General features: G+C 40.2%; 2 long non-coding RNA genes across 4 annotated transcripts; both read right to left on the minus strand.

Moving 5' to 3' along the window:
- Window positions 1-6,312: 6,312 nt before the first annotated feature.
- LOC144381487 (uncharacterized) lies at window positions 6,313-61,578 on the minus strand. The gene is made up of 3 exons (XR_013446738.1): window positions 61,428-61,578; window positions 43,382-43,426; window positions 6,313-6,365 (listed from the first exon to the last, which is right to left on the minus strand). It is a non-coding gene; the product is annotated as an uncharacterized LOC144381487 (long non-coding RNA).
- A 33,384-nt stretch (window positions 61,579-94,962) lies between these two features.
- On the minus strand, window positions 94,963-103,949 carry LOC118518104 (uncharacterized). Of its 3 annotated transcripts, XR_013447045.1 has the most exons (4): window positions 103,605-103,949; window positions 102,764-102,894; window positions 95,846-95,933; window positions 94,963-95,403 (listed from the first exon to the last, which is right to left on the minus strand). It is a non-coding gene; the product is annotated as an uncharacterized LOC118518104 (long non-coding RNA). The 3 variants fall into 3 exon arrangements; XR_013447046.1 differs by lacking the exon at window positions 95,846-95,933; XR_013447047.1 differs by lacking the exons at window positions 94,963-95,403; window positions 95,846-95,933 and adding an exon at window positions 99,157-101,096.
- Window positions 103,950-144,179: the final 40,230 nt, after the last annotated feature.

Raw genomic sequence — 144,179 nt, forward strand, 5'->3', positions numbered from 1 at the left:
GGAATCATCGTCCCAGTTTCAAGGGGAGTAAGGGTGAGCGATCGCAGGAGGCCAAGGACCGGGAAGTTTTATAGTTCCTGGGACACAGCTCTATGGCTGTACTAAATATTTCCTGGACTTTCTTTTTTAATACGAAGCAATAAAACCAGGGGAGAAAATGAACAGGACAGGCTTTTTGCCAGTCTGGGAGTTTGCGGCACTCTGTGTTTGCCACACTCCTCTTTACAAAACTAGGCCCGGTCCCCTGAGGTTAAAGAGTCAAGAGGGCACATGGGGGTGCTACCAAGCAAGCCCCTGGTGCGAGAGCGGGGCGGGCCGGTGGCTTTGTTAAGGGGCCTTCCTCACTGAAGCCGACCTGAGCAAACAGAAGGGTCTGTCTGGAAGCAAACCTGTTTGACCCATATTTGACCCCAATTCACTTGCTACTTGAATTTGTAATAGGCAGATATCTAGCTGTGATTACTGGATTCCACTCAATCTGCCATGAAGCTGTTTTGTAGTAACTACTGCCAAGGGCATCTGAGTCTACAGCCATGCAAATCATGCTGGGATCAAAGTGCTGTGCAGTTGTCGATTTGGTGAGTAAACAAAGGGGCACCAAGAAACACGAAGCACTCCTTTCTACTCCAAAGGTCCACGGAGAATCCAGGAGAGCCTCAAATGCCCTGCACCCGCCACCCCCAGGCTCTCCCAGGTGACCTCAAGACCAGCGGGAATAGTAGCCTCTCTTCCAGGCCGGTTCGTCTCCTTGACTGCATCCATTCCCAGGCAGGTCTGCACACTCAGCAAGAGCCTGGGGTCGTGGAGTCGGACAGCCAGGTCCAGATCCTGGCCCCCTATTTACTTGCTGTATGACTTTGGGCCAGTTCCTTAATTTCTCTCTGCTTCTTCAACTGTAGAATAGGGTTGTGAAAAGTACCTGCCTCCCAGAGTTGTTGTGAAGATCCGATGAATTATTATGTAAAGCATCTAATACCAAACAGTGTCTGGCACATAAATACAATGTACATGTTAGCTACTCAAGGGAAGGAATTTGAAACGGGTCCGAGGGATTGTTGGTAGCCTTCAACTGAATGTTGAGTTTACGAGAATTATTTGATTCTATAGGATGTGCACCTTTGTTTCTCATTGGCTAGGATATTTCACGGCTCTGTAGAGATACAAGTTAATTTGCAGAAAGAGAGAGCTAGGCAAATAATTCTGCCCCAGAAATGTATACTGTGACCCATGGAAGGACAATTGATCATCACCCTGTGGCTATGGGCTTCTATCCATTGGCACACCCCTTTCAGCATTCCTGGTCTGCATTCAATGTGGGCTCTTGAGTTCCCTTTTGAACCAGTTGTAATATCTTACTGCTTTTTTCATTAATCAGTACATCACATAAAATTTGACACGTTTTGATTTTATATTTATTCTTTTATAAAGTTTCTTCTTTAATGCTATCTTCATCTTCCTCACCTCTCCTTTACCTACCCATTCATTCCACAAATATTGTTGCATGACCAGTGTGTACCAGGCTGTGTAGAAGTTGGAATTTGGTATTTCAAAAGCACTAATTGTCTTCTCGTATTTGAGGCATCATTGTTTTCCTAAGGGCTTGGTACTGACCACATTGTTCAGATATAGGCATGCCTCTTGGTGTTCTTCTAACAATCAGAGAAAGCTCTTCTCTTTTTCATTTTCAAAAGGTACAAAGAGTTCAGAAATACACAATGTGTTTCATCGTCATCTCACTTTTCCTACCCTTAGCCTTTTTTTTTTCTTTAAGCAGAGTGCCCATTTTACCAGCCTACCCTGAAGATAACATGTCTACTATGGGCAGGTCTTCTAAAAGTACCAGCTCCTTAGAGAGCATATTGAGAGCATTAAATTGCTTTTAGATAAAAGAGTCATACCAAGGGGTCACTAGTCCATTTGATCTCTTAAAATTTCAAGTATAAAAGTTAAAAGAAAATGCACACTACAGGAAATCCAGTGCCAGCGAACTCTGTTGAAGCTTTGATTCTGTTCTCAACTCAGATTTCACAGTTGAGCTGAAATTAGCCCAAACTTGCCTTTGCCACCCAAGTTCATCAAAATGGGAAAACCAGGGGGGCTGGGGAGAGGGCACGGGCTTGAGGTGAGTCTTTCCACCCCTCACACTCAGCTCTACTCCAAGGCTCTCTTTATGGTTGGCCATCATCTGGAAGAAATCAGCTGGCCTATCAGTCCTCAGACTGGAAGACCGTGGAACGTAGAGGAGACCTGAGGACCCCGGACGCAAACACCGCAGCCTGAGAAAGTTCAGGGGGGACTCTGCTTTCAGATACCACCCGAAAACACATCCTGACCTTCGGGGGACTGCAAACGCTCATCTTGGTGGGGTTAGTTTCAGTCAAAGGCTGGCATGGCACGGCTGCACGAGTGAGGCCCGCCTAAGAAAACAAATACTGGTTACAGGGGGATTTCATGCCGTTAACTGCAGTGGGTGGAGGCTGGAGGGCAGTATTTTTTGAGTTTTATTTGAAAGACTAACTCGGTGTGGTTGTCACGACAGTTGTGTTTGTGGCCAGGCTTGTACTGCTAACAGATGGGCACCTGGCAGCCCTTTCTAATCCAGGCAGACACCACAGGAGGAGTGACCAGGCTCAGTGATCCCAGTGTTAACCTTACACAAACCATCCCCTCCACCCTGTGTAACAGAACATTTTAGGGCTGCTCTGGTCAAGATCCTAGCAGAAATATTCAGCCATTCCTCCCTTTTCATCTCTGTTCGCCCTCTGAGAATTCATTAAAAAAAAATCTTCTGCAGAGAATCACTGCCTTAAAAAAAAAAAGTTAGAAAATAAAAGGGACTATTTTACAAAAAAAAAAAAAAAAAAACCCATCTGCAAATGCCCTCTCCAGCCATCAAGTCACCTGCCGTGTTAGGATCTCCATGAAAGGGAAATAAGGCTAGAGAAGAACTGTGGTAGCAATCTGGCATTTAGGGACATCAGTGTCAGATGAGAACTTAACATCCTAGCATTGGTTTTGGGAGATCAGTTTTAGAGAACTGCTTTGTACTTTAAAAACAAAACAAAAACCTGTGGAGAGCAGCTCAGGATTTCACATCTAGGCACCAAGCTTGCTTTTAAGGAAGCAAAACTTCTTGAACTTTGCTGTATTTTAAAAAACAGAACATTATGACACATGCAGACATACACCCAAACAGACTCAGCCAGCCAGCCGTGGAAATAGAGGAGGGGAACACCCAGGAGCGAAGTTCTGGGAACTTCTGGTACATCCGTATGCAAATCATTTCAGAGAGGCAAAGGCTGAGAGTCCCAGGGCAAGGGATTTCCATTTCTGCGGTGGTCTACCTTCACACCAAGGGACCTGACCACACGCCTCTCTGCTCACATCATTGCATGTCAGGGCAAATCTTCCTTACTGCTCTGTTATCACAAAAGGAAAGTCATCAGGGAACACTGGGTGTACGTTCTCAGTGACTCTCCATGGGCTGATAATAATCGTTCTTTTTTACTTTGCCTTTTTAAAGAGTCTTGTGCAACATGTAGAATGACAATACGAACCATTGGAACAAATAACTTTTCAAATAGTTCCCAAGTACTCCACCTACATTTTCAAAGACCAAAGAGCTGCTCCCAAAGAATTTGGTGAATTTAACTGTTTCTCAAGACGAAACTTGTAAAGGATTTCTCCTTCAGCACAGACAGATGACGTCCTGAGCCAGCTAACCTGCAAATAATGAGATTTCCTGAGAAATCTATCAGTGAGTGTTGTTTTTCACATCAATCACAAAAGAAAAATTATTCTAGCAAAAAGGCCGGGGTGGGGGGGATGGTATCAGAATCAATTACTCTAATGCCACATATGTCTTAAAGTATTTTTAAATATTTGCCAGCAAAAATAAAGACTGAGTTATGGTACGTGAATATTTTACCAAAGTCATCTGTGCATGGTAATTTACCTGCTTCCATATGCTACCTTTCAATGATGCTTCTGATTAATAGAACACAAGACACAGGACAAAGGCCGAGTGGGAGGTGAAGGACCTGCGGTCTCTGACTCGAGGACAGATAGGACAATTGTTGAGGCCTAAATCAATTTTTTTTTAAGTCAGCTTAATGCACAGCATCTCTAGGGAGCCCCAGCTAGGGATCAAGAGGAATGAGGTCAGGTACCTGTGCTCCTGGCTCCCTCCCTGTAAGTGGCACCCGTGGTGGCCCATTCCCAAGACTGAGGCACTCTGGCACTCTTCTCAATATATGCCTCACTACACACAGCCCTTCCCTCCTCCCTTTGTGTCTGCTGTTAATATAGCCCTGCAGTTTCTGGAACCATGTACTTCACAATCCTGCATGCTTTCCCTACACTCTGCCCATGCTTTGTAAATGTCTCTTTATTAAACAGCTTTCAAATTAACTTGACTTGCATGTGCCACCTATCCCCTGCAGGGACCCTGACTTATGCACAATCCTATTTAACACTGATTCTTAACCTGGACCCCATGGACACCCCTAGGGATCCATTGGTAGAAGTCGATTTCAATATAATAGATGACCTTTGTAATCCTCTGTAACTTATGTATTTAAAAACATTGTTCAGGGGTGCCTGGGTGGCTCAGTTGGTTAAGCGACTGCCTTCGGCTCAGGTCATGATCCTGGAGCCCCTGGATCGAGTCCCGCATCGGGCTCCCTGCTCGGCAGGGAGTCTGCTTCTCCCTCTGACCCTCCCCCCTCTCATGTGCTCTCTCTCATTCTCTCTCTCAAATAAATAAATAAATCTTTAAAAAAAATAAAAATAAAAGCATTGTTCAGTAAAAGGGTCCTTAGGCTTCACAGAATTGACAAAGAAGTCTATGGTATTGGGGTACCTGGGTGGCTCAGTCGTTAAGCGTCTGCCTTTGGCTCAGGTCATGATCCCAGGGTCCTGCAATCGAGCCCCGCATCGGGCTTTCTGCTCAGTGGGAAACCTGCTTCTCCCTCTCCTACTCCTCCTGCTTCTATTCCCTCTCTCGCTGTCTCTCTCTGTCAAATAAATAAATAAAATCTTTAAAAAAAAAAGAAGAAGAAGTGTATGGTATTTAAAAAAAAAGGAAAGGGGGGCAACGAAGTGAGGGGACTTTGTTCTCTCAATCGCTCAATACGGGAAGCAGTACGGACTGGAATTCACTGGCACCTGTGGGGAGGGAACAGAAGATTCCTTTGCCCTTCACATGCCTTTCTTCTCAATGTGCCTCTCCGTCACCCCCATTATACCCCAAGACGAGGTTTTCAAGCAGGTTGAAGAGAGGAAGATGTGAGAAGTTAGTTCTACTTCCCTTGAAAGAAGGTCTAGCCATCTCTCTTTACTTAGCTCTGTCTCTGTCTCTCTCCCCTCCCCTCCTCTTCTTCCCCTTCCCCCTTCTCCCTCTTCTCTCTCTCTCCTCTTCTCAAGCATGCAGTGTTTAGTTGAAGAAGAACCAAGTCCCACAAGGAAGCAAGAAGCCTGGCCAGTCTTTATTTCCTTCCTTTAAAATCTTCATTTACTCATCTTTTACTTGACTCAGTTCCTCCAAGGAGCTGGGATACTTCAGGCAGTGTGGCTCTCCTCCTCGGAGAGGCCCAGCCTCTCTTCCTGCTTTTTCAAAGTTCTCTTCCCTAACGTGGCTGAGAAGAATGAGGAAGACAGGCCTGGGAAGCAATACCCTGCTTTCCCCAATCCCTCCCTAGCTAAGAAGGATCTTATCAAGTCTTCTGAGCCATTTTCATTTTCCCATCTGGGCCAAACAGGTCGTGCTCGCTGCTCTCCTCTGGCTTTTCTCTGAGGGAGGTCTCCACCAGCCTTTCCGTGCATTGGCCTGGAAGAAGGGGAGATAAGGCTGGGCTCTGGGGTGGCCATGGACAGATGAGCACTTGTGCACTGTTGTCGTTCATTCAGAGTAACTGCTTAAGATAATCCTCCATGGAATCGTACTGAGCCTGCTAGGATTTTTGGCAGCAGAAGCCATTGTTAACATGAAACATTAAACTCTGTCTTCTTCTGTGTTCAGGGACCTGGTTGGATGGATGTCTGATCAAAGGGAGTGTTCAATGTCTCAGGGCTTTCTTGCCAGATATCACTAAAATATTACACTCATGGTTTTCATCGGTATGAGCCTCTGGTTCAGAATGGTTTCCTTCTATACGGTTAATAAATGATCATTAAATTAATCAAGTAATTAATACCAAGTAAGAAGATGAGCTATAAAATCTATAACAGATAAAGTAAATATAATTGGAAATCAGAGCAAGAGTTTTCACAGACAAGCCGATGTTGATGTGGAAACCACGTAGTATCTCAGGGGTCAGAACAAGATGGTGCAGAGCTGTGAGGAAGATCAGGTAGAGGCTTTTTTCCTAGAAACCAAAGAATAAGAGCAGGTCATATACAAGGTGATGAACTGTCAATTACAAACCAGCATATGACTAAAAACTGAATTTATGGCTACCGTGGGTTTTAAAGAAAAAATATCCAAAAGGTAGAAAAAACTCAGGTGACTTGTATACAAGCCGCAGCTAACTGAAGAAAATAGGGGCGTCTGGGTGGCTCAGTCATTAAGCGTCTGCCTTCGGCTCAGGTCATGATCCCAGGGTCCTGGGATGGAGTCCCATGTCCAGCTCCCTGCTCAGGGGGAGTCTGCTTCTCCCTCTCCCACTCCCCCTGCTTGTATTCCCTCTCTCACTGTGTCTCTCTCTCTGTCAAATAAATAAAATATTAAAAAAAAAAAAAAAAGAAAATAGAAAGACTGAACATTGGACTCCTGGGTGGCTCAGTAGTTGAGCGTCCAACTCTTGATCTCGACTCAGGTCATGATCTCAGGGTCATGAGATCGAGCCCCTGCGTCAGGCTCCAAGCTCAGCATGGAGTCTGCTTGTCCCTCTCCCTCGGGCCCCCACCCCCCCGCCACATGCTCTCTCTCTCTCAAATAAATAAATGAAATCTTAAAAAAAAAGAAAGACTAAACATATACAGGAGAGGATAAGGAAAAATTTGACAGCTGAAGACCAACCAGAAGGAGGAAGAGAAGATATCTAACTGTGTCAAAATATGAAACATTCCAGAGAGCACGGAATGAATCCCACAACCTGGTATTTTCAGGCTCAGTCTGCACGAAGCAAGCAAGCAAATGTATTTTAATTTTTGGACCAAAAATTACTCTTCCTCCTTATCTCTTGCTTACATAGTGCTAAAGTATTTGTTAAAGGTTGAGGATTTTCTATGGACTAACCTACTGCCAATTACAAAAACTTCTGTGAAAAATGCTCCCTTAGTAGTTGGGGAGGAAAACTGTAATTGAACAAATATTTTAATGCAGTTGTTATTAAAAGAAACAGGTTTCTGGGCTGATAAACGAGCACTCCCATTGTTGCGCCTCCGAGAATTATTTTTGAAATAGGAGTTTGTGGTTGGTGAGGAGAGAACCTTATGAGAGGCTCTGTTGTCTCCTCTCTGTGATGGGAAGACAACACAGATCTGCAGAGTTGGCATTTGCTTTGCATTTCCGTCACCCATTCACCCTCTAAATGCCAACTAGGCCACATAAATCTATTTTAGCCTAGGTAACTAACTTAACCTCTCAATATAGCTCAAATCTATAAAAGCAAAACAAAAACAAAAACAAAACAAACTGCCTATTACAAAGTGTGTAATCCTAGATAAATTTTGACTTGCCTGGTTTAGCTTGGTGGACACTTAGGCCTTGGTAATGTTCTCACCTAAACTTGTTTGGGTTAGAAGCTAAAAAAAAAACATCTTCAAGCTTCTTGCCTGAGGTGTTCTTAGGCAATCACTAGATTTAGGGGGGACCCTCAATACTTTAATCCTGAATATGGGTTCCCAAGCCATCATCTGTTCCTTCGAGATACCCACCATTGCAATGCACCTGCTTCCCATATTCCATGGCAATGCCCCTCTCTCCAAAAAGCTGACTGCTGAATTGAAGAAATAAAAAAAAAAAAAAAAAAAAAAAAAGCCAACAAATATAGTAGTAGAGTGATGGCTTTTAACCCCCATCTGCATATTTGAATCTCCTGGGGCACTTTCAAAACCATGTGGCGAGCAAGCCTAGCCTCAGATCTGCACATTCAAAATCTAGAATCGTGAGAGTTCTCCCAGTGCTGCCAACGTGCAGCCACATGGAGGATGGCCGCAGAGGCATATAATCTGTGCAGAAGATGGGTAATTAGGTCAACAAAAACTTTGAGTGCCTACTGGATGCCGCTTAAAATACAGTTGCAAATTTGGGGGAAATGAATGATTAAGAGCCCATTGTAAATTCCATTATTTAATACCTCAAGTATTTTCTTTTGTTAATGTTTACCTGAACAATCATCGAAGTGATCGATGCAATTCAGCCAACTTATGTGGTGGATTTTGGCCCTTCACAATGTGGCATTTATTGAAAATCTAATTCAATAAGAAGCCTTCCACACAGAACCGTGATTTGAGGTCTACAATGACAGCTTCCCACTGAACTGCAGAAATCAGTAAATCCAACATCACTCACTGAAGAGAAACTAAAGGAAATGTTATGCAATTGTACTTACACAGAATTCTTCATAGACCCGGTATGCACTGCAAATGTTTAAAAATCTTTCTCTATTTGTATGTGTATATGACATATTTTCCCCAAGCAAGGATTCATTTTATGCCAATTTTATAAAACCATTTAATATATCATTTCTATCATATTTAATGAAAACAATTACCTCTGCACAGAAGGCATTCAAAAAACAATAAGGTGAAGCATCCTAGTAATAAAAAGCCTGAATAGATATCTAAAATCAATCTGGAATTTAAAAAAGATACTAGCATCCTAGATTTTAAGACTTGTTATACCAGCAGAAAATTTTCAGATCTAACTTAACACAGATGCACGACCACATTGTAAATATCCCAGAGAAAGAACTCCCAGTGAAATTCATGTTCCTGGAAGTAGTCCTGTTTCTCCGGCATATGGAAACCTGTCTAAACACAGAAAGTGACTAAACATACAATCCACAAAGCGATGCTCAGCTCATGGTTTGGGTAAGAAATGTATTTTTTATGCACCTTGGGTTATGTCTCCATGAGGTGGAATTGGGGCCTATTATTTGATTTCTATCGTGTAAAGAGCCAAAGTTACTGAAGATTTGAACCTACAAAAAGCTTTTCATCAGGGCAATGCAAGCCACTTATATATTTGCATATTAGACCTACTTATTCCTAGAAATGTGCTTAGGTTCTTTCAACTTTTATTTCAGCTTTCTACAAGGTTTTCACGTCCCCTCTTTCTATAGACTGCAGACGCCCAACGACTGAGCCACCCAGGCGCCCCAAGAGTATGCAATTTTTAAATGAACCATTATCAGCCTAATTCTCCCCACTAATTTTGGGCAGAGAAATGCTTGTGCTCTCAGGAACATATCTAGAACATAATCCAGACCTGGGAATTATTGGGGTTTTTTCGAAAGATATGAATTTTTATGAGAGTTCTCAGCAAAGAAAAATTAGAAATACAGACTCAGCCAACCCTACCATATTGTGGCTCCTGTAATGTACAAGATCTAACTTAAACCAACAAAGATTTTACTCTGATCATGGAAGCGCCTGCAGAACCTTGATCCACGGGTTCATTAATGCTCCCTGGTGGACATCAGCTTCAATTAGGTATTTAGCTGAAATGGGTTAGGGAGAAATTGTGCAGGTACAGAAGACTTTAGCAAGTCAGAAAAAGCTTTTTAAAAAGAAAACTTACGTCAAAACACCTTTATGTATAATACCCATCACTGGGCTAACCCTTCCCCCCACCACCTTCCCCTCTAAAACCCTCAGTTTGTTTCTCGGGAGTCCATAGTCTCTCATGGTTCATCTCTCCCTCTGATTTCCCCCCCATCATTTTCCCCTTCCTTCTCCTAATGTCCTCCATGCTATTCCTTATGTTCCACAAATAAGAGAAACCATATGATAATTGACTTTCTCTGCTTGACTTATTTCACTTAGCATAATCTCCTCCAGTCCCATCCATGTTGATGTAGAAGTTGGGTATTCATCCTTTTTGATGGCTGCATAATAAATATTCCATTGTATATATGCACTACATCTTCTTTATCCATTCATCTGTTGAAGGGCATCTCGGCTCTTTCCAGAGTTTGGCTATTGCGGACATTGCTGCTACGAACATTGGGGTGCATGTGCCCCTTCTTTTCACTACATCTGTGTCTTTGGAGTAAATACCCAGTAGTGCATACGAAAACAATGAATCGTGGATCACTACAACAAAAACTAGTGATGTATTGTATGGTGACTAACATAACATAATAAAATTAAATTAAAAAAAAAAAACACCTTTATGGAAACTTCTCTTAATCTCAAGCAATGAACAAAATATTTATCTTTTGTGAAAATATGTGAATAACCAACCAACTTGATGGAGAATAGGTGAGTTCCCCATAAAATCTATTCCTTTTGGTACCACTTACAGATCAAAGGTGATCCAAAATGGGCTCTATTTTATATGTATTTTTATGTAAAGTAAGTGTTTAAACTGTAACTCTCAAACCAACAGGCAGTAATCCAATATCTACTGCTCTTGGAAGAACAGAGATATTTTGATGCTTACAGCAGCTTTTACCCATATTTTAAGAGACTACAGTGTGTCCAATAAATGTGCGCTGTATATAATGCTTTCCTTGACACATACTGCATACTATGAGGGTTAACAATGCAGTCTGTCAAGCAATATAAAATAATTTTACATGATTTTATCCAGAGAGAAATACAAATGTATCAAATTGCTTTTTAGAAAAATGAAGGAATAAAATCAAATAAACATGGTGGTATGTTCTCAATATTTCAAACGCCTAAAAAGAACCTTCTTAGAAAACACATCTCAAGCTCACAGGATGAGGATTCAAGAGTTGCTGGACCTCTTAACTCCCTTCAGATAAGTAACTAGTCCATTTGAAAAAGTAAAACTGCCGAAAGAAGGATCCCCTCAGCGTCAAGCTTGCTAAGTGAACTGTTGAAATTTCCCCATCTCAGCAGACTTCTTTCTATAAAGGTCAGTAATCAGACTGCTGGCTGTGAATGCAGACTGAGGAAGTGTCGAGCACTGAGAAACAAGCTAGAATTTGCAGACACATACTCACACCCAGATCACTTTACCAAATATAGCTTACGATCATCTCAGCTCTGCCTCTACTTTTTCTATTCCTTTACTTTTTGTTTGGCTTTTCAAGACAAAAAGCAACTAGCTATGTTCCTGGATTTTCTGGCACTTTTTTTGATGGAATACCTGTAAAGAAATGAATAAGCATTTTATTTTTGTCTGAAAGGTTTTCATTAACACTCCCCTTCCCTCCCCCAATACACGCACATACACACACACACACACACACACACACACACACAGATGTGCTTTTTTTTGCTCCCATGTAAGTTGCTCTAATCAATATGCAGCATTGTTCCATCTCTGTTTTCCTGTTCGGGCTCCATGTTCTTGTGCGCCACCACTCCTGGCCACTTTCCTTTTCTCTTCTATTCTCTCCGACAGCTGGGCAGACATCCAAGATCTTTGCCATTTTAGTGGCTCAAGGAGTCTACCAGATAGTGTTCAGACTAGAGGGATGACCTCACAAGGAATTTATTTTTCCTTTTGGGTCTAAGTTTTGTGAGTTGGACACAGGACTGATGTATTTTCTAATTCAAGCCAATGGAAATGGAGTGACTGAACCAGAGTTGAAGTCTCTGACAGCTTTCTGTAGCTCCAGAGAACCCGTTCGGGGGTGGGGGGGGGAGTTTAAAGTGGAATCAGTCTTCATCTGAAAATGCGACAGGAATTCTACTCGGCATACCTACCCTGAACATGCTAACACAACAAGTAAAACCTTAAACACACCAAAGTCAATAAATTCGAAATTATGGTTTTCACAGCAACCATAACTCATGTGTCAGTAGCATTTTCCATTCCTGCAATAGGCGTTAGGTTTACCAGTCCAATGCAAATGCGCAGTGTAGCCAAGTTAGCTACTGAGTTCCCTGACATTTCTTGACATGGAACCAGTCAGACCCATCATTATACTCCATTTAAACGGCACTTGTCAAGTTACTGGCCAAAAAGACTCCACCATTCGTATTACCTTGACTGAAAAGAAGTACAAACCTACAATGCTAACCTCCCCTGGGTAAACCAGGGACCCAAGGATTCAGAATTCCCCAACTCACATACCCACATGGTTTCCAACCCCCACGTGTGGTTTGAGTTTTCTCAGTAAACATGTGGAAAAGCTGAAGTACCAGTGGCATGTTAGGATATTTGAGGTAGTTAAGATGACTTGTTTATAGATCTTTGAAATTTTATGGACTTTCCAGGTATCATCTCAAGCACTGAATTGAGTTTCACCAGAAACATCAAATATCAGTATTAGGAAAGTTCACAGTTTGTAGCCTGATACTTTAACTGCTTAGTAAATATTATAGTCTTTTTTTATCAGTGGTGAGTTGGTAACTGATAACATTTTCAATGAGCTCTGAAGTTTCTTTGTAAGAGTGCACCATCTCAAGCCTAGATACTGAGTTCTACCTGACTGTAGTAAAGGTAACCCTATCTCCAGTGAATATAGCTTTTGTCTCCGCCCTGCCCCCATGAAGTAGCAACAAAGTTATAAACTAACTTTGGAATTCCTCTCTTCTAAGCCCTGGCTCTATCCCAGGCCCATTCTACAGGTGGGTTGGCTAAGACAGTGAGAGCAATGATCCCATGGGACTAATGCCTGTGCGTAAGCCTGGCAGCCTTGCATCTTTGAACTGAGCAGAAAAGGCACCCCTCCAACAAACCACGTAGAAAAAAAGGTGTCCCCATTGGACATTCCAATTTAAGATACTCCTCCCCGATGACGCTGCCTCTTGCCACAGCGCAAGGCTGTGTAAGTGCAGCCGGTAAACCGTGGGTTGATCCCAGGAGTCAGGCACTCTTGCACCGGACATTGCCTCAACAGCCAAACACAGCGACAGCGCTTAGAGAAAACCTGCTCCGGCCAAGCTGCATAGGTGCTCTAACATAGCTCAAAGTTTGGAATCAATCAATCATGTCCAGGCGCAAACTTGGTCTATAGTTTATGACTCTATCACCTGGAGAACATCTCCTTATCTCTCTACACCTTGATCCCCTCAGTATGTAAAACTGACATAATGATAACACCTCACAACTATAAATTAATAGATGAAAAGTCCTTAGCACACATTGTGTTCAATTCTCTGCAGTCTCCTGGAGCAGTTCTGGTTTAGGGTCAGGGAGCTGAGGTTCTGCCTTTCACTGTAGCCCTAACAAATGTGTGACCTTGAAAATTGTCTCATTATAGGGGCGCCTGAGTGGCTCAGTTGTTAAAGCATTTGCCTTCGGCTCAGGTCATGATCCTGGAGTCCCGGAATCGAGTTCCACATTGGGCTCCCTGCTCAGCACAGAGTCTGCTTCTCACTCTGACCCTCTCATGCTCTCTCTCTCTCATGCTCTCTCTCTCAAATGAATAAATAAAATCTTTTTAAAAAATTGCCTCATTATACTTTAATTCCTTAACCTTTACCTCGTGGGAATATTGAAATAATTATAAGTGAAAAGACTTGCAAAATAATTTTTTATACCACTGTGTTATCTTTGAAAGTAATTACATACATCTAAAGTTTTAAGGTGAGAAAAACCATAAATAGGATTAGAAAATGGGTTTACTCAAAGAGAGCAGGAAATAATCAGGGGAAATGATAATGGTACTCTTTCAAGAAGGAATAGTCTAGCTCATTTAGGCCAGGGTAGCAGTTTCTTAAAACAAAAATAACACTGCTGAGGCAATTGACCGCAATTAGCTGACTGGATTTCATATCTGTTCCACTATGCTGGAGAGAAAGTTCTCACTAAAATAGCTGATAAGTATTACTGCTATCCCAGGTGTGTTTTGTGCTTGACTTTGTAAGAGTTTTCGCAGGATTCTTTCATGGCTGCTATAAAGCCTTCCCAATGAAAACAGCAAGATATCAAAGGATTTCACATACAGAGAAGAATGCTCTAGAAACATGGCCATGATCCTTGGTTGGGATAAACATTTTACAATGGGCGTTTTTATTTGAGAGTAGAAATAGTCGAGGGTCTCCAAAATTTCTGACTCACACTAAAAGAGAATAAAAGAGTCCTAAAATTACCCTTCCTTTCTGTTATGAGTTCATAGAAACTTCAAAAAAGAGAGAGATGCCTTTTGTTCATTACCCCTACCCTGATTCATTTCACAGGCTTGAGACAGTGCTACTTATTTTAGGCCTCTCCAATCAATAACAATTATACAAAACACCTTCTCCCGTTTTCTCCTCCACCCTGAGATAGATTCGAAGACAGATTGAAAATGGGATAAGAGAGGCTGGCCTCAGAGCCAAGTCAGGATCACTGAAGCAACCTGAATGTCTGGTGCAATGTCAGCCCGTTTACAGAGCAATATATACACCTAGTGCATATCTCCGGTGGCCCAGACGAGTGATAAAGTCCCAGTGCCACCTTCTCTGACCTTCCCAGACCGGAGGGGTTCAAGGGTCAAAAATCTGTAGCTGCCTTACTGATAAAGTAGGCCAGGTTATCCATTTAAAATGTCACAGAAAATAAATGGGATTCTTTTCAATATGTCACCATCAGCATTAAGTTTATATCATCAAAATATTTCAGCATTTTACTGACTGGCTTTGGAACGTGTTTTATGTCTGGAAATTAATTTTTTTTTTTTTGCTTTCAACAAACTTTTGAGTATTCGCATTGTCTGGCAGAGCATTAAGTATTATAGAAGGGGCGAATAATAAGGATAATTACTGTTAAATAGTAACACTCTGAGGGCTACAAGTACAAAGGGAAAGAGTTTTTAAAAAAGCAGTTCTGTTCTCAGCTGCTCACAGTATTGTTACAGAACTTAAAATGTGTAAAAACAACATATTATGTTAAGTACTATAATAAAGGTAGAAGCCAAGTTTTGTGTGTGTTCCAAAGTAGAAAGCAATAAACTCCCTAGGGGTTCAGGCAGGACTTTACATTAGAAGTGACACGCGACTATATTCATTTGTAGAGACAGAAAAAGAATTATTGCAATATGATTTATAACAGAAATATATATTTGGTCTTTCAGAGGATTAAAATATATTTCTCACATGTATTTGGTCATCATCCATGGTTCCTCACGAGCAACTCCCCAAAAACTTGGAATTTTCTAAGTATTGATGTCACAAAGGTGTCTTTTGTTATGAGGTGACTTTTGTCCCCCACCTGAGGATGGAGGTGGGTTGCCAGGAGAACCAACCATGTGATTAGAGGGTTGGAACTTTCAGTCCCATCCCCCAACCTCCAGGAAGGGGAGAGGGCCCGGGGGTTGATTAAATCACCAATGGTCAATGATTCAATCCACCAAGACTATGTAATGAAGCCTCCATAAAAACCCAAGAGGTCAGGCTTGGGAGAGCTTCCAGGTTGGTGACCATGTGGATGTTCCGGGAGGGTGGTATGCCTGGAGAGGACACCACACCTTTTCCCTACACCTTGCCCTGTGCAGCTCTTCCATCTGGCTGTTCCTGAGTTATATCTTTTTATAAAAACAGGTGATCTAGTAAGTTAATTGTTTCTCCGAGTTCTGCAAGCTGCTCTAGCAAATTAACCAAACCTAAGGAGGGGGTCATGAGAGCTTCTGATTTATAGCCAATGGGTCACAAGTGCAGGTAACAATCAGGTTTTATGACTGGTGTCTGAAGTCCAAGGAGGGGGATCTTGGGAACCTCCAAAGTAGAGCCAATTGGTCAGAAGCACACATTGTCAACCTAAATCTTTTTTTTAGGTAAACTGAGGCAAAATCAAATTACCAAAAGTGGACTTTATTGAAGAATAGCAGTGAAATTGCAATTTGAGAAATGCATGCTGCCGCATGCTGCAGGCAAATCCTTCTAGGGTTTGGGGTGGGCTGTATTTACAGGCAAGGAAAGTAAAGAGGGGGAAGTCCAGCCCAATTCCAAGCAGTAAGCTCATCAGCTGGAGGAGGGGGAGAAATTCTTGGCAGATGTTCATTGGTCAGGAGATAAGTCTTGGTCTATAATTCAGGCATTTATGGAAAATCAGTCTCTCACTTCTTAAGTTTCTGTTCTTCTGAGGGTACATGCATGACATTCTCCATGTTATGTCCTCTGGTTCCCTTGTAGATTGAAATCTTTTCACAAGGTAATAACCTGGGCTTGCAACTGGCATCTGAAAGAGGCATTGGGCAGTCTTATGGGACCCTGCCCCCAACCTGGGGAATCTGATGCTGTCTCCAGGCAGATAGTGTCAGAATTGAGTTGAATTGTAGGACATCCAGGTGTCAGAGAGAATGGCTTGTTGTGGGGGGAAACCTCCACACATTGGGTGACCAGGGCATCAGAAGTGAAAAGTTCTGTGTGAGCAGCACAGGAGACTCACAGGTTGAGAAATACAGTAGGGAAGAACAGGGTTTCTCCTTACTTAGGACAGAAAAGGCCGAGGTTTTTTTTCTGTACAATTATACACCATTACCAAGTGGGTTTGTTTCTTTTTTCAGGTATGGAAGACTGGTTCAACATTTAAAAATCAATTAACATAATACATCATGTCAGTGGACTAAAGAAGAAAAATCATGTGATTATATAGATAGATGCAGAAAAAGCATTTGATAAAATCCAACAGTGATTCATGGTAAAATTTGTCAGAAAACTAGGAAGAAAGAGTAACTTCCCCAACTTGTTAAAGAACAATTACAAAATACTCAACTGACTTAACATACTTAATTGTGAAAAAATAAATGGATGTTTCACCCTTCAAAGCAGGAACAAGACAAAGATGCCCCCTCTCTCCACTCCTATTCAACATTGTACTGGAAATCCTAGTTAGTGCAATAAGACAAACAAAAGGAAATAAAAGGTATACAGATTGAAAAGGAGGAAATAAATTTTTCTTTGTTCACAGAGGAGATGACTCTGTATGTAGAAAATCCCAAAGATTTGACAAAAATAAATAAATAACTCCTAGATTATAGCAGGGTCATAGGATACAAGGTTAATACACAAAAGCAAATTGTTTTCCACATACCAGTAATAAACAATTGGAATTTGAAATTAAAAACACAGTATAATTTACATTAGCACCAAAAAAACCCTGAAATGCTTAGATATAAATCTAACAAAATACATACAGGATCTATATGCAGAAAACTACAAAAGTCTGATGAAAGAAATTAAAGGAATTCTAAATAAACAGAGAGATATTCCATGTACATGGATAGGGAGCCTCAATGTTGTCGAAGTCTCAGTTCTTCCCATCTCGAGCTATCAATTCAATGCAACCCCCATCAAAATCTCAGCAAGCTATTTTTGCAGAAGTTAACAAACTGACTCTAAATTGTATATGGAAAAACAAAAGACCCAGGATAGCAAACAAAATACTGAAGACAAGCAAACTTGAGGTTTTGCACTACCCAACATCAAGACTTACTATACAGTTATAATAAATAAGGCAGGATGGCATTGGCAACAGAATAGGCATAGATCTGTTTACAAAGGAGGAAAGGCAATTCAATGTCTTTCAGTTAACAGTGCTGGAACAACTGGACATTCATATGTGAAAAAGAACTGATAGAAGATAACGTGGGAGAAAATCTAGATCTTGGGTCTAGCAGTGAGCTTTTAGAGACACCAAAAGCATGAGGCATAATAGGGAAACATACACAAGGTGGACTTTATTAAAATTAAAGACTTCTCTGCAAAAGACACTGCTGAGAGAATAAAAAGAAAAGTCACAGACTAGGGGATGATATTTGAAAACCACGTACCTGTAAAAGACTTGTATCCAAAGTATATGCTTAAGACTTGATTATAAGAGAACAAACAAACCAAAGATTGGGCAGAAGATTTGAACCACACCTCAGCAGAGAATATATACAAAGGTCAAATAAGCATGTGGATAGAGGCTCAACATCATTTGCCAGTAGAGAACTGCAAATTAAAACAATAATGAGATAGCATTACACACCCATTAGAATGGCTGAAAGGCCCCAAATTGACAATATCGGATGCTGACAAAGAAGCAGGCTGACAGGAGCTCCCATTCACTGCTGGATGGAATGTGAAAAGGTGCTACACTTTGGAAGACAACCTGACAGTCTCTTACAAAGCTTACCATAGTCTTAGTATACAATGAAGCAACTACATACCTAGGTATTTACCCAATTGAGTTGAAAAGTTATGCCCACAAGAAAAAGCAATTTTTGAAGAAAAGGTAAAACCCTGCACATGAATATTTCTGATGATTTTATTCATAACTGACAAAAACTGAAAACCATCAAGATGCTCTTCAATAAGTGAGTGGGTAAACAAATTGTAGTAAATCTGTACAGGGGACCATTCTTCACTGATAAAAAGGAAAGACCTATCAAGCCATGAGAAGGCAGGGAGAAACCTTACCTACATACTGAGGACCTTGACAGTTTTGAGAGGTAATGGTCAGGTATATTATAGGATATCCCTCCACTGGAATTTGTTTGATATTTGTCTCATGTTTAGACTAGGGCTCTGTGTTTTTAGGAGGAAGATCACAGGGATGAAGAGCCATTGCCATCATATCACATCAAGAGTACATACTGTCAACATGATTTATGAAAGTAAATGTTGACCTTGATCATCTGGTTGAAGTAGTGTTTGTCAGGTTTCTCCACTGTTATATGTAGTAAATAAAAGTTACTCTTTTATTTCCCTTGTCTGTACTCATTGAAAAGAAGTCAGTATGCGCAGCATACCCTGTGAGGTCAGGAAGTCCTGCTCCCCCTCTTTTAGGGTGGAGTGGATGCATAACTGATTTGGAATTCTTCTGCGAAGGACATTTGTCTCTTCTTCATTTATTAATTTATTCATTAATTTACTTACATCAGTATGGACTAAAGGATATTTATTTTATTCTTTGGGTTATACTCCAATAATTTACTTATCTTGTTGGTTAAATTGGCAGGCTTAGAAGATCGTATACTGTATGATTCCAGTTCTAAAACATTCTGAGAAGAGGCAAGACTGTAGAAAGAGTGAAGAGGTCAGGGACTGCTAGGAGAACGGGGAGGGAGGAATAAGTGAAGCGTGGGGTATTTTTAGGACAGTGAAACTCTTCTGTATGATACCGTCATGGTGGACATATGACATTAGTCATTTGTCAAAACCTCTAGAGCTTTACAACACATAGAGTGAACCTTAATGTATGAAGATCTAAAAGTCATTTAGGAGCTTGGGGGAGTCAAGGAAAGACTGGAGACTGACAGGAGACTCTGACTATATCATAGATGTAGGAAATAATCTCAGGGAAGCAAAAGGGAAATGGTGCTGACCTGAGTGACTCTGGAAACGAATGGAACACGTAGGACTAAGGGCAAAAGGAGCCGCACACATCAGCATAAATACATATATGTCTTTGCTCTGTCAGCTGAGATGGCCTGAAAGAAATGCCACCCTAGTAGCAACAAGCATACCTAGTACCCAAATCTTGGTTTCTACTATCATTTTTTAAAAGAAAATATGGCTCCTTAAAGAAATGGCTGATTTTAGGACTAGGGCACAAAATATACAAAGTGAGCCCAAGACATCTTATTGTGCCAGAAAGTAAGTGCTTAAAAACATAATAAAAATCCCCACAGTGATGGGGGCATGCCAAAGGGGCACAGGAGAGCCAACAGTAAGATTTCCTAATGACCAAACCTGGAACAATTTAACCAACAAAATAAATTAGTATCAGAGCATAAACCCAAAGAATAAAATAAATATCCTTTAGTCCATACTGATATAAGTAAATTAATGAATAAATTAATAAATGAAGAGACAAAGGTCTTTTTGCAGAAGAATTCCAAATCAATTATATATCCACTCCACCCTAAAAGAGGGGGAGCAGGACTTCCTGACCTCACAGGGTATGCTGCGCATACTGACTTCTTTACAATGAGTACAGTACCCACCAGACAAGGGAAATAAAAGAGTAACTTTTATTTACTACATATAACAGTGGAGAAACCTGACAAACACTACTTCAACCAGATGATCAAGGTCAACATTTACTTTCATAAATCATGTTGACAGTATGTACTCTTGATATGATATGATGGCAATGGCTCTTTATCCCTGTGATCTCCGTCCTAAAAACACAGAGCCCTAGTCTAAACATGAGACAAATATCAAACAAATTCCAGTGGAGGGATATCCTATAATACACCTGACCATTACCTCTCAAGACTGTCAAAGTCCTCAAAAACAAAGAAAGTCTGAGGAATGTAACACCTAAGCAGAGCTTAAGGAAACATCATAACTAAATGCTTTGTAGCATTCTGGATGAAATCCTGAAACAGAAAGAGGATATTAGATAAAATCTAAAATCTAAATAAACTATGGACTTCAGTTTATAAGAATATACATCATTATTATATTATTATACAAATATTGCTTCTTTAATCATAATGATTTTACCATACTAATGTAAGATGTCAGTAATAGGATAAACTGCATATGGATGGTGAGTATATGGGAACTCTCTGAAATATTTGTTCATTTTTCTGTAAATCTAAAACTGTTCTAAAAATAAAGCCTAAAATAAAAAGGCAATATTATTAACTACAGTGTCAGAATGTTTTTTATAATTTTATATTCATATAAAAATATTTCTATAGAAAAATATGAAATATTCAGGAATAAATCTGGCAAAAGATGTGCAAGACTTGCTCACTGAAAACTATACATTGATAAGAGAAATTAAAGACCAAAATAAACAGAGAAATACCATTTTCAGGGTTCTGAGGACCCAATTATTAAAACCCAATCTCCCACAAATTGACCCATAGGGTCAACCCATAGGGTCAATTTGTAGAAATTGGCAAGCTGATGCCAAAATTTATTTGAAAGTGCAAATAATCTATAATACTCAAAATGACTTTGAAAAAGAAGAACAAAGTTGGAGCACTCACACTACATGATATGAAGATTTGTTTTATATCTACTTATTATATAGATACTTATTATCAAGGCAACATGGTCTTACCATATGGCTAGGCAGATCAATAAATGACAATGTATACAGAGTCCAGAAGTAAACTCCCATATGTATGATCAATTGATTTTCAGAAAAGGTCTCCAAGCATTTCAATAAGGAAAGGAAAATATTTTCTATAAATTGTGCTAGAAAGTGGACAGCCATGTGTAAAAAAAAAAAAAAAAACTTACCACTTACCTCACAATATATACAAATGAATCCTACACCATGTGTAGGGGCTAAAACAACAAACCTTCTAGAAGAACATATAGGAGAAAAATCATAGTATCCTTGGGTTTAAGATTTCTTAAATAGGACAAAAAAAATCACACACTATAAAATAAAAATCCATAAACTGGACTTCCTCCAAATTGTACACTTTTATTCTTCCAAAGGCATTGTTAAGAATATGAAGAAAGAAACCACAGACTGGGTGAAATGTTTGCCAACATATATCTGACAAAGGACTTGTATAACAATGGATTGTGGATCATGGATCTTGGATCACCACATTACCACATCAAAAACTAATGATGTATTGTATGGTGACTAACATAATTAAATTAAATTTAAAAAAAAAAGAATATTTCTAAAACTCTTATACTTAAGAAGAAAACAAACAGCCCAATAAAAAATGGCAAAAAACATTTGGCCACATCTCAAAAAAGATATATGGATAACAAAAAGGTGTATGAAAAGATGCTCAACATCAGTAGGCCCCAGGGAAATGCTAATGTAAACCAAGAGATGCCATTGCACACCAACTGGAACTGATCAAATTAAAGATTATCCATACCCAGTGTTAGTGGGGATGTAGAGCAACTGGAACTCTCATACACTGCTGGTGAGAAGGTAAAATGGTCCAACCCACTCTGACTTTGAAAGTCAATTTGGTAGTTTCTTAATAAGTGAAACATGCACCTACCATATGACTCAGCAATTCAACTCCTTGGTATTTATCCAAGAGAAATGAAAGCAGATGTCCACATAAAGACTTGTGTGTAGATATTTATAGCAACTCTATTTGCAATAATCAAAAACTGGAACAATCCTCATGTCCTTCAAAAGATATAAAACTGTTTTTCATCTGATAAAATATTGAGGTATGACCATACAATGGAATTCTACCCAGAAATAAAAAGGAATTAACTACTGACATTTGCAACAACATGAATAACTTTTACAATAATTATGCTGAGTCAAAAAAAAAAACAAATAACAACAACAAAAGAGTACACATTGTGGGGCGCCTGAGTGCCTCAGTTGGCTGACTGTTTGAATCTTGATTTCAGCTCAGGTCATGATTTCAGGGTCATGGGATTGAGCCCGGCATCAAGCTCCACACTCAGCAGGGAGTCTGCTTGAGGATTCTCTTTCTGCCTCTCCCTCTTACCTTCCCCCTCTCTAAAATAAATAACTAAATCTTAAAAAAAAAAAGAATACACATTGTATTATTCCATTTATGTAAAATTCTAGAACATACAAAACAGAAGCAGTTCAGCGGTTACTTAGGAATGGGGTGGACAGAGTGGAGTGGGAAGGCGTGAGGAATGGCAAAGAGGCATGGAGAAACTTTTGAGGGTAATGAATATGTTCATTATCTTGATTGTGGTGATGGTTCCATGGGTGTATACAAGGCCAAAAGTTATCCAATTTCACACTTTAATATTTGCATTTTATCATATATCAATTATATCTCAATAAAGCTAGAACTAAGTGACCAATCCATCCAACACCCCCATCTGACTGTAGTTTCATCTGTCTGCTTCAACTTCACTTCAGCAGCCCCTCCAATGGTTATACCCTAGACTTGGCCATTACCTAGAACTCAACCTATTCTGAAATCTCAAACTTAATACCTCGCTTTACTCACACAACCTGTCATTCCAACTCATTCGCTTCCTTATTCTCAAGATTTCTAACCTTCAACCACTTCAAAGCCTATGTCCCATGATCCAGACATTTTGCAATTTTTCTAATTTTTTTTCGTCATGCTTAACAACTCCCTCCACAACCCCATGTGAGGACACAGACACTCTATGAAAACACCCATCCTGGACCCCGTGTATCTGGTGACACTACTCTCTTCTTTGAGGTTTAATTTACTTGTCTTTGAAAATTAGAATCCATAGTCCATTACTTCCATCACTTGTATTACTTCCATATTTCTTGAGTCTTATTTTACTCCAGCATCTCTTACCCCTAGTCCTTCCTTTGAGCTTACTTTGTAAATCCCCAATATCTGATCTGTCAAACTCTTCCATTCCACTCTTCTATCGATAAGGCAAGCTGAATGCTAATGGAGAAAATGTACACAATTGGAAAGATTGTCACATCTGATCCTCCCTTAAACCTACACCCGCTCTTCCCCATTTCAGTTATGCCAACTCCATTTATAATTATGTCAGCCAAAACCCCTCAAGAGTTATCTTTGTATTCTCTCCTTTACTACACTCCACCTGCAGTGCATCAGGAAATTCTGTTGGTTCCACCTCTTAGATTTACGCAGAATCCAACCACTTCTCACTATTTCTAATACCACTATTTTGGTCCCTGCTACTGTCTCCAGTCACCTTCATGACAGCCATAGCCTCCCTTCTGGTATCCCTGCTTCTTCATTTACCCTCTGCCTCTTCACAACACATCAGCCCGAGTAATCTTTTTTAAGATTTTATTTATTTATTTGACAGAGAGAGGCACAGCGAGAGAAGGAACACAAGCAGGGGGAGTGGGAAAGGGAGAAGCAGGTTTCCTGCCGAGCAGGGAGCCCGATGCAGGGCTCGATCCCAGGACCCTGAGATCATGACCCGAGCCGAAGGCAGACGCTTAACGACTGAGCCACTCAGGCGGTAATGGCCAAGCCTAAGAATGTTCATATGTCACTTCCCTGCTCAAAACCTGCAATGCTCCCCATTATACTCGGAGTAAAAACCAAAGCTCCTGCATGATCTGCACTTCCCCATAGCATCTTCTTTGACCTCACCTCCTACTCCTCCCCATCCCCACCTTGCTTAGGAAACATCTGCCATACTATCCTCCTTGTTCCTTGAGTAGTCAACCACAGTCATGCCTTGGGCACTGGAATGTTCTCTCTACTATCTACATGGCTAACCCCTTCCCTCCTCCAACTCTTTGCTCAAATGTTATCATCTCAAATAAGTTCTACCCCTACCTATATTCACAACCTACCTCTCCAGCCCCTCAATCTGTTCTGTGTTTTCCTTTTTTCTATACTACCTTTCGTCTACTATAAACTACAGTTTTCCTGTTTCGTTCCTGCCGTAAGCATCTTGACTACTTTGTTTATCAGTGCATCTGATAAGACTCAAACAAGTCTTCTCACATAGAAAGCATTTGGTTAATATTTGCTGAATGAATAAATGAAATATTAGTGCTCTCTATATACACTAGTACATTAAAAGATGGCCTGTGGAGTCAAATGTTGAGTGCAAGCCCTTCTCTAACAAGATAATTGTCAAAGCATTTAAGATCTTAAAAAAAAAAATCTCTGTGCCTCAGTTTCCCCATCTCTAAAACAGAGATGATTATTATATCTGCCTTAAAGAGTTACTGTAATATCAAAAAAGTGAATATACTTACAATTAAAGTTATAATTAGAATGCAGTAAACACCCAACAAATATTAGGTATTTCCCAATTCCATCCCTCCCAAAGCTATTTAAAGTGCTATGCTTAACCTCAAGCCTACCTCCTCTATATTCTCAATGGATGAACTTGTCCCTGATTAACAGAAACAAATATAGTGTACCAAGCAAGGACTCTTTCTTTCCTCTGTTAAAACGAATTTACACATACGCTGGTCTTTCTTCATTTTCTTTTGTTCTCAGTGGAGAAAGTAACCCTTCTTTCCAAAGCCTGTGACATCCATCACTCATACTCTGCAACCCATCCCTTCCCACTGCCTCAAGGGCAGTGTTCTATCACTCATTCCTTCTCTATCTTCTATCTTTCTATTTCTATTGGCTTTCCTTCTCAACACACACACACACACACACACACACACACACACAGTGTTCTTCCACACTTTCTTCAAAAATAAATAAAAACCAACTTTCTTCAAATTCAAATCCCTTTCTAAATTCCATTCTCTCTTTTCCTTTTTTCATGATAAAGCTTCTTAACTCAGTAGAATATATTGGAGATCTACCCTTTCTCTCTTCCTTTCAACACACTCTTCTTTTCAACTCACTGTATTCTGACATTCCTTTCACACCTCCAATGAAATTGCTCTCCCCAAGTTCACTAATGACCTCCATATTTCCCAACCCAGTGTTCAGTTTCCTCTTCCCTAACTTGATATGTTTGTGTCTGTGACCATCCACCTTCTGCGATGCTAAGCTTTCCCAATTCTCTTCTGAGCTCCATGACTTTTCTATCTAGACTATATCACTGATTTGTCGTCTTTCTTCCTAAATGTCCATTATTCCTCCAAGTCTTTGACTTTGGCTCTTTTCACTTGACACCTGATTTTTTATCTGAATACACTGCACTACTTATCATCCCCTGGACTTCGGTTCTTTACATCTGGAAGAAAATCCCAGACTTCCATTAGCATCAGCCCTTAAATTAACTGAATAGAAAAATCATTAGGTCCCAAACTGGACCCAATATCAAAATGTTTTCCTCTTTCCAACTTCCATATCTCATTGAATGATTCTACCATCCATCCACTTGCCCACAGCAGAAATTTGGCAGGCATCCCAGATTCTTTTTTTCTCATTTAGACTTCACAGTGAGCTACCAAGTCCTACAGATTCTACCTACCTTAATATCGACTCATCTCCATGCCATTCTTTCTATACGCAAAGCCATTACCTTAATCCAGGCCCTCATCACTTCTTGCCTGGATTACCACAACTGCCTCCTAACTAGTCTCCTTGCCTCAAGCCTGGCACGACTCCAATCCCTACTTCACACAGTTACCAACGTGTTCTTTCTGAAATACAAATCCAATCATGTCATTTTCCTGTTGAAATTCCTTCAATTCCTCCATAGCTTCCAGGATAAAGTTGAGACTCTTTAGCTTAACACACAAGATACTTCATGATATGATGTTCGCATACATTCTACCCTCATCTCTCCTCATTAATCCCCACAAATTCCTTGTGCTTGGTACTACACTGCTTAAGATTCAACAAATGTCACATGCTATTTCACTCTCCATGCCTTCACAAATGGGGAAATGGAGCACCCCTCCCCACTCCCACCTAGCTGACTGCTTGTCATCTTTGAGGGATGATCTCAACCCCTCTACCACTATGAAGTCATCCCTGATCCACTAAGGAATTGTTAGCTGTCCCTATATTTCTTTTACATGTCTTTCCTAACCACTAGTATTTACTTATCTCAGCTACATACCATGCATTGTTTATGTACCTTTCAAACATTCACATTTAATTCTTGCAATGGCACTTCAAGATGGTAATGTTATTATCCTCTTTTTACAATGAGTAAATTGAGATCCTGAGAAGTTCTGTAACTCGTCTAAATTCATACAGTTTAAAAGTGGCAAAACCCAGCCTTTCCCTCTCCGAAGCCCATGCCCCAAAAATGATGCTAAAGCTGTTTTATCATTGAATAGGTCATTGGTTGGCTTGGCTATTGATTTCTAGCACAGGATCTGCCATATAGCAGCTTATTAATAAGCAAATTAGTGAATATGTTTGATTTGGGAAATATTGATTTGGGGATACCTACAAGACCTCCAGCTTGGCATGTTGTTTATCAGGCCTTGGAGCTCCAGCAGAAAATCTAAGTGACGGGAGGAGAACCGAGACCCTTTGGCAGTAGCTGAAACTGTGGAAGGGAAGACATCGCCATGGAGCCCAGAGCTGAGGGCGGGGGGGGGGGGGGGCAGCAAGAGCTGGGGGATGAGAGAACGGAGTCAGAGAAGAATGACACCAAGGGAACTCCACCGGGGTGAAAGCTGAAGCAGAGACAGGTATAGGGATGGGATGGGAAGCTCAACAGAGACAACCCTAAAAATGTCTCTATTGTCAAGAGTGTGAAATTATTATAGGAAGGCTGAAAGGAGAACAGGCTCATTTCCACTCTGCCCTTGGCCCTTGACCACCTGGCCCTGGTTACCTCACTGAGACCGAAAGGCCTCAATCTGTATCAGGCTAACCCTTAATCTCCTCCCCAAGAAGGCCTCACCACTCTCCTGTGAGAGTGTGTGCTTGACACCCTCTGTGGTAGACGGAGGACAGAGCTGTGGCCCCAGCTTCTTGTCATAGAGCCCCCTGAGGTGGAGAGATAAGTCATAAAATTGTTTACATATAATTACGGAGAAAACGAAATACAAAATATTTAGGTAATAGACTCAGGATCACATGAAAAGTCAGGATTCCAGTTTCTTGCCCACATTTTTTTAACTTTATTTCTTGAAAGGGAAAGGGTCCATTTGGCTTAACATAATAAAGGTCCTCTTTAATACTTTTGTTTCAGGTAGGGTGACCACAGAGGACTTTTGCCACAATCTGAAAAATATATGGGTTTCTTCAGCCCTCTCAGCAGTCTTCTCTGTGTTGTTCTCGCTCTTTCCGATGTGTGAGTTGTTTATGCCCAAATGTCCTGGCCTCACGTGTGCTCTCTGGCAGGAAGCTGTACTTTTGTGGAAAATTCTCCTCCTTCTTGCACATCCTTTCTTTGACACACCAAATGTTGCTCCCTCTGAAAGTGCTTGGGAGTGGTAATCCTGAGGGTGTGAGTCACCCTCCAGGGAAATATTTTACAAGGTTTGGAAGTCCAACTTGCCCAAGAGGAGAGTGATTTTCTTCTTATATGTTAATGGTTTTCTCACACGCTGTTCTTATTTTAATTAGGTAATGGAAGGCCAATAGCAAAGGAATCTTTCCAGGCTTTAAAAAAATTAAAAAGTGCATGAGTTTTAGAAAACAAGAATAAGAAATTAGAAAGCCTTTTCCAGGACCACGTGGCTCTCTGCCTGTGCTCCATCACTTGTCCTTGAGGGCTATATAAGTCTCTGTGTGGATAGATCCTACCCAGCAACAGACTCAGCCAGTCGCAGGATTACAAGATTTCTTGCTAAATTTAGTGCCAGGTTTCCCTGCACTGCTTCAATTTGTCCTGAATCACCTCCTTCTGTCTTTGCCAGACTGAGCAATGCAGCAGAGCCACGGACACCCAAGGCTTTCAATGAGGCAGGCCTTGCGGAGGATGCAGTCTTGTTCCAAATTTGAATTCATGTGACTTTTGCTTTTTTTTGCAGAGAGAGAGAGAGGTCCAGCATTGTGGCCTATTTTCTTTTTCAGCTCTGGCTACTGCATATTGGTTTGATGTGAGTGTTTTGTTTCTTTTTTCCTTTTCAAATCTAAGACTCATCAAATGTGACAGGCTGCCAGTCCCGGAGAAAAGGATTCTGTATTCACTTGCGGCTGCAGGCTTCTGCAGGAATGCACACATGGACACGCAGCATTTGGAAAGAGCCACCCTAGGGATTAGAGCGACCACGCGCAGCGCCCCCAGCTAGCTGAGGTCACACCAGGAAAGGGACTGCCAGCAAAGACTGATTCAGGATTATTTCTTATTCTTTCAAGGACAAGTATTTTAACTATCTTCTTACTGGTCAATTTTTATCTATTCCTCTTATCTGACCTTACTGCCCTGTTCTTGCAGCCATAGGATCCAAAGGGTTGTTTAGCAAAGCTCCTACCTAGACTGCGATGGTCCATTTGAGCTTCTGAGCAACATCTACCTTGGTCACATTGTTGTCAATTCCCGGCCCACCAACCCCTTCCCACCAGGACCTCATCTGGAAGCCCCCCTCCAGTATTCCAATTGCTGCTTTGTGATAAAAGACAACCACAGGACTTTATTGTTCTATTATGTGACTCAGACCCACACACCTGTTGGTTCCACTGACCTAAGCATCTTGCTAATCAGAATAAGGTCACACATCCAATCCATGTGTTCCCAAATAATGCAATGAGGTCCACAGGCCCAGAAGATCTTTGGTGTAAGATTCTTACTCATTGTAGTATTCCTCTAAATTTCTCAGGAAATACTTGTTGACTTGAACATAACCAGCTTGAGAGCGAGGATGACTCATCATAGACACATCTTCAGTTCTGGAAAAAATAACTCAAACCCCCCTCCCTATTGAAAATGGATCAAGTTACCATTTGGGCATCAGACACCACAGTGGCTCAGATGCTTTTCTCTTCTTTCTATTGTCACTACTAAAGCAACAATTTGGGGCTGATATTCCTAGGACCATGGTAATTGCTACAAAAGGGGTCATAACTATTATTACCAACTCTTTCCTGGATAAAACAACTTCTAAGGGACTCTGTAAGCAGTTAACTCTAATAATATTATACACAAATCTGTTACATTGCCTACTGAAGGGCTTCTGCTTCTATCAGCACGGTCGGTGGCACAAGATTGGGTTATTTTCTTGTAGAAAAGCAAACAGGATTGATGGGCAGGAAGAGAAAAATGGCTTCATGTAATCACACAAGTTCAAAGGAATGGATATCCTCTCTTTTCAATCTGGTCTCCAAACTACCAAACAAGTTCAGGGAAACCGTTCATCATGAACCATAGACAGTAAACATGGATCCAGGCTCCACCATGAAAACTCACCAGGGATTTTTCCATGCCAATTGGTGTGAAAACTTGTCAACAGACTGAAAATGTCTGTGAGACAGAAAACTAACTTTTCTTAGGCAAAAGCAGCAGGGATACTGAAGAACAAGTTTTCAGAAAACAAAAATGGTCAATAGTACTGAATTATAATAAAGTACTTTAAATTTCCTCCTGGAGGTCACCGCTAAACATTGTCCTGTGTGTTCAGTTATCAGGTCATTAGAGCTCACGGTGGGGTGGGAGAGGAGAAGGCGTGTTAATCATAAATTCTCACTTCAGCTGAGAAGTAAACCAAGTATAATTGTGTGCAAAGCCACTTCTGGCCTTTTCTCTTTACCACTTTTCTCTCTATTAGCACTTCTTTCCCTTCTAGGCTCACTCTGCCCCCAAATCAGACAAATCTGACCATGGTTTTTTGCTCCCATTAGGTGGACCATTGTGGTGATATGTGGGGAGAGCTGCTCCAAGAACTCTAGAAGTATTACCATGTGAAAGAAGTTTTGCAACACTGTAAAGTTATAAAACTCTTAAAAATATTCAAAAGCTCTCCAATTCCTAAATTGTCATAGCTCCCTCATAGATACACACAATGATGAGTTCTGGAAACTTTAAAAGTAAATCTGATACCAATATACCCAAGCATTTTTAAATCCAGGAGGATAACATTCATCTAGCGAATATTTTTGGAAAATGTGCTCAGAACTGTGCCAAGATACTGATGATAAAGCCATGAACCAGGGACATGTCCCCGCCCTCAAGTCCTGTAGGAAACTGTAGGAAAGACAGACAGTGAACAAACAGTTCTCAAATGGTGGGATGAACATTGCAAAAGGGGAGGGCATGGTGCCATGCAGGCTTTTAACAAGGGAAATGAACCTGGTGAGTAAAGGCTTCCCTGGGAGAGGAAGACATTTACTTGGAGATGTACAGAGTTAACTGAGGAAGAGTGGAAGGAGGGAATTCTAGGCTGAAGGACGAGCATGTGTGATGACTCTGAGCTAAAAAGAAAAGTCTAGGGGCACCTGGGTGGCTCAGTCATTAAGCGTCTGCCTTCAGCTCAGGTCATGATCCCGGGGTCCTAGGATCGAGTCCCACATCAGGCTCCCTGCTCGGAGGGAAGCCTGCTTCTCCCTCTCCCATTCCCCCCTGCTTGTGTTCCCTCTCTCGCTGTGTCTTTCTCTGTCACATAAATAAATAAAATCTTTAAAAAATAAAAATAAATAAAAATTTTAAAAAAGGAAAAGAAAAGTCTAGGGGTTCCTGGGTGGCTCAGTCGGTGAAGTGTCTGCCTTTGACTCACGTCATGATCCCAAGGTCCTGGGATCAAGCCCTACATCAGGCTCCCTGCTCATCGGAGAGTCTGCTTCTCCCTCTCCCTCTGCCCCTCCCCCCCCTTGTGTGCGCTCTCTCTTTCTCTCTCTCTCTCTCTCTCTCTCTCTGTCTCAAACAAAAAAAAGAAAGAAAAGTCTAGAAGCAGCAGGAAGGCAGCCCATTGGGGAATGAGAAGGATAGTTTGACTGGAGAAGGGTAGAGATGGTCAGAGGTCACGTCTCTGGGGTCCTTGTAAGCCAAGTTTTAGTGTGGACGTCAGGACATCTTTAAGTGTGCTATTGTGACTGATTATGGTAAACAGAGCTGACTCTATATCAAGTGGAATTTTCACATCCAAGAATCAGAATCTGAGAGTTGGAAGATACCTTCAAAGATACTTAATCCATGTGTCCACGAATTAATTGGGGCAGAAATTCCTTCCGTGAACACACCCTATGGTGTTTTAGAACTCATCCCTTGTTTGTATAAATCAAACTGTTCGAAATTTCTTTTCAACCCCAACCTGCTTCCTTGAAACTTCCACCATATTTATGCCCTCTGGAGTTTCACAGAACCAGTCTAATCCTTTCCCATCTGACAGCTTCTCAAATGTTTAAAGACAGCTGTCTTGTCCCCATTATGTCTTCTCATCCCCGGGCTAAAAATGCCTAATTCTTCTAACTGCTCTTCATATTACGTGATTCTAAACCAGCTCACCATGCTACTGATACTTCCCGGGACAGGCCTCAGTCTGTCAAGAGAAAATAAATCTGAATACAGATACTGAGTTATTAATCTATTTTGCTTATATATAGTTTCTTTGCCCTAGAACACTAAATCTGGCATGTCTGGCTCTCAGAAACCACAAATTCTCTTTGTCATTACATAGCGAATCTTCAGGGACATGGTGCGATGCCCTGCCAAATAAACATTTAATTAATATCATTAGTTAACTGAATGGCCTTTCTATATTTATTCCTGAGTAATGACATGGTTTAGCAGAGTTTACAAAATCTGGGAAAGTGTGTGCAATGACACACAAATTTCAGGAAAACTAGTGTGAATACACCTGCTGACCTCTGAGACCAGCAGAATTCAGCTGAGTCTTCCACAATAGGGAAAACCACAACATCGGGAAAAAACCCATCCTTGCAGAAATAATCAGTGTGGTCCATTCACCTCTGTTACAAAATTTTATTCTTATATTAAATCCTGCCAGCCACATATGCCAGGAGCCACCCAAGTGCTGAGATTTTCTGGTCATCTGTGTAACCCTGTGATCACAGTGCTTCATTAAGAGGTGGGAATCAGGGGAAGCTTTTGAGATTGTTTTGTTTTGTCTTGTCATTATATTCCACATTTGACTTTAAAATTTGGCTTAAAAGTGCTGCCAGGCAACATATTTATCATGATAAAAAATAATGTGCTATTAATTTTTCACAGTCTTCAGGAAAAGACATGTAACCTAAGTATAATAACTGTGATACACCGTATTGACGCTCACCCATGACAAGGTGATGCAGGCTGAAAAGTAAGTCCACAAATATTTTCCTATCCCTGTGATAAACAACACTGACAAGAAGCAGAAATAACTAAGTTACTTGGTACAGGAAAATAATAGAGGAACCAAGTAAAATGGGTTATTTACTTAGACTAATAGCTTGCTCGTGAAGATTTGCTTCAAGACTCTCACCTCACTGTAGCATCATTCCTGAGGCTAGTAGATCAACAACTCCCAGTTCCTTACCTTGTGTGACCTCCTGCAAAATTCCCCAGCCAGGCCCAGACCCCCCTCTTCTGAAACACTTTCAGAGCAGCAAGCCAGTGAGTGTTTTGACTCCAAGGCAGACATCAGTTCCCCAACACCTATCCCTCCTTAGCCCTAGATCCTGGCTCTGGGCTTGCTTTGTCTTCGTCAAACCTCTCCATAAATACTATTGTTCCACGGTTCATAAAAATTACCAGATTCTCTGATGAAATAGAAAACATTGTTCTTCTTTAAGCACAATTTCAGCATCTTCCTTTCAGTCACATTCAACATATTATATCAGAATTTTTGGTTGATTTCTAAAAGTAATAAATACATACATGTAACACAAATGCTTTGGGGAACGGGTCAGAGGACCCATAGACAGGAGAAAGAGACTGCACTCTAAAATGTGAGAGGAGGGTCCCTGGGTGGCTCAGTCGATTAAGCATCCACTTTTGGCTCAGGTCATGATCCCGGAGTCAAAAGATCAAGTCCCACATCAGGCTCCCCACTCAGCGGGGAGTCTGCTTCTGTCTCTGACCCTCCCCTCTTGTGCTCTCTCTCACTCTCTCTCAAATAAATAAATAAAATATTTTTAAAAATAAAAATAAAATAAATTAAAAAATAAAATAAAATGTGAGAGGAGAAAAGGGAGCAAAAGAAAAGGTAAACAAGGAAAAAAAGAGAGCTAAGGCAAAGGAGAGAAGGAATCTATAGAGAGGCAGATTTTCCTCCATACCATTCCTCCACCACTTGTCCTGAGTCCCCATTGCTGTTTGACTCTTTATTGAAACTCACTTATCACTTCATAAAAGTTCTAAGAAGAGACCTCAAGAGCTCCTTTAGGATCTTCAGTTTTCCAACAAAATTGCTTCATAGGGAATCCAGGAAGCTCTGAGGAACATACATTCCACAAACTACCTTAGTAATCTCTGACACCTCATAGTGCACATAAATTGAAAATTCATCCTTATGTCAATTAGAGCAAAGGGAAAAGTCACACCATGGTGTGTTTAGAAATAAACTATTTGAAGATAAAGAAGAAAGTTCCCTGGTTTTAATTGGATTAAATACTCTGGTCTCACCTGTTTTCTCTCCCCCTATGAGTTTTCATTAAAGCGATCTTTGTTACTGACTGGAATATTTCACGTGTTCATTGTATCGCAAACTGAGCAACTGCAAAATCCCCTCCATGTGGCCGCCCAGGTTCCCACGGCTGTGCACGTTGCTCAGGAACTGAGGCTGGGGGGGAGGTGGGGGGGGTGGTGGGAGGGGGAGGTGGAGGGAGCGGGGGTAGGCACCGGCCGCCATCTTGAACATCAACAAGCAGAAAAGGGGGGAAATTCACAAAGACTTCTTAAGAAATTGCAATTTGAAGAGAGAGAAAAAGGTTTCCAAGATAATGCAAACCCAAACAAAAAAGTTGATACCTCCTAGAGTAGTGCTACGACTCATATTCATTTCTCAAAAGACAAAGATGGAAGTTCTCAGAGAATGAATAGCAGTGAGCCCTACAAATCTGTTACTGCTGAGTCTATTGCCCAGGATGTTTAAAGTGACAATGAAATACATTTGCAATAGCTAGAAAGTTAGTATTGAAGCTGAGAATTATAGTCTCCAGTGAAATGATTCCTCCTTCTCAGTTAACACCATCAGAACCATTCAGCATGTAGCAGATGTTCATGCCACACTGCCCGGCAAAATCTTCAAAGAGATGTCAAAAGCCACGATTTTCTTTAAGTAAAGTTTGTATTTCCCTCATACTGTGAAAAGGAAATGTAAAATATAAACGTATGTGTTTGTATACACATATACACACGTCCTACACATTTATACATATATGTTTGCATCTGTACAATTATCTCTTCATAAAATTTTGTAAACATTGCAAATGGCACAGAACTGAGTAGACAGTTAACCATACATACTTGAAATGAGTTTTTCTATTATAATATTTTAATTTGCTGTAGTCAATATAATTTTTGTCAAGTTGCATAAAATGTTTCATACCATAGGATTCATTGAGACATACATGTGAGATGAATAACTGCCTCAGAAACATTCCTCCTTATGTGAATCATTTACTTCTCAAAAGAGTTAATGAAAGCAGAAACTAAAGGTTATACAATATGGCTTTTATCAAAATGTCTTCCCTCTAAAATGCTAAGTTATGAAATTTTAACAAAATTATCAGGTTGTTTGTACACACTGAGACTCTATATTATGTCAAATATCTCAAAAACTGACCTCTCATGTGCCAGCAAAACCTAAGTCTGCCATTATTCTTTTACTTTTTCTATGCTTATTACTGTTACTATTTTCAGATTATAATCTGCCACATTTGTTGTGGATCTGCCAAGGGAGTTTTTAAGATCTAAATATATACAAATTGGTTGGGGGAAAAAGAAACTAAATTTAGGAGTAAATTCTGATTTATAGGAATTTTATAGAAAACACTTATGATTTTGATATATTAAAATGTACAATAAACTTTATAATTAAAATCAGAATGACCTGGGAAGCAAGTTGTTCTTACTTAACAAAACACAAAATTGGATTATATCAATTGGCATTTTTAGGTCTCATTATAAAACCAGAGAGTTTGACTCAGTGATTTATAAATTCTCCTCTCTGATGAGACTTTTAAAATTCATTTACTGTTAGGCCTAGGTCAGGAACTGATCTCTTTAAGCTCTGCTAATAAAATAAAAAAATAAAGCAGTTTACCTTGTGGAGAGTTATTAGCATTACATAGTAGAAATGTATGTTTTGTTAATATTTCCCTTACTAAAAACTTAGGAAAACCTGATTATCCATTTTTTGTAGTTATTTCCAGAGAGTTGGAAGTTCCAAGAAGTAGGTGTGTTTTACAAAGACAATTAAAATTTCGTTTGTGTGATATTACCTCCTCCTCTTAAGAAGCTTGCTGACTTGGACATGTGCCCCAGGAAAGAATAGCATTGCTTTGGAAAAGAAAAGCCTCATACTAACTCATTACTTGTACTTTCCCAAGCTTCTAAGATACCTTGGTTGAGCTGTTCTAAGAGATGTTTCATAATGGCATACAGCTCATACTGTAAATTTATCCCAAACCGATTACTCATGGATATGAGGTTGTTTCCCACAATAATAATTATTTTAAATTTTCCTCGCTTTTCACAATATAATGCTCTTAAATAATGATCTTTTCTTCTGGAATTTAATATAACTAATTATAAAAACAAACACACTGCTTACAATAACCTTCAAAAACACCATATTTCTCTACTGTCCCCAGGAGGTTCCAGAATGCAAAGGAATGGTTTATCCACATTGGCTGTTTTAAAATCCTGATATATTTTCCAGATGCCCACTTATTATTCTATGGTTCATAGCAACAAAGTAGGAAAATTAGTGAATGAGTCATTTCTACCAAGACTTTACACAGTGATTTTGGCTAAGTTGCCTAAACATTGCTTTGAATTCTTCTTTATCAAGAGAAGAACAAAAGTTACAGAAAAGGAGTTACATCACAAAAAAAAAAAAAAAAAGTTTGAGTAAGAATCTTCAGGAATTGGTTCTTCCATCAAAAAACTTTCAAGCTGGCAAGAACTATTTGGAACAACTATTGTGGCACTCAGGAGTCTAGACAAACACTTGTAGGCAGGCTGCTTGAGGTAGAAAGAGGTTGACAAATTTCATTGTTTTGTGTGTGTGTGTGTGTGTGTGTGTTTCACTTAGTGACAACATCCCCCATTCCCAAGCCCTGTGGCAACTGTAGGGATGGCACCCATGATCCTCATGTGGTTAGCCCATGTCTGTTTGGGGAATAAGGACTTTGTATTCCAAAAGTAGGGATTATCCATTGTGGCAATTGCTTTTAATAGCTAAAGGGCCAGCACATAGGCTGACCATTATATCAAGCCATGCTGACTGAAGTGGCTTCTCCAACCACATTGGTCAGAGGAAATTTAAAAACATAGATGCATTTTTAAATTTTTCTTTTCTTATTGGACCTAGACACTCAGGGAAATCTCTGTGAGGTCATTGACTAACTGCCGTGATAATAAAACAGACACTCAAGTGACCACATATAAAAAGGAACATAGTTTTTGTACAAACAGATTGGAAAAGTCACTAAAAAAGGGATAGATCCAGCTTTCATCAAATAACAATAGCAACACCTGCAGGGGGATAGAATCTGATTTCTAGAATTACCACATCATAATATTCAGACTTCCACATCTCAACAAGATAATTATAAAGCACACAGAGAAGCAAGAAAGTATGGTCCATTCACAGGAAAAGAAAGAAATTAACAAAACCATCTCAAACATTGGACTTACTAGACAAAGACTTGAAATTCACTGTCTTAAATATGCTCAAAGAGCTAAAAGAAACCATGAAGAAAGAACTAAAGGAAGTCAGGAGAACAGTATATGAATGATTCAGTAAAAGGCAAGAAATTTGTACAATCTGAAGACATACATCAATGAATCAATCAGTAATATCAATACAAAGATAGAAATTATAAAAAAAAAAAAAAACCTAAAAATTCTGGAGCTGAAAATAAAACAGCTGAAATTTTTTTTTTAATTTACTAGAAGTATTCAACAACAGATTCAAACAGGCAGAAGAAAGAATCGGTGAACTTAACGATAGTTTGATTGAGATTACCCAATCTGAGGAGCAGAAAAAGAAAAAAAAAAAAAAAGCTCTAAGCTTCCATGGCATGCTATTAAATATACCAACATATGCATGATGGGGGTCCCAGAAGGAGAAGAGAGACAGAAAGATCAGACAAAATATTTGAAGAAATAGTGGCCAAAAACTTTCCAAATTTATTCCAGGAATGCAAAGGTGGATCATCTCAATAGATAAAGAAAAAATGTTTGACAATATTCAACACCCTCTCATGACAAAAACAATCAGCACACTAGGAATAGAAAAGAATTCCTTAACACGATAAAGGACATTTAGGAGAAAACATCAGTTTACATCATACTGAATGGCAAAAGACCTAAAACTTCTACCCTAAATCAAGAACAAGAAAAGAATGTCTGCATTCACCATTGGTATTCATGATTGTACTGGAAGTCCTGGCCAGAGAAATGAGGCAATAAAAAAATGAAAGACATCTAAACTGGAAAAAATGAAGTAAAACTAACCCTATTCACAGATGACACAATCTTGTATACAGAAAATTCCAGAGTCCACACACAAAAAGGCTACAGAAAATAAGTGAAGTTAGCAAAATTGTAGGATATAAGATAAACACACAAATAAATTTATGTTTCTATACACGAAGAATAAACAATTCAAAAAGGAAATTAACAAGACAATTCCATTAACAGTAACATTCTAAGACTAAATTTAACCAAGCAGATGAAAGACTTGTTTACTGAAAATCAGAACATAGTGCTGACAGAAATTAAAGAAAACTTAAACATATGGAAAGACTTATGTTCATGGACTGGAAGATCCAATATTGTTAATATGGCACTGGTTATTGTTAAAATGGTTATAGTGTCCAAGACAATCTACAGATTCAATGTAATCCCTATCAAAATTCCAATGGCCTTTCTTCATAAATGGAAAACTTAATTCTCAAATTTATATAGAATCACAAAAGGCCCCAAATAGCCAAAACAATTTTGAAAAGGAAAATAAAGTAATAGAACTCGTACTGGGAATTACCAATTTCAAAACTTAGTAAAAAATTTACAGTAACCAGAATAATGTGGTAGTGTTATAAGAACACACATATAGAGAATAAATAGAACTGAGAGTTCAGAAAAAATGCAAATACCCATGGCCAACTGATTTTCAACAATGGTGCCAAGACCATTTAATGGGTAAAGCACCCTTCAACAGATGGTTCTATAACCACATGCAGAGAATGAAGTGAGACGTCTACCATATACAAAAATTAACTCAAAATGGATCAATGACCTAAATATAAAAGCTAAAACTATAAAACTCTTAGAGAAAACATAGGAGAAAAATCTATATTTTCAGATTTGGCAATGGATTCTTAGTATAATTCCAAAGGCATGAACAACAGAAAATAGAGAAACTGGATTTCATCAGATTGAGAATTCTGTGCTACAAATGACATTATTAAGAAAATGAAAAGGAAATCTACAGAAGGGGGAGGAAATATTGAGAAATAATATATCTGATAAAGGGCTAGTACACAGAATACGTAAAGAACACATACATACAAATAACACAATTTAAAAATGGAGCAAAGGAATTGAGTAAACATATCTTCAATGAATACATACAAATAACCAACAATCACATGAAGAGATATTCAGCATCACTGATTGTTAAGGAAACACAAATCAAAACCACAATGAGATACCACTTTACATCCACTAGGTTGGCTTTATTTTCTTTTAAGATTTTATTTCTTTATTTGAGAGAGAAAGAGAGTGTGAGGGAGAGAACACGAGCAAGGGGTAGGGGCAGAGGGAGAGGGAGAAGCAGGCTCCCCGCTGAGCAGGGAGTCTGACACAGGGCTCAATCCCAGGACCCTGGGATCATGACCTGAGTCAAAGGCAGATGGTTAACCGACTGAGCCATCCAGGCGCCCCCCACTAGGTTGGCTTTAATGAAGAAAACAGAAAATCACAAGTTTGGCAAGGATGTGGAGAAATAGGAGCCCTCATACATTTGCAGGTGACAGTGTAATATTGTGCAGTCACTGTGGAAAACTCTAGTGATTATTCAAACATTTAAATATAGAATTAACATATGACCCAGCAATTCCACTCGTATGTATATACCCAAGGGAAATTAAAACATATATCCACACATAAAATTGTACACAAAAATAACAGCATTATTCACAGTAGCCAAAAGTTAGAAATAATCCCAATGTTCATCAATGTTTGAATGGATAAATAAATTGTGGTAAATACATACAATGGAATAATATCCAGCTATGAAAAGGAACAAAGTACTGACACATATTACCCTTAGATGAACCTCAAATACATTATGCTAAGTAAAAGAAGCCAGACACAAAAGGCCACATATTATATGATTCCTATTATATGATTATATTAGGATTCTTGAGAGAAACAGCATCAATAGGAGATATATACAGAAAGTGAGATTTATTACAAAAAATTGGCTCATGAGATTTTGGAGGTTGGCAAGATCTGCAGGTGAATCAGCAAGCTGGACACCCAAGAGAGTAAAGTTTAATTTCAGTCCAAAGTCTGTTAGGCTCCAGACCAAGAAGAGCTAATGTTTCAGTTCCAGTCCAAAAGGAGGAAAATGTCAATGTCCTTGTTTGAAGACCCTCAGACAGGAAGAAGTCCGTTTTTGGTCTCTTCAGGCCTTCACTAATCAGATGAGGCCAACCCACATTAGGAAGAGCAATCTGCTTTATACATTCTACTAATTTAAATGTTAACCTCATCCAAAAGTACTCTCACAGAAACACTCAGAATAATGTTTGAGTAAATATCTGGGTGCCCTGTGGCCCAGTCAAGTTGACATATAAAATTAGCTAGCACTTATGATACATCCAGACTAGGCAAATCCATAAAGACATAAACCAAAGGGTTGGGGGAAGGAAGAATTAAGTTATTACTTAGTGGGTCCAAGGTTTACTAGACAGAGTTGGTGGTTGCACATTGTAAATACACTAAGTGCCACTGAATTGTGCATTAAAATAATAATGAATTGTACACTTTAAAATGATGAATTTTTTTTAAATTTTATTTTATTATGTTATGTTAGTCACCATACATTACATCATTAGTTTTTGATGTAGTGATCCATGATTCATTGTTTGCATATGTATATTGTTTGCATATGATTCATTGTTTGCATATAACACCCATTGCTCCATGATGAATTGAATTTTATCTCAAAAGTAAGAAATAGGGGCACCTGGGTGGCTCAGTCGGTTAAGCATCTGCCTTTGGCTCAGGTCATGATCCCAGGGTCCTGGGATCGAGTGCTGCATTGGCTCCCGGATCAGCGACGAGTCTGCTTCTCCCTCTGCCTGCCGCTCCCCCTGCTTGTGCTCTCTCCCTCTCTCTCTCTCACAAATAAGTAAATAGAAATCTTTAAAAATAAGTAAGAAATAATTTTTAAGTAACAGAATTGTGAATTTGACAGCAAGAACTTAGTGACTATCCTTAGGAGCTTCCATTAAATTAAATATATATATTTAATATATATATGGAGCTTTCATTACATTAAATATATATTAATATGTTAAATATATATATAAATTATATAAATACATATTATATAAATATAAATATATATCTAGCCCTAACAATGATGCTGGAAATCCAACTAAAGGAATTAGAAATATCTAATATAAAAATTTCTCAAAAAAAAATTTCTCTCTCCTGAAGTAACATTGCCCCTCCTTGAAATACTTGGGAGAAAAGCTGTATTTCTATCCTCAAATACATATGCAGAAAGCATAAGTTAGAGAATGCTTTAAAGATCAGAAAACTTAGCAACACATAATTTATTTACTTGAACTACCTCATCAATGAAGGCCAGACGAAAGTAATGCATAATGATTCCTGACCCACATGGAAAAATGATGTAACAATTGTGTGTGTGTGTGTGTGTGTGTGTGTGTGTGTGTGTTTTAAAAATAAAGATTGTATATTCACTGTAATGTCAAAATAAGAATCAGAGAAATAGGTTTGTTAGTCGAGCCTCTTGCCAATGCAAGCTTATTCCCTAGGCTGGGACTGTGAGTGTTTTGTCTAGGGGAGTTTCAAATGACTCAGATGAGAAGGCCCCACGTCATTCTGTGGAAATTGAGGCTACAGCCCAGAAAACTAAGGAAACATGTCCTTACACCTTCAACTTTCATTTTATTTGGCTTGGATTTCTCCCAGCTATGCTATGCTATATAAAAAGGCTCTTAAACACACACACACACACACACACACACACACACACACACACTCCTCATAATCATCACTCTGGAGACTATTTCACCTGCCCCTAAGATAACCAGGATCTATTTATATATAAAATGCTAAAAACTAATAGATTAGAGATTAATAGAATGAGATTAAATAAAATCAGCCTTTATCCCCCTTTGCCTAGGCACAGCACTGTAGCAGAATGGGACTGCTAGTCTTCTAGAATCTTCAGGTGCCATTCATTTGCCAAGGTATCTTCATCAACTCATTTTACAGAGTCCCCGACATGATGGTTTGACTTAAATTTTTTTTTACTGTACAGTAATGTGAAAGCAACATGCATTCAGTAGAAACCATACTTGGAAGGGAAGACCTGCAATCATTTCCTCTACTAAGGCCAAGACCTCAACTGTGTTCAGGTACTCATGGGCCTCGAAACCCAGTAGGAGAGGCACTAAACTGGGTTGTGAGTGCAGGTGATGGCTCTGCGTTCAAAGCTACCAACATTTTCTTGCTCTACTCATTACCTATGCACCAAGTCAGGTTTTTGAATATTAGTTTTAAATAATCTAGTGCCTTTAAACTAATTTCCTTGATTATAACCTCCGCCCTCTAATCCAGCTGTAGCCAACCTGGCTGCCCATTGGAATCGTCTGGAGATTCCTTACACAGGTGGATCTCTGGGACCCACTCTGAACTAGTAAATCAGAACCTCCAGGAACTATACAGTACTACTTGTTCACGGCTGCTTCACACGGAGCAGGCTTAGCTCCTGACTTAGAATGTGCAGCTTCTTGGACTACAGAACAATACTATATAACATCTCAAAGAGTCTGTAGAACACCTTAGAGGGTCCAGCACAATGAGAACAAAACATGAACTTTGGTAGGTAGCAGGGGTAGGAATGTAAATAAATACTTAACTTCTGGGTAATTCGAGTGGTAGAAGTAGAAATAAGGAACTGTAATAAGACAGTACAAAATCAAACTCCTTAGAGGCAGGCTGAAGGTGGGAGGGAGTGGCTCGACTTGGTACAGGTGTATCAGGAAAGGCTTCCAAAGAAGGTGGCAGGGTAGGGCTAGGAGAAGGAAGGCAGCATTTTCTAAACAGGCAGGACTTTTGTTTCTGCACCAGTACAAAGTGTCACCACGAGTATTTTAATGTTAGAGGGGGGCTTTTTGTTTAGGGAGACCATGACTTGTAGTCACTAGATTTTTTTAAGCTAATATGCAAATTATCAAAATTGTAAGTGCAAAAACCCAGTAGTCCATAAGTTTTAAGTTCAACTTATAAATCTTTTTTTAAGTTATTTGTTATTTGTTATATTTTTATGTGTTTTTTTGTTGTTGTTGTTGTTTTAGTAATCTCTACACCCAATGTGGGGCTCAAACTCGAGATCAAGAGACGTCCCTCAACTTAGAAATCTTATAAACTATTTATAACCAGTGCTTTAGAACTAAATCATATTCTTTCATGCATTTCAATATCTCAAGTCGAGAATCAATTGCTTAATCACACACTTCAAATTTTCAATGTAAGATACATGGGTCAAATGCTCTGAATATCAAATTCTCTTAAGTATCGTGTATACTTTGGATACCAGAAACATGTAGATTCTCTCAATGACAACAAATCATCCTCATACTCAAGATAAAAATATGAATTTCTAAAGGTAGATTTACTTTTCAATTCTTAATACATAAAACCTTTCAGGAATTGGAAATCTACTCACCTATCAAGTGAAGAGTTTTGCTCTCCAAGCAAAGATGGGCATCTCCTACAGACGAGATGTAAAAGACAGAACCAGGAGTCACATATGCACCCAAAATGACTTTACCAGGACTGTAGACCTGCACGCTGAACCCTCTTTATAATGAAAACAGGAGATGCTTTCTAGACCCTTACAAACAAATCCTTTGATTTCAGTCTCCAGCTCTATCTTGGTCACAGCCAACTTCCTTTAACTAATCTCTTTTACTGCCTGAAGGAAGTTATATTCTTTTTATATGTTTACTGTCTGGCAAGGCCACACCTTGACTGAGGTTGCAGTACTAAATCATGCTGATGACAAAAATGACAAACATGGCTTCTGTTTCAGAGACTTGGGCCTGAGGACCATGTAGGGGAATCATATGCTAGACTTTAGGACTCTGAACCCTAGCCACCCTGGGGGAAAAGATGCTTAAAGAAGCTAACTTAGAATGACAAGTCATACAGCAGGGTAACCAGTCTCATTCTTCTGTACCTACTAAAGTGGTGAAGTTAATCCACACCCAATAAACCAAATTACATGAAAAGATATGATTGTAATAAAGTATTTTGAACAATACTAGATATGGAACTCATATAAGAGAATATTTAGTCCCAGGGGACGCCTAAAATAAGAAAGTTAGGGGAAAAAAAAAAAACTGTAAGATTAGCTTTCCCACTTACATATGCTATCAAAAGAATACACTCCCTTCCTTGAAATCTGAAATTTAGGTTTTCACATCAATGATGAGATGTTAGCTTTGCCCATGAAAGATCTATTTTTCCAGGAGATCTAAATGAACTCAACATTCACTTCTCATTCACTTGATGCAGCTGTAGGGACTGTAGATAAAGGGAAAAAAGCAATCAAATCTCTCCTTTTTAAAAGGTTCATGGAAAATACCAGTTAGAAATGTCTTCAGATCCTAGATTAGTTATTACAAAAGACTGCACAAAGTTTCAGATTATTATTGTCATGCCACAAGTTAGTGAGTACCAGAGAAATGAGGATGATGATGATGATGATATGTGTATGCTTACAAAATAATTACTCAAGGGCTAAATGATGGAGTAGCTAATATCATTAGGGATCTTCCCACTGAGGGAAACTTCTCCAACCTCATAGATAGGTAGGGTATTAACCAGTCCTAGTAATGGAATTGGATTTTAACAACTATAAACTTACTTTATGCTACATTGAATTACCAACACAAGGCATTGGAGGTTTCTTCTATGGTTATGGGCTTGTTGAGTTTTTTGTTTGTTTGTTTGTTTGTTTGTTTCTTCTTTTTATTCTATTTTATTTCCCCTACGGTCACAAAAGACTCCAGCTGGAGTTCTTCTTTGAGTCAATTGACCTAATATCTTATTAGGGATAGAAACCCAAAGTCATGAGTTTTCATAATAAGGGTCCCTGCTGTAGTATTCAAAGTATCTGGACAGGAATATCTTTAAAGTGGTAATAACAATTACCATAATACTAATAATTTGAAAAATAATTCCACTTGCCAGAGTTAGGGAATTCTTTGTATACTGACCACCACCTCGGGAGGAAAAACTTGGAAACTAGAAAGAAGTATCAAGTGGAAAGAGACAGAAAATAAATAGAACCTCCAATGATCTGAGGAGAGTAATGAGAATGACCTTTTCAATCCACCTGAAAAAGATTTTAATCCACCCTGTTTCCTGCTATCACACACTAGATAAAAGTGGTGCCAACCAGGACCCGGGCTCTCTAACTATTTTCATTGTGCACATTCTTATCCTTTCAAATAGGATAGCCTCCCCCGATTTCCTCACCTCACATAACCTGAAGCCAATGAATTTCTTTTCTTATCTATTGGAAAAGAAACTATTTATTTAAAAAGAAAGAAGAGTTTTGTGACCCAGTGAAATTACTTTTGGGGGCCATTTTACATTTAGCAAAGAGAAAAGTTACATTGACATGTATCTTGCTGCATAAAACTGTGTCATAAAATATACATTCTAACTCTTTCCTTTTTCTGAGGGCTTAATTACAAATGCCCTCAGAATATCAAATTCTCTTGAGTATCGTGTATGCTTATTTCAGTTGATTATTTCAGTTGATTCTATGTTGATCACCACAAAACAGAGATTGGAAAGTCATAATATACTAGGAGCATTTATTGAGGTACTATTAGCTCCATCACATTATATAATAAGTGCAAAGATGCTATTTATAATTTCAGAAAGAGATTGTCTGTACATATAGAGTCCCAGTAATCCAGAGTGTGGCAAGATAGATGGATAAATATTAGCACTAACAGAGGCAGTCTATCTATAGAAGTCCATTTCTATTTCTTGCCAACTTCTCATTTTTATACATATATACGTATAAACACACATTAGTCGGAGAAACACATTTGCCACATACAGAGATAAGAACATTGAGACCAAAACTGCTTAGTAGGGAACATTTCCAGGACGTTAAAGTGAGTTCTGGAGGGTGCTCCACAGGACAAAAATGTTTGGCAGGAGGGAGGATGTTCGTGGCACCAAAGATGGTCTCTATCCAGCCAGCTGCTGTTATCTAGCAGATTATTTACTGTTGAAAGTTCAAATTCTTTTTACATCATTAGCCCCAAAGAGCTCACAGTACATAGCAAGTGCCCTGGACAAATGATGTGAGGGCTGACAGGTGGACAATTGGAAAGTAGTGTAATGAAATGATTTCAATCCTCTGAGTCTATCAACATCTTTTAGGAATCAGTTACTTATCAAATATGCACAAACATTAAAAATACAAGTTAAGACTAATGGCCAGTGGTCCAAGCTACATGAGAAGGTATCATGGCTGTTGTTCATGACATGGGCACAGAAAAATTGTACAGTGTCTATAAATGTCCCTGACCTCACGGAGTCACTTGTCACCAACCCAGCCTCCAGGTCTTTCACCCCTTTTCAGGCTTATTCACATTTTCATCTTGTATCACTTCATGGCATAATGTCCTTTAGAAGCTGACTAGTCATTCTATAAAATATCTGTTTCCCTAAGTGTCCAGAAGCTTCTTCTTTCAAGCTTCTAGAGAGTCTCCTACTTAATGGACCCACTGTTTACAAGCACTGGCTTTGGATTTTAACGGGTTCAAATCTCACTCCTGCACTGACAGCTTGGGAACCTCTAAAAGCTTCAATATCCCATCTCATAGGACTGTGAAAGAAATGAGGTGCCTAGTGCTTGTTAGGGTGCTTAGCACATGTAGGTTTCAAGAAATAGTACCATCTACTGTCACTGCTATTATTACAAACCTATCCTATCCTCTCTTTTTAAAAAAAAATATTTATTTATTTATTTATTTATTTATTTATTTATTTATTTATTTGAGAGAGAGAAAGCAGGGGGAGGGTTTGGTGGGGGGGAAGAGAGAGAATCCCAGGCAGACTCCATGCTGAGCACAGAGACTGGCGTGGAGGCTCAATCCCGGGACCCTGAGATCATGACCTGAGCTGAAACCAAGAGTCAAAGGCTTAACCAACTGAGCCACCCAGGTGCCCCTATCCTATCCTCTCTAAGTTGGGAGATCACACATACCGGTTTGCCCTCAACAGCCCTATTGTCCCAACATAATTGTTAATAGTGGCCCCAAACTTTTACTCTCAAAAATGTCCATGTTTGAACAATATATTCACTCTAAACTTTCTAGGCTTAAGAGACTTTCATCCATCACATTGTCCCTGTATAGAAGGTAAATGTCCTAAGAGCAGAGCTTCTATCTTTTTGTTCTCTACTGGACATCCAATGCCTTGTACTTGCTGTTACATTGCCATTTCATAGCTTAAAAAAGGTTAAATTTCAAACCTTAAAAAGGGTTAAATTTCAGCAATTTCAGCCCTCACATGGGTTCATGCAATAAATGAATGAAAAGTGCCCCTTGGTTGGGAACACACAGGACAGTGAGCTGCGGGAGTAGGTGATCATGTGTGCCGAGTAAGAGCAATGTTTTATTATACATAAAAAGAATTATTTTCTACCTGAACAGGTTAAATAGTTCATTTCCAACATCCTTCTTGATCTTGCCCATTGGCTTTCTTGACCATTGATTTTTTCAGGATCAAGAAAGAAAAAAATACAGTCTCCAGATTTTCTTCCTATCATGATCATAACTAATCATCCAAAGACATCATCGTAGGAGTCTAGTGTGATTAATTTTCACTGACTCTCACCCTTGCTCCTTGCTTCCACCTTACTACCTGCCACAGAGATTTTAGATTGTGAAATTTTGAAGAATTGTGCAAAATCTAAGTAAAAGCAAGACTGGGGATGGGTAACTGTTGCAATGTTCAAAAAAGAGATAAAGTTGGTAATACAAACTATAGAGGCTGGTAAGTTTGATGTTCAGCTGAGGAAATATTTTGAACAAATTAGTAAATAAGTAATGCATCGATAATTTTAAAGTAAAGAGACAGTCATCGGGAGTCAGGAAGGATTCACAATAACCATGTCCTAGAAATTCTCACCTTTCTTCCTCCCTTCCCCCTCCTCCCCCTCTCTTCCTTTTTTTTGAAAATTGCCTGGAACATAAAAGAGAATGCTATAGACAGCATAAATCTGTATTTAAGTGTCATTTGACAGAAATACCCATGATGTCTTTACTGTGGCATAGAAACATTATTGCCTGAGTTTTAATGTACTTATGTCACAATGGAATACCTGCTCCAGGATTATCAATTAAGAGATTGATTTAACATAGGGAGATCTTTGAAGTCTTATGACTTTTGGTCTTAGGTTCAGTCCCATTCAACATTGTCACCCATGACTTGAATGAAAACATGATTACAAGCTGATTGAATATGTTTTTATTATTCCTTATTTTCTGTGGAAAAATGTATTTAAAGCTATAAATCTCTGTTAAGAACTGCACTAGCTGTGTCACAGCTGTGTTACTTGTTCTATTTTGAAATTTCCCTTATAATTTCTTCTTCAAGTATTCAGATTATTTTAAGTTTCCAACATATGAGGCTTCTCAGCTATTTTGGTTATTGATTCCTTATTTTACTACATGTATTATCAGAGTATATATTATGATCTTGGTTCTCTGGAAGTTGTTGAGTTTTGAGAAGGTGGGTTCTCTATTTGATGAAAGTAATTTATATCGATTAGTAATTCAACTCTGCTGTTTATTTTTTCTAATTGACATATCCAATCCTAATTGTTAATTCATCTATTTATCCCCATAGTTCTTTCAGTTGTTTATTTCCCTAAGGTAATTTTTTAATGCACACATATTCATGTTTATTACACTTTCTTAAAAATGGTTGCTCTTTATTAATATATAATATACTTCTTTTAATTTGTATTGATCTAATCATCTTTTTCTATCCATTAAACCTATTGAATATTTTTTGTATAAGGATTAAATTTTGTTTTTACCCAACCATATATCCTTACCTTTTGATCCCTAGCCATCTTATTTCTTGTTTCATTATTTGTCATACTTTATTCATTTTCCCCTATCAGTTTCTTAGGCTTCTCATTAACTAAAGCTCCACCCAACACCTCATTCCTTGACCAAGTGATAACTTAGTAGCTCCAGTCCCCGCCGTGGTTCTTCAACAATATCCCCCACCCGACTCAATCCTTCTACTCACCCCAGCCATATTGATACTATTACAAAAATTATTCTGGGTATATCTTTGGGTTGTTTTTCATTTTAACAGTAATCCTAACTTTACTTCCCATCCAATAGTGCCCGCATGGACTTACTTTATATATACATCTTTGAGTGTTTCCTCAAGGAGGATTCTCCAAAAGCGTAGTTGGTAAAATTTCTGATGCCTTGCTTATCTACGACTGTGCATTTAAATTGATAGTTTAGTTAATATAAAACTCTAATTAGATGTTAAGGTCTTTCATTGACTTTCTCACAGGAGTTTGATATCAATCTGATCCTTGTTCCTTTGTATTACAAGAGTTGCTTTTTCTCTCTGGAAGTTTTTAGAAACTACTTACTGTCTTTGATAGTCTCACATTTCATTACAATGTATCTAAGTGTGGGTTTTTTCTTAGTTTATGACATTCTAACAGTATTTACAATCTGAGGTCCTCCAGCCTTCTGTTACAGTAGGAAATAATCTGTTCCTATAATTTTAATTTTTCTCATTTTCATGACCTCTATTATATTATGGCATTTTTATGTCTTTTCTCCATATTTTTTTTAGCAATCCTTTTATATTTTGTCTTTATTTATCCCTTCCTGATACTTGCTGGAAGAATTCCTTGACAAAATATCCCAACCAATTAATTCATTTTTAAGTCTCATTCATTCTTCTATTTGACTCATCTACCATGTTCTTTATTTCAACTATTATATGTTTATACTCAGTGGCTCTAAATGATTCTTATTTCTGATTTTTTTTATTCTTGCTTCATGTTTCTCATATAATCTCTTATCTCTTTTAAGGTACTCATTATCCTTAGTTTCTGTTCTTGTTCTCTCTGATTTCTTAATTCTGTTTAATAACTAAGTTTGTTCTATTTGTTGTCTTTCTTTTATAGAGATTTTAATCCTAAAATATTTCATTATTATCCCCTGTGAGCATGTATTTCCTGAGGGTGTTAGGCATCTCTTAAGGTAATGTGTACCTGGAGGAAGGAAATAAATTCCAGGCTGCTGTTGATGCACTTCTATGACTTTGAAAAGGAAGGAATTCTCTAAAAAGGGGAGTCTCTTTATTTTTTTAAGATTTTATTTATTTATTTATTTGACAGGGAGAGACACAGTGAGAGAGGGAACACAAGCAGGGAGAGTGGGAGAGGGAGAAGGAGGCTTCCTGCCGAACAGAGAGCCCGATGCGAGGCTCGATCCTAGGACCCCGGAAACACGTCAGGGGCCGAAGGCAGACGCTTAACAACTGAGCCACCCAGGCGCCCCTAGAAAGGGGAGTCTCGTATGTTTCAAGCTAAACCTCCATGTTGACTCCACTCTATTTCAGCACTATCTCTTTAGCGGTCGGTAGTCGCCCAGCCCACAGGGCACAGATGGGTGAGGGGAGAGGAAAATGCATAGGAGCCCATGGCTCAGCCTGAGCCGGATGTAACTCCCATACACCCTGACACCAGTCTCACCTCCAGCTGCTTTTTCCATTTTGCAGTGCTGATAGGGAGGCAGTGGTCTACCCAGAGAAACTTAAAATGTACCTGCTAAACCTATTTTCCCTCAGTGGGAACTAGTTTGGGCTCATTTTTATCCCTCTCACACCAAGGCTGCTTTTGTCAAGTTTCTAATGTTTCTTGGCAGAACCTTTGGTCTCCCTGTCACCTGTATTGGGCTGGGCTCAGGAGAGTGGGGCAGCAGCCTGTGACAGTTCGCTCTCCTGTAAGAAACACACAATCAAACTTGCAAATTACAGATGGGAATAGCAAATGGAAAGGATATTAAAGACAAAATCCCAAATTATCTTAGCAGTCTGGAGAAATGGGACAAATTAAAACAGATGGAATATGCAGCAAAAAATAAAAAGAAAGAGGGAAGGAAGGAAGGAAGGAAGGAAGGAAGGAAGGAAGGAAGGAAGGAAGGAAGGAAGGATGGACAAAACAAATTTTACAAATACAGGAGCATGGAGACAAGACTACTCATAAAAAAAAACTTAAGGGATTGAAATTACCATTAACTTCGACAAGAGTCAGTAGTTCCTAGTGGTCAAACAATCTTCGGGTTCTAAAGCAACATGTTCTAGAGTGACAGCCATGTGGTATTCTGACCTTATCAGTGGAGGCCCCTCTTGAAAACTGTATTCAGTTATGAAAAAATAGACTTTAAAGGGGATGTCAGCAAGATGGAAAGTGAATAGTGGTCATTTATTTAAGGGTCTCAAAACCAGATGGCCTGTGAAAGAAGTTTTGAAAGAATAAGAATGATCAACCTGAAGAAAATTTTAGGGAACATATCATGGTCAAATCTGAAAGAGATATTAGAGATTGAATGTGCCTTCACTGGATTGAAATAAGAGAGATGAATGAAGTTATTGAATACAGATTTTGCACAATCTAAGAAAGCGTTTTTCTAGCCATTAAGTCATCTGAAAACGGTAACTTTTCTGTGTGTAATAGTAAGTTTTCTATTGCTAGGGATCAAAGGTGTTTGTTTTTTTTATAGAAACCTCAAAATGAGATCAGAAAAAAAACTAGGAACAAGCACAGGTAGAGAGCTGAAGCAAAAGATATTTGAGATTCCTTCTAACTCCAAGAGTCTATTATTCTTGTGCCCCACAATTTATTCACAATTGTTGGGTATTTCAGCACCTGAAGTAGATTGATTTTCCAATCTAGTTTAGAATCTCATTATATAAAGCCTGTTCCAAGCCACTTTGTAAAAAAGGAAATTTAGAGATAATAGGTGACCAGTCTAAGGTACGCCACTGGCTCTGCTTTCTGATCAGATTCTGTGATGACTCTGTGCTGACCCAGTGTTTGCTGAGAACTCCTACTTTTCAGATGCTCCTAAGCCACCTTCTCTACTCTAAACCTGAGCAACTTTTTAATCTAATTTCATCTAGTCAATAATTTCAGGTAATTGAGAACTTTGAGAATCTGACTCTGACCTCACTGTATTACCCTTCCTGTCTGTCTCCATGTCATCCTTTCTTTTTTAAGATCTTATTTATTTATTTGTCAGAGAGAGAGAGAGAGCACACAAGCAGGGGGAAGGGGCAGAGGGAGAAGCAGACCCCCCGCTGAGCAAGGAGCCCAACGCGGGACTCGATCCCAGGACCCTGGGATCATGACCTGAGCCGAAGGTAGGTGCTTAACCAGCTGACCCTCCCAGGTGCCCCAGTCTCCATGTCATCTTGAAAGCAAAGACTATAATGACAAAAATGTCTAGATTGGCATGCTCCAAAACAAGAGAGGAAATTATTGAAATTTAATTGGCTTCCATGATGTATTGCTATCACTTTATAGATGTAAGTTGCAACTCTCATCTCATTTCCCAACACACACATTCAGAGAATGTCTGCTACTCATGCACCTGAATTCTGTTGAACTAAACACCTCATTTCTTTATCAACACAGGTGAATCTTTTGGGTTTCTGTTTCATCAATCTTTGGGTTAATCTTCGACTTGTTAAGTTCTTGAGATATTTAAGAAAATTCACTTCTTAATCATTTTATCAAATGAAAACAATTTTTCATTTAAATGTAAAAATTGTACTTTACAATTGTCAAAGTGTTTTCCATGAACTTTATGTAAACAAGCATGTGAGCTTTGGCATCAGACAAATCTTGACTCACATCTCCAAACCATCAGTTAAGTTTGAGTTTAGATAATACCTACATGACAACGTTCAATGCAACAATTGTCAATAATAGCTAATATTTGCTGAGTGCTCTCTCTGTGCCAGGAACGGCTTTCAAGGCCTTACACTTATTGACTCCATTGATCTTTCTGATAGCCTGATTAGGAATGTTCCATTATTATCCCCTTTTACAGATGAGGAAACTGTGATGAAGAAGGGTTAAGAAACTCACCCACGGTGTGTGACTACTAGATCTTGCAGCCCCGTGTCTACCCAGGCAGCCCGAGCTCTCCAGCTTCACCAGCGCCCTTACTTTGTCTTGGTATCGTGCATTATGTATTGACCACTCACAGTAGGCCCTCAGCTAACTATTAATTCTCTTCTTAACCCTCAACTCCAACCCTTCCTTGGGATAATTGTCAATTAATTTTTTTAAAGATTTTATTCATTTATTTGCAAGAGAGAGAGAACAAGCAGGGGGGAGGGGGCAAGGGTGAAGCAGGCTCCCCGCTGAGTAGGGAACCCGATGCAGGGCTCCATCCCAGGACCCTGGGATCATGACCTGAACTGAAGGCAGACACTTAACCGACTGAGCCACCCAGGTGCCCTGTCAGTTAATTTTTAAAAGTGTATTTCAATGTAAACAAAATAGAGCTGTAATGCTTTCTTAATGTCATATTGCCACACATTCCCTGGGTTCTCTCAAAGTATTTTGTGCTTTGCAGTATCCACTTGACTAACTTAGAACTTTGTCAGAATCCTTCTCAGTGGTTTGACTTTTCTAAGCCTCTGCTTGCCAAGCATCTTAGAGTGAAAACTTCAGGGTGCTTTGGTTATTCAATCATCAAATTTCTTAATATTCACTTAATCCAATTATGGAGAGATGAAATTTTTCCTATTCCTTTTCCCTACCATCAATTCCCATGGCCTACTTGAAAATACAACATTCCCTTAACTTTCTCCTTTCCCACTTAATGGGATGCAGTATATAATGGGACTGTCATTATGTCCAGGCACAAAGACACACATCTCAACCAAACTGGTCATCCTGTTTACAATTCAGTGACTTGCTCTGCAGTAAGAAAGCCAAGCAAAAGTTGTGAACCAATTTCAGATTGACAAGCCTGATTCTATTATAATTTTTGAACAGCCTTTTCTGAGCACTAATAAAATTATATTTAAATAATATTTAATATTACTAGATTTCCCAAAGCATGCCAAAGAGATGCTGACAGGAAATCACTGATGAGATGAGGATGCATTAAAGATTTTGATTAACAAAAGGGCTGATGATACTTTTAAAGGAAAAAAAATTACCTAAGTGTAAACAGTGAAACCCACACAGGCTAAAATGCCAAATTCAAACTAGAATTAGGTATGCCAAAGACTAATTCAAGGAGCACCTTACAAGGGACTCTGAAGCCACTAATAAAAGGTTCTTAAACTAACGAAGGCAGAAGTCCAACAAGAGAATCATTGCAACTACTTTTGATCCTAAGTGCAAAGGATTTGCTCAAGGATTAACAGGAAAGGGCAGAGGTAATTAATTCTCAATTTTGGTTTATTTTGAGGAAGGTATTAGCACATATCCATATCTAAAAGGAGGAAGTGTGGTTTTGAGGGAAGAGCAAGGATTTGGGATTCAGACGACCTGAGTTCTGATCTTTGCTCACTTACTGTGAGCTTAAGCATGTTATTTAACCTTTATACACCTGCTTTCATTTGTACAGTGGATACAATAATGCCTTTGTCATTGCTGTAGCTTGTTATACAAGTTGTTATAATTTGTAGGGTACATATAGGAAATACCTGGTACATTGTAGGTGCTATATCTCTCACCCCACTCCCTATTATGAATAGAAAAAATATTATTCAAAAAAGAGAATGTTTCAGAACTCCACAAAATTTTTTTTAATTATGTTATGTTAATCACCATACATTACATCATTATTTTTTGATGTAGTGTTCCATGATTCATTGTTTGCATATAACACCCAGTGCTCCATTCAATACGTACCTTCTTTAATACCCATCACAAGGCTAACCCATCCCCCCACCCCCCTTCCCTCTAGAACTCTCAGTTTGTTTCTCAGAGTCCATAGTCTCTCATGGTTCGTCTCCCCCTCTGATTTCCCCCCCCTTATTTTTCCCTTCCTGCTATCTTCTTCTTCTTCTTCTTTTTTTTTAACATATAATGTATTATTTGTTTCAGAGGTACAGGTCTGTGATTCAACAGTCTTACACAATTCACAGCACTTACCATAGCACATACCCTCCCCAATGTCTATCACCCAGCCATACCATCCTTCCCATGCCCCACCACTCCAGCAACCCTCAGTTTCTTTCCTGAGATTAAGAATTCCTCATATCAGTGAGGTCATATGATACATGTCTTTCTCTGATTGACTTATTTCGCTCAGCATAATACCCTCCAGTTCCAGCCACGTCATTGCAAATGGCAAGATTTCATTCCTTTTGATGGCTACATAATATTCCGTTGTGTATATATACCACTTCTTCTTTATCCATTCATCTGTTGGTGGACATCTTGGCTCTTTCCACAATTTGGCTATTGTGGACATTGCTGCTATAAACATTGGGGTGCACATACCCCTTCGGATCCCTACATTTGTATCTTTGGGGTAAATACCCAGTAGTGCAATTGCTGGATCATATGGTAGCTCTATTTTCAACTTTTTGAGGAACCTCCATAGTGTTTTCCAGAGTGGCTGCACCAGCTTGCATTCCCACCAACAGTGTAGGAGGGTTCCCCTTTCTCTGCATCACCACCAACATCTGTAGTTTCCTGACTTGTTAATTTTAGCCATTCTGACTGGTGTGAGGTGGTATCTCATTGAGGTTTTGATTTGGATTTCCCTGATGCTGAGCGATGTTGAGCACTTTTTCATGTGTCTGTTGGCCATTTGGATGTCTTCTTTGGAAAAATGTCTGTTCATGTCTTCTGCCCATTTCTTGATTGGATCATTTGTTCTTTGAATGTTCAGTTTCATAAGTTCTTTATAGATTTTGGATACTAGCCTTTATCTGATATGTCATTTGCAAATATCTTTTCCCATTCTGTTGGTTGTCTTTTGGTTTTGTTGACTGTTTCTTTTGCTGTGCAAAAGCTTTTTATCTTGATGAAGTCCCAATAGTTCATTTTTCCCCTTGCTTCCCTTGCCTTTGGCGATGTTTCTAGGAAGAAGTTGCTGCGGCTGAGGTCAAAGAGGTTGCTGCCTGTGTTCTCCTTTAGGATTTTGATGGACTCCTGTCTCACATTGAGGTCTTTCAACCATTTTGAGTCTGTTTTTGTGTGTGGTGTAAGGAAATGGTCCAGTTCCCTTCTTCTGCATGTGGCTGTCCAGTTTTCCCTACACCATTTGTTGAAGAGACTGTCTTTTTTCCATTGGACATTCTTTCCTGCTTTGTCGAAGATTAGTTGACCATAGAGGTGAAGGTCCATTTCTGGGCTCTCTATTCTGTTCCATTGATCTATGTGTCTGTTTTTGTGCCAGTACCATACTGTCTTGATGATTACAGCTTTGTAACAGAGCTGGGAGTCCAGAATTGTGATGCCACTGGCTTTGATTTTCTTTTTCAACATTTCTCTGGCTATTCGGGGTCTTTTCTGTTTCCATACAACTTTTAGGATTATTTATTCCATTTCTTTGAAAAAAGTGGATGGTATTTTAATAGGGATTGCATTGAATGTATAGAGTGCTCTAGGTAGCATTGACATCTTCACAATATTTATTCTTCCAATCCATGAGCATGGAACGTTTGTCCATTTCTTTGTGTCTTCCTCAATTTCTTTCATGAGTATTTTATAGTTTTCTGAGTACAGATTCTTTGCCTCTTTGGTTAAATTTAGTCCTAGGTATCTTATGGTTTTGGGTGCAATTGTAAAAGGGATCAACTCCTTAATTTCTCTTTCTTCTGTCTTGTTGTTGGTGTATAGGAATGCCACTGATTTCTGTGCATTGATTTTATATCCTGCCACTTTACTGAATTCCTGTATGAGTTCTAGCAGTTTTGGGGTGGAGTCTTTTGGGTTTTCCACATAAAGTATCATATCATCTGCAAAGAGTGAGGGTTTGACTTCTTCTTTGCCAATTTGGATGCCTTTTATTTCTTTTTGTTGTCTGATTGCTGTGGCTAGGACTTCTAATACTATGTTGAATAGCAGTGGTGATACTGGACATCCCTGCCATGTTCCTGACCTTAGGGGGAAAGCTCTCGGTTTTTCCCCATCGAGAATGATATTTGCTGTGGGTTTTTCATAGATGGCTTTTATGATATTGAGGTATGTACCCTTTATCCCTATACTCTGAAGAGTTTTGATCAAGAAAGGATGCTATACTTTGTCATATGCTTTTTCTGCATCTATTGAGAGGATCATATGGTTCTTGTTCTTTCTTTTATTAATGTATTGTATCACATTGATTGATTTGCAGACGTTGAACCAACCTCGCAGCCCAGGGATAAATCCCCCTTTTAATGTACTGTTGGATCCTATTGGCTAGTATTTTGATGAGAATTTTTACATCCATGTTCATCAAGGATATTGGTCTGTAATTCTACTTTTTGTTGGGGTCTTTGTCTGGTTTTGGGATCAAGGTAATGGTGGCCTCATAAAACGAGTTTGGAAGTTTTCCTTCCATTTCTATTTTTTGGAACAGTTTCAGAAGTATAGGTATTAATTCTTCTTTAAATGTTTGGTGGAATTCCCGTTGGAAGCCATCTGGCCCTGGGCTTTTGTTTGTTGGGAGATTTTTGATGACTGCTTCAATTTCCTTAGTGGTTATAGGTCTGTTCAGGTTTTCTATTTCTTCCTGGTTCAGTTTCGTAGTTGATACATCTCTAGGAATGCATCCATTTCTTCCAGGTTATCTAATTTGCTGGCATAGAGTTGCTCATAATATGTTCTTATAATTGTTTGTATTTCTTTGGTGTTGATTGTGATCTCTCCTCTTTCATTCATGATTTTATTTATTTGGGTCATTTCTCTTTTCTTTTTGGTAAGTCTGGCCAGGGGTTTATCAGTCTTGTTAATTCTTTCAAAGAACCAGCTCCTGGTTTCATTGATCTGTTCTACTGTTCTTTTGGTTTCTATTTCATTGATTTCTGCTCTGATCTTTCTTATTTCTCCTCTCCTGCTGGGTTTAGGCTTTATTTGCTGTTCTTTCTCCAGCCCTTTAGGTGTAGGGTTAGGTTGTGTATTTGAGACCTTTCTTGTTTCTTAAGAAAGGCTTATATTGCTATATACTTTCCTCTTAGGACTGCCTTTGCTGCATCCCAAAGATTTTGAACAGTTGTGTTTTCATTTTCATTGGTTTCCATGAATTTTTTTAATCCTTCTTTAATTTCCTGGTTGACCCATTCATTCTTTAGTAGTATGCTCTTTAGCCTCCATGTATTTGAGTTCTTTCCTACTTTCCTCTTGTGATTGAGTTCTAGTTTCAAAGTATTGTGGTCTGAAAATGTGCAGAGAATGATCCCAATCTTTTGGTACTGGTTGAGACCTGATTTGTGACCTAGGATGTGATCTATTCTGGAGAATGTTCCATGGGCACTAGAATAGAATGTGTATTCTGTTGCTTTGGGATGGAATGTTCTGAATATATCTGTGAAGTCCATTTGGTCCAGTGTGTCATTTAAAGTCTTTATTTCCTTGTTGATCTTTTGCTTAGATGATCTGTCCGTTTCAGTGAGGGGGGTGTTAAAGTCCCCCACTATTATTGTATTGTTGTCAATGTTTCTCTTTGCTTTTGTTATTAATTGGCTTATATAACTGGCTGCTCCCATGTAAGGGGCATAGATATTTACAATTATTAGATCTTCTTGTTGGATAGACCCTTTAAGTAGGATATAGTGTCCTTCCTCATCTCTTATTATAGTCTTTGGTTTAAAATCTAATTCATCTGATGTAAGGATTGCCACCCCAGCTTTCTTTTGGTGTCCATTAGCATGGTAAATGGTTTTCCACCCCCTCACTTTCAATCTGGGGGTGTCTTTGGATCTAAAATGAGTCTCTTGCAGACAGCATATCGATGGGTCTTGTTTTTATCCAATCTGATAGCCTGTGTCTTTTCATTGGGGCATTTAGCCCATTTATATTCAGGATAACTATTGAAAGATAGGAATTTAGTGCCATTGTATTGCCTGTAAGGTGACTCTTACTGTATATTGTCTGTGTTCCTTTCTGGTCTATGTTGCTTTTAGGCTCTCTCTTTGCTTAGAGGACCCCTTTCAAGATTTCTTGTAGGGCTGCTTTTGTGTTTGCAAATTCCTTTAGTTTTTGTTTGTCCTGGAAGCTTTTTATCTCTCCTTCTATTTTCAGTGACAGCCTAGCTGGATATAGTATCCTTGGCTGCATATTTTTCTCATTTAGTACTCTGAATATATCATGCCAGTCCTTTCTGGCGTGCCAGGTCTCTGTGGATAGGTCTGTTGCCAATGTAATGTTTCTACCATTGTAGGTTACAGATCTCTTCTCCTGAGCTGCTTTCAGGATTTTCTCTTTGTGTCTGAGACTCGTAAGTTCTACTGTTAGATGCCAGGATGTTGACCTATTTTTATTGATTTTGAGAGGGGTTCTCTGTGCCTCCTGGATTTTGATGCCTATTTCCTTCCCCAAATTAGGGAAGTTCTCTGCTATAATTTGCTCCAATATACCTTCTGCCCCTCTCTCTCTTTCTTCTTCTTCTGGGATCCCAATTATTCTAATATTGTTTTGTCTTATGGTATCACTTATCTCTCGAATTCTGCCCTCCTGATCCAGTAGTTGTTTATCTCTCTTTTTCTCAGCTTCTTTATTTTCCATCATTTGGTCTTCTATATCACTAATTCTCTCTTCTGTCTCATTTATCCTAGCAGTTAGCTCCCCCATTTTTTATTGCACCTCATTAATAGCCTTTTTGATTTTGACTTGGTTAGATTTTAGTTCTTTTATTTCTCCAGAAAGAGTTTCTCTAATATCCTCCATGCTTTTTTTCAAGCCCAGCTAGTATCTTTAAAATCATCATTCTGAACTCTAGTTCCGACATCTTACTAATGTCCGTATTGATAGGTCCCTGGCAGTCAGTACTGCCTCTTGTTCTTTTTTTTGAGGTGATTTTTTCCGTCTTGTCATTTTGTCCAGAGGAGAATAGATGAATGAGAGAACAAAATGCCCACAGGGTAACAACCACCCCCGAAAAATATACACTAAACAAACCGGAAGAGACCTGAAACCAGGGGAAAATAAAGGGAAAGAAAGAAAAAAGAAAAAAGAAAAAGATTTTTAAAAAACCTAACAAACAAACAAAAAACCAGAATACGATCAAATATGATCAGGCTGGTGCATAGATCAGTGCCACACACTAGATTTTGGGCATATTTGGTCTGTTGGAAGAAAGTGCCTCCCAAAATTTTAAAGAAAGAAAAGCTTATATATGTACAAAAATAAGGGTAAATATGATGAAGGGATGGAATATGACTGTAAAGATGAAAGTTATAAAAGATTTTTTAAAAGGAATTGATAAGAAGTTGGTTGAAAAAAGAAAGAAGAGGATTTAAAAAAAAAAAAGGGGGAGAGAATGTGATTAGGCAGGAGACTAGAACAAAGCCATACACTAGAGATTTAGGGTATATTTTGGTCAGTTAGAAGAAACTATATCCCAAAATTTTAAAGAGAGAACAACTTATATATATATATACCAAAAATAAGGTTAACTACTATGAAGGGATAGAATATGACTCTAAAAATGAAAAATAAAATAGATTTTTTTAAAAAGAGATTGATAAGATGTTGGTTGATAAGGGGAAAAAGAAAAATTCAAAAAAAATAAAAAAGAAAAAGAAAATTTTAAAAATTAACTTTGAAAGACTAAAGAATCATGGTAAAAAAGCCATGGATTCTATGTGCAGTATTCCCCTAGTGCTGGAGTTCTGCCGTTCTCATTGATCGGTAAACTTGGTCTTGGCTGGCTGTTCTCCCTGATCTTCTGGGGGAGGGGCCTGTTGCCGTGGTTCCCAAATGTCTTTGCCGGAGGCGGAATTGCCCCACCCTTGCCTGGTCCGGGCTAAGTAATCTGCTCGGGTTTGCTCTCGGGAGCTTTTGTTCCTTGCAAGCTTTCCGTACAGCTTCGGAGGAGAGTGAAAATGGCGGCCTCCCAATCTCCGCCCCGGAGGAGCCGAGACTCAGGGACCCACTCCTCAGTGAGCCCCCAGAGAAAAGCAGTCAGTCACTCCCGTCTCCCTGGTCTCCAGCCGCACTCCGTGCTCACCCGGCCTGTGACTGAACGTTTCTATCTCTGGCACCCGACCCCATGTGGAGTCTCCAAACCCAGCAGATCCCTGCGGTGCCCTCCCACGCCTCTCCTCCCCGGGGAAGGAAGGGGAGTCTCCCCGGATCTGCCGCTTGTTGGGTCCCTGCTGGAGGAGCAGGGGCCCGACTGTGCCGCGGATCACGGTTTATGGCAAACCCCAGCTGAGAGCCCGCTCCTCAGCTCCGTCTCTGCAGCCGGCTTCCCCGCTCCGATACCTGGGGCTCTGCCGCACTCAGGGACCCCCGGTCTTTCTGTGACTCCGAGGGTCCTGAGACCACACTGTCCCGTGAGGGTTCCACCCCCCGCTTAGCCACTGGAGCGATGTCCCTCAGCGGAGCCGACTTCTAAAAGTTCCAATTTTGTGCTCCAGGCTCTATCACTTGACAGAAGCGGCCGACGGAGGCCCCTCCCCCGCCATCTATCCTCCCGAATATCACCTCGGATTCACTTCTCCACACGTCCTACCTTCCAGAAAGTGGTCGCTTTTCTGTTCAGAGAGTTGCTGCTATTCTTTTCTTCTATCTCCTGTTGTGTTCGTAGGTGTTCAGAAGGTTTGATCCCTATCCAGCTGAATTCCTGGGACCAGACAAAATCCAGTTCTCCTACTCCTCCGCCATCTTGCTCCTCCCTCCAGAACTCCACAAAAATTCTTAAACTTAATTCCAGAAATATTTACTCAGTCCCTGCTATGTGCAAGCAAGATGGCTGAGGGCCAAATGGGTGCTAGAGGGCAGACTAACATGGACTGATGTTGTCAGTGGAGACTTGGAGGTGAGTTCAGAAGATTTGGATAAGATTGGTGGGCAGGGGTCGGGGGAGAGAAGGTTCTGTGCAGGGAAATTTCCCGTGATGTCATCAAAAGGTCAAAGGCCCAAAAGCAAGAACAAGAGAGCGTAGACAGAAGAAGGAAATCACCCTGTCCCATGATATGTTGGAGAAAAATGAACCTATTTTTGATGTTTAAGATTGGCCTACATCACAAAGAACTTTGAAAGAAATTGAGATACATAAAATTTTGAGGCCAAAACAGCATACATAACATGTAAAGTTGCTGAGTCATTATGTTGTACACCTGAAACTAATGTAACTTTCTGTGTCAACTATACTCAAGTAAAAATAATTCACTGATTAATGAAAGAAAAGCAGCAGTCCCTGGGATGTTAGAAGATTAAACTGTCCTAAAAAAGAAAGGTATCATATATTATTACAAAAATCTCATGACCAGAAGATGGTCAGAGTAATTTCTGCCTATGGCAAGGCATCCTGAAGACTCAGAGACTTGCACATGCAGAAATCAGAATCTGGACATGGACCGCTGGCATTAGAAGTCAAGAACGTGCCTATGAAACATTGAGACAAGCATTTCTACTAGGTGATAGCAACATCATCTCCATAAAAATTTATATGATGCTGTATTAGTCAAGTATTCTTTGACAAGATAACGATCTTTGAAGGCAAGGAGGATTTGTGCACTTAATTTACTTCAGCTTTCAAGAAGCCTCTGATAAGCTTCTCATCAAGAAGCTTTTTGGGTTGTTTTTTGTGGTTGTTATTAATATTATCACATGTAGGTGTAACTGACATGGCTAATTGATTGAACCAAGGTATTAATTATCAAATGCTGTGTAACACATCAGCTTAGAAGGTAGCCACTTAAAATGGCAAACATTTATTACCTCACCACTTCTGCACATGGGAATCAGATGTAGCTTCCTTGGTTGTGTCTGGCTCAAGTTCTTTCAGGAGGAGGCAGTCAGGCTGTTAGCTGGCACTGCAGTCACCCAGAGGCTCCACTGGGGTTGGAAGGTCCTGTCCTGGGTCCTTACATGTCCTAGCTCTGTGTCCATGCTCACTCCCATGCACCTATTACAAGCATTCCCTCACCATGTGGCAACTGGTCACCCCAAGTCAAACCATTCAAATAGAGAGCAAGAGAAAGCAAGAGAAGCAAGACAGAAGTCAGTCTCCATGAAACCTGATCTCAGAAGTGACATGTCATTCCTCTTGCCATAGTCTTCCCACTAGAAGTGAATCGCTAGGTGGAACACACACTGAAAGAAAAGGACTGCACATAGGCGTGAGCATGAGGAGGTGAGATCACTGGGGCCATCTTAGGGAGGTGCCTGTCACACCCAACTTCTATTCATAGCTCCCTTCCTCCGAAGCCACATCCTAGCTGGGATGGGTCCTGGGTTAAAGTTCTGGCTCACAAGACACAAGCAGTAGCCTCCCTGTGTCCCTGAGAAGCTTTTGCTTTGCTGATCATGTCCCTTGCTCTTTTCCCTTACTCTAGCACCTTCTTTCTGTTGTGCTGTGGGCATGGTAGCTAAATATGGAGCAGCCACCTGGCAACCATGAGAAAAAAGACCAGAAAAATTAAATCATCATTGGCCTTGATGTCACTAAGCTGCTGAACAAATTCCAGCAGCCACTTACCTCTGGACCCCTGCTTGTTTGGTGAGAAAAGCTTCTATTTATTGAAGTCACTCTGATTCGATATTCTGTTACTGAAGCAGAAAAGCACTCCTAATTTATATGTTAGGATACTGTCTTATGTTAGGAAACAACCCTCAGGTATAAATGGGATGTTGCAGGGAAGTGAACCACGTGGGATATAACTTACATACAACCAGAAAATTTAAGCTCTGATGATTTATTGTAATAAATTCTTCTATGGGCATTCTCTGCCTTTTTCTTTCTCGGTAGCTCATAGAAAGTTTCCTTCACCTGAAAATGAATATTCAGTCCACCCCTCTGTCTGACAGAGGGGCCCCACCCAACCTCCCAGAGTTGATGAACAGAAAAGAAAGGAAATATGGAATAAAATGGACTTAGCTGTTGTGCTGGAAAGATGGTTACAATTCTCTGCTGCTTCCCATCAGCAGATGAACACTTTGTCCCAGTCCCTTGAATCGGGGTGGGCCTTGTACCTTCTCATGACCAAAAGGATGGGTGGAGGCGACATTGTACTAGTTTAAGGCAAACACAATAATTGTACAGACCTGGTTGGGTGCCGCACAAACCACATGCTTAAGGTGGTTTCCCACTTTTGGCATTAAATAATACCATCTGTCTTTCAATAATGTTACAGCTCTGAGGAGCCGGATTTCTACTGTTGTTGTGTTGATAAAACAAGCACAATATGAAAATCAGTATAGATAGGACGTTAGAGAGGCAGAATCCAATATGATTCTGAGGTCTGGGCTGTTGTGCAGTGCCCAGCATGCAAACACGTCCCATTAGCAACTGACTGTGGCTGTTTAAGAATGAAGTAAAAATGTTATTCTTTCTTTCAATTCATGTGCAGTATTTTCGCAAATGGCTACTTTTAGGACATAAATATTTATTGTTATTTGGACAGAACTACTTAACAAACAAAACTGTTGGGTATTTCTTTTGGTTCAGGAATGTGCCCTGAAAAAAATTAACTGAGACACTAAGAGTGCTGGGAATCCAGAAAGTTTAAAAACCTCTACATTCATGAATGAGAATATAAAGATGGCAGCTTTTTTTCATGAGATCAAGTTATACATATGAGGAAAAGGAATCTCAAAGAAACATTTTTAAAGTCACCTAATCAACTTCCTAATCTCTCAATATCCAAACAGAACCTTGTACATCCTAGGTGCTTGATAAGTGTTTCTAAAATAAATGCTTTAGTTGAACAGATCATTAGAAATCTACACTTAGCAAAGACAGCCTAATACTCATTTTTTTCAACAACACAGTGTTTAAGTATTTAAGTGCTTAGGGCTACTACAGTTCTTCCTTATTCCTTCTTGGTAAGACTCAAGTTGACTCAACTTGCTTGAATTCAATTCACAGTGTCAAGTCTCAGCCAAAGGTATTGAAGGCTGTGGATCACGGTGTAAAGCTCTTGGGAAGACACTTTTGCACATCGTTTCTGACGTGTCCCAGGTTTACAAGTCATACAGCAAAATGTCCTGATACTCGAGCCCTTCTGTCTTCCTGTTCTACTGTTGTTCAAAAGTACCTGTCAAAGCTTTTCAGAATTTCAAACCCAAATGATTTTGTTCCATAGGTAAAAGGAAACACACACTTAGGTGAAATTAATTCTACTCTTATTGCTAAAAATTTCACCTAAATTGATTACCCAGGGGTTCATTCTATCCCACGGCTCTCTATTTACCATTCCTATGATGTTGCACATATTACACAATCATTGTCCATTTTCCAGCTTGATTGTTCATTGTGGCAAAGAGAAAGTGAAAGAACTCTGACATAACAATCAGTCGGGTCAGCCGACATGAGACATATTTTTGGATGAGTCAACGAAGTGTATACAATTTCTGAATCTGACACTAAATTCTGTTCACAGACTTTCCTCACTCATCCATCTAAAGCCGTCCCAAGAAATCAAAAACCCCCTGAGGCAACAGGTAAGTCCAATGTTATTCACTCCCATAGTTAAGCTCCTTTAGAGGACTTGAGATGCCTAAGCATTCAGGGTTGCTCCTACCCATCACCCATCACACAGGCATATCTTCTCTGCGACATTTAGTGGGACTTTCTCTGGCATCTATCTGGTGGCTTTGATATCTATTTCAGAACCCATCAGCAGGTTATCCCAACAAATCTCAGTTCCCCCAGCCCACTCATCTGTCCAGCCCAGTTCTATCTGGTCATCATTCATTGAGAAGCTCCTGGCTACATCTTTACTTCCTCAGATTGGTCCTTGAATGAGATTTTCTCTGGCCAAACTACTTAAAATTGCAATTTCCCCCAAGCCTTCTACTCCCCTTCCCTGCTTTATATCCTCCAGAGTACTTTTACCATCTTATATCCTATTGCCTTGATTTGTTTACCTTCTTTATTGTCAATCTTTTCCCAAACTTCATGGGGGCGAGGACTTTTTTTTCTAATCTGTTTGGCTCACTGATATGTCCTCAGCACCAAGACCTATTCCTGACACGGGCATTCAATACATTTGTTTAATAAATTCATTTCCTCATGTTTTTAATGAACATTCATTGAGCACCTACTATGTGCCAGTTACAATGCTTCATGCAGGCAAAGCACCTGCTTTCACAAACATGACAACCCAAGGCTGACTCCCTTGGATTATAAACACAATTATGTGTGTGTGTGCGCACGTACGTGCGCACGTGCGTGGGCAAACGTGTGTGTTCTGCATATGTTTATTTTCTGAAGAAAGGATAGTATTTTCCATTAGTTTCTCTAAAAGAGCCATGACTGCAACATAGTCAAGCACCGCTGAAGAGCTCTTTCCCATAGAGCTTCTGTGTTTCTCTCAAGTGAATACAGTGCATGAGAAAGCTCACCCCCTGGAAATCCAAATTTCCCTCAATGCACCAGACCTCAGTTCTATCACACAAGCTCCTGAAAGCCCATTTCCTTTGGCTTCCTCCCCAGGCTGTCTAGAAGGTGTCAATTATTTTAGTTCTACCACATTTACCTATGAAACATTTATCTCACTCTAAAAGTGTTCTGAACTTGGCTTTGGTCTGTGCACACATTAAATATGTAATTCATGTACTCTTAATAATCTGGTATTTATTATCCAATTGTGTATGCATCTTCCACCACTTAACCTACCAAGTTTTGGTTCCAAGCCTCCACAGAAAAGGAAGTGACAAGCTGATTGTTTTTATTGGCTTAATAAATACTTTCAATATTGTTAATGATAATGGTAAGACAATATGCACTCTGATTGAAATCTTTTCATAAAATAAAAGGGGGGGAGGGCAATTGGGGAAATTATCCAGATAATTGAGATTGATAATTCTGTACCATTTTGCCATCCAAACACATTATAACACATCACTTATGCTCAAACTCTCTATTTGACTATTCACAGATGGTATTGGACCCATAAACTACAGGTAAAATAATTTAAAGATTTTACTTTTGATCCTTTCTTTGGCCCTGTGACTTCTCTTCCCATTTGAAAGGAGTGGATTTTTGTGTGCCCTCTTGCTTTCTGATCCTCATTCCCCCTTCCTCTCCTTCCCATAATGAGATGGAGAGCGAACAGGGAGCTCCACACACTTCTCCAAATGGCTCATTCTAACACCAGCAGGTCCTGGACCTCACCTGTGCGACTTTGATTCTGACATGATTTTTCTGAAGTAGAGAAAAAAACTTTTGTTTCTGACAATAGAGATTTGAACTGCATGAAAATAATATGTCTCAGAAATTCTTGCTCAAAAAAAAAGATGCTTTCCTCATGTAAGTGAAAGTCTTACCCTGTGCATTTTGTATGTACCGTTCATATATCTTTACTATGCTGCTCTAACCTGTGTTCACACTCAGCAAATTCTCCACCTCCTTGCTTTTAAAATTGAGCAGGCCTTGCCAAAATTCTTTCTACTCAGATTATAAGGTTCCTTGAAAAACTATCAGCATCTGTCCAAACCTTCTCGGCATCCCTGCATCAAGGTGCCAGCTTACGGTGAGCGGGCAGTTGGATTTTTCCTTTTCCTCTCTCATCTCCAGGCCCAGTCCCCAGGCTGGTGTCCATCCCAGAGTTGCACTACCCCAGTGACAACACGTGCTGGGAAGGCCATCCTGAAATCCAAAGAGAAAACCCATGTCTCTAGGCGGAGGAAACGGGAAAAGGGATCCCTGTGGTTTGAAGAGCTTAGGGAAAATGCTCATTTTTTTTTCCTTTTTTTTCTTTCTCCACTTTGCCCTGAGGGCAGCCTGAGACACCCAATCTGAGCAAGGACAAGGGCAAAAGCTCTGAAAGGAACCTGACTTTCTGGAAGTAGGAATTGACAAAACACTCTGAGAGTCCAAGAGTGTGGAGAAACCCCTGGGAGAGAAGGGCTGTTAAATCCCAAATTCTGTGTGTGATCCCACAGCTGCCCCAGGCTCCTCCAAGCTTCATGCACACAGACCAGACCCCCAGATGCATAGCAAAAGCTTTAAAAGCCAAATACGATACAAGCCACCACCCAGATCCCAGACTAACCCCTGAGGGGAGCCTGCATGGGGCAAACCCAAATACCACAGAAAAGGTTTTGCAAACTGAACTAGTGTTTGAACCAAAGCCCAAGGAAGGTGAGACAAAACTTGTGGTCTCAGCTGAAAGGGGCTGATTGCCTGCTAAAATAAATGATCAACAATCTTCCAAAGATAGAAGTAAATGAAGTCTCACAACACAATATTCAAATGCCCAGCAAGTGCTCCAGAATTATTCAGCATCCAAAGAACTAGAAAAATCTGACAAATTCCCAGCAGGAAAAAAAAAAAAATCAACAGATGCCCAGATGTTGGAATTATCAGACAAAGGTGTTAAAGCAGCTCTTATAAACATCTCCATGAGGTAAAAATGCACGGTCTTGAAATGAATGAAAAAATAGAAAACCTCAGAGGGAAATAGAAACTATGTTTTAAAAAAAAGGAAAATTCTAAACTAAAAAATAAAATATTTGAATAAACAACTCATGGGCTGAGTTCAATAGCAGAATGGAAATGACAGAGAAAAGAGTAAACTTGAGGATAGATTCACAGAAATAAAACAGAGAAAAAAGCTGGGGAAAAAAAAATGGACAGAGCATCAGGGCTCCAGGAGGCGCCTCCCAGATATTTTCTCCAAGTACGTGAAAATCTCTGTTCACACAAAAACCTGTATGCTAATGTTTACAGCAGCTATAGTCGTAATTACCCAAACCAGAAATAAGCCATCTGTGCCTCAGCTGGGGAGTGGATAGGCACGCCGGGATTCATGCCTACAACAGAATACTCAGCAATGGAAAGGAACAAATAGTGAAGTCACAACAATCTGATGAATTTCAAATGCCTTTAGTCTAGGAGAAAAAAGCCAGACTCAAAGGCTAGATCCTCTATGATTCCATCTATATGGCATTCGAGAAAAGATAATATATTATATAATAAAATTATATAAAATTATAGGAATGAAGAATAAGTCAGAGATTGCTAGGGGTTTGGGATGGGAGAAGTGGCTTCCTAAAAGTGAGTATAAAGGAATTTGAGGGCTGTTCTTTCTCTGGACAGTGGTGGTGGTTACACAATTCTGTGCATTTGTCAAAACTAACAAAGCTGTTGCATTAGCCCAGGGCTTCATATATATATGTGAAAAGATTTATTATAGGAATGGGTTCATGCAATTGTGAAGGCTGAGAAGTCCCAGGATCCGCCATCCACAAGCTGGAGATCCAGAAAGGCAGGTGGTGTAATTCAGTCTGAGTCCAAATGTCTGAGAACCAGGAACACTGAGGACAGGAATAGATGGCTATCCCAGCCCAAGTACTCAGGCATGAAGGAGAGAATTCTTCCTTCTTCAGTTTTTTTGTTCTATTCAGACCCTCAAGGGACTAGATGATGCCCACTGACATTGAGTAGGGCAAATTGCTTTACCAAGTTCACCAATTCGAAGGTTAATTTCATTCAGAAACACCTTCACAGAACACCCAGAAATAATGGTTAGCCAAATTCTGGGCACCCCATGATCCACGTAGGTTGACACATAAAACTAACCATCACAACTATACACCAAAAAGAGTGAACTTTACTGTATATCAATTTTAAAAATAAATTGGAAGTAAATAGCCATGAGCTCATCAGCCCAGAGTGGTTTCTCTTCCTGGCTAATGAAATCGTTTAATGTTGTCTTTTGTTCAAGACACCACTAATGAGCTGGCCATCATCCCCACCAAGGCTAACACTGCTCAAAGATCTGTAACAGATGGACTTCATCATAATAGGAAAAATAGCTTGTGAAATTGAGTACTGTCAGACATTACCACAAGCCTCAAAGAGACAAACCCTATGTGTCTGAATGAGGTTTGAAGAGCAAATGGTTTATCTTCCCCGATTCCATTTTCTTGCTACAAAACAAGGATAAGAACCACAAGGTTATTAGGAAGATGAAATGCATGCAGAAAACCTAGTATAATATTTGGCATGTAGTTCGACTCAGCAGGCATGTAGTTTGACTCAACCCATTTCTCTATAGGCCCACTGAAGCTTTGTTCATTCCTAAATACCAAAGCATGAGCTCATGAGTCTCTATAGATTATTTTGTAGCCCAGAATGGTCCAGGAGCAATATAGTCATCTCAGGACATACTAAAGATCCCACAGAGGCTAAAATAATTCTAAAGACCTTACTTCCTAAATCAGGTCAACAAAAACTGATCTGATCGGATGTATCAGAAGAGAAAACTCTTTTTTTTTTTTTTTTTAGATTATGTATGTATTTATTTATTTGAGAGAGAAACAGAGAATGAGAGAGAGAGAGAGAGCGCGCACGCCCAGGAAAACCCAAGTGGGGGGAGGGGCAGAGGAGGAGGGAAAGGGACAAGCAGACTCCATGCTAAGCACAGAGTCTGAGGTGGGGCTAGATCTCGGGACCCTGAGATCATAACCTGAGCTAAAACCAAGAGTCAGCCACTTAACTGCTTGAGCCACCGAGGCCCCCCAGAACAGAAAACTCTTGAAGTCAAGGAGAGCTTCCATACTTTTTGGCATTCTTTATTTAGGCAGAATTAATGAGAAATTACACATATTTAAGTGTCCAACTAGATGAATTTTGCACGTATGACAGCATCATCACATTCAAGATAACATTCCTTATGCCTTTACAAGTTCCCTCATGCCCTCTGTTACCCACCCCTTCTCCTGTCCCCAGGAAATTACTGATCTCCTTTCCATTTCTCTAGATCCATATTTGTTTGCACTTTCTAGATTTTTACATATGTAATCATATGTGATGCACATTTCTTTTTGGTCTGGCATTTTAGGGTGTATCCCGGTGGTGGCACATGTCAATTGACTTGGATGGCTACATGGCAGCTATCTGAGGATTTGGCTATGACAAATAAGGCTGCTATGAACACTTGCATCCAAGTCTTAGGGTGGACATGTCCTTTCATTTCTCTTGGAGAACTCTCTGGAGTGGGATAACTGGGTCATATGGTGGGTACAGGTTTCACTTTTCATGAAACTGTCAAATCATTTTCCAAAGTTGGGCGTACGATTTTGCATTCCTACCACCTGTTTATGGGAGTTCTAGCTGCTTCACATCCCCAACCATCGATATGGTCAATGTCTTTCCTTTTAGCCATTTTAGTTGGTATGTAGTGGTCTCTCATTGTGGTTTTCATGTGCATTTCCTTAATGACTAATGATATAAAACATCACTTCTTTGGTAAAGGATTTGCTCCAAACTTTTGCTCATGTTTTTACTAGATTTTTCATATTCTTATTGAGTTCTTTACAAGTTTTTCAAAACAAGTCCTTTGTCAGATATGCTTTATGATATGTTCTCCCAGTCTCTAGCCTCATTTTTTATGTTTTTAACATTGTTTTGAAGAGCAAAAGCTTTTGTTTTGTTTTTTGATTTGATGAAGTCCAATTTATAGATTTTTTTTCTTTTGTTTTGGGCTTTTTGAACCCTCTTCAAGAAAACTTTGTATAACCTATGGTCACAACCATGGGCCCCATTATCTTCTGGAAATTCTATACATCTGCCTCTTACACTTAGGTCCATAATATTTTTTGAGTCCCCCACATCTCTACACAGCCAAACATATATGTTTCTTACTCAACAAAAGGTTTTTCGATCAAAAGGGCTGTAAGGGTTTTGGGGTTCATGACGTGAAAAAGAGATGAAAGATAGAATGGAAAAGTTAGGGGAAATGAAGGGGGTGGAGAAGACAAATGTCTGCTGTTACTCATACATCTCCATCCTGAACAAGAATGACCCCCTGGGAGACTCCCAGACCAGGACCCCGGGCGGGCTGTGACCAAGGGCAATAACAAGAAACAGGGCAGCCCTGGGCCCAAGAAAGACCCTGTGGCATTAAGCCCATTTATTTACACACCCAAACTGAAAGGACCAGAACCACACTTTTGAGTAGATGGATGTGAAGGCTGAGTGTGTAGAATGATTGAAAGCCTCAGGACAGCAAAGCTGCCTTCAGCTGCACCCCTCCTCTGCTGGGCAAACTTCTGAAAGGACACACTTCCCTCCGTTATGGCTCTGCCACCAGCAGGATGTTTTCCAGGCAGGACATGTTATCTGGTATTCCTTTATTGAGCACCTGAGGCTCCAATGCTAAGAGCTCAGGAGACCAGGAGAAGGCTTCTTTTTGCCTTCAGGATGAAGTTCAAAATCCTTCCTGAGGCCTCAGGGTTCCAAACGACCTGGCTCATCATAGCCACTCCTTTCTTTCCTCTCAGCAGATCCACCCACCAGCCTGTCCTCCAGGTCCCAAGTGGGCCGTACTTCCCTCCGACCCGTACTTCCCTTGCTCTTCCCTGAACCTGAAATGTCCTCCCATCACCCGAGAATTCCCAGATTCCCTTCAGATCTCATCTTGGTGTCACTTCTTCAGGGTGACCTCTCTAGACATGCCCTCTTAGACTCTATCCACCCCAGCAACATGCTCTTATAGCACCTTATGTGTCTCCTTCATAGCACTTGTGACTACTGCATGTGAGGGCCTCTTTGGTCACCATTAGACTGTAAGCTCCATGTAGGAAGAAACAATGCCCACTATGCCCACTCCAGCATGTTTCTGGGGCCAAGTTAGGGCTCAAATATTTCTTGAATGAATATGTTGAATATAGAACCTAAAATAGTCAGACATGGTTAACAAAATGTTGCCACAATAATTTGTATCATTTTTAAGATAGTTACTATATTTGTTGTGAGTCTGAAAATTCAAGTACTTGAAAATCGCTAGGTGCAAATATGGATGTCATAGAATCCTTGGACTGGCCAACTGTGCTGCAAAGCTTAGTCATTACAAATTAGCATCGTGGACACCAGTCCAAGGTCAACCATACATGACAGCTCGAGAAGTCCCCCAGGAACATGAAGGAAAGTGGATGAAGAAGGCTAAAAACCTCAGAGAGAAATGTTGACCCAGACATGAGAAGGAAACCAATGGGTCCAGAAGTAATATCACAGTAATGCCAGGATTCAGAAAAGCAGTCAATTTAACTATTTAATTCTTAAATAAAATCACTTTGGGGGGGGCGGTGTATGATCACAGAAAGATTATACTCTCTGAATCATCCCTCTCTGTAAAATTATGAAGCTGATTTTTTTTAATATAGAACATTCTGAAAATAGTCATTTTTGTGCAGGCTTTCAGTAAGTAATTTCTTCACCATTCAGTCCTAGTATATCTCTCTCAAAATCTAAGCTTTGAGTTGCAAACACGAGAGAGAGAAAGGAGAATAAATGCTTTCTTTGTTATTTTCCAGTTATTTAGTGAAGGGGAGGCGGCTCCTCTTGGTCCTTTTATTAAGGAAGAGGTAATATATGATGCTTAGCATTTTCTCTTGGGCAAGTGTTGAGTTTTGCTGCCTCTGAACTGAGAAGAAAGCCAACTGTCATCATATGGAGCTGAGAGGTGCAATCTGAAAGAGAAAAGAGCTTATCGTGAGAGGCAGGAGTGGGCAGAGGCCACCGTCCACCTCACAGAGGGAAGATATCCTCTGGAAGATGAAAGAGAAACAGCAGAGCTTTTACACAGAAGGAAGGAGGAAGGAATTTAACTGGAGTGTAATCACCTCACATGTGTGGTCCGATACCTCTTGGGGAGATTATCCTCAAAGCAGTGTCAGGGCACATTACCCCACTCCCAGGGTAACTTCCAGACGCCATCCAATGTCTCAGAAAAAAATTTTTTTTTCTTTCACAAATTGCACAGCACTGTGTTGCAAATTATATTCTCCTCTCCAAAAAAAAGGAAAGTGTTGTCTCAGGGCTGTACAACTTCACAGCTTTCAAGATATGGATCCAATGTTTGGTGCCCTGGGGAGGCCACTTAGAAACATGACTCCCAATAGCCGATGGCAGATCCTGGGCAGAGTAACGGAGGGCACAAGAATGTGGTTTAAAGCAGTCCAAAGGCAGTCATGTTTTCATTGTACACAGAATGGGTAAATAAAGGGGTTGATATGTGGATTTTCCAGATAAAGGAAGATCCCTCCTCTTTCCAACACTGACACACTTTTGCTCCATGCATTTTTTGAGAGAAAGCTCTCTAGCATGCATCAAATCCTTCTGGAAGTCTTAAAGAAAGGCAGAGACACATGAAAGAAAACTACAGGATTGGGGGACTAGAGAACCTGCATTTCAGGATGAGCTCCACCACTCCCTGGCTGAGTGTCCGTGGGTCTATCACTGCCAACTATGAAGAGAATGATCGTATCTGATGTGTGACCTTGTTTAATAATAGGTAATAGTGCACCTGTATTGAGCACTTTACTACATGGTAAGCATTCTCCTGTGTGCTATGCATGTGTATGACACCATTACTACTGAGAAGGTGCAGCTATCAACTGAGGCGAAAAGAAGGGGTGTAACACCCAAAGGACACCAAGAGGTTTGCAGCTAACCAGGCAGTAAGATCCCAGAGCCCGGGACTTTAGCCAGAACACTATCTCCCAGTACATTAAGTGACCACGGTTTACATAATATGTGTAAGGTCAGAATTTTTTCATCTGTAAGGTAGGGATGACAGTAGAATCTAAGCTATTTGGGGAATTAAGTAAGTGGGTCATGCTTAATATCAGCCACACCCTAGAAGGCACCCAGCCCATGCTAACTAGTTCCGCTCCCTTTCCTTGGGAGTTAGACAAAGCTGGTTTCGAGCCCCAAACCTATACACATGACTTAACCCAAGCCCCTGTTACACCAGGCATGCTGTGAGCTGTGGAAGGATAAATAAAATACTGTATGCGAAACACGTGCCACGAGCATTTGATAATCAAAAGTATTTCCCGCTGCTTACTGATATCTCCAAATGACACCTGCGTTTCAAATTTCAAAATATTTCAAAAACTTTCAAAATTTTTTTTAAATTTCAAAAAAAATAAAAAATAAAGTCAGAGAAATCAAACTCTTTCGCTTACCTCTAAAGCTTCATCTCTTTTCTGTATTTCTTAATTAATGTACCCTTCTCCTTCATCAAAACTAGGAGGACTGTTCTATGATTTTCCAGTGGTGTCCATGCCCCATATTCGGTTAGTCACCAGGCCTGGGCCCTCCTGCTACTGCTTCTTCAGGTCCTTCAGCCTCCCTAACCTGCGTCATTGCACGTTCTAAAGTGCTTGCCTGCCTAAGATATTTCCACCTCAATTCATCCCGCGGGTGGTTTCTTGTGTTCTTTCTAAAACCCATATCTTTTCGTTTTGAGCCTTCCGTGGCTCCCCACTGCCCAAGAGATAAAATCCAAGAGATTTAGCAGCTCAGTCCAGAATTTCAGGACCTCTAATCATCTGTCCCAAACCTAGTCCTTGCATCTAAATTCCTGCCAAGCCCCTACCAATGCAGCCTGAGCCTGGAGATGTCCTGCTCTTTCCTGCCTCCTTGCCCTGGTTCACACAGCCCCTTCATCTGGACGTCCTCATCTCCCTCTTACCTCCCAGAAAGTGTTACTTACGCTCCCACAGTCAGTTAGACTTGAAACTTTTCTCATCAGACCCCTTTTTATTCAAGCCACTACATAGGTAATTTTAATTTCTAATACATGTCATTATAAAATGTTTCAAATAAAGATGAGAAAATGGCATAAAACATGCTCTGCTCCCCCAACTCACTTTTAACAGATAACAATTTATCATGGTAACATTAGATCACTTTAAAGAAATAAAATATTACAGATCCAGCACAGAGACCCCCACGTCTTTTCCTTCCCTTCTTCCTCACAGATACGAACTGTTCCGAAGTGTGTACATATCATCCCTATGCATGCTTCTATATGTTTTTTATTTGAATATACCCATTTACATAAATTAAACAATTATGTAACACCTTAGGGAACAGTTAGGCCGTGCCTCATAAAATTGGAGATGATCATCTTCGGAGACTCTTAATTCCATTGCCTGATTTCACCCAAATAACTCTCCTTGTGAACACAAAAAATACGTAAGTGTTGACTGAATTATTATTTATAACAGTGAAAAAAATTTAAAACATAACTGCCTCTAAGTGAGGGCAATGAATGGACAACATGCGATTTACTTACACAATGTATTCCTTAGAACAATCAGTATCAGTAACCCAAAGTTTACTATTAACAATCAACAAAGACATAAGCCAAAAACACAATAACAAATGAAGTAAAACAAGTCGTAAAAGATATACAGTACAGGATACCTTGTTCTTTTTAATGGACTTGCTCATATTTTGATGATTACTCACATGCTAGCATTTTTCTGACACAGTTTTGGGGGGTTAGGGAGGTGGATATTATTTTCTATCTACCATGTTTCCCTGTTATTTTTTTCCTTGACTTTTTAAATGTCATTGTCGTTGAATTGATCAATCTTACTCCCAAGTTTCCTAGCATTTTAGAACATTCATTTTGTTTATATTTTTGAATAGCTGCTTTAAAATGTTAACACACATATTGAAACAGATTTTTCTGCTGATTCCTAGAAGTACTCCACATCAATACTCTTCCTCAGAAGGATAAGAATCTCAGCATTTTCACACACCTTTTTTTTTCCTCACTTTTCACAATTTCCCAAAATCTATGGATTTAATTTCTGAATTTTTGCTGAGGGAGGAGGGGCTCAATTTCTTTTTAATCATTCACCGACAAGTATTTAAATTCAGCTAGAACTTAGACTGATTACTTGGTGTGCCACTGTTTCGTTTTTTGTTTGTTTTTTTACAGCCCATATCATCCTTATATTTTTCTTAATACTATTTGCACATCTCCTTAAATAATTATTTTATAAAATGTCTATAGTTGGTAAGTTTCATAAGGTTTTTTAGTACTTAAAATTGTTTTTATTTAGCCTTCACATTCAGATGAAAAAAGAACTAGGTATGTGATTATTCTGTACTCTGAGTTGTTTTAGCAAATTACTTTGAAGATATTGCTTCATTGATAGCATCATTATTCTCCAGTATCAGTGATGAGAAGTCTGATGTTCGTCTGATTCTCTTTAATTTTCAGTTATCCAACTTTTCTTGGTGGTAAATTTTTAAATGATCTCTGTTTGGTGTTTGTAATTTCACTAGACCATGTCTAGATGTGTATCTTGCTTTGCTCATCTTATTTGTTCCTGGTTCCCTTCTGTCTCAAGAGCCATGATCTTATTCAGCTTTTAGAAATGTTCTACTCTTCATTCTGATTGTTCTCTTCGGGAACCGATAGCTGGATGTTTCATTTCTAGATCATCTTCCATATCTTCTAACTCCCCTCCTCCATACTTGACAACTCTACAGCTTCTTGTGGTAGATAATCTATAGCCTCAACTGTCCACTTTGATAATTTAATCTCACCTGTATTTCCTCTGCATTCATTCAACATACTTAATGAGTTGTGTTTTTTTGTTTCTGATAATCATATTTAGAATTTTTAAGACACCCAGTTTTCTTGTTTTCATATCACATGTTAGTTTAATGGATGGGATGACTCCCTGAATATCTCTATCGTTGTATTTTAAGTTTTTTTTTTTTTAATTGGCTCTACCAACTTTGTTTTGATGGGTATTTTTATGTGTGTCTGTGTGTGTGTATGCATGTGCACACTAAGTTATTGTGTGTTTTTTTAGCAATCAGATACTTGTGATTCTTGGTGTCTATTTATATTGGTGGCTGAGGGTTTCTCCTGACTATAGCCCAAATAAGAATCCTTATCAACAGATATATCTGGTGATTGGGGTTGGATATTCCTCCAATATCTTCGCTCCTCTGGACCTTGTGCCCACTCTGAGAATATCTCATATCTGAATTCCCATTTTAGAGAACACTTTAGTTGTAGCTCTGGACAAATGTTGGTGTCAGCTATTACATTTTCTTTTCTTTCTATTTTGGGGTATATCTTATGCTTTTTTTCTTTATCAACTTCCATGTGCTTTCTTTCTGAAATCTCTCAAAACTTCTAGATTACTTGTGACCCCTATTAAATTTTCCCATGCTCTAATTGTATAATTTTCAAGCATATTTTTCTAAAAGCATTCATGAACTTTTGATATGGGAAGGGAGCTTAATACAATACCTAGCATTTTGTCTGTATGATTTAGAAAGGCCATATCCCATTATTTTCTATGTGTCTGTTTCTCCCAATGAGGTGTAACTGAAACTTTGAATAGATAATCACACAATTTATACTTATACCTTCCTGGTATTGGATGCATAATAGGCTCTTAGTAAACTTTTTTTTTTAAATAAACAAGTGCTCAGTTTGTAAATATATCACCATTGGACAAAAAACACTATAATGGCAAAGAAGGATTAACTCTGCATATTTTAACCTAATCGGTCCCTCTGTAATCTTTTATCTCCTTCCATCTTACTTCAATCCCAGAATACTCCCATATGATCATTTCTTTTTCTTTTTTCCTTCTGTTTTCAGGTTTGACATGGTTAGAACAAAAGGCACATTGGATCTGAACTCTGAAGATGAGGTCTGAGCCCCAGTATTGACATTTGCTAACACTGAGGTAATGGAAAATTCGTTTACCTTTTTCCAGTTCTCAACTTCCTTCTCCTCAAATGGAGAGTCTAATGCCTGCCTTTCCCACTTCCCAAGGTTGTTGATGGACTGCTTAGATTTGATAATGCCTAAAAAAGCTTGTTATTAAATTTACAGTAATACAAAAACACCTTTGAATTGTATTTTAAAAATTCAAAGCTATAGAAAAAAACCCCTCACTGCCTCATTCCTCTCTTGCAGGTACACCAGGGTGCAGGCAAAGTAGGAGCAGCATATGCTTCAGTCTTCCTACCAGCCCACCTGGTGCTTCTCACATGGACTTTCTGGAAGAAAATGGGTTATTTTCCAAAAATGACCACAATCACATTTCTCATTCTATCTGCTCCTCCAGAAACTTGTCACTCCCCATGAAGAAGTGGAATCCATTTCTGCTCTCTTTGAACCTAGACAGGACTTTGCAACCTTCTTGGAATAGAACCCAGAGGAAGTAATGCTACATTGCTTCCAAGGCTAGGTCAAAAAGGTGGTATGGCGTCCACTAGGCCCTCCTCTCGCTCTCTCAGGATTACTGTCCTTAGAACCCAGCTACCACGTTATGAGGAAGCCCAAGCTTTACCAAGAGCCGTGTGTAAGTGCTCTGGCCAACCACCAGGAGAATTAATGTGTCTTCAGAGGATTTCAGCCCAGTCTTTGAACCACCCAAGTTGATACCAAGTGGAACAGAGATGACCATTGCTACCATACCATGTCCAAACTGTAGATCCATGAGCAAAATAAATGTTGCCATTGTTCTAAGCCACTTTGTTTTGGAATAATTTTTTCTACGGACATAGTAAATGAAATCAGCTTCTTGGGTCCTCTCTCTTTAATTTCCAGATACTCAATGCATTCATGCTCTTTAAACATTTTCCAAACACCTGTCACACCAGTTTCCCTCATATGCCCCACGAGTAAATAATGCCCTTGCTTTAAAATCAAAATGCACACTCCTAAAATCTTTGGCAAACTGTGAGGTCACGATACCCTCGGGCAGAGAAGTTTGTCAGCTCCACAACACACCTCCCCCTTCCTTCCATCCTTCCTCATCTCATCCACAAACCAGGAAGCAGAAGCCAAAAGCTTCACTCTCAGCATCTGAAAAGTCAATGACCTTTGACTTCAGCAGCCCAGAGCCACTAGAAAGCCACGACTACAAAACCCTTCCAGAGCAAGGGCAGGTTACTGCTTTTTCTTTTTAAATTGTAAAGTAAACTGTTTGTGATACTTCATGAAACACCCACTGCAGTGTTAAGGAAACAGAATTTTTTTTTTGTAAGAGATAAATCCTTATGAAAATGTTTAATTTAAGTGTTTGGTAATCTAATCATGCTAAAAATTAAGTTCCCTTTCATGACAAACACATTTTGTAGGGAAGAGGAGATGGGGACACAAGGGTCCACTTTTACAATTAAATCATCGTTCTTTATGACATTGAGATGCCCATCTGAAAAAGGCAAACACAATCAAACTAGCTACCCATGATCACATAAATAAAATTAAGTGCTTGATGGAATTCAACTGTCCCGTTTCTTCTTTGGGGGTTATTTTTCTTTATTTTTACTGAATTCAGTCAAATGGTTTGTGTATGTCATCACAATCTGAGAATGTGTCTTCCCAAGACCAAAATAAATCATGAATCTCTAATTCAGAGGGGGAAAGAGAGAAAAGCAGCTGCTCATCAGCATGACACAATAGTTCCACTGAATCAAGTGTATGCTGAGGTAAAATCTCACAGGGCAGAAAAGCATAAAAATCTTCCTGTATGGACATCCACAAGTCACTACTAAGTCCTTCCCCTTACAAATATTCCCTATCGATGGAAGGACGAGCTCAGTGATAAAACTCTGAGGAATTACAGTCTCTGAAGCCTTAGACTGCACATGCTCCAATTTTGAAACAGCTAGATTTTGTGACAGAATCAAAAGCAAGAAGCTTAGAATTCAATAGGTCATTATCGTATAATTATTTTAAAGAACAATAAATGGCCTGGTAAGATATTTGCCCAAAATTTCTAGAATTATGTGGAATTGGGGGACTTGAAAGTCTCCCCAAAGAAAGTATAACTTAACTCTAAGAGAAGCAGCAGATTCTCCTGGAAACCACAACTAGATTAGAGATAGAGGTCTTGGCACTATAGTCAACCACAGGATGAGAGGAAGCCACCACCTTCTGGGCAAGTTTCCCCAAAATTCCCCAATAAAAATGATAGTATTTGCTCTACCAACCTTACAGCTATCTGAGAAATAATGAAATCATTTTGAGTTTGTTGGAAGAAAGATATTTTAAGATTTAAAAATAAAACCTTTGGTTCACTATATGCAATATACCACAATTATAGTCGTTTGTGTTTTAAAATAAGCCCGTGACCTGAGATCTCTCCTTGCCCGAGAAAAGCCATGGGATTTTCAGTGTATCAGCTTGTGTGTGTGTGTGTGTGTGTGTGTGTGTGTGGCGGAGGCGGGAGGGTGCCTTGTAAGAGTTTCAGTTTTCTTGGCTTGCAGAAGCAGCAGCAGCTGAAAACTGTCAAAATTGTTTAGGTATGTGGACCATCACCAGAATTCAAAGAAAACATAACCTTTTCCTAATGAGCAGAGGTAACAAGAGCCTGAGATATGGGAAATGTTCTTTGATTTGGCCTATAGAGGAAGAAGAAAGTTTTAAAAGCCTTTAATGCACTGTAGGAACTATTACACACATGAAGTGCTCCTCCTTAAAACTGAAGGGACTAGGAGAGCCTGGGTGGCTCAGTCAGTTGAGTGTTCGACTCTTGGTTTTGGCTCAGGTCATGATCTCAGGCTTGTGAGATCAAGCCCCGTGTTGGTCTCCGTGCTCAAGTGAGTTTGCTTAAGATTCTTTTCCGATGCCCCTCCCCCTACACATGTTTTTTTTCTCTCTCTCTCTCTCTCAAATAAATGAAATCTTAAAAAAAAAAAAAAAAAAAACCTGAAAGGACTCACAAATACCCATCACTTTGCAGAAGGTTCCTCAAGAGATTTCCATCCTTTCCTGAGACCCATCTTGAGGTGTGAGCTAAGGAGTTATTGACTTGAAGAATGAAGCTTCTCCATATCTTCGTCTGGGGCTTCCCAAAGTTTTCCAGCAATTGAGCACACTTAGTTTTCCAAAATTTAGGGTTCTGTGATCAATAAAAATGCAAAATATTTCTGCAGAGGAACAAAGGTAATGAAGCTGAGTGCGGAGGGGGTGCTTACAAGAATTAGGGACAAAGGGGAGTTGAAAGAGAGAGAAAGAGAGAGAGAGAGTGTGTAGTTTATCAGGCTAGCTCTACCATAGAAATGATGTTAACATCGAACGTCTCTGACCTAAAACCATTCCTCTCTTTCTTATAAATTAAAAAGATACCTCACTGAGATGCTGAAAGTGCATTGAAAATGAAAACTGCTATGTGAGATGTTAATAATGGTCACCACCAGCAGCAATTTTATAAATGAAGGAGTGGTTTGCTGTGTACCTGAAACTGACAGTTTCCATTTGTGTGACATTTTGACCTCATCAAATATCTAAATTTTACTTACTTTTCATTGAGTAAAACTGTTAGGTTCTGCTTCAGAAGGAAAATTCTAGGAGCATGTAAAATGTTGAGATGGATCCAAAGCGCTTCAAAGAGATTTTAAATCATGGAAATCCCATTAGAAAGCCTTTGCTGAATACCATAGTTTAATAGATTCCCCTTTCCTTCTCTCAAATGTAGAACCATATTGTTTTTCTTTATTGTTCTAGTTTTTAAAAACTTGAATTATCTTCTTCATTGTTGTTTAGCAATAAGTATGGGTCTTCCCTGACAAACATCAGACTCCTAGGAGGCTGGTTGAATGCCTGCTTTGTTCATCATTTAACAGTGCCTAGCACAGGTGTGGTGCATAGTAGGTGCTTAATTAATATCTGTGGAATAAATGAATGAAAGAATTCCCGATCAAGTGTTTGAATAGTGAAACTGATCACTGGGGTCCAAAGCAAGTACTGAGAGGTTTCGTTCTTTTCTTTCTCATACTTTGAAGAATCACTTTGGCTTGGGCAGTTATTGGAACCAGTGTTGGCTTCAGCGAATGAAACAGAATCCCCAGCTCTGTAATATTTTCCCAGACATGACTGCTGAAAATCCACTGCATCCAGAACAGCAGCAAGAGAAGAGGTGAAGTCCTTCGGCCTCAAGCATCTGACCCCATTAAGTCAAGGGTTTCTAGGCATATTGAGAAAAGTGATGCTAAATGTCTAGATGTAGGAGCTTGTGTGTTGTGCTTTGAAACCCTACAGATTGGAGATTCTTTTCACCAGAAACTGCAACATGGGAACACCAATTACATTTGTGATATTAAAAGCTTGAAGCTAAAATCACTATTTGTTCTAAGTCAGCCTCCTCCTCTCAATTTTAACAAAAAATGTTCTTTATTCTAGATTTTTCCCTCAACCTGTCAGTGGGATCTTTTGTAGGATCTTAATGATGGCAGTGTTTCCAGGTTCCAATTCGAGAGGGCCTGTTTTCTTCAACTTTTCCATGTCTTTGCTGCCTATGTTCAAATATCTATTGTCCTCTGGCCATACAATTTTCAACCACTATTGCCCTGCCAGACTACAGGGCTACTCAAGTAAGCACATTTAAGGAACCAGAATACTTTTCTTTCAGAGAAAGAAATTATTTGTTATTTGTACTGATGTGAATCTTCGGTGAATAGTAATGATATTTGTACCCAAAACATCAAGAAAAATGCATAATTGATTAATCATACCCTTGGGGCAAATATTTTTATACATGTCTTCCAACAAAAATTTTTAGTAAACATTTCTTGGACTTTTTTGATCTTGCAGTGTTTCCTTGGCCACCAGGTGTTACTTGGAATTATAAAATAGATATGAAAAGTTAAAAACAGTAATGATACAGCCACATAATCATATCCATCACTAATGCTGTAAGTCCTCCATTTTTCAGAGCGTGGAGTGAACTAGCCTCATTTTCTACCTCTTTTGTGGTCACTTAATCTCAGGTTTCTGAGATGTCTATTCCTGGATATCTGGAGCAAGGATTCCGGAATCAAAATAGCCTGAATTTTAACCCCAACTCTGCCACATGAACTACTTTCATCAATGAGACTGTGAGGTTTGGGTATTTCATTCAAACCTTGTGGAAGCCAGTCATTTATGGCCTCCACAACTCCTACATGGTTCTAAACTGTTTAGTTACAAATAAAATAAAATTACTTAAATGAAAAAAGCAGAGAGAGTCCCTGAAGTATAGTGAAATATAAAATACCATAGTCCAGCTTGCAGGTCAATACTTACGCACACCCCTTCACTGCTTTACCTGAGCTTTCGATGCTATGAAGTTCTATATATTGAGTGGCATGCCTTCCTAAAATATGTCAATCACTCCAAAAGTAACCATTGCTTCTTCTAATCTGGCTGGAGCTACCATATTTAGCAAATAAAAATCCAATTGGATTTGAATTTTAGATAAACAACAGATAATTTTTTTAGTAATAGAATATCTTATGCAATCTTTATGACACATACTAGACAATTTTCTCTTATCGATCCAAAAGTCAAAATAGCTGGGTATCCTGTATTTTACCCAGCAACCCTCAACCTGACACTTATAGTTGTTTATTATACATTCAATGCTCAAAGTAAGCTAGGTACATCTCAAAAATAGAGGTCTTTATCAATATAGAAATAGAAAAATTAATTGAAAAATGAAACAGTTACTATGTTCTAATCTAAAGGATGCAGAATAGTATCAGAGTATCAGCTGCTATTTACTAATCCCTTGGGGTCAGGCATTATTTTCCTTATTTTATTTTATTTTATTTTATTTTATTTTATTTTATTAATAGTGACTATTTTATCAATCGTGACTGTGCTTGGTCGATCCGGGATCTAGAGAGACCATCTAAAACACTGAACTTTTTAAATCCAGTACTCAGGCAGGTAGCACAGCTCTGTGGACACATTAAGCAGCAGAGCTGAGATTCCACTGGTGTCTGTTGGTGTCATAATACTAGTTGTGCAAAGCCAGCATCATTTTCCCTGGAACCAGACCCTATCATAGTTGGTAATGCCATCAGGATGGTTAAATATGTTTAATGTCACTCCTTGGGAAGTATCTATATGTGTAACACCCCACACATTTTTAAAACCGTATTTAGAACCTCAAGCAACTGAGTGAATTTTTACTTTTTTTTAATCTGTCTCTTTAAATAAGTATCATCTTTCCTGCTCAGTATCATTAGTTGTCACGGAAATGTGATTCAAAACCTTAATGAGCTATCACTCCACTCACAAGGAATGTTATAATAATAATAATAATAATAATAATAATAATAAGATGACTTATCCAAAAGAAAAGAGAAAGGACCCAAATTAATAAAATCATGAATGAAAGGGGAGAGATCACAACCAACACCAAGGAAATACAGACAATTTTAAGAACATATTATGAGCAACTATATGCCAACAAATTAGGCAATCTGGAAGAAATGGATGCATTCCTAGAAACTTGAGCAACTATATGCCAACAAATTAGGCAATCTGGAATAAATGGATGCATTCCTAGAAACTTATAGACTACCAAAACTGAAACAGGAAGAAATAGAAAATCTGAACAGACCAATAACCAGCATGGAAATCGAAGCAGTAATCAAAAACCACCCAAAAAACAGGAGTCCAGGGCCAGCTGGCTTCCCAGGGGAATTCTACCAAACATTTAAAGGAGAAATAACACCTATTCTAATGAAGTTGTTTTGAAAAACAGAAATGGGAGGAAAACTTCCAAACTCGTTCTATGAGGCCAGCATTACCTTGATCCCAAAACCAGACAAAGTCCCCATCAAAAAGGAGAATGACAGACCAACATCCCTGATGAACATGGATGCCAAAATACTCACCAAAATACTAGCCAATAGGATCCAACAGTACATTAAAAGGATTATTCACCACAACCAAGTGGTGGTTCAACATTTGCAAATCAATCAACGTGATAGGTCACATTAATAAAAGAAAAGACAAGAACCATATGATCCTCTCAATTTATGCAGAAAAAGCATTTGACAAAATACAGCATCCTTTCTTGATTAAAACTCTCCACAGTGTAGGGATAGAGGGAACATACCTCAATATCATAACAGCCATCTATGAAAAGCCCACAGCAAAAACCATTCTCAATGGGGAAAAGTTGAGAACTTTTCCCTTAAGGTCAGGAATACAATAGGGATGCCCACTCTCACCACTGTTGTTCAACATAGTACTAGAAGTCTTAGCTTCAGCAATCAGACAACAAAAAGGAATAAAAGGAATTCAAATTGGCAAAGAAGAAGTCAAACTCTCACTCTTCACAGATGACATGATACTTTATATGGAAAACCCAAAAGATTCCACCCCAAAATTGCTAGGACTCATACAATTCAGCAACATGGCAGGATATAAAATCAATGCACAGAAATCCATTGCATTTCTATACAGTAACAAGGTGATTGAAGAAAGAGAAATTAAGGAATCAATATCACTTATAATTGCACCAAAAACCATAAGGTACCTAGGAATAAACCTAACCAAAGAGGTAAAGGATCTGTACTCTAAAAATTACAGAACACTTATGAAAGAAATTGAGGAAGACACAAAAAGAGGGAAAAACATTGCATATTAGTTGGAAGAATAAATATTGTTAAAATGTCTATGCTACCCAGAGCAATCTACACATTTAATGCAATTCCTATCAAAATACCATCGAATTCACAGAGCTAGAACAAACAATCCCATAATTTGTATGGAACCAGAAAAGACCCCAAATAGCCAGGGGGATGTTGAAAAAGAAAACCAAAGCTGGAGGCATCACAATTCTATTACAAAGTTGTAATCATCAAGACAGTATGATACTGGCACAAAAACAGACACATAGATCAATGGAACAGAATAGAGAACCCAGAAATGTACCCTCACCTCTATGGTCAACTAATCTTTGACAAAGCAGGAAAGAATATCCAATGGAAAAAAGACAGAATGAAACTCGACCATTCTGTTACACCATACACAAAGATAAACTCAAAATGGATGAAAAACCTAAATGTGAGACAGGAATCCATCAAAATTCTAGAGGAGAACACAGGCAGCAACCTCTTCGACCTCGCTATAGCAACTTCTTGCAAGACAAGTCTCTAAAGGCAAGGGAAACAAAAGCAAAAATGAATTACTGGGACCTGATCAAGATAAAAAGCTTCTGCACAGCAAAGGAAACAGTCAATAAAACTAATAGGCCACCTATGGGATTGGAGAAGATATTAGCAAATGACATATCAGATAAAAGGCTGGTATCCCAGATCTATAAAGAACTTAACTATAAAGATCTATAAAGCAAATGACATATCAGATAAAGGGCTGGTATTCCAGATCTATGACGAACTTATCAACACCCAAAAAACAAATAATCCAGCCAAGAAAAGGGCAGAAGACATGAACAGACATTTCCCCAAAGAAGACATAAAAATGGCCAAGAGACACATGAAAAAATACTCAACATCACTTGTTATCAGGGAAATACAAATCAAAACCACAATGAGATACCACCTCACACCAGTTAGCATGGCAGAAATTAACAATGCAGGAAACAACAAATGTTAGCGAGGATGTGGAGAAAGGGAACCCTTCTACACTGTTGGTGGGAATGCAAGCTGGTACAGCCTCTCTGGAAAACAGTATGGAGGTTCTTTAAGAAGTCCAAAATAGAGCTACCCTATGACCCAGCAATTGTACCACTAGGTATTGACCCAAAGATATAGATGCAGTGAAATGAAGGGGCACCTGCACCCCAATGTTCATAACAGCAATGTCCACAATAGCCAAACTGTGGAAGGAGCCGAGATGTCCTTCAACAGATGAATGGATAAAGGAGATGTGGTTTATATATACAATGAAATATTACTCAGCCATCAGAAAGGATGAATACCTACCATTTACATTGATGTGGATGGAACGAGAGCGTATTATGCTAAGTGAAATAAGTCAAGCAGAGAAAGACAATTATCATATGGTTTTATTCATATGTGGAATATAAGAAATAGCACAGAGGACCACAGGGGAAAGGAGGGAAAACTGACTGGGTAGAAACAAAGAGGAAGACAAACCAGGAGAGACTCTTGACTTCGGGAAACAAACTGAGGGCTGCAGAAGAGGAGGTGGGGGGGATGGGGTACCTGTGTGATGGGCATTAAGGAGGGCATGTGATGTGATGAGCACTGGGCTGGATGTTATAAGCAACTGATGAATCATTGAACACTACATCTGAAACTAATGATGTACTATATGTTGGCCAATTGAATTTGAATTAAAAAAAAGATATATATATCTTTGTCTATCTTTTGATTATGATGTGAAGAAATTGGGAACAATAAACATTGCTAGTGGGAACGTAAAGTGGTGCCAATTTGGAAAACATTTTGCCAGTTCCACAAAATATTAGTTATAAAGTTACTTTACAACCCAGTAATTCCACTCCTAGGGACATACGGAAGTAGAACAAAAATGTTATGTCCACAAAAAATGTGTATACCAAGAGTCACAGAAATATTATCCAAAAGGTAGAAATTCAAATGTCCACCAAATGGTGAATGGATAAATAATATGTGGTATTTTCATACAATGGAATATTATTTGGGCCATAAATTGGAGTGAAGTATTAATATATCCTACAGCACAGATGAACTCTGAAGCTATGATGTTAAAGAACACGATCACAAAAGAGCACGTATCATGTCATTTATAGGAAATGGTGAGAATAGGCAAACCCATACAGAGAAAAAGTAGATTTGTATTTCCTCAGAATTGGGGGCAAGAGGATAAAGAGTAATTTCTTATGGGTTTGGGGTTTTGTTTGCGGATGTTAGAAATATTTTAAAATTGGATATGGTTGTGTTCTGTACACCTAAAATTGGTGAATTTTCTGTTATGTGAATTATATCTCAGTAAAATTGGAGTTTAAAAAAAAAGGAGGGATGCCTGGGTGGCTCAGTCATTAAGCATCTGCCTTCGGCTCAGGTCATGATCCCAGGTCCTGGCATCGAGCCCCGCATCAAGCTCCCTGCTCAGTGGGGAGCCTGCTTCTCCCTCTGCCTGTGGCTCCCTCTGCTTGGGCTCTGTCTCAAATAAGGATAAAATTTTAAAAAAAATAAAAATAAAAATAAAATAAAAGGAAGAGGAAGTCCTTGGATATTTGTAAATATTCTCAAAGTTTCAGGTGGTATGCATACTTTTTTAAAGCCATAATGTACAAGGGACCTGATAAGGCAATAAATATGATTAATCTCCAAAACAAAATGTATCATCTTCCCCTAGGAAAGTCTAGTGTTAAAGCCCATACAGCTAGTGCTGGGCCCACCAGCAGAGGAGACCCAACACAGCACAACGTCATCTGTTAAAGGCTACGACCCCCAGCTCTCCATGGGTTCTCCCTTTTGGCATGACATCAAAAGGCAAGTCACCAAGGTATGGCACCACCTTCTTCGCTAGAGGAAAAGCTTCCCTTTGGGTTGCTCGGGTGCCTCACAAAAGACTTGGATGAATTCAGCACCGAGTTTTGTCCTGTGTCTTGCAGAATTCTCTACCATCTGAAGAAACAGCAGGTGGTGGATCCATCCAGCCCCAGTTAATAGCACACCGTATGCCAGTCCCGTCTTGCTCCGACTACGGCTGTGTCAGACAGTTTGGCCTCTTTCACACAAGGGGACATTTGTGGGATGAGGTGACATCTTTTCAAAACACCAGAAGGCTTCTGCCTGGCCTGCGTATGGGTCAGCCTGCCTGGCCAGCGTGGCTTCCGTGGGTGCACCACTGTCTAAATGGAGAAGGGGAAAATTATAGGGGAGAGGCAAACAACTGGCTAAAAAAGAAAAAGGAAGAGGCCAAATCCTTTCTCCCTGTTTATAGCACTGCCACCTTCCTTCAGTCCCAGGTAAGAGAAAGCACAGCTTACAAATTTGCCATTTGCAAATGAGCAGGTGGCATTGAAGGAGGTGCTTCTTTAACCCGTGCTGCCGAAAATGTTGACAGCTAAGTGCACTGGAAATCCTTAAGGGGGGGGAGATCAGCATGCAGCCTGTCAGTTTAACTCTTTCTTGGAACATGCTTAATGGGGTTTTATGTTCAGCAACGTGAACTTTGGAATATTCAAGTTCAAGTTTCACCTGCAGAGCTCCCATCTGTTCTTACTTGACTCAGAATTTCCATCTGCTCTCCTTTAGGCCTGTCTAATGGGATGCCCAGTTGGCCTCTATGGCTTTCCCAGGTGCTGAAGTCATGGAAATTTTATGACATTAAAAAAATAATAAAAAAAACTTTGGTCCTACAAGTTACCTGTGTAAAATAATTCCATCGTACAGCAGTGTTTCTTGAACGCTATTTCCCAGAATGTCTGTTTAGAGCTCCTAAGGGCACGTGTGGCAGAACTTTATTGCTGTCTACACGCTGTGACATCAGGGACTGCACATAATGGGATGGAGTAAGACAGAGGGCTGTGCTCCAGGCCTTTCTTCCCAGCTGACCAGCTCAGACCTTTTCTAGTTCCGAGCCCAAATCTGTAGCTCTCATCTCAACTCTGGGCCGAATGAGAGCAAGCCAAACTGCTCTCTAATTTCAGGTGTTCAGTGTGGCCTGACCCCAGAGCGCAGAGGAGCTGAACTTTGTGTCGGGGTCAGACAGTGACAGCACAGCCCCTGCAGGCATGGGGTAGGAGCTTGTCGGAAGGTGGCGAGGGCCATAATACCAGTGTTTGAGACATGTTCGTGTCGGTGAGTCATTCTCATTTCAGAGGCTCCAAAAAGAAGTCCACACTGGAAAAGCAGGACATTCCATATAAAGTCCGAGATGATTACTGGTGGGGACCAAGTGAGAGAGGAGCAAAGGAAGGAGCTAAATAAGGCCATAGGAAAGGATATGAGGATTTGCAGAAAAACATCTAGTGTACCAACCTGGATTTACTGACTACTCAGAAAGGTCTCTGAGTTAGACCTCTGGTTTATCCAACATATTTCTGAGATGCTGATTCATTTAGCATATGATGTTTTACTGTCAATGGAAGCTTTAAACAGACTGCAGGGTCTAGGTCACTTAGAGACAGATAGCAAAGAAGACTGTCCCGAGGTGTGATTTGGATGGACCTAAAAGGGACTCAGCCTCTTCTCTGATGATATGTCATCTGCAGACTATCTGGGAGCAACAGGTGTGATGAAGTTGCAACATTTCACTCACTATGCATTTAAACTCAACTGTGCCTGAAAATGTGAAGCATTTTACCTTCGCCTGGCATTGAATCAGATCATTGAAACATTCTTTTTATTTTTTTAATTTTATTTTATTTTATTGTGTTATGTTAGTCACTATACAATACATCATTAGTTTTTGATGTAGTGATCCACGATCCATTGTTTTCGTATAACACCCAGTGCTCCATGCAGTACGTGCTTTCCTTAATACCCATCACCGGGCTAACCTATCCCCCCACCCCCCTCCCCTCTGAAACCCTCAGTTTGTTTCTTGGAGTCCATAGGCTTTCGTGATTCATCTCCCCCTCTGATTTCCCCCCTTCATTTTTCCCTGCAATTATCATATGGTTTCACTTATTTGTGGAACATAAGGAATAGCATGCAGGACATTAGGAGAAGGAAAGGAAACATTCTTTTTAAAGCAATACCCAGCTTCTTTCAGATTAAAATGGCCCTATTCCTATCAGCTACTCCCTCCTACTCAACCCCCTAAGATGGTACCCAGGTATAAGGAGTGAGAGATGATTGGCAAATCTTCATGTTGGGGGGCCCAGTCCCCTCTGATCTTGTGTTGGTCCTCAGGTATGTGTTGGTGACATTTACTGGTCTTCAAGGTCCCTTGTCCCAGCTTGGACTCTCCATGCCTAGTGACCTCATGGTGAGTCTTGGGTTCCGGGTCTTGCTCCTAGAAGCTAGGGCCCCTATTCTCCTCAACAACTGGCTTCTTCTGCCCTCAGTCCTGGGGAGCCCTGACCACACGTCAGCAGGCCCCAGAGCTGGCCCCTATCACCACTCAACTTCAAGCACCTGAGGAGATGTGCTATCCTTTGGTTTCCTCTCATTACGCCTTCCTTCTACCATTGAGGATCCTGCCTCCTGCTCTCCCCTCCATCAGCAGAAGAAACACCTTCTCTTCATGGTGGAAAGCTCTCTGAGATGAAATGTCTAAGCTGGGACTTGATGTGCTAAAGGAGGGGAGAAAAGAATTTAGACAATTCCTTTGGGTCACAACAGGAATTGGAGTTTGGGAAGCTACTTAAGCAGTCAGTGTAAGCAACAAAGGAAAAAACACTTTTAATGGCTAAGAACATAAAGTGTATCACTTTATTGAATTTTTCTACCTTAGTCACTTATTCAATAACTTTCTCCTAGATTATTGTCTGCCTAAAACTTTAGCCACGTCAGATTATGTCTTTTCTATCTCCGATAAGAGATATTCGGGAGTACATGTTCTTTCCAGGGCACAAGAGATTCAGTGAGATTGTGACAAAGCTATGCACTGTTTCAAGAGGTCCACATACACTTTTGGACCTGTGGGTTCTCTTCTGCCAGAACAGCCCAGACGCTTTAGTGAAGCAGGCTCTTGAAGGGTTACCTCTCTTAACCTCAGTCTTTGGAAGGAAAGTAACAGCAAGAAAATCAAAACAGAACATCTGATGCTATTGCAGCTGAGTGAACAGAGTTTTTCCAAAGTCTGAAACATGCACTCACTTAGGAGACACACGTACGCGTGGACTCTAAGAGTTTTGTCAGTTTGTCCCTTTGATGGTAGGGTTAAAGTGAAGAGAAAATTCTGGAGCTAGTCATCAGTGACCCACAGGGTTTTAGGGAGCAGGGTTGGAAACGGAAGAGACGGTGGGTAAAGAAACAAGGTGTCGCCTCCTGAAGGTAAGATGCAAATACGGTCTCCAGAAGAACATTCTAGGTTTATGTGAGGCTTCGGTGGTACAGATAAAAAGAAAATTGCGAAATATTTATAGAAGTATCAAACCCAAAGAATGATTAGAAGTGTTAATATCTTCATTACTTACTGTGCTATTACTTCATCACTCCAGGAAAAAAAAAAGTGTCCTCCAAGAGAGTTCCGAGAAGCTAAATATAGATCTGGTAAAAGATGACAAAGTATAGCTCAGGATTTACCATCACACACTAGCTTTGTGACCTGAGGTTTATCATCTCAATCAGTACCCACCTCATAATGTTACTTGTAAGGATTAAATAGGATGATAGCTGAAAAGTGCTTGACATGCATCATATATGTTAAGTGCCTGACATATAGAAAGCACTCAAAGAGAGCATTACTTTAGTATTTTGTAAATCTATATTTTATATCTTAACTTAGTTGGTCTTCATCAGTCTAGTTTATGCAGAAGGAAGTGAGGAGTTGGTGGCTTTAGCACTAAATGACATAATGTTTGTGAAAGTGCTGGCACCATGCCAGGTGTCACCCTGGATGCACCCAGGGTCCAGCAGGTTAAGCAATATGCTGTGGGCCCCAAGAGGTCCCTTGCTATTGCCTCACAAAACTGAGACTCAGGTCCAGGGCTTCTGATTTATAGGTCTAGGACCATTTCCAATTCACTATTCTGTAATTTAGGGGTAGGAAACAGAATTGAAACTTTTTTTCTTGCTCCTTTACTGGAAAATGAATCCTTTAAGAAGGCCTCTGTTTATGATACATCAAGCACACAAGGGTTTTTTGTTCTTGCTCATCAATTAATGCACATAAGTGAGAAGTGAGCCTGAGCTACAGGAACCATCTGGAATATTGGGGGTGGGAGTCAATTCAGTCACTGTTTGTATGTGGTCTTGGTTTTGATGCTGTCAATTAGGATGGACTCTGCCACCAATTACTTCCAAATACAGGGAAAATTTTGGTGAGATGTTCATCTGCCTATTAAGAGCTCAACTCGGTGACACACACCCATATCCCTAAACACATTTCAAATTTGTCAAAGAGAAGCCATCCGAGTTGATAATGTTGAGGTCCTATAGTCCAGCAGGGATGAGATTTTCAGAGAAACATCCACAGCTTTCATCCCCAACAACTCATTGGCCACACACCTTTATACCTGGAACCACATGCCCTTGAAAAGCTGTTTAGAGAGAAACTAGTTTGTTCAACTCCCCATTCTTAAAGCACTGTTTAACCTGAATGACCACTTCTAGATACCGTTTAGTAGTTTATTCTGCACAGATGAGGGACATATCAATCTTCATGGTGAAAGCAGGATAGATAGATAGATAGATGATAGATAGATGATAGATAATATAGATAGATAGATAGATAGATAGATAGATAGATAGATAGATAGATGATAGATAGATGATAGATAGATCCTCCAATCTTTAAAAATATACATAAATTTATTAGAATTTTGATATTAAATAATTTATTGAAACTAGAGAAATAGACTCTTAATATATTGACTCTTGAAAACTAGAAGCCCCAGAATAGATTTCAAAGGATTTAGAAAGAATTCTTTATAAAAGGCTTTAATATGGCATTCTTTGTTCAACTGGAAATTGGGCCACTTTCGGTATCATTTCGTCCCTGAACTGTTCCCATGATAAACTGTGTGCTCCAAAGCCTCCCGCATCGCACTGGAGGGGGCCGTGTAGGAAATGGTAAGGGGGGGATGTAGTTCCTGCCCTATCACCCCTACCCCTGCCAGCAGCCCTTTTCTGTCACAAAAAGCTCAACTGTGTCCAATTTCTAACGTAAGTGTACTGCCTTATAATTAGTTGGTGATTCTCTCTGTAATGGCACACTGGAGTCTTTGCAGGAACTCCCTGTCCCTTTTCAGAATTAGCTGATTTATAGTCCTTGTTCCCACTCCCACCCCTACCTTTCTGGAGGCTTCCAAGCCTGCTGAGCATCTGCTTCTGCTCCCCATTATGTGCTATTCCCACTCAAATCCTCGTCCATTTCCCAGGATTAGATGGAGGCCAAATGTCTCCTATTCTGAACAAATGCCTCCCATCTGAGAAGACCCAATCAGAGAGAAGACCCAGTTCTCAAGAGTGCACTAATTTAATTGCTCACCCTTGCCTATAACCCACGATCTCAGCCATTTTTACTATTATGCCATCAAAATGAGAACAAGGGAACTGGTGTTCTGATTTCTTTTATGTGATCAATATGTACTGGGCTTGATATGAAAGACCTAGTTGGGAAAGCTTACTCTACGAGGTACAGAAGTTAAATGTCACCAATACAAAGATTGCCAGTGGAGTCCCCAGAAAGAAAATGTCAGACACTAAAATGATGTGGGTGTTGAAAGCTCATCATTGTTAACATTTTCTGGTGACCTTCATTGTTTACCAACTTACTGAGAAATGTAGCCTGATTATTTTCAGCAACAATGCAGTCATTTCTTTGGAAGCAATAATAATTGCCGTCGCAAATGATTCACCTCTGTCAGAGAGGGAGTAGCTTTTAAATCTATTTGAATAAGGATATTACAGCACACTGTCTTGTAGGCAGCCACGAATTATTGAATTTCCATGATCCAAATCATCAGGAATCTTTATTTTAAGTATTCCATTTACAAAACACCTCAACTATGTTAAAAATCACAGGACTCTCAGTTTACACTTTAAAAGCAGGGAGAGCTCAGTGTCTCCCTTTTGTTCCTGGATAAAAATAGGCAAATGAGTGATGGTGGAGGGCAAAGGAAAAGGTATGCCTGCTGCCAGTAGCATTACTACTGCGGTAACAAAGGCAAGGGTTTGGAGTCTAGTGTGCCCAGTGCTCTGACTATGAGCATCAGAGCATTAATCTAACAGCTCCTCTCACCAAATGCCCACCATCCATCAGGTACTGGGCCAAGGGCTATACGCACACTGTCTTTAAACCCGTAACAATCTTGCCCCGGCGATATTCTTCTTCCCACTTCATCGATGAAGGAAACTGAGCATCAGAAAGGCTCACCAACCTGCCCTGTGAATAACGAGAGAAACAGATTTGATTCCAAATCCCTGTACTGTACACTAACATTTTCCAAACGAGTAAATGCCTGAGTACAAAAACCTCAGGGAAAAAGTTTAACATAGACTAAAAACACCATATCTCTCCATGATGTAGAACCAGAAATAAAAGAAAATTAGTCATAACAACACTTTCTTATACATTTCTCCACCGAAACATTTTTTTCACTGACAGAAATAGGAAAGGAATACCACAAAATAAATGAACGTAAAGTGAGAACAGATTGGTGACCATGGCTCATCTCTCATATGGACACACTGGTAGCTCTATTCAGATAAAGAAGGGGCAACTTGAGTTTATCTCCATAACCCCAAAAGAATCAGCCAAAAATAACAATTCATTCACTTGAAGAAAATAAATCCCTTTCAAACATTCTGAACATACCCTCTCTCACCTGTAAGAAAACACAGCTCCAGTTTTGAAATAAGTTTTTCACTTTCCATCCACTGTCACCATCTCATGAAAGTAAGATGACTCTTAACCTAACAGACAAACAAATCACAGTCGGCATCCTTCTTCTAAAGCCGAAGCTGTCCCTGGTGTCCTGATGCAGAGGTGGTTTGGTGATGACACTGGGGAAGGTCAACACTCACATGCACAGAATGACGACCTACTAGAAAAATAGGAAGTGAAAACAAACCCCCAGCTTCCGTGGAGAGAGGACCTTCACAAAGGGGAACCAGGGACCTCACCCAGCCTCAGATTTTCTGTTTGCCCCTGCTTCGACTGTGATTTCATCACCTTGCCATCTGATCCTCCTGGGTGATTTTGATTGATTCTCAATGATGGGAAAGCTCACACTTAGTTCTGATGCCCGAGGACACCCCAGTGCTACGACTGATTTATGGGGGTTGTTGTTAGAAGACAAACAACTACTTGAAAACGGCCAGAGAGCTAGTGATCTGCACAATAGTCCTTGGTGACCTCAGAAAGTGGATGAGGGTTTCATTTCTTACACTCAGGGTTGAATTACCACCCCAAAAATAGGCAGGGAGATTTCCTCTCATGATGTCAGGTGGATGGATGAGCCGTGTTTCTACAGGAAGCAAGTCATTGTGGTCTTCGCTTCCCCTCCCTTCACTTAACCAAGGAAAGAAAAAAAAGAAGAAAAAGAAAAGAAATATTAGTACCGGGGGCATCTTCCCCTATCTTTCCAGAATTTACCTGCTGGTTTCTCTGTCATTTCTACAGACTTTTTTTTTTTTTTTTTTTTTTTGGTAGAACAAGTCTGGCTTTGTTAGACCTGGCTCACTCAGTCCCTACTCAAATTTAAGAAAAGTTTCATCACCTGCAACTTCTTCGAATTCACCACGTTTCTTACCTCCAAATACTCTGCCACCCGTCCATAAAATGAAGAAAAGCTGCCTCAACAAGCCTCTGTGACATTTAGGATCATGACCTGAATGTTAAGAATATGTGTAGCTACCTATCAAAAGAATTTACAACTTACATAAGGGATCTAAATTTATAAAAACACATTGAGAGACAGTATTTAAAATTATTATATGTTTCCTTTCATTGGAGGTCTTCAGCTTTAAGCTCCAAAAAGACAAAATTCCAAGAACCCACATTTAGACTGTGCTCTGGGTAAGGTGATTAGAGTCTGGCTCTCATGTCCTCAGAACCTGAAAGAATCAGGGGATTTACAGTGAGTGAAGACAACCTAACAGAAACGCAATGAAGAAAAATATTTCTGAAGCCTGGGCAATTTTCAAAAAATAAAAATTACTTTTAAAAAAAAAAAGAAAGAAAACACGGGAATCCACAAAGTACATTTCATCTAAAGAATGACTTTAGTTTTGTCAGTCATCTTTAGACCTGACTAATCTAGAACAACAGAAATGATTCTAAGTGCAGAGGAGTGAGAATGCACTTTTTATTTGAGCAGCTCATTATTCTGTGTGACTTCCTGCCTGCTGACTGGGCCTTTTCCCCAACTACCATAACTGCTGGGCCCAGTGAGAGCCCAGTCTTACACTATAGGCCAAGTCTCATGCTAATTCACTGTGATAACCCTCCAAGTCCATGAGGTGGTAGAAGGATTCCAAACAATGAGGAGAGAAGGGAAAGAGCATTCTGAGGCTGGGGAGTGAAGTGGCCACAAGCTGTGGAGGTGGAAAGGGAAGCGGAATTGATGAGGAGGGCTCTTATAGAAAGTTAACGGGAGCTGGCTTTGGGAAAGTGGTTGGAAGTCAGATTCCAGGGCTCCTTTACTGCTCACCCAGGAGCAGCTGTGTCCTCGGGTAGGCAGGAACTACACACCAGAGCTTTGATAAAAACCTCTGGGATAAACGAGGTGATTTGGTTCTCTCACTTGCCAAACTATCAGTACTGAGAATCTACCGTCATCATTATGGTCACACCTACCATTATAAAAACAACAGTTTTTAGCACACACACCTCCACATGCCTCTCCTATGAAAGGAACAGAGAAAGAGAAAGTTTTTCTTGTTTTTTATTTAGTCAGTCAGTCAACCCATTACCAAGCCTGGTTTGTGGCCGGTGGGGGTGGGTCTGTGAGAGGTGCTGAGTCATGGCTGAGAGCCCAGCCCAGCTCCTGCCTCCCCAGGGACACAGCTCACTGGAGCCAGCCAGGCCTGGAGCGGGCCCAGGGTGCCGAGCCAGCACACGCAGGTCTCCACCTCAGCCCAGGTCAAGAGAGATTTCCTCCTTGCCACAGATACACTGTCACCCATGCCAGCCGAGCCTGCAGCTCCCTCAGCCCCCCTTCGCGGCCAACCCACCCCAGAAACATGATATATGCAGGCACGACAAAGCTGAGAAAGGGAAATCCTATAAAACTCACACAAAAAGAGATCGAGTGTTCCTGTCCAAGAATGTAAAATGAATGATTGCTGGAGAATAAAATACCTAAGTTTCCTGGGGTTTTGTTGTTGTTGTTGTTGTTGTTGTTGTTTTTAGTAACTAGTAAGTATAAACTAACCTGAATACTAAAAATACTGCATAAGTGCTTACTGTTCCTGTGCTGAGTGTGGAAAAAATGATTTCTGGAAGAGACCATCGAGGTGGGTTGGTTGAGCAGAAAATAATACTATTGCGACTTTTTTTTTATTATTATTATTTTTGCCTCGACTAAGCTTAGTATATTACAAATATAAATATAATATAAATATTCTAAGTAAATATAATATAAAGAGAGAAGGTCTTAAAAGATGCCATCTGGGTCACTAAATGTACAGAATACAAAGAAATGTCTTGCCTCAATTTTAAGTAATTATCCTGCTTTTACCTCATGTGTCTACTATCTTATTAAGCCTGCGTGAAATGCATAGTTCAAGCCAGCTTTCTTTGCCCACGTTGGCAGGAAGAGCTCACAGCCAGGCCCTGTGAGCCCCTGAGGGCAGACCCAGGGCCTGCTCACCTTTCCCACCCCATTCCCTGAGCAGCACCTGCTCTGTGGCCTGCAGTTCACAATCACCCAGTCAGTCACAGAGGAATGTCTGAATCACATCAACTTCAGTCACATTGCAAGGGAAGAGTAGGCAGCTCCCAGGTACCACTGCTTCTAGCCAACGCTTTAGATTAGTCTCCTTGGGATAACTTTATCCCACTTCCTGATTGGCCCCCCAAATTCCAGTCTCAACCCCCTCCAGTCCCCACCCCACTAACATACCAGAGCAATATCCCTGTTATGCCATCATCCATCATCTTCAGAATAAAATCCAGATTTCCTTACACACTGTAGACAATCTTTTCTTTTTTTTTTTTTTTTTAAGATTTTATTCATTTATTTGAGAGAGACAGAGACAGAGACAGGAAGAGAGAGCACAAGTAGGGAGGAGAGGGACAAGCAGGCTTCCCACTGAGCAGGGAGTCCAATGCTGGGTTCGATCCCAGGACCCTGAGATTATGACCTGAGCCGAAGGCAGATGCTTACCTGATTGAGCCACCCAGGCGCCCGAGAATCTTTTCTGTCCACAGAGGACAGGCTTACAGTAGTAATGCTCCCAGGTGAGAAACCACATTGAATAAGGTGTAAGGGAGGATGTGTAAAGTATCCCTCCTGTACACAAGTCTTCATGGTTCAGGAAAGGTGTGAACACCAAGAACACACTGAGCAGGTCCCCAATAACTGTTCAGACCTGGGGGACCCTGGTCATGGTGGCAGGAGAAAGGGAGCAGAAAAAGGAGATGGGGGACACAGTGCACCTGGGGCCACATTGCCATGCAAGGCTGTGGGCTTGCTGGTCACAGAGAAGAGGCTATATACCAGGGGACTTTGCTGCCTTCTTCTATTGTTCCTCCTGAAATGGATTCACAGACAGCTACAATTGACGTGGAGCAATAGCAAGGCGACTGGCAGGAAACCCAAGCCATGGCTCCCATCAGACTTCACAGGGCCCTGACCTCTTGGTCGATGGCTACCACACAAACCACATGAACAGGAACACATTCCGTTTTTTGTGAAGACTTGCAAAATAGCTAGCCTCTTCTCAAAATATCCATTCTCCTCTCCACGCTGCTGTCCCTTCCTGACAGAGAGAAGCAGAAAGGCCAGCTCAGACGCTATGGATGTATTTCACTCAGCAAGGCCCTCAGCTGCTTCTGCTTTCTCCACCTCATGACTCACGTTTGTTGCAGGTCTTGTCTCTTCTCATTTGCATGCTGTCCGTTCCTAAACTTGATGAAAGCACAACAACACCTCTAAGTACCCATTTGTTGAACACACGTAGACATCAGTTTGAAGGATGCTGACACAAAGCTCACGGTGTCAAGTGTGGTGAGGGCCGTTCTGTCATGGCTGTTGGGCTCACAGTCTTGCCTACTCTGAGCAACACAGTGGTAGGTTGCTTGTGTCCTTCTACTGATCTATAACAACAGCAGGCCAGAGAGGGGAATCCATTGTCCTATAACAAATTTCTCCCAAGTAGCAGCTTAAAAATCATGACATTCATTTATCCCAGTGCTGTGGGCCAGGAATCCGGAAGCAGCTTAGCCAGGTGGCTCTGGCTCAGGGTGCCTCATGAAATTGCAGCCAATACATCAGTCAGAGCAGTGATCGTGTGAAGGCTTGGAAGCATAGAAGGAAAATGTTGCAAGTTCAGGAAATCACGAGTCTTGTGTGGCTTGGGCACATGGTGTTGGGGAGGGGGTTGAGGATCAGGACCTAGGTCTAGATTGCAATGCTTCTCAAATGGCAGACACTGGCTTCTGGTATCCACTCTGTGGTCAGCAGGGAGCCCTTCTGGAACTGGATCACCATACTGCATCTGTAGAAATAACTCACTGGCACTATAGAAACTGGATGGGTTGTGGATTAGATAAGGAAGAAACCAGAAGTCTCTACTGATGTCCCGGGGAGAAATGCTGTGCTTCCCAAGCAGGGCTGAGGAGGATGATACAAAGCATCAGAACTCAGAGAAGGATCTGATGTTGCAGGTGAGGGAAAGAGGATCACTTTAACAAAACAGGCACAATTTGACACACCCATAAAGGCCCAGCACTCTCCTCAGTGTTGGTCAGGGATGGTGTTTCTGGGGCCCAGGACTTTGTCCATCCACGCAGGGAAGGTTGCTACAGGCCTGTGTCTTTTGCTCATGTCCATGAAGCTTCACGTAGTAGGAGTGGCATCTTTGTGATTGCTCAAGCATTTCCTCAAAATGTCCTTAGGAAAGCACATTTCTCTATGGGCAAAATGATTTAAAATTATTAACGTCAATATTTAATTTGGACCTAGTTAGGAAAGTGGAATTTTCCATGGAGAATCAGAAGTGTCACCAGGATACGGTGAATTGGAACAACAGCCCTGACTCCTGCATTTTGAGAAGACAAGACTGCTGGTCCCAGGGAGTTTTCAGGGCAAGAAAAGGGACGATTCACCAGCAAGAGCTGTGAGCCAAGAGTTTGGTTAGACAATCATTCTCTAAAGGTCATCCCACCACCACCAGTTCCTCCTGATTTTACTAAACCCTCCACCCTCCAGCCCAACCCCAGACTTCTCTCTTCCACCTTTGAGATTGCCTTCAGTGTTTGTGATTCCCTTTTTTTGTTCTTACAAGAATAACCGGAGTGTGGAAAACATGCTGTTTTATCTGACCTGTGTCAGAAAGCCTTGGACCCTCCTCCACCACCCTCCATCTTCTAAGAGAGTCCTACACAGGCTCTCAGTTCCAGATGAGTCAAGAGACCAGCTTGGTACCATCAAGCCCCCGAGAATGAAACAAGTCTCTGCCACACTTGATTGCCCCCTCTTTTTACTCGTCTAGCTAAAGTTTCTCAACCTTACTGATCTTTCCAAAGTATCAACTAATAAGCTAATCATTAGGTTATTCATTTGAGATCGTTCTTTCTTCTTCATGACTGTGTGTACAGCTAGGATTCTCTGTGAGACTATCCTCACTGGCTCTCAAGGGTTTTGCTATGCTGGATCCATTCCCCTCTTTTAGCCATAAAAGTAATTACACTAACCTGGCCAACCAGAAGGCATGAGGGAATACAAGTGGTCATGAGCGTGGGTTTCCCTAAATTAAACCAATCTAGACAAGATTCATCTACTTATATAAGTGGAGTTCTTCTTCTGCCTAGGAGAAGCCGTTTTTGCTAATGAAACAGTGGTCTAACAAAGAGACTCTTCTGGGTCTTCTTTGACATACTGTGGCACATTTGGGTAGGTCAATATGAAGCATGGGGTAGACTCAAAGTTGTAAGTTTGTGGTAAATGTCTCTGAAGTCAGAGAACATATTTTATAGTGACCAGGAAGAACTGGACCAAGCTTTCTTTTCTATCACCCTGGGACATTAACAGTTCCAAATACTGTTGCAGGGGCCGGGTCACCAGGATCCTCATCCAAGGCCACCTCTCCACACTGTCCAGCCTCCTCCATCAGCCAGTGTGGAAAACTGGCCACACTTCAGAGGAACGTCCATCATTTTGCGGTCTGGGATCTGGATGATTTAGCAGGTGACCATGAGCCAGCACTAAACAGAATGGGGCTGAATTTCCTAGGGAGACATAAGACTAATGTCCTGGCCTCTTGTGGTTACAAGAGATCCTTCCCAACACAGCACAACTCAGCCCAGGAAATTTCCCAGGTGATTTTAGTTGGATGCAAGTTTGCGCCTCACTTCCAGGCCTCGACTGTTTTGGAATGTTGCTATGCATTATTAAAAGCTGCCACATTTTGTCCAAGAGGTGGCCACATTTCAGTGGCTGGTGAAGTAATTCCTGTTTATATGTGTAGTTGCAAAACGTTTTGGAACCCTCTGGCATGAAAAGCATCTTATAATACATCATTACTTATTTTTAACAATAGTCGGAGAGGGATGGGGGCTTTTTCCCACATACACATACTTTGAAAGGTGATAGTCAACCAGGAACAACTTCTGATGGGTTCTCTGCTTTTATCCAGTTGATTGGAGCACAGCTGGGAATGTCGCTTTAATGGTGAAACAAATCTTAAGGTAATTTCTTGGAATGCGTATCTGATGAGACAAGACCGAAAAAAAAAAAAATGAAGCTGAACAGAATCATCTATATATTTAGTTGCCTAGAACCGTAAGAGCCTAGAGAAGAATTTGTGTTCTATTGAGTCACGTAGCCATTGTTGTCATCATGGGCTGGTAAGCCCAAGTAATTATGAAAATCAAATTATTTCTTTCAGAAAGGTGGTCAAAAATATATTGCTAAACTTGGCATATTAGTATAAATCAAAAGCTATGTATTACCTAATCATATATCATATTTGGATAGCTCATTTTTTTTCCTGAGGGGATGAAATTATTTCACAGGCAACAGTCCCAGGTATTATTAAAACTCTTTCATAAATGGGAAAACTATAGCAAAGTGAAATTGAGTAATTCACTCATTCTCTCAGCTGAGTCATGGCCTAAGAAACCTAAGAAAAGAAGCCCTTTCTCCTCACTTCCCATCTCCTTGCCCCCTTAAAAGATTGTAGTGCCAGGCAAAATTTCTCCTTAGCTTCATGTTTAGTAAATTCTCTGGTTTAGATCAATTCAAAATTCCATTGTGAAGAAAGAAAAGAAAAGAAAGAAAAGAAAAGGATACAAACTAACAAAACAACAAGCAGATGAAGCTTTTGATACAATGCAACTCAAATGATCTGCTAGAAATAAATAGAAAATAGTGTTACAAAAAGAGACATTTCTTTTCCATGTTAGTGTAAGTCACTTACCTTCCCAATCAGTCTTGACTCTGTGCAAATGCCTGGCTTCTGATTGTCATGAGTTCGGTAAATCTGCAGTCGTTTTCTTCAAAGCATAAAGCATGCAGTCTTTTTTTAATAAAGAAGCATGCTTCTGAAGTTCTTCAAGCCAAGAATAGACACCTATTTTAAAGACTGCTCCATTATCGGGGCTTATGTTTACATCCTCTTTACAAATGCAGTGGAAGGCATTAACCAAAACACATTAGGGCAAAAGCATTTTTCGATGCAATTAAAAACTGGTTCGTTCTGCATATGTCTGATATATCCCTTTCTTATCACATCTGTCTATCTCTTAACCTCATCCATAACTCCAAAAACTGCAACTGGAAAGTTCTCAAACTGAAAACTGGGTGCCCGCCAAGATACAAACTTTATATTTGCTTAGCAAACATCAAAGAGTGAATAATGTGTTGTCATTCCCTGACCTTACAAGAAGGTTGGATATAAAGTAACAGCCTTAGTCACTATGTGCAATGACAGCGCTGAAGAATTTCTCCCTCAGCCTGGATTCTTTCCTTCTTTGTCCAAAAGGGAACAGCTAGCTACGTTGCAGGGGGTAGGTGCTTCGTAGGTCCGCATTATTTCATTACCTAAACAAAGCCATGGTCTAAGGAAGAAGGTGGAAGTTAGAAGGCAGAAAACCAGGTTCAAGTGCTGGCCTCTCTCCTAACCAGCTGTGTGGCCTTGGGTTTGGCACTCCACCTCTCCAACCTTTTCCATCTGTGAGAGAAAGAACAGATGACTTGCAAGGTCTACAAGTCCGGGATTCAAATGCAGCCAGCCAAGGTTTCTTCGTTCCCTGAAGGGGAAATGCCAGGTCCCCTCAGGACAGCACTGCTCCCTGCCTGCCTCCTTTGGTGCTTCAGGACCCTGCGCTCCACTCTGTGAGCCAATCCATTTTCATTGGTTGCAAGGCTCAGTGTCCTCCCTCTGTCTGGATCGTGTTTCCCACACTCTTCAGGACGTAGCGTGGCCATCGCCCCGAGAGCAGCACTCCTGACCTCCCCGCTCCCTGGTAGCCTGCCCTCCCCTACTCCTACCGAGACTCCGGGCATCTCCTGGCTTGTTCGGAGTCCTCCCGCTGGCCGCAAGCCTACTGGTCCCACTGTGTTACAACAGAGCAATGACACTGGTGACCACTTACTCAGGCCTCATCAGGCTTTCACTCACAAGCACCCTCAGAGGTAGGTATGACAGTGAGCATCCCAGACAAGGAAAGTAAAGCAAAGAGAAGATAATGTGTCCAAGGTCTACATGACCAATAAGCACAGAGCTGGAATTTGGATTCAGTAGTGCTCCTGCAAAGGTGGATTCCTACCGTCCACTGCATCTCTGCCAGATGCTCAGTATGTATGTGTTTTCAGAGCCCTGAACACCGCCGACTACAGCCAAGGGAGACATTCCTTTCTCTGAGCACCAACGCCATCGGGAGGGCTCGCTGATCCCACATGCCTTGACCTGCAGACCCCTGCCACAGAGCTGCCTGCAACCCCCTCAGATGACAAAGAGGCTTATAGACCTCTCTGCCGGCACCAGCATCTTACACAGGGTAGACATGAAGTGACTATTTATTGAATGAATGAAAGCATTATTAGTGAGATTTTAGCATTCCCTTAATTATGGATATGCTGTCAGGGGAAAACAAGACATATCCTGAAGATAGAGAAAAAGTGCTCATGAGAATGCAACATACTCTACATTAACAAAATAATTTTTTCTGGAAATATCAACATCATGCAAACTAAATTGAAAAACAACCCCGCAACAACAAAATCAGAAATAGAATATTCAAACTGAATACCCAATGGGATGTTACATAGAAAAGAGACCAATAGGCTTAGGGAAACATTTATCCCTGGAGTTTATGGTTATGGCCAGCCTCCAGGAGACAAAAACATTCAGTGTTTACAGATTGTAGCCCGTGGGACTTAAATTCATTGTTCCCAGAGAATTTATCTTTACCTGCTGTCTTCTAGTTGGCTGTTAGGAATTACACTCCAACACGTCCATGCGTCTGGGGCTATGGATGCCTTTGTAAGCCCATCTTCTTTTCGTTTGTACTATTGTGTATGTTTTCTCTCTCTCTCCCTCTCTCTCTCTCTTTTTTTTTTTTAATTTGGATAACATTTTATTTTTCCAGAGTCAGCTGTGTTCTTCCATCTCATTTTTCCCTCAAGTTCTTACTCAACACAACGACATTGTTTGGAAGTCCTTGTCATATGAAAATTAAAATCTTGACTTACCCATAATTCGTTCTTTCTGTGGCCCTCTGATACACATGTTCTCTGCGTCCCTCACATGACAGCTTCACTCAAAGGCAGAGACGCTTTTCTGGATTCTCATTGTGATAGATTCACTCCACCAAATCATCACTAAATAGAATCAGCTCTTTTGAAAATATCAGTGTTTTGAGTATTTGTCTTGGTTGAAGATTATGCAAAACAAGATTGGCCCCTAGTTCATTGACAGCAGGAGCTGAGAATATTAGTCTATTCTCTCTAGTTTTGATACACTTGACAGTTCTGCAACATGGGAAGTTTAAGATGACACTATTAAGCAACACTAGTAAAAATCTGTGTTAGGAAACAAAAGGCGTATCTATTCTCTAAACACGTCTCACATCAAATTCAAATGTTTCCTCTCTTGCCCTGGAGGTCAGATTTGGGTGCTATGCTGAATGCCCTCTCTGGCTATGCTTGGGGATCTCCTTCCCCTGTCCTGCTGCACAAGCTTAGGGCTGGTGTTGTTGGTAAATGAAGAAACGACAGTGGCCACTTTCCAAGCCAAGCAGCCAGGAGACATACAGCAGGCCAGAAAGTCTCAGCTGCTGCTGTGGGAGAGCCCTGCTCAGCCTGTAACCGAAACAAAGCTGATGAGAGAAAGTTAGCAGAACCAGCAGGGCTGTCCTCACTCCATGCTCGGGCTACACTGGTGGCCCGACTCTGGGAAGGATGCGTGATCCTACGACCAGGCCAGTCCCGGGTCTAAGTACCGAGTCATACATAGGAACCCCTCAGAAGAATTGCCTCCATTTTCAGTAAGTCTTCTTCAAACTGAAAGAGCCATTTTGGTAAAAGAAGTTTGCAGTTCACCCAAAAATATTCTGGTAAGATCCACCATGACTTCATTTCAATAATGAGATAACTGAGACTTGAAAGAAGTAGAAGGAAATGGATTTTTTTGTTAACCCAGAATCAATATCACATCAGTGAGATCATCGTTGAAGGGCAGGTCAAAGATTTTAATGTTTTCTTTGGTTGTCCATCCCTCCCACTTGAGCCTGGACACAGCTCAGAAAAATAACAGCAATATCAGTCTATGTCATTTGGGAGGAAACCTAAAAACTAATCCCGGAATCAGAATTGGCTTAACATACCTCCCTGCAGTGGTGTTTAGCATTTAGCATACTTAGGCATGAAAAATGTACTTGCCTGTATTGATGCCAGAAACAAAGCCGTGATTGCAACGGGCTTGATCCAGGCCGATCCACGCAGCCAGGAGGCGGTAGGAAGGCTGTACCAGGAGTACTGGTACTCATGCTGGAGTACCGACACCCTTCCATACCGATTAGTAAGCAGCCACCGAGCCACGACCAGAGGGTTTCCCAGGCCCCCTTCCCACAGAGCTGCTCCTCTGGGAAGTCCAAGTCCGCATTAAGGGGCTCCAGAGGCTTGCCCCAGCACTTCGACCTGCATTTCTATCAAATGGTTGGTGCCATGGTGATCGACAAGCATTTTGTCTTTTACCCCCTGGGCTAGACCTGAACTACTGTCCTCGCATTCACATAGTTCCACAAATGCAGGCAACATCAGCAGCTACACCTTTGGGCAAAGGTGATGTCAGGGTCAAGTTTTCAGAAGAAAAAGCTGTCCAAAGGGAGTATAAGCCTAATGAAGCAGGGACCCCAGTACCCGCCGACTACAGCCAAGGGAGACATTCCTTTCTCTGAGCACCAACGCCATCGGGAGGGCACCAACCCACGGACTGTAAACAGATTCTGATGCACTATGAGGCAGACATCAGGGAAGAAGATACCACAGGTCTGACGTAAAGCCAACATGTAAAAACACTGACAATAAAAAATAAAAACAATTTTGTTTGGTTTGGCATTATCCAAAATGAAACTGGTGGTAATGTTCGGGTGGCTTGAAAATTTAAAATGAACCAGGGTGGACTTGGGAGTTTTGTTTATTGTAAACTTTTTGGCAACAGCAGCATTCAAAATCATTTATTCCATCTTAGATTGGGCCAAATTTCTATAATAGAGAAATGATCAATGTAAGTTATTAAAGATGATGATGATGATGATGATGATGATGATGATGATGATGGTGATGATGACAATAATGATGGTCTTTGTCCTAATAAGCATGAAAGTTAACCCAACATTTTCCGCCTTTATCATTCCATTACCTCCTACCTACCTCCTATAATCAAAACAGTACATATTGTATGACTGTACACAACAATCAAAAAATGGTCCCTGAGAACAAGAATGTTGCTTTGACATTGTTGACAGCTATCAGATAATCATTAGAAATATAGAAAAACATAATTGGTTATTAGAAAACACTTTTTAAGTGGGGCTGGAAAACAGCTCTTACAGAAATCCTAAGATCGGCTTACAACCATATCACTGATTAGTCATGCTTATTTTCTTGGCAGAAACGATAGGACAAACATGTATTAACTATACAACATCCCCCTGTTGGTGGCAATGTCACAGCTTGTCCTTTCAGAGCCGTGAGCAGAGATGACCAGTGATGCTAGCCGGCAGGTGCTGGAAACCTTGCGGGGCCCAAGCACATTTCTGTTGGTGGGGGGGCAGCAGCTGGAGTTGGAGCCACCACAGCTGGAGCAGACCATGGCTAGCGCAGAGGGCATCTTCATCCCCATCAAACCCGATGAAGCCCAGTGGGGCCTCATGGGAAAGATCATCAAGCATTTTCAGCAGAAGCGATCCCACCATGTTGGTTTGAAATTCATGCAGACGTCTAAAGACTTTCTCAAAGAACACTACATTGACCTGAAGGACCATCCGTTCTCTGCCGGTCTGGTAGAACACATGCGCACAGGGCCAAGGGTTGTCATGGTGTGGGAGAGACTGCACGTTGTGACGACAGGTCAAGTGATGCTCCAGGAGACCCACCTGCCATGGGCATGTTTGCATCCATGCTGACAGGATCACTATTCATGGCAGCGATTCTTGGAGAATGCAGAGGAGATGGGCTTGTGGTCCCTGCGCAGTGCTATGTGTTATCAACAGAGTAAAATGGTTACCCCAATGCCAAAGAAAAAGTAAATCATGGCTTAAGAAATTAATGTTGACATATTTCCAAAAATTCAGTGATGGGAGCAGACAGGGTCACATAAACCAGCATAAAATTCTCTGAGGCCAAGTGTTGGTGATCAGAGCAGAAGTCAGGGGTCCACTCTCCCCAGAGGTCAATTCTAGCAGGCCAAAGCACAGGGGAAAGGTCAGAGAGCCAGGAGACTGCAAACAAATAGACCAAAATTCAGGTTTTCACATGGAGAAGGCAGCAGAGTATAGAGCTGAGACTTTCTGCTGTTCCACATCAGTGTATGGACAGACCCAAGGGGCTGAAGTGGCTCTATGCCCATGAACATGACTATGCAAATGGTTACAACTGACTTCTACAGGCAGAGAGCATTTCTCATTTGGAGAAGTAGTGTAGCCAAGGTAACTGTCTCATAAATGCACATGGCACTCATGGGCTCCACTGGAGAGCAGCTATCTCCTGCTCATCATCAAAGCTTGCACAGAGACATTTTCTTGAGTAGAAAGGAGGCATCAGGGTATTTATGTCTCTTACTATGAGTCAAAATACATAACTGGGGTTGAACTTAAGGAGGGGCAGCCAGAACAGCCCACGTTCATCAGCCTCTGCTACTCATGCCCCTACACAGTCTCTAGGACTAACTGGTTCAACTAAGAGTATAGTCAGAAAAAGAACATCTTTTGGAGGGTTCAAATTATGTATCAGGGACTATTAGTAGGCTATGAAATCCAATTAGTGGCTCATAGGCAACATTTCCTCAATGCATTAGAATAAAATAAAGTAGAAAATAGAATAATACTTAGTAAGTGTAAGTTTCACATAGGTAAAACTTGGGTGTTGGGTTATGATGTTAGATGTAATTCTTACTTTGAGTCTTATTTTGAAAACTGCTGCTTTAGAGCTTCCTTCACACAGATATATTAGGTGATCTGTCCAAATTTAGAGGTAAAGTTGTTCCATCAAAATTGAAAAGATGTAATTTGCATTAATAATCCAAATATGGAAAAGAGGGATGCTTAATTTTACTACCCCAAAAGTATAATCATTTTATAACCAAGGATATAGAGCTGGTCTCCTCTGCAATAGGAGAACGATCGTGAAAAGGAAGTGGGTATAAACCACATCTGACCCAATGTTAAGCTCCAGTGTCTGCAATCTTTGCATGGTCCCACACCACCTCCAAATTTATGGGTTCCAATCCCACATTCCTTTATTCTCTGTAGAAAGAAAAAATGGTTGTAGTCCTTTAAACTTATAGCCTATAAGTAGTTTTTGCTACATTTTTAAATAAGCTGGAAAAAAGATAATGATTTCTTGCATTTGCAAATGCATCTTAAATGTACCCAGTAGCTAAATTCAAGTTGTTCTCTTCCAAGTCTCTAAAAGCCCTTTCTAAGCTACCTGTGCCCTGAGCAGCCTTAGCATTAATTTCAAGCATAAAAGGAAGCCAGAGTCCAGACACAATTGAGATGAGGTGGAACCCAGCCTCAAGGAGATACCAGGATGGGAAAGGAGATTGGGCCTGAGAAGGGAACCATCTGGAAGAGGAAGCTGATGTGGCTGCTTCTCAGGCCTGTCTTCAACCCTCTCTCCCAGGCATTACACTCCTTCATTTACTCTTTCTACAAAGTCCCTGTAGGGTCTGAGTGCTCTGGGTCTATGGCCAATGCTGCCCCATACTTTGATGTGGGGAGATGTTTCTAGAATTCAAAACTAAGGATTTGACGTAAGAAGCTATTTATGGATGTCTGGAGTTTCTACTGCCCAGAGGAAAGACTCACACTACAACTAAAGACACCCTGAAAAGACAAAGTTCAGCTGACCCAGGGGTCTGAGTTTTGCACAGGAACTCAGATTAAATGTATTTCGATTTCTAACACCTCCCAGTGGTGTGCTGAAATGGGTCACTGCAGAGCCAGAGGCCACCACACACAACTCACAGGTGTGGACAGCAAGCTCAAGCAAGATGTCCCCTGAAAACTGAGATCCAGAGGCCGTCGTACCGCCTGGGCTTGGAAAAGGTGAAATGAACTCTTGTCAGTTTGCATTCATTTAAAATTCTTTTCACTGGAGGTTAGATTGTAGTTTATAGAATGCAAGTCATTCAATTTTTTTTTTATTTTTAATGATCATGATTTCACTCCCCCGCATTAAACATGAGAATAATAGAATTCAACATCAAATCTATAGTCAATAGCAATTTAAGTCTTGGAAACCAGAAAGACGGTACTGGGCACAATAATGTATAAAGAACTGTTTTATAGAATGATTTTCTAAAATAGCAATGTTACTGAGTAGAATTATCGGTCCTGAGTAGAGTGACAGTAAAAATTACCACAAGAATAAAACCTTTTATCATGAGCAGTAGTCAGTGGCTCCAAAGACAACAAACAGGGCATGGGAGAATGCACTCATTTGGCTACGAAATCTAATATACTACACCCAAAATACTACGCTTTGTGTCAGGGCTTATATCATATGTAGCTTTTTCTTCTATCCCCTGACCACACTAAAACTTTGCTCATGAAAGAAGCCATAATATTTGAGAGTCCTGGATAGGTCTACACTTGCACATATGCAGAGTAAGGAATAAATTGTTCATTGGATTTCAGAAAATGCACAGGAGGGGCCAGAAATATTCCTTACCCCACCGCTACTCTGTTTCAAAACACCTCTACCATGCCAGTGTAATGGTCAAAGACTACGTTTTAGACTTTTTTTTCCTATTAGCTGGATGTTTTTTAATGTTTTTCGCAAATATGTAATTTTGTGTAATTTCGTGTAAACAGCATGTAATTTCAGAGTACATGATTGAGATTTTTCTGAGAGCAGAAATTGCCGGGAGACGGGGAAACACCAACAAGCATGACCGCATCAGGCTCTTCCAGACGTTGAGCATGAGCCACTGCCAGGGAGGGAAAAGCAGAGTCTGTGCTTCAGGATTTTGCATACATTTGACTCGAATGTCAGATATTATTCCTAGGAAGCCCTGCCACCGGCCATACCGTCGGGGCCGCCCAAAAGCTTGCTGGTAGCATGCAAAATGACTTGAGTAAATTTACTGAAAGGATAAATCTTAATCACATCGTCACTTGGTTATTACAAAAACAGCCCAAGAACAAGACAAGGGCAAGAATCCAGAAGAGACACTGACACAAATGTGGGACTAACGTCATGCCAAACCACAGCCAGGCAGAATAACGGACACTGCGTATTCGGTGAATGTCTGCAATGGTCAGGCTCTGTTGGGGCTTCACATGCTGGTGACAGCCACCGATGCCCCTGCTCCCCACGCTGTCTCTTCCCCCATCAGGAGCCTCCCTCCTGCCTGTGCTGTGTGCTTGGCTCCCGGTGGCATCAGAAGAGCGGTCTTCAGAGCCCTATGGTGTTGGCAGAGGTGCAGTGGTACTGAGAGGGAAAAGTTGCCAAGAGGGTTATTTAACAGAAACTGCTGATTAAAAAAAAAAGAAAAAGTTCCCCTGTGCCTGCTCTTAGCAGTTAAACTAGAACCAGCACTCTCACCAGGGCATGCCGATGGGACACCCCCTTCTTTATTCCAAACATGCCCTGTAGAGCACATGTTAGCTTTTTATTATCACTTTTCACTTCCGAAGTTGCCTTTCATGTTCATTTTCAATGCCCTTTTATTCGAAGAAAATATTGTGGAAGAGGGACGTGGCATGATTTCTCCCAGTCTTTTAGTCTCTCTGTCTGGCCTGGATCCTGAACACCCAGGGACGGGCAATGGCTCAACTCAACCAGCATTTGTGGGTCACTTTTTGTAAGTATTGTCTGTACCTTGGGACCACAGGAGATCTGTGGGGGAAGCTGCCACAGGGCGTTCCTGCAATCTGTCTGTCACTGTCACTAGATAGAGAAAGGTGGGTACGACAAGACAAAAGTGCCAAAGATGAAAAAATATCATCCTGTGGCTGGGATCAAGGAAGGCTTTGATGAGGAAGAAGTCTATAAGCACTCTGATTGAAAGCAGAATCATCTGGCTAATCAAAATAATACTTCCCAAAGACAGAGTGCCTTTCCTCCAGGGTTTCCAGCTGTGTGGCACCTTGCTGTCCTGATGCATGTCGAATGATGTCACCGGCCACGTGCCCACCAGCACCACCCTCTCTGCACCACCACTGTGGGGCTGCCACATCTCACCCCCTCAGTCAACCTTCCAAGTAAGAGAGGCAAGGGGCAAATCTACTATTTTTTTGCACAGCCCATGTCTCAAGTTAATATCCCTGCTACATCATTTCTTTTGAAGTGTCTCCCTAACACATGACCTCACGTGTACTCAGACACGAAGTTCTCAATGGCACAGGGAACTGTGTGAAGGAATCTCTCAGGAGAACTATTCTCTGAATTAGCTGCACTCTCTTTACCTAAGCAAGCTACATGGATATGGTTTTTCTCATCAGTTCCTGATCCCCACTCTTCTTTCTTATCCTTCATAGCAAAAGAATCTGTCAGAGCCAGAGAATCCAAAATTTCAACTTGTGAAGAATAGTAAGTCCTACAGAGGCTAAGGGACAAAGGATTTCACTTGTTGCACATTTTCTAGGGCAACTGAGGACTTGGCCTAAATCATCTGACCAGAATCTTGAAGGTGCAGAAAATGGGCATTTTAAATAACAGGCATCCAAAAGTAAGCTGCAGCAAAATTCGCTTTCAGGAACTCTTTCAAACTGGAGGAGTCTTAGAATTGGGAGGGAATGTCCAATTTTGGAAGTCTTCTCCTTTCGGGGAAAACAGGAAAGGAACAAAGCAGTTGTGAATTCTGCAACAGAAAAAGGTCTTGTCTGTTACAAGTCTGAGCAGATTGAGCCAGGCGGTGCCCGGTGTTGTGAGGACATGGGGCAGAATCATCAAGGCTGCACATCTACCCGTGTGTTACTCAGCTCCTGCAGGGCCATGCACATAAGCAGGCTTCAACACATGTCGGCTGACCATGGCAATGGCCTAATGTAGAGAAAATATATCACCCCAAATGCCACAACTGCCTAGAGCACCTTGTGCATAGCCTGGCTTAATGTGGGCCATCATCTACTAAAAACATCATATTCCAGCGTCCACTCTTCACTGGCCGGTGAGCAGTCAAGGATGTGATTGCCTTTCATCCCTCTGCATGCCCAGGGCCTAGCGCAAGAAGGAACTTTGAAATGACCCAATAGATAACAGCTTTTCCATCAGAACAGGCCTAAGTCCCAACCTTACAAGGTGCCTGCTACATTTCTACTCTGTGTTACAAATAAAACAACTGAAGCTCAGAAAGAGCCTGAGATCACACATGTCTGTGAGGGACAGAGGTAAGTCCGGGCTCCAGTTCCAAGGTCAGCTTAATCATACAGCTACCAAAGTGACATGATAAAATGCAGTCTGGGGAAAACGTTTTTTAAGTAGAAAGAGTAAGTTGGCATACAAAAGCAAGGTAATTGGTTAATTCATACCTATTTCATTATAATAGATCGCATATGGAGCTATATCTCAATTTTAGAGGGCCTGATGCTTCCTGGGAAAACTTAAAGTAAACAACAACAATAATAATAATGGAATATGAGGGGAGTTTCTCTGGCTGCACTTGAGAAACTCAGGGCCAGATCAGATGCTCATTAGTCAAAGAGGCCTTTGAACGCTAGGAAATCAGGAGCGGATTCCTCTGAAGAAAAATCCAGTTTTTCCTCTCACCTTGCTCTCACTGATTCTACAAGTCTCTCCCAGTTGACAATGGCTCTGCCCTGAGGACATCTCTGGGGGGGGCGTGACTTTCCAAGGTCTTTATTGAAAGCACCACCTGGAAGGAGTGATTACCTAACAATTTGCCAAAAGGGAGGGCTGCAGAACCTTTGGCATTTTTGAATTGCAACTGTTTTCTGTCATCGTAAAGAAAAAGCTAATCATTTTTTCCAACAAACCACCCCCTCTGTCTCCTGCACAGACTATTACGAAATTGCCAAAGACCACACACTTGGCTTTCTCTGTTTTCACAGTTTTTAAAGCCATCATCAAAAGGCAAAAGGAGCCCAAGACGAGGATTTCTTTCCAGCACAGCATCTGAAGTGGAATTCCATTGGTAGGATGCTATTCTCTTCTGGCTACCTTCCATAAGTTCCATCTTCTTATTAAGTGTTTATCATCTCGCTTAAAGAAAAAGGAGACGAAAAAATCTCGAACTGTGTCCAATTGGGAAAAGTGCCATACAGCCCTTACAGTCATGCTATCGAATATTCTGGAAATGAACTTTAAAGACCAAAAAATTTAGCTCATAATATAAAAGTTCAACTTATGATAACATTTATCTCCACGTTAATAAGGAATTTGCAAACAAAGATGATTATCCAGGTCTTTGAAGATGTACACCATGAATCAATCCAGCTACATATTAGTGATACAAGGCAGTTGGTTTTAACAGAGTTGGCCCAATGTAAGATGTTTCTTTTTTATGTGAAATTATGTTGAGAGAATTTTGAAATGCACACCATCTGAGTCATAGGCACTGGCTTAGAAGCAGGAATTTAGCACAAACATTTTTTAGCGGCAGATCAATGATGTAAAGTTTGTTTTCAAGGGAGAATAAAATGAATGTTTCACTTCCAAAACTAACCTGACCTACGGGGCAGAGAAGAACATGTCATTGGGTCCAAAGTTTAGGAAAGTCATCAGAACCACCAGTTCATCAGGAACAGCTCTCCTGGGGCACGTCCTCTGTGAACCATGGTGCCCTAACAGAGAGTTTTCCTCTACCTGCCTGTCTCACCTTATCTCTGCAGACGTGTATTCCAGCAACTGACACCCAGTTCCTCAGGGGTCTTAAAGTATGGTCCACCCTTCCAGGTCACCCTAGGACAATGCTTCTCACCGCCTCCCTAGCCGAACGTCCAATTCAGCACCCCCCCCCCACATACACACTTTTAGATTGATAAATGTGAGATACTCTCAGAGGTTCTGTTTATATTCCAATTTATATTTTTAATGGCTCAGGGAATTAGTGTCTATTACAAATAACAGCATCTGTAACACCGCAGGTTGCTTTATGACAGGGCGTGCTTTTGCTTATTCTACTCCCGCTACATAGATTTTCCATCCTACCTCTGACTTTCCAAGCCTAACTCATTCTTGCAGACTTAATTCAAGCATTATCTCTATTATGAAACCTTCTCTACTTCTCCTGTTCCCTGGAATTTTTGACTTCTCACTGTTTCTATTCTACCTAATATCTGTTGCTCTAACTCAGGATTTATTATCTACTTATTTTTTTATCACTTTTAAATTGTTTCATACATATAATTTGGTCTCCCTCACAGATAACTCAAGCAATCTGAGTGTAGGATTATTCTCCTATGGTATTCCCTATAAGACCTGATCACAAAGCATCACTCAATAAGTAGTAATGGATGGATGGAAAGACACCCTTCAAACTTTGGTGGAGATTCTACCTAAAGTGGTAATACATTCATACAGTTAATTTCCAAAGCATTGTCTCAATGGGTATTGGGTTTCATTTTATTTTGAGACACACTGCTCTCATTTTGAATCATTCATTTTGTATGGGGGTAAGAGAGCAAATGAGCAAAGGGAAAAATACTAGAAAAGTTCTGAGATCGATATACCCTGTGCTGCATAAAACAGTAGTTCCCAAATATTGCAGTATATTGGAATTACCTGGGTAGTTTATTAAAAACAAAATTCAAAGACTTAAGACTCATCCCAAAACTACTTAAAAGATGCCTCTCAATGTGGGATCCAGGAACTTATCTCTACCGTAACAAACTCCCTGAAAGATCTGGACGGACAGCTTGATGCAGGTCATTGGGTCAACATATAGAAAACCCTCATAGAAGCGCTAGGTTCAAATCCTGGTTCTGAAACTTAAAAGACATGTGATTCAGGATAAGTTGTTGAAATTCTATGATCCTCAATCATTCATCTGTTAACCTGGAAAAATTAAATCCAATAGCAGTGAGGATATGACCCCATTCTTATTACTGTCCCCTGGTGTGGCTTTGTCCCCTGGGCCAGAGAATAGTTATTTCTCTTGAAATAACTAGAGCTAACTCTCAAGAGTGTTGGCCATCTCAGTGCTGATCCTCCTGGAAAGAGAAGAGGCTGAGACAAGAAGTGGAATCTTCATTTTTATCTCAGCCTGGAAGATATTTTCAAACTCTCTCTCTTGGGCCTCATAGTCTAGATGTGTTCTGAGGTACTCCTGGGTGGGAGGGCAGGAGGGGTGAGTGGGCCTCTGCCACAAAATGTAGGCTTGGAGCTCTACCATAAGACTGCCTGCAGGGGACCCTATAAGATGGGTTGATGCCTGAGGGTTTGAGAAGAACCACATCTAGCAGCAAGTTGTACATTATTCATTGTGTAAGTTATTCCTTTCTAATTATCCTGGAAGTTTAGCAAAATCTTATGGATCTGATTTACATAGCAGGAAATGAAGGGGAAGGTCTGAATATATATCTGGACCAACATGATAAAAGATAGACCAGAATAATTTTACCAACCTCCTGAAGAGAAGGTAAATCATGGGAAGAAAGAGTTGACATGATTAGTTTTAGATTATATAAAGAGTCTTTTTCCTCATACCACTAAAGTAAGTTGACAATTTTCCATTTAAAAACACATTTGTTGAAAATGCCTACTGATGAAGCTTAATAATGCCATGAGCCCACTGGTAGCAAGTAAATACATGTTAGTGAGGCTGCTCTAATAAAGTCACTCAAAATAGAATGGCTTCAACAAGATGTTTTGTAAAAACCCACAAGTGAGCTGTCCGTGGCTGACAGCACCAAGGCTGTTAGTAAAAAGACAGAAAGAATCTGGATCCTTAGCATCATCACTCCAACCTCAGTTCAAGTCTTCATCAGTCATCTCTTCATTGGATTATTGCAATTGGTGGTATAGAAACCCAGACTATTTCTGTCTTAGTGCTCTGCGTATTCTCAATATGTTCAGCTTCAGTATCCTGATCAAAGGGGGTTGCTCCGCCTCCCACCATTGCAGCCCATGACAGGAAGAAACTAAGGAAGAGAAGACATGCTCCTTTTTTTTTAGTATTTGCCCACATCATGTCTGTTCCCACTGCCTAGAATCTAGAGCCAATGGGCAGACTAATGTGTAAGGGGGTCTAGAAAATGCACTTTTTAGCTGGGAAGCCACATATCCAACTGGAACTCCTAATACCATAGTCAAGAGGAGGCCAGATATTGAGGGTCAGGTGGTTGTTTTTGCCACACCACCTTATAGAAGCTGATCAGTAAAATGTCTTTCATCCTCCTCTAAAGAGCCTCTGTGTGATCTACTGTGGAACAATGTATACAAAGGGTGTCCAAAACATGAGAAGTTGAGCTTTTAAAGTGAATTAAAGAACAAATCCTAGAGGTTCTACCTAGATCATTGTTTCCTTCTCCAAATGTATATACCTTGGTCAATGAAGGACATGCTTATTTTCCAAGCATTTATGTGTTTTTTGCCAAAAACAACTAAATACAAGATATCAGGCCTGGAAAGAAACAGAAGAATAATACTCACTCCTTATCCTTGGAGGGTTTATGTCAGAGAAGGGGATAGTCATGGGAACGAGGCAGTCAGAGCTAAAGTCACAGCATGAATGGAACAATGAGACACTACCATGGTGGAGATGACTCATCTGGGCTAAGGCGAGAGGGAGGTTGGAAAAGTCTTCACAAAAGAGGAGAGACTCTGCTTTCCTGTTAAAGGATGGGGAAAAAAGGGCAGGACTCATTCAGGAGGGCAGAGGATCGAGGACGTTTGGTGTGACTACAATGGAGGTTTGTGAGGGAATGGTGAGAGGGTGGTGTGAGGTACCAGAAAAGTAGGCCTGGGCCAGATGGCAAAGGTCTTATGTGCCCCACCCGGAAGTTGACCTCTTTTCTTCTGGGCAGTAGAGAGTTGATGTGGGGTACCAGCAAAGCAAAGCACGTTTTAGGAGGATCAGTGTGATGACAATGTGAAGTTGGTGGAACTAAGGAGAAACAATAGTAAGGAGATAAGTTTGGAGGCTCTTGCAGCTGTTGCAATAATCCACTGAAGAGATGATGGGCCAAGGCAGAGGTGCTAATGCCAGAGAAGAAGGGGACTGGATGTCCTCTCCATATGGATCCCCTAGAATGGGGGTGAGGGGCAAAGGCAGGGAAGCACACAGGAGAATGAATCAGAGCTCTCTGGCTTAAAATATTTAGCACAGAGTGATAAATTAGTTACATTTGAGAGATGGATCAGAGTATATTCTTTGGTTCATGGCAGGGGCTCCTATTTACAGGGTTTATAGGAAAGCAAAAGACAACTTCTAATCACTATTACCAGATTCAGAAAGTTATTCCTCAACCCTCACATAAAAACCCTTTATTTGAGACTCATTTCTTTCAGCTCTACCACCTTTTAGGCTTCCATGTCACTATCACTGATCAATCCCCCAATTTTTCCATTAGAGTTTTCACCTGCTTCCCAGTCTCCCTCTCTATAATCATATTAATAGAAGTTAAGTCCATTGGACAAACCGTATTAGCCTCTAGCCTTGTGTTTTCTTGGCCTTTTCAAATTCACTGACCACCTCAATTTCACTTGAACTCACACCTTTCTAGCAGAAAGAACCTTTCTGTCTATAAACTTCAATCAGCCGGTACATATAGGGAGACAATCAGTTACATAGTTATGAGAGACCATAAGATTAAAACAGTTTCTAAGGAAAATCCTCCCATGCACCTTCCCATGTCCTCATAAAAAAGACACAAGGTAAAACAACAAATTTTTTTAACTACACTTTTAATGTTTGTACAACAACTATGAGGTTCATTAGTCTCTTTCATAAGCTTTTATCAGCGTATGCCAAGAGCACAACTCCAAAGCAGAATTCCAGAAAATCAATTCCACAAGGATGAAAATAAGGCAGTTCTCCCAAAGCTCCTCCCCTCAGAGTTCCTCAGTGAAACATTTGGAAAAAGGTGAGCTACATTTTATTACCAAAGCTTCATAACCCCTTTTTGGGAAAAATTGTTTACAGAACCTAGAGCAGTGCAAATACCCTTAGGAGAACCAAACGTTATGTCATGCTTTCGTCTGCGTTAGCCATTTCTATCAAACAAGCCCGAAATATGTACTCCAAATCAGGGCATTTAGAGTTTTGTCCCCTGGCCAGTATCTGGATCCATGGATCCCACATTGCTGGTCATACTGGTTTGGAACTGCTCTTGAACAGTTGAGAAAATAATACGTGGAGCGTGTGTCTTCTCCTCAGGCTGTGATTGTTTTTCTTGTCATCGAGAAGCCTGGCAAGAAAATGCACCTGAAGGAAAGGCCAGCTTCTTCCAGTGTGGAGGTGGCCCAACAGAGGATTCCAAAACCTGGGCTTCAAGTCTCCTAAAGGTCTAGTTAGAGCTCATTCCAGTCTATGGACAAAAAAAGCAATCAATCTGCCCCCTCTCGGCCACTCAACTTCTCCTTCATAGAACATGGCCACAATAATCTTAGTCTGAAACAAACAAGGCATTCTCCTTAGCTTTTGAAAAACAGAAAAAGCAAAACCTTAGTAACTATAGCATATTTAACCTTGTTGTCTACTTCAAAATAAACTGATAATGAATAAAATGATAATTAAACTGATTGCCTAAGAAACTGACTTAGTTATCTTATTGTATGGAATCATTGATCCTAAATTAGTTGAATGTTGAGGGTTCCTGATAAAAATGATGACTTGCTTAATGACTGATCTGTAACCCTTCTTGGGAGTTATTAATTAATTAACAGTACCTGTTGTCCATTATGGTTATTCCTATTTCATAAGGATGAACTTTCACCTGCTTCCTAGGGACATACAAACCCATCCACTGACATTCTCATGGTAACAAACAGGGTGATCTGGATGGAGATCACACAGACAAAGAGCAAAGGCAATATTCAGACTATGGCAGTAAAGGAATAAAACCAGTAACTGCATTTAATAAACATAACTAAGTGCTGCCAATCTACAAGTTAAACACACACACACACACACACACACACACACACACACACACACACACCCCTTTTAAAGATAAGTAAATACCTGAGTTCTGTTTGGGACTGGAATCATGTCCACTCCCGATGGTAATACACTCACTCTTCCTTCCCTCCCTTCTTCCTTCCTTCTTTCTGCCCCCCTTCCTCCCTTCCTTCCTTTCCCCTTCTATAATCCCTTTCTTCCACCCCTTCTTCTTTCCTTCCTTCCTTCTCTCTTCCTCCCTCCTTCCCTTCCTTCCCTCCATAATTTATAGGGAGCATCTATACGTGTTAGCCACTATGCTCCTCACTGAGGACAGAAATAAGAAAAGGCATTATCTCTGCCCTCAAAGAGGTTACAGTCTAATAGTGAACTCAAGATAATTAATAACTCTGATTATTAGCTGTATGTGTTTTTGCTAAAAACAAAAATTAAGGAAGTAAATTATTTATTACTTAATGCATTCTATTCAGGAAGCAAAAATCTTTCTAATTTGGTATCAGTAGGACACATACTAATTAAAGTGGATTTTATTGGCAAAAATATGGGAAAGTAGTGTGATTCCTCAGAAATCAAATCCATACATAGTCATTAAACATCCATTTAGCAATTATTTGTTTAAATTTTTGTACAAATCACTTCCTATTCTATTCATAAGAAAATTAGGATTCAAATTATTTGTATTCTTAAAATATGTGCACATAAATGCCCATTTTTCTAAATAGGCTATATTAGTGAAATATATTTTAATATATAAATAATAAAATATGTCCTTACACATTAAAAAATAAGAAATGTTTATTAGTAGCTCTTGGTGAACATCCAAAGCTTTTTCTCCATAATCTCCAGTTCACCCAATCTTTCTAAGAAAGATTGGGTGAAATCTGTCTGACCAGCCAGGGAAGAAGACACCAAAAAGTTTCCTCAGGACCTCTTCACTCCTCATTCAGAGGCAGGACCCAGAGAGGGTCTTTTATCTGGGTATCCTCTGTGGGGTGAGTTCATGCAGGGACAAACCATCCAAACAAATTACAGGGAGAAAGTCAACACCTGCATTTAGTTATATTTGAAGTCTTCATTAGGAGAGAGACCACATCAAGATTCATGACAGATTCACAACAAAGCACACTGTTGCAGCTCAGAAGTTTACAGAAGTGCTTTGAAATTATCCTCATCTCATTTACAAAGGAAGATGGCACATGTCTCTAACAAGCAAGCCACTCAGTGAAACCACATGGGACAGAAAGCAAGGAGAACATCCCGATTGGCCAATATTACAGGAGTAATTTAAGAAGTCAGCAAGTCATTACCCTAGTTGGAATCTGACCAGGAAACCAGGATTAACACCCCAAAGCCTTTAGGTAAAGTGCCAGGAACTCTTTAATGACCTAATCACTTAGGGTGTTAGAGAACTGATTACTAGGGGAGACTGAACAGCACTAGAACATCCTTTGAGATAAAAGCCACATGTAAATTATTGTCACTACTTGTGAAAAATGTTGATATTTAATTCCTTAACTGTTTGTTTGTATGAAGTCCACACTGAGGAAAATACGGACATTTTTATCATTATATATTTAATAATGAAGTAAAATTTAAAGTCAAGAGAAAAACACTCAAGTACAGGAAAAATAATTTTCTTTAGTCAAGCTTAGCTCTGAGTTGAACTCCAACTCATAGTTGAAAACCAAAGTATGAATGACAAAGGACACACTGGAAAATATTGATTAGCACACAGTGTGCAGACTGGAAATAGTTATAGATAAAAACTCCAAGAACTGTAAGAGGCTTGTTTGGCTTTATATGCACCAACACTTCTGAATCTCTAAAGCTGAATTTACTTGGGATCTCTATAAAATTGAGTAAAAAGCCACATGGAAACAGACATGCAACACTGTATTACTGTTCCCGATGACTTATTCCCTTCCTTGTAAGATGACATACCTCCTGCCTGTTGTTCTGTGGTTCACTGTGCCTCCATATAAGCAGAATACATCTCCCCATGCCACTGTATGGCTTGGCTATGTGGCTTTATTGAATAAATGAGGTGGGGGCAAATGTGATTGTGTGCAGAAGTATTGCAGATCTCCCCTAGCTTCCTTGCCTTTTTCTTCATCTATGAGGACAGCTTGTCTCAAAAGGATGCTGTTCCTTCAGCCCAGATCCAAGAATAAAAAGATATTTGATGTAAAGCCAAGCAGATCCAAGTAGCGCTATGACAACCACAGCCAACTGTAATCACCCACGTGAAGTGATAAGAAGAAATAAACATTATTGGAGACCATGGCAACTTGTGGACTACTTGTTACCACAGCAAGACTGCCTAATACATATTCTTCCCTGATACAGGATCAATAAAAATAATTTCATAGAAAATCATTGTTCAAGTAAAAAATGACCATAAAGACCTGATGAGAAAATGAGTCTTGTTCTGTGTACAAGGTAAAGACACTCCTCACTTACAGGTGGAAAAGATCTTCTCTACTTTCATATCTTTCTGATTTATACATATCTATATGATAAAACCCTTTCCCCAGCAGCTTGTGGTCATAGAACACAGAACAGTGACATAAATCAAGTTTCTCTGGTGATTCTTTACTTCTCTTATAGTTGTTTTCAAATGCCCTTCTAGCACATTCTTCTCCCCAAGAATCCAGGATGCTTCAGTTATCTTGAGATTCTCATTGCAAAATTATATAGACCACACACAACATCCTCACTTCCTATGTCCTACATCCTTAGGATTCATGTGACAATGCTAGGAAACTTTAGGACTCTTAAGGAGTCCTAAAGTATCAGGAAAATGCTAAAAAATTAAGACAGAGTTAAGAGGGAGTTATTCTGGGTGGGGGGCAGATGGTAAAGATTTCTCCGGAACCCCTACAATCATACCCAGACCAAAGAGATTATTGGCTACTAGTTTTAAACATAATATAAACCTGTCTAAAAGACTCAAAATGCTGGGGCAATTCCATAGAAAATAAGAAAACCGTAGAATGAATCCAAAAGTCATAGAAACCCAATAGCCAGGTGGAAAGCGCCTCCAATCCTTTGAAGAAGTTAGTGGGGAAAGAAAGGGAATGAAGACATTCTTCCCTTCCTCTAGTCATATAAACATTTGCGATGGCTTTCTGAACAAAGAAGAGCAGCTGCTTTCCAGCCAGGGGATCAAAGTGTGAGCAGGTGACGATGACTGCTTTCTAAGAGAACTCCGTCAAGCACCAAAGTGCAAAGGTGAAAATTCGAATGTACGGAGTGAGTAGGTGTTGAAATAGCCACACAATATTTCCAAGAGTTCAGAGAAGATTACCGTAGGTTATGTCCTGGAGTTGGGAAAATGTTTGAATTGGGAGGGTTTTCATTTTTGCCTGAAGTGAATCTCCGACTTTAAATTTATACCTTTCTAGCTATGACATTTTCATAAAACAAAAGATCTCATTGTTCCTCCTTCCCCCTGTGAACTCTTATTTAATTCACATAGCACACTGGAATCCTTTCATTTGTCTCTGGCTTCCAGCACAAAATGCTGTGGTATCTTCTTAATTGACAGCCAAATATTTATAAGCCCACCTTTCCAGGACAGGTACTTTTTATTTGAAATGCCATTGATAGATTTAATTATGTTCAACTTTCTCAAAAAAAAAAAAAAAACAATCCCACTGGCGCAGTAAAATATATTGAGTTTGATGTGTTTGGCTGCAAGAACTTTCATTTGGCCAAGGCCACATAGTCTGAAGTCTCCAAGTGTAAATTATAATGTTATTTGAGATGAAGTATAGAGTCATTTGTGGTGCTCAGGATGACACATGATGTAATCTTACACTCTATCTGCAGGTGTGATATTGGATTCTGCTAAGACAGGCACCTGGTATCAATGTTCAGTCTGGCCTTGTTTCAACACAGTCAACCATGGCTAAAGATGACTAGAATAAAATAGCACCCAGCTATGGCGGTTTTTTTTTTTTTTTTTAAGAAGAAGAATGATGAGCAACAATTACAATGAGCTAAATGGTGTCTGATTACTCTCTTTCTCTGAACAGCACAAAATTCTTGCTCTTTACACTATTACTCTCAGTGCTATGTGAAGATAGAAGCAAAACCATGTCTCCTGAATAATAAAAATAATAATAATACTATATGGATTTTTACATATGAAAATGACACAGGTGTTTATGCCTTATTTTTTTCAAATACAGCTGACGGATATATCCTGGGCCATGCATTTTCCCTTTATAACTTCATCACACTGGTACCTACGTCAGGAATATCAGGCTCTACCTCTGGTCTGTAAGCCAAAGGAGGGAAGGGACACAGCAGTGCACAGCATTCGATCGTGCTTAATGCATATTTGCTGAAGGAATGACCAAATTCACATGTCCCTCTTTCCCAAGGACTGATCTTTACAGAGGCATTTCACCTACACACTAGACAGGTCACATAATTGGTGTTCAGGGTATAGACCCTAATCATGGCATAGAGAAAACCAGCTCTCATATTTGAAGACTGTGGTCCTAACCCCACTGAGATGTCTGCTCTGAAGCACAAACACTCTCAAAACTCAGAGTGATGACCAGATGTATCAGCAGACAGAAAGTGATCGTTTGAGTATTTGCAGGGAAAGCGGGAAATAGGACTTGCCGAAGTTATATCTCATAACCTAACCACTTAGATTATGAGATAAGACTTACGAGACTTCTACATATTAGGAAAGTTTATTAAATTGACCCTTTTAAAACTAATGGGAACTTGAATTACAGAGTCTGATTGACATTAATCTAGGCATAGGATTTCTTGGCGTGGCAAATGTGACAGGCAGTTATGTAACAGATCAATGGAAGTGTGAGACCGGATGGAAGAAAGTGGTGAAATCTCAAGCCATATTTTGAATAGTTCTAGGAAAATGAAAACCATTTATTTATTTAATTCCCTCCCTAAAGGAGAGGGGGAAAAATGATTTCAGTTGTTTAAAATTCAAAGATCTCAAATTAATTCTATAGTCATTATCTCATTTGATCCTCATGACATCCCCAAAAGGTGAGTAAGGATTCTGAGTCACAGCATATAGATTAGGAAACAGGCCCAGCCTGGGTGGTGCCATTGAGCCAGACCCTGTGTCCTGTGTTTCTTCCTCCACATCAGGCTGCCGCTCTCGAATGTTCAAAGTCACTCAATTAGTCACCTCGTCATATTTAATCAGGCTGTATACCTTCAGAAGTGAAGTGATTTCAAATCTGACAGCTCTTAGCCCCACACCCGGCCCTTCTTGTCTCCCTCACTGTTCTGTATGTTAGATGGCTCAATCTTGTGAAACATGTGAACTCAAAGTAACTTAATTTTTTCCATAAGCTCTACACTTTTGAAGATCAAAGCTGGCATCTCATCCACTCTAGTTTCTGTGCCAGTGGCAAACAGAAGAAATTCCAAGGTCTTCCCTTTGAACAGACTCTTTTGGCACCCAGGAGCCTCCTCATGGCAGCATTCACTCAGCCAATCCAACGGTCATGGAGTGGCCTAAAGCCACTGCATCTAATCAGACTTCCTCAGTCAGGTTTCTCTGAAGTGATGGTGAGTATCATATAACATCTCAAAGCCCTTTTATTAAAAAAATCAGGGAAGTGTTGTCCCTTCCCATGTTTGAATTCACACCCTATTCCTTAGCTAATTCAGCTCTAGGAATGCTTTCAACAACTTTTGAGAAATAATCTCAAAGCCATTTTACACATGTTTATTGAGGTTTCTTTTTTTCCCCTTTGTAACTTCTCTGGAGGAATAAAAATGGTATAAATCATTGAAAAATATACTTATTTATTCATTTGCCAGTCAAAACTTTGTAATTTCATATAATGGAAAACAGTTATTGAAATTTAGAGGAAAGACAGTAAGGGAGAGATAGAGAAATTTCCATTTCTCTCTAGGAAGGTCCTTAACAGAAACCCGGACAGGCCCAAGATGAAGACACACTTGGGGTTGCATGAGTTTGTTGGTGTCCATGTGAGTAAGCTAGGTCTGCTGCACCAAAAACAATTAGAGGAGAGAAAAAGGTTAAGGAACATGTGAAAAAATAGTAGGAGGATGCTTCCCAGGTTTAGTCAACTCTCCAGACAAGGCCAGCCATTTCCCAAAAGATTCAAGGGATATGAATGAAATAAGAGGCAGGTGAGAATCACAAATAGACACCAGAAAGATTTCAGAAAACTCGTAAGTATCCAAATTTTCAAACAAGGGGATGATGTTCTCAATCCTCTGGATCATTGAAAAAAATTAAGGAGCTGATGAATGAACAGGTAATTGGTGAAAACTCAGAAAAATAAGGGCTTACAAAGATGATATAATCAAGGAGGTGGTTTAGATGGTATTTACCATTGAGAGTATGGTATTTATTGGTGGCTATTTAATGGTGGGAGAAATGCGTGAACTGGTTTTGGCTTTTTTTTCTTTTTAGTTTTAATAAATTGAATAATTTATAATAAAATAAATGGTATTCACTTTTATGAATGTTCACCTTAGATTAAGGAAATATTATGAACGTATTTATAGTTTGTAAAAGATATCTGACAAGTCTTATATGATATTCTTGTACACAAGAGGGATAAAAAAACTGGTTTGATTCTGGTCTTAGTCAGAGTAGTCTGCATGCTATAACAACCCTCAAATTGCAATAGCTGGATATAATGCATGTTTATTTCTCCCTCATATCACATCCAATGTGGGTCAGTGGAGGGACTTTGACTGATCATTTCGGATCAAGCCTCCCTCCATCTTATAGCTGTGCCTCCTTTAGGTCTCCAGAGTCTTCGTTTCTTTTTTATTCATTTGTTTGAGAGAGAGAGAGAGAAAGCAGCAGAGGGAGAGGGAGAAGCAGGCTTCCCGCTGAGCAAGGAGTCCGACGCAGGGCTTGATCCCAGGACCCCAGGATCATGATCTGAGCCGAAGGCAGACTCTTACCCGACTGAGCCACCCAGGCACCCCATAGATCTCCAGAGTCTTCTCCATGAAGTCAGTGGACAAGGAAAGATAGACAGGATTGAACATGAGAAGCTTTTGTGCAACATGCCTGGAAGTGATTCACATCACTGCCACTCTCATTGCATGGGCCAGAACTTAGTCTCAGGGCCACACCAAGTTGCAAAGGAGATTTGGAAATGAGGTCTAGCAGTAGGCAGAAGAAGTCAAGGAAAGCATGGATTACATGAATACCAGTGAGCACTAGCAGTCTCTGCTACAACAAAAGTACAGTGATGGTTATATCTACAATACTTTGATTAATAAATCTTATTTTGGAATTCACTTGGCCCTGTTACCCCCAATTATTTTTTATAAACAACATAAACACTTGCAAAGTGCTCTTCTAATTTTCAGATGACATGCAATTGGGAAAGAGAGATAATAAGCCAGGTCAATGGCTAAAAATCTTGTTCTGTCATATAGCAAATATTTTAGGTTTTGGGGGCCACACAGTCTCTGTCCTGATTAATCAACTCCACCATTGTATTGCAAAAACCGTCATAGATAATGTATAAACAAAATGGGTGTAGCTCTGCTCAAAAAAAAAAAAAAAAAAAATTATTTGCAGAAAGAGGCGGCTGCCCAGATTTGGTCCACAGGTTGTATTTTGGCAACTCCTGGGCTAGGAGACAGAATCAGAATTCATAATAAATAGTATGATGGATCTGAAACAATTAAGATTATACTTAACCTAGTTACATTTCAAACTTTTCATTTAGACTGAAAAGAAAAGCCCTTCATATACTAGGAAATAACATAATTTTTGTGTAAAATATCTTTACACAAACTCTGCTCTACCGAAAGCACCATGTTGTGTGGCTACGTAAAGGTCATGACCAGGGGTATGGTAATTGGGGAAGTTGTACAAAGAAGCATCAATCTCACTAGGTAATATGGCCTGTTGTTGTGTCCCCCTAGGGTGCACCAGCCAACGGTCTCCCAAGATGCCATTAACTTGGTGAGTTTGCCAAGGTCTCAGGTTGGATCCTTGGCCCAGAAACCTGATTTATCCCCCAGGAATAGGAAAGCTCATGTATTCTCACTCAACCTATTAAAGAGTTTGCAGAAAGTTAGAGTTGTACCACACCGTCATGGCCAACCTTGTTAAGTAAGAAGTGAGTTTCCCGGCCTTGGAAGAGACCAAAAGGCCTCAGTGACCACTTTTCACAGTGGTGCTAGGAAATTCTAGAACTGGGCGAAAGGTCCAATGTGATCACTTTTGTGGACTTTACCAACTCTACAGAATGTGTGAATCTAAACTGAAAATCAATGAACCTCAGCTACTACTTTCTTTCTCCTCTAGTCACCAGAACTGAGTGTTTGGGAACAGAAAAAATGTACTTGTGAGAAATCCTTTCTGACATTGGGCTTAAAGGTCTTCCTACCCTCCCAATCCATACCACCACATATGGATCCCTACCATAGAGTCATAAATCTGAGAGTCAGAAAAACCATTTTATAATTATCCATCCATATTCATACTCAAAGGGAAAATCTTGCCATCAGCGCTGATCAGTGACCAGTCAGCTTCTGCTTGGACACATTAGGACTGGGAGCATAGGGCCTCATGAGGCAGCCCCATTCATCCTACAATGCATCTATTCATTGGAAAAAACCACCCATGAATCCAGCTGAAACACATCCTCATATATGTTTCATCTATTGGTCCCAGATTTTGCTTGCTTTTATTTCAGTAGCTCTCCAGCTTCCATTCTTGCTTAATTTAAAGTCCCTAGGGCAACACTTTGCCTGCATGTTTGTATTAATCTACTCTGAAGATGACAGCTCTGATGATGAAGATATTTGGGTATATGTGGTGTCTATTATTACTACTAAATATAACAATAACTGCCATTTATTAAGTGCCTAGTACTAAACAGACAGGATGGGGCAAATCATAGATGTGCCTTCTATTGCTAGTCCTCACAACAACTTTCATAGCAGTTATTATATCCATTTTATGGTTGAACAAACTGAGACATAGAAGAGTTCAATGATCCACTTAAGGGCAAACAGAAAATAAATGGTACAATCAGGATGTGGAGTCAAGTTGGTCTGATCTTAAGTTCATTTACTTTCCAGGTTACTTGTTTTACCTGTCCAATTAAGCTGTATTTGCCATATTTAATAGTCGGTCATCATATTTTTGCCAATTTGTGACAACCACATTATACTGTAGGATGGACCTCCAAAGAATCAGTAACCAGTAACCACCTACAAAGGTAAATATAACGCAAAGGTAAATATAATGAATGTACTATCAAATCTCAACTGAGGTGTGAAAGGTACTCTGGTTTGAATCAAAGAAAACTGAAGCAAAAACAAACTTTAAAAGAGAATGTGAACCACAGTATCTACTCAGAGAGTTCCAGTTTGGGGGACAGAACATTATATGTCAGAAACATTTAAACACTACAAATCTCACTAGTATGCACAGATCCAAAGAATTAAGAAAGACACCTATGAACAATATCATCCCAAATATATGTTCAGCAATTCTTAAAAGCAGTTTTCCTAAAATTGAAAAAACAAGCCCAGAGACCAAAGGCTGATGACGTGCAAAAGAGTTGAATCAAATGACTGATGATGTTCAAAGTGTTGAAAGAAACATTATTTTCTGAACTGTTATACAGTGCCACCCACACAGGAAATTCAACAGACATATTAATTATACCTAGCATGTAATCCAAAAGATCCCGAGAATGTGCTTTATTTATTTTTTCTTTGGGGATGGGAGGAGAGTAAAATAAGATGATATCTGCCCATGATGCTAAGATCTGGGTGTGCTGTTTTCATCTACAAAATCTTAAGTCACACTAATTCTTCCCCAAATTGTTATCTTCCTCTGTAAATAAACTCAAACCTTCATTTCAAACAACTGGCCCAATGCAAATAATTACTAACCTCAGCTCTGATAGGGGCCCTATTGCTCAACTACAGAAAGAACATCCAAAATGACCTTACTGATCTGAGTTGTTTTTACATTTTTTTTACATTTTTTTCACAAGTTCACTGTTACACACTGATGTCCGCCTTTGCTGATCACCTTTCCCACCTCCCAAAAGAAGATGTGCCTCTTTTCTGGACTCTTTACAACCTTGCCTATAAAAGCTTGAGCAATCTCAAAATGCCTGGTTTGCTAAAAGAACCAAAGAGGGGCCAAAATATGACTGAAATTTAGACTACCTTAGAAAGTCGGAAAACATTAGAACCCTGAGTCAGAAATGGGAGGCTGGTATTTCCTAACCATCGATTTGATTTTGGTACATGGTTGTAAGGCCAATGAAAAAGCTCTGAAGTGTAATAAGAAGTCGCTGGTGGCAACGAGTTTACACGGAGACATACTGAGGCTGTACGTGTGGGTCTGTTGGTCTGCGAGCCTGCGTAGGACTTGCTCGGCCAACTGATGGTGAGGCAGATCTGCAAACCAGAGGCCCCGAGGAGCATTCAGGCGGCGCAGTGTTTCTGGAGGGCTTCCCGTGGGCCCCAGCGTCACCCAGCCCTTCTGCCACCCTCACCTCACCAGACATACCAGGCTCCTCCCTCTTTCCCACCTCACCTCACTGCGCTGGCACCAGCTGTTTCTTCTGCCTGGAACACTCTCTCCCCCTGACTGTAACGCTCACTTCAAAACCCAGCTTTAACAATTTTTCCTTGATAAACCCCCAGACATGGCAAGGTTCCCTACCGTCAAGCCTATTGGAACCACGTGCGCGTTCTGCCTGACGCCCCGCATCCTCGGCGTGGCTTTAACGACTGCTGCTGCGCTCGGAACTTCGCTCGAGCCCAGCCCCGCCTGGCTTGCTCCTGCGTTGTTCCCCAGCACCGCAGAGGGCTGCGCGCCCGTGCACGTAAGTAGGAGCTGATTGATGCCAGAGCCCACTTACTTCTTTTACTCCAGAGCAGGGACCATGTCCCATCCTGTTTGCATTTCCCAAACGCAGCACAGCCTCCAACACCCAGTAAATATCTCACACCTGTTTACTGAATAAGGGAATTAGGAACAGGGCGTATCTTTCTGATTTATAGCACAATATGGAGACAGATCAATCAAGTAAGGAGCTAGGTTTTGTGCTTTAAAAAAAATTCTTGTTTTTAAACCAGATGCCCACAATAAAAAACGATTCATCGAAGAGCCAACTCACTGTACACTACCTTCTTCTTATCTTTAAGACCACCTGCCCAAAACAAATCAGTTAGGACATGAAAAATTTTAATCAGCCAGTTGTTTGGTTTGGCATATTTTTGACGATCAGATTTGAAGAGTTTTTTTGTTTGTTTGTTTTACTGAATCCAAACTTTTAAAAAATCTAATTTGAATTTGGAAGGCCTTCAAAATATAAGTGTGTCATTGTATATTTTTATCCCTGAATGAAATAGATTGGAGGATTGTGTGCCGATAATCAATCCAGACACATTCAAACTAATACAAACCATTAAAGCAAAGAAATCTGGTTGTAAAGAGATGAAAAATAATCTACATAGACTATTATCTTTTGAAATCTGAAAGCAGACCTTAAGCCTTTGATTTCTTACTCTAGAGCAAGAACAACCAATCAAGAGTGAGATTGGGTGATGGCAGTGGGGGGAGGTCGGGAAAGTTTCTCCGGCTCTATTTGTGTTTTTAAATGAACGAAATGCTGACAACTTGATCATAACCAGGTTGCTTTCTCACTGTTACCACAATGAGTAAAATTTACTTAGTCAATACTTACGAGTGAGTTTTAAAAAATGTATTTAATTTAGCTATTTGTTAAAACATATGATCTATATTGAAATGTTTAGATGTTAATGATACGAAAAATCAGAGTATTCTGGGAGGGATAAAGGACATTTTCCCAAGCTGTTTGCAATTGTTTCTGTTCATTTTTTTTTTTTTTTTGCATTTAATCACCCTGTAAATCAGCATTTTAATGGCAACCTGAGTTCACCTTGGATAAATGTACATATTTTCCCTAGTTAAAAATTCCACCAGGTTTTAACTTGTTAAATACGTACCACGACTCATCTACAAGGAAGTCCAGCAAGCCAACTGCTTCTGCTTACAGGTAGAAATTTTATAATACCTGGAGAAAACAGTGACACAACTAAGAATTCTAATATTTTCCTGTATCCAATAAAAGCTCTGGCAGCAATGATGTCAAATCCTTCCATGTGCTTAAACTACATACCTGCCTAGAGTTCTTTGACTGGAAGAAAAAAAAGGCCATTCAGACATTTCAAGAATTCATTATGTGCTATCATTGCCACCTTTCTTGCCAATAAAAATACTGAATTCTCAGTATTTGTGGGAACAGCAATGCATCCTGCTACTAGGGGGATCTCAGGCTGTTCTGGGGAGCACCCCGGGTGGGCAGGGAGACAGAATCTGTCAAGTGAACATTCCTATCATGCTGAGTTGGCTTTTCTGCAAGAAACAAAACCAGAAAGTGGCAGGGAAAAATGAAAAGAGAGGGAAAAAAAAAATCCTGTGCACAGTAAAGTACAGATTGGCAAGCTAATGTGGTCCTGCACTTTGCTCAGGTGTCCCCATCTCTGGGGACCCTCTGTCCCTCCACCTATATAAGAAGAAGTTTGAACCAATCTTTAGAATTCATGATATTTCATCAAGACTTCATAATTTTAAACTTTTGAGACACAGCTTTGTTGCCAGGGCTGGAATCTTAAAGCCACCAATCTTGGGTTGAACTTTTTTAGTTGGACCCATCAGTGGACTCAGTTTCCATGTTTTGTCAATGACCTTTTCCCACTACTTTTATGACACCCCCTTACTGAACACCCTTGAACTTCACTTTGGTATAGGGTTTTTTTTTTTTAAGATTTTATTTCTTCATTTGAGCCAGCAAGAGAGAGAGCACAAATGGGGGGAGAGGCAAAGGGAGAGGGAGAAGCAGACTCCAGGGCTCGATCCCAGGACCCAGGGATCATGACCTGAGCCAAAGACAGGCACTTAACCGACTGAGCCACCCAGGCGCCCCTCACTTTGGTGGAGTTTTGATGATCACATTTGAACTGTAGCAAGGATAGGAGTGAGAGAAAGTGAATCCAAAAAATTTATTCTTGGCAGTTGGAGCAACTACCCATTCTCAATTGTAACATTGTCTTTATCATCCCAGGATAGTGGCCAATATGGTGCTCAAATGTATCCACTTAGTGAAATCAACTCAATATTTAGGACAAAAAGTCAAAATATGTTGAAGAAAGAAAGTGAAAGCCTCACTCCATTCTCCATACCTCATTTCCATGGATCTCAATCTCAGAGGGACAGTTTCCACACTCAGTTCCAGAGAACATCCCAACTCACCATAGGATGGCCAAACAAGTCTTTGGACTTTGCTATAAAATTATGGTAGAAATTCCTGAAATTTCAGTGATTCACTCAAAAAATATTATTGAAGGCTTACTACACCTCAAGAAGTTTGTATTTATTAGAAATATTGAGAGAGCAAAAAATGCATTCCCTAAATTGTGTGCCCTCCTATAAACCAAGTTGAAGACAGAGAACTGTGATCCCATGCTTGCTACTTTCTAGTTGTGTGAACTTACTCAAATTCTGACACTTAATTTTCTTATTAATAAATGAGCATAAAATAGCTATTTCATAGGATTGTGGAGAGAGGACTGAGATGAGGCAAATAATACACAATTCAGTGTATAGTGCCTGACACATAGAAAATATTCAGTAAATAAGGTGGAGGAATATTATTACCTTTCCTCTTTAGCCACTATCCCCAGGAATGACCTCACCACACAATTGGGCACTAGCTAGAATAACAGAGACAAGACAGATAGCTGCCAGACAGAAACATTTCATTGAAAGCTTTACAAGGCCATTAGGTCTATGGATTCTAGAGGTCCAGAAGGTGGCAACATGGCAGCATGAGCTAGAGTAAGAGGGGCTGGGGGAGCCTGAGGTCATATTTTGTGTGTCCTAGAACTTCTGACAAACCCTGTTCCCTTTGTATAAACAAGACACTGAAGGAAGCAGAACTAAAGGGTATGGGGTGATGCTATGCTGTGTGAGGAGGTGGGGGGGGAGACAAAAGTTCTTAATAAGATCCCCACATAAATGGGAAATTTAATTGCTTTAACTCTAAAATAACATATTCAAAAGAACCAACCTCTATAAGCAAACATAAGACAAAAGCTAGTGAAAGATGAACTGTAATGTTCAGGAAATAAAAAGCATAGTTTTTTTATGCATAGTTGCAATCCTCAGCTTGGTTTTTCTTTCCTTTTCCAATGTAAGGGTTCTTCTTATTAAAATGGCAATATTATGTCTACATATTTTGAACACATTTCCTTGTCCACGCCTCTCTGTTGTAGCTTCTGTTTTCTATACAAATGTATTCATTTTTTATAAAAATGGGAATATGATATAAACCTATGGTTAACATCTTTCCTTGTCAATCAGTATTCATCTGCAATGTGATTTTAATGACCTCACTGAAGACTGAACAAAATCCTTCTCCCTGACCTCCTGCTTTTCACAGAAGTTCTTTCACTGAGTGATCTGTGCCGTGACCAAGGTCATTTCTGTCGCCAAAATTACTGAGCTTATTAATCCTGTGAGAGCTCCCCTCTGTTAAGCTCTTTGCTGTCTGCTAAGTCTTCTCAGCTATCCTCAGTCCCCTTTGGATACTACCTGGCTTCTTTACCCCACAGCTTGCCATCAGTGGGTCCCCTCAGTAAGAACGCACCTCACCACAGCAAGCCTCCAGGACCTGCGCCGACATGAAACTCTTCCCTCTCTGGGGCCCCCAAGAATCCCACCTCCTCAGGAATTCTCTCTTCACTAAAAGACACAGCGCCCACCCCAGCACATTTTCCACAGTGGGTTCCACTTATTTTGTAAGTATAATGAATGCATCCCAGTTTTTCTTTGAGCCCTCTATATACAGGTTTCTAGTCTGTGTTTCAGCAACTGTTCTTATTTGCCCACTGCTGCCAACTATTCTACTTTGTAAGCTGCTTAGAAGTTCCAGCCATTTTATTAACAAACTCACAGTAGAGCTCTCTGGCTCCACTAAACACTGCTGAGGAAATAAAAAGAAGCAGTCAGTTAACCAAAAGCTTGCGTTTGTTGCCAAAGACGCATTTCTTCTTATTTTCAATTTAGAGAGACCTAGCAAATAAATCATGCTTTTGCAATGATTAGAAGTCGTCTGCAGATTATTTTGCCAGGAAGTCCACGGCCCACCTGAAACTCATATGATTTTAGCAGAAATTTGTTTTTATCTGATTTTAACTCAAGAGAAACAAACCAGGGCTGTGACAATAAGGATGTCCATGATTCTTTATGGAGCAACCCAAGCTTATAGGAATTTGAGAGGTGTGGTGAAAAATAAAAAAAATTAAAAAAATTAAAAAAATCCCATCCCTGATACGTGTCTTTCGCTCCGAGGCAAAATTGTTTGTAAAAACTTTTCTTTTGATTTTTGTTATCCAAATAATTCCAGCTTAAATTGGAACTCAAATATTAATCTGATAATGACACCGTTGAGACACATTCTCTGACGATTGATCTCAAATGACTTACAAGGCTTTACTTTCCCCCATTTTCTGCATTCCTTTCTAGCCAGGGTTTGCCCGTCTTTAACACCAACCACCCCCCCTACTCACCACACCACCATCATCTGGGCGGAAAAAAAGACCTGAAGTGTATGTCTTAAGATGATTACTATGTGCTTGGGAATATCCTTTAATTTAAATTTTGTTTTATTTTATTTTTAGCTTCAAAGCTTTTGCAGGAATGAACACCTGTCTTTCAGGGCATTATAAGAAATTGTCAGGTACCTGACGTACTTTGTTTTGTCAAGTCCTCCAACAGTGACACTGAGGATAGAAGTCACATTTTAATTAGTGATCAAAGCAAAGGACACCTGTAAGGCTGGGTTAGACTTCTAAATTCTTTGATATTAGGCTTACAAATCTGAAAGAGCCCTTTGATTCTCTCATGTGTCTGTCCTTTCTTGGAGATCAGCTTAAATCTTTTTTTCAAAAGCAACATACTTAGCTAATCTGAGCACTGAAGTTATGGGTGACAATGTCCATTCACACAGCAACACTTAACACCTTACAAAAGTCATACTCTATTACCAAGGACACTAGGGCACTGTCCAAAAGGTCCCGTTGCACTGGAGATTTGTTGTCGTACAAGCTGCTTAAAGTACAAGAGCCCTCAAAGGGTCTCCGAACTCCTTGGATTTGACATCAGCGTGAAGAAACTGTAATGGTGGCCTGTGTCCAGAAGGGGAAGGAGAATGTGGGATCCACTGTCATTTTACATAAACTAAAATACATACATAGTTACATATGTTCCCATTATATAACATAACAGTGTCAACCTATTGATATACTAATATAATAAACAAATAACAAGTAATAGATTAACATTAATATACTAACATGTTTATATTTTATAGTATACATATATTATTATATAACATATATGCTAGATATGCTAATGATACATACAGTGATTTTATTCACATATATACTAACAATTTCCCTGGTGAAAATGGGACAACTCCCCAGGTTTGCACTCACACGTAAAAAGTAGCTTAGGATCTCTAATTGACTACTAAATATAGTACTTTAAAAACTTCACAATAGTGGAAATACAGAAAAGTATAGAGAATAAAATCCAGAAATAGTGGAAACACAGAAAAGTATAGAGAATAAAAATCCAAAAATAATCCCCTTCATATTTTGGCACTCCTTTATGCAATTTTGTCATATGACCACATTTTTACAATTTGGGCATACTGAATGTGTAACTTTGTATTCTCCTTTTTTTTTACAATTAACATGAGCATTTTCCTTTATTGCTAGAATTGTCAGTGACTGGATAGTTATATATCCTATAACCCACAAACATTTACTTGATAATGTGATTATTCCTAATTTTCTGCTAGCATAAAAACATCACAATGAAATGAAATAAAACTGTATGGAATGTCCCTAATGCATAGTGCTAAAATATCTTTCAAATAGGCCATATCAATTTATAGTTCTACCAGCAATATATTTTCCCAGAAAATGCCTAATTGCCAGTAATTCGTGTTTCTTTTAATTTATTGCTACTAGTTTAGTTTTAAGATTTTTGCACTTTTTTGATTACTAACATGATTGAATATTATTTATGGTTTATCAGACACTTCAATTTCCTCTTTTTTATTTGTATAGTCCTATTGACTATACATTCCAACTACTGACTTACAAGAGTCATCATGTATATATATATATATATATATATATATATATATATATATATATATATTTAAGATTTATTTATTTGAAAGAGAGAGAGTGTGTGTGCTTTATGAGTGGGGGGAGGGGTAGAGGGAGAGGGAGAGAGAGAATCTCAAGCAGATCCAGTGCTCAGCATGGAGCCAGATTCAGGGCTCCATCCCATGACCCTGAGATCACAACCTGAGCCAAAACCAAGAGTTGGACACTTAACCGACTGTGCCACCCAGGTGCCCCATGAGTTCTTTAGATATTAAGAAGAGTAACCTTTCATCATTAGGTTTACTGCAAACACCTTTCTTTTTTTAATTTTCAAAAATTTTGTCAATGGAATTTTCTATGCACAAAGTATATAAAGACTTTTAAAGTCTTACGCAAGAAATCTACCAGTCTTTTCCTCTAGGATTCCTCCTATTGCTTCTTATTTTAGAAAGTTTTTTCCCATAGAGAGGTTAGATAAATATCTGCCTGTTTTCTTATTGTTTATTTTATTTCACATTAGCTCTACCTGAAGTCATACTTCTTTAATATTATTTTATATTAATAATAATATTATTTGATTAATGATGTGTTCTTCATCACAGTATATTTTGCAAATATTCCCATTATTTTTCAAAACCTACCAAGAAAAAAAAAACTAGGTTATTTCCCAGCTAAGAAATCATTATGGAAGCATGAAGCTACCCTCAGTGAGGTTTTAAGGAGTTTCCAATTCCTTTCTGCCCTGAGTTCGTTTAAAACAACAACAACAACAGTGTGAAAAAGACAAAACAATGTAATGGTTTAAGTCACAGTCTGTCTAAATTGTAATTTCCCATGGAGCAATAATCTGAGCACAATTTTTAACTTTATAAAGGAGATGGTAATTGTGATGGGCTCTGTTTTTCTAATGGGGTGATCATTTGGTTTGGTGTGACAATTTGAATAAAGGCAAGTTTTGAAGAGTTACATACGCTCCTTGAAGAGGAAATTTGATGAAGAGTAGCAGCTTAGTATTTGCTATGAGGTCACTCGACTTAAAGCAGCTTTCAACATCTTTTGAAGAAACCACCCTTTAAAGTTTAACTGATCAAAGTGGCATCATGTACAGAAGTCAGAATTCCTCACTGGCCTATCCATTACTGAAGAGTGAGATGTAAAGATTTCAGAACTGATGGTCAGTGGAGAATCCAAAAGTGAAGTTGTCTGCCCAGTGCTTACCCATCAGAAAGAGAAGGATGCTAGCTAAGGCTTCAGACTGAATACAAGAGCCCATGGAAATGAGCCCATGCTAACTAATCCTAAATCAAATTATCAGAAAACTACTTTCCCTCCAACACCAATCAGACCAGAAATGATTATAGAGAATAGTGTTCTTCCTCCTTGTTCCTGATTTCCGATTCCAAGGAGAGAAAGACTCATGGCAAAAACATCCATTCAAACTTTTCACTCACACTGAGACCAAATATTAGGGTCCAATCTGGTTTTTAGAAAAATGGGGGGAAAAAATCCAACCAATTAATTTAAACTTACGAGGAGAAAGGGAATCTGACTACAACAATTAGAATCAGGAGAGCTTAAAATCTAAAAGCGGAGCTATGGTTAAGAGAAATGTCATTGTGAGAATAAATGAGCTTCACTTGGGAAAAAATGTAGGACACAAGGAGACAGATGAGAAAGAAGTGGAGATGCCAGAAAATTCCTGGAGTACCTTGCTCGGCCCATCAATAATCTCAATCCAATTTTCCACAAATGTGGAAAGAACAAGATTTTGATGGGTTACGGATCGCTCTATTGCAAAACATTTGCCTAAGACGGTGCCGGCACAAATTATAATGTATCAGACACTATGCAAGGCATGTGTTATACTAAAGAAAAGTCTCATTATCCAACATGTTCTTAAGTGGGATCATGAAATCTAGGTATATCAGAGTAGGAATACTTCACAGTCTAGTCTATGTAGACTAATATCGTTCGTCTTTTATTATCTAGAAAATAATAAATTTGTTTCACTGAAAACTTGGAGCATTACATAAAACTGTCTCGCATTTTTAAAATAATATTAACGTGAGTAAGGCAACTGAGAATTGGTAAGGATCTTTATTCTTCGGGGAACTGAGGAAGTGAATCCTAAATTACTAGGGGAATACTTTTCCTGGTTCTGCAACCAGATTAAATTGGTCATTCTCTTCCCTCCACCTTCCACTCCAAACCTGTAACCCCTTAGGCGCACAAGTAATTTCGCTGTAATTTAAGCAGAGCTGGTTGGTTTTTTATGGAAAGTTAAGTGAAAGCACATATGTAGGCATGATCATCTTGCTCAGCTTCTGAGCCAAAAACCCAGCAGAAATATTTCACCTACACAAAAGGGGATTGTGGACGCAGATGGGACTGGCAGAGACAATGCACCGAAATCAAGTGTTTTAAAGCCCTGTCACCCAGCATCAGCTCCTCAAGGAGAGCTCACACCTCGAGTTCCATCTCTATTCTTAACAGATCTTCAAAGAAGGAAGATCAAATCTGGCACTGTCCAAAGATGCGTGCCTATTTTTCTCTTGATCTTCCCCCTCAAAATCTCCCTTTGAACAAGATTTGCACATGCAGAATGAATAGAGATTAAGGGCAATTATGGTTTTTGTTTTGCTCTTAATGGCCCATGCAACCCTGAAATTTGCTCGTGAAATCTATGGCTAACGCTGCAATATAGCCTGTCTCATCTGTCAAGTGCCATATTTCATTGCTTCCAAATGCCATTTCTGGTATTCTCTTTCAACTTCAATCTGAAAGCTTTATTTCTCATGTGCTTTAAGTGCTGGGCACCAGGTATAAGAAGTAATATATCCCAGGGCTTTGAGGAAGGGAATTCTCAGAGATCCCCCAGTAAGATCCCTTGCCCACCCAAGATCCTGCTCATTTGAAAAAACAAAGGCAAGCAGCAGAGAGAGGAGGAGTTAGGAGCACATTCCTAGGATTTAGGAGTGACGCCTCCACAGTGAACGAAGTCCTGGCAGGCTATTATCTTTGTCTGCCTTGTCAGACTCAGGAGGGGAAAGGTCCCCAAAGAATCCATCTCCCTGAACATAGAAATGGCAGCTGGTATGATTTCCCTTTAAATAAATGTTTGGTGCTATTGCTGTCTATATCATCTTCCTCACGGCCAAAGCCTCACCAGAACAAAAGGCACGACAGAAAAATTAGGTGCGTGCCAAAGTGTTCTGCAGTGGGAAGGTGTGAGACATTTCCTGGTTCGGGCCTTCGGCCCCCAACACCCCACCCCAGCTCACACCATTCATTTCCCACGGGGGACCGAGGTCGGGTCAATCACCCACCTTGTTTCTCCACGAACAAATGAGGATTGTTCTTTTTGCTCACAGTCAGCACATGAGATCAGGTTCTGAGCCCTTCTTTGACAGGCAGATTTTGTGACACAGGAACAAATAAGTAGTTGGAGAGTAAGTAATAAATAATCTCTGTCGAGGTACATTGGTGTGACTATAGACACACTTGCACTCAACTTACAATACCAGGCGCCCGCAGGAATGAGCCGAGACCCAAATTAGGAGCCCTGGCTTTCTCTCATAATTTACATAAAGATCTGACTCCACCTTTCCATCAACAGAACCACAAAACCATAGTAAGATTAGTCCTCAAATCACTAACCAGTTGGAGATGAGTGCATGATGAAAATCGCAGGTGAGATCTGAATTCCACGCATTAGGTTTTCCACTTTGGAATTCCGAGTATTTGAATTCCACGTTAGAGCAATGTATCAAATATACACATAATATATATATTTGGTTTTAAGGCTAGTATATATGATATATGTGTGTATATATGCACATATATATTAGTATTTCTAATTTAAGGAACAGTTATCAAGTTGAAGGTGACACAATATAAGATAAATGTCCTCTATTCTCTAGATGCATGTAACCTGTAGATACATTTATTTAATATGTTAAAATAGACCCATTAATAATTGTGGAATGTCTCCTCGTCAGACATCACGTTACCATCTAACACACTTTATGTCCACCCTTCATTCCAACTCTCCAAACAATATTTTACTTCCATTATCTGTGAGTCGGAAGTAATGAAAACGAGTTAGTTCCGTGAGCTAAACCAGCCCCTCAAGGCCACATGGCTCGTGAGTGGCGAATCCAGTCGGCCTGGCGGTGAAGTCTGCGTCCCTTTTGAGCCCGTCGCTGCAGGGCAATGGCTAGGACACCAGCAGGGCCTGAGGAGGGCCGTGAGGACATGACAAGCCAGGGTCACTGCGTCAGCGCTACAGAGGCACAACCGTCCACCGAGAGAGAGGACTGGTGAAGCCTCATTGGAAAAGCAGTATTTGAGTTGGGCTTCAGTCATGTCATTGACAATCTGCCATGATTACAGCCCTGAAAGTTAGAATTCTGTCAAAAGTGAGCCTGGATGTTGGTCATTAATTAAATGATCACACACGAAATCAGCTATTTCATCAAAACATTTGTTTCCACCCGGGGGCTTCCAGCTTCAACAAACCAGACCATTTCTCCACAGAGAGCTACATCAAGGCACCGCTCTCCCCGCCTAGGGCCTGTTGACCGGCCGAATGAGTTGTGGAGTGATACTCGAGGCACAAACGCCCAGCCGCAAACCCCATGGCCCCTTCCTGCGTGATCAGTAAGTGTTTACTTCACTGAAGCAACAAGAAGGAAGCAAAAGTTTTCAGCTAATCATCTGAGCGTTTCCAAACAAAGAATGTTTGGTACCGTGCCATCTAAGGATCGGTGTGATATCTTAAAAGTCCCGGCATCTTGATGACTGAATCAAAGACAAGGGCAAACAACATGGGTTGTCAGCATCTCCGGATTAAAATGAAAATTCTGGTGACACCACGACTTGTGTGACCTTGGGCAAATAAGTTAACCCTTCTAAAACTTTGTTTTCTCAAATATGAAACAGAGATAATAATAGTACTTACCTCAAAGACGTGTTATGAGGACTAAGAAGATACTGTATGGCATGTAACCATGTGACATAAAATCCTGGCCCACTGTGAGCACTGAGCAAGTATTATTAATACCATTAATGGTTAGTGAGGTTCCCCCTCCCCATCACTGGGAGCTCCTTTCCTACATCTTCAGTTTTCCTTTACTTAACAATGTGTTAGAACATGTGGAAAGAATATTCTGAGGAAAAAATAAAATTCTATGATTAAAACTTTTGCTTCTCTGCAATTTTTAAGTCACCATCAAAACTTAGAATTCTCATATATCTTCACGGACAAACATCTCCTCACTGACCCTCTGCCATAGCTGGGCCGGTCCATATCTGCCATGAAAATGTGCCTGCTGCCAACAGGCCAAAGGGGATCATGATAGTGAAGTTGACAGACTCAGACTACAGATGCCTCAAGAAATCATACCTCGGCGTGTCTCTCGCAGAGAGCCTAATCAACCACACATACAGCTCCCTGGGCCTGAAGTTCGCCACTTGTAAAATGACGCTGAATTGGAAGGTGTCTATGGATCCCTCAAGGTCAAAGTACCTACATTCATGTGACTTGACTATAGAAATTAAGGGGGAAAAAAAAGATGCTGAGTCTTTCTTCCAATACAGAATGAAGAAGTGAGTGCATGAAATGTCAGTAGTCTAGACAACTGTGGCCATTTTAGAGGGAACGAGAGAGAAACTGAGGCATGTGTGACTATGTCAACTGCTTATGGTCACTTGTGGATTGCTAAACAATCCAGGAATTAAAGTAGTCACTGTTTAGTGTCCATATTCTGTTCTCTCTCCACTTCTTTCAAATGAGGAAGATCTTATTTCAAAGCACAATTTGGTTCCACGCTGGCCGATTCTTCGCAAACCATTGAGGTAATGTTTATTCAACCTCACACTTTAGTGACTATTTATGAGCAGTGTTTACAAGTTCCAGAGATTGCCCCAGTGGTTATTAATGCTACGCAAACCAAAAGCCGTCTAAATTTGTTAATCTAGACAAAACACAGGGGCAACTCCAAACCC

This window comes from Halichoerus grypus, chromosome 4, assembly GCF_964656455.1.
Source record: "Halichoerus grypus chromosome 4, mHalGry1.hap1.1, whole genome shotgun sequence".
Lineage (NCBI taxonomy): Eukaryota > Metazoa > Chordata > Mammalia > Carnivora > Phocidae > Halichoerus > Halichoerus grypus.